Source organism: Crocodylus siamensis, chromosome 2, assembly GCF_052110815.1.
Source record: "Crocodylus siamensis isolate JL-2025a chromosome 2, ASM5211081v1, whole genome shotgun sequence".
In the NCBI taxonomy this organism is placed as follows: domain Eukaryota; kingdom Metazoa; phylum Chordata; order Crocodylia; family Crocodylidae; genus Crocodylus; species Crocodylus siamensis.
In genome coordinates this window covers 21,526,723-21,670,901 of record NC_143396.1, presented here as the reverse complement: position 1 = coordinate 21,670,901, position 144,179 = coordinate 21,526,723, and positions in this window count along the sequence as shown.

The window sequence follows — 144,179 nt, the reverse complement described above, 5'->3', positions numbered from 1 at the left end:
TATGGGTATAAACTGTTGGGAGGAAAGGCCTGGTTAAAGGTCAAAGTGATTTATCTTGAATGTGGACAACTGTTCAAGTCAACTTGAGAGCTTGAGAGATCTCATTCTTGATTACAGAGCAAACCCTGTCAGGGACACCCCTAAAACCACTGCAGTACTGCACAGCTTTGTTGTCAGGAACAAACGGCAGTGGACAATCAAAACCAAGACTATTAAGAAAACGTAGAAAGTCATTTATGACAAAAGGGCCCTCACAGAAAACTTTAAGTCCCTCCACGCACAGTTTTTGAATTTGGATATGTACTGGAAGCACCCCCTTTTCTGTGATTCTTGCAGGGCCTAGCAACTGGGGCAAAAGCTACTTTATTTTAAAAAAAACAAAACAACAAAAACCATTCTGGATAATGCTGACAGCCTGTTGTCTATTATGCCTGGGAATATCATGTGGTGCCATAGCTGTTGGCAACCTTTGTGTAAAGGACTTTTTTGTAAATATCCTTTTATCAAATTTGTGGAGGGACTGCTGGACCGTCTTAATAGTGACTGCTTGTTTCCTCCGAATAAGGTAGATATGGTTATGGTGGATGATTTGATGGACTCTGCTTGTGAGAGTGGTAAAATAGAGAGAGCCTTTACCAAGTATGTAGATCGCAGGAACCTTGGCATCATGTATAAAGTTCAGGATGTTTTCTGTCGGGGTGGGGGGGCGGAGAAGTGTCACACCATTACCCTCAACACAAAATACACAGTTCTGTTTAAAACTCTCAGGGATAAGCTACAGGTGCTATCCCTGGCAAGCCAGATGTACTCGGGCAAGGCCCAGTTTTTTCTAGAAGCTTTTAAGGGTGCCACTAAAAAGCCTTATGGATATCTGGTGATAGACTTAAATGCTTCTACCGCAGACACTTTTAGATTAAGAACTGGGTTTTTTGCTCCTAACCAGCCAGTAGTTTACACTTTGAAAAAAGCAGTAGGTGGGCATAAAATGAGATGATGTAGCAGCGGGGTCTTTTTTAGCTCCTGAGCCTGCAGAAGAGGAACATGTCTGACTATGTGAAAAGAAATTTGGTGCTATTAAAACTGCTTATTCAATCCTCCTCCCAGCAGAAGGAAGCTATTAGGGGTGTGCGAATCACTGTCCCTGATTTGATTCAGCTGAATCCAAATCTGAAGATTCGATGCTGATTTGGACACAGACGCAGCTTTAAATGTTTTTTCTACATACTTCGAGCTATCAGCATGGCTTGTGAACACTGTGATGGTGGAGTGGATGGAGCGTCCCACGGGAGTGCAGGGCGTGGAGGGGCCTCCACATGCTAGGCGGCAAATTCAGAAGTATTTCTGGTCCACTTCTGGGTCCACTGCCAAGCATGCTGGGGGCCCCCTTGCACCCCTGGCTCAGCGATCAACTGCAGGGGGACCCTGGGTGCCCCTCCAGACCCAAGAGGCACCAGTTGCTGAGTTGGGGGGGCATGTGAGGGCCCCCCCTGCGCTGCCCTGTGGACCCGGAAGTGGACTGGAAGTGCCACTGGTCCACTTCTGAGTCTGCTGCTGAGCACGCTGTGCAGCCCCCTGCACTTCTTTGGGATGCTCCATGCACCCAGCATTGCAGTGTTCACAAGCCACCTGCTACCTAGAGGTATGTAGAAAAACCATTTAAAGCTGCCTCTGTGTCTGAATCGCCAAATCTCTCCAAATCGATTTGGAAGGTTCCAGTTGGATTTGGAGAGATTAAAGGGTCCTCTGATTCGATTTGGATTTGGAGATTTGGCCACCTAATTGGGCTGAATCTCTGCCAAATCAAATCACGGACCAAAGCTTTGCGCAGTCCTAGAAGCTATACTCTGCTCGGCTTCTGAGGATATAGTAGTGGCCATTTCAGAAATTGCTCTGAACACCTTAAAAGGAAACAGCCCTTTGACACCCCACCAAATCTATGTACTGAAAAAGAGATGCAGAATCTTAAAAAAAGGAACAGCTGGTGAAACAGTTGGGTGGGTGTATTAGATCCCTGTTAAGTTTTGCCATCCCTCTGATCCATGGGGCATTTGACTAAGCAGTGATGGAGTATGCAGAAAAAATGTACCTGGTGCCCAGGCACCAGCTGGAGTGGTTAAAGGCTTCCCCACCACCTCAGGAAAATACAAGACCTGAGGTGACCCACTTATTGGATGCTGAAGTGAGGGACATTTTCCAAAGGCAGGGTTTAGACAAATATGATAAAGCTAAACTGTATGCTGCTGTGCTTCAAAAATACCTGATGCATGTGAAACAGGGTGACCAATTAACCCTGTTCATGCCAGAACAGAATCCCCTAGAAATGCCAATGAATCCTGACCCCACTGTTCAGGAAGTGCTGGATACTGTGTCCTCCCAGTACAGGAAAAATTGTAAAGTGTTGCCCAGCAAATTGAGTCAGCACAAGCATATTTCTTTTTGGGATGACCAAGGGGGTTTTGTATACAAAGAAATGCTCATCATGAGTTCTAACATGCTCGACTTAGTTTGGGGAGCCCTTCAGACCACACCTCTTCTAGCAAACATCTGCCTAAAAGTTGGGATATCTTTATGAAAATGCCTGAGCTGAATGTACATTCATGGCCGAGCTGAACGTACAGTCTTCTGTTCTGGATAATGCTGAGAACCAGGAACATCTGGAACACTGGACAACCTTTACCATAGGCCAAGACATGCCCAATACAGGTAGCATTCTTATTTAAAAAAGAACATAATACTTTGAGGACACAGACTGCTGTTTTGGGGGGGTGACCGTATGAATCAAAAAAAACTCTCCAGGGTTCTGATCTGCTAGGTAAATTGCCAGCCAGTGTTCTCCTGGCTGATCATGCGTGTGCACTTTGACTACTGGGCTTGGGGGTCTTTAAGACCACTGAGCCTTAGGGAGCCAGTCACAGGGGAACACATCTAAGAAACCCTCTTTGGTGTGAGGGTCCATGGATGAAACCCAAGAGAGCTGTTTGCTGTCCATTGTCACATATAATTGAACAGGATGTTTCTCTGCTGATTTATCTCCATAACGTTATCAAAGACCCCATACATGATGATGTTGATAAAGGTAGGCAAAGCACTAGCAAAGCTTATTTCTGCTCTTAGGTTCCTGGTATTAATCAAGGAATAATGGTCAGCACATTCCTAGTGAGATGGATCAAAAGCAAACAAGGTGTATTCCTGGGCAAACTCCTTACTGTCGATCAATAGGGAACAGTCTTTCATATGCTTACCAGCAGTCTGCACCAGATGCATATATTCTTTGACTCAGTTACCATTCTCAAAATCTGGTTGTAGTGGTGTCGCTGGAATTTGTTCTCCATCAACATACAGGGCAACAAAATTAATACTGTAATGTTTAACATTGAAGGGGTTCTTGGCACAGTTCCTACTAAAGTCAGTGTTATCCATGGACCCGATGATGACTAGCTTGGGCAACTGTCCCAAAAACAGATTCTCCTGATTACTGACCCAGCTGCCAGCAGGGATGCTAAATACTTTCAAACCCACACAGTCTATGGGGTATTTAGTTGGATGGCCAGGGCCACCTCCACTTTCTTCACAAAAAGTAAGGAATATGTAATTAGTAGCTTAGTGTCCAACTGCTAGGGCACCCAGCAAATGGAAGGAGTCTTTAGTGCAAGTCAGTTTAATATTCATGTCCATGCCATTCAACAAAAGAATTTCTTGAAAAAACAAGTCACTGTGGAGGTGGCTTAGCAGCTCTAACTTTTTGCTCTGGCACTCCAGTTTGCCTGTCTCCTACCCTTGATTATCGCCATCCAGCACAACCATTTCATGTTCTCCTGGGGTGTCTTTGTAAAACAAACCAGCTAAAAATTCAGTGGCGAGGGTGTCATCACTGCAGTTGAGCACCAATTCAATAAAGGCTCAGTAAGGGTAACAGTTGTTGCTCTAGCTTATGAGACAATCTTCCAGAGTGATATCCAACTGCCTGAAAATAGAGGCCAGTGGGTAATTCACCATCCCCACCGCAGCCCCATCATCAAGAACAGTTTCATTGCCTTTTACAGTCTTCCAACAAAGGTACAATAACTTGTTGTTCAAATCCATATAATCTTCACCATTCCTGGCAATGAAAACATCAAGGGGAACAGATTCCATAATAGCCAATAGTGAGAGGATCTCAATGTACAGATTTTCTCAATGCTGGTCTGCGTGGAGGATACTTGAAACAAATCCAGTTCAGATTTGGTGCACTCTTCAGACCTACCATGAACAAAAGTCATGTCAGTTAAAATATATTTCTTTTTCTTCCAGGAGTGTGCCCTCCTTTCTCCTAGACGGCTGTTTCTTGGTCTTTTGCATATGCCTGACCTGGTATCTTAGCTTCTTTCTTTTAAGGGGTTGGGGGCATGATGCAGCTATCTTTGTTTTAAGGTTCCTTCTTTTAATATACCTGAGACTAGACCCATCGTACTTTGCTGACCTGCCCATCTTATTCCGAACAGCTTGGGAGACGTGGTCAAAAACATCTTGGGCTGTTTTCAGCTGCATTTTTAATGTGGGGTTTAATAATCTCCAAACCCTTTTAGAAAAGCAGGATGGCTTTTTTAAAGAGGCTGCAAAATATGCCTCTACACCAGCCCTGTACATCACGGGCATCCCCTGATAACTGGGGAGACCATACCTTGCCTGGGCTTCGTAATAATTTCTGTACGAGGTAGGGTCCCCAAAATTTTTTACCATCACCATTGTGCTTTTTCTTATTTTAAAACCCCAAAGTCCTCCTGGGGTGCAGGTGAAGTTTAACTATCACCTTGCCAAAGCACAATGAGACATCTCTGTTCTGATCTATCTTTATTTCAGTGCTGATTGTGTCAATGTGATGTTGATTTATGGGGACATAATGCGGATTGTCGACAAGCTGATGTTCAACAATGTCCATGTACAGATGCAATGAATTGAATCCTTGTTTTAAAGTAGTCTCCTCACACTGCTTTCTACACTCAGGGAGAGGTTGAGGCGTTCACATCAACTGGCCTGGCATGAATAGTTCTGTGAAAGCTGTGGTTATAACTCTTTAGAAACTCTGGTAATGCATCCATGTAGTGAAAGGTGTGGGCTGTAAAATACCTCCACATATTTGTTTATAATAATTTGTAACAAAATGGTGGATATTATATTGCATAAGCAGTTTGCTTAAAGACTTATTTAAAAATTCCTTCCCCTGTCAGTCTGTAGTTTTGAGGCACATGGCCCGCTGAAAAAATGCTTTTAAAGGCCTTGGATATTTGACCTACCAACTTGCCTTTTAGTCCCAAGGCCCAGGCATGCTTGGATAATACGTTTATCACTCTTAAGATATACTTAAAACCACTGTTGTGTTTGGAGAACTGTTACATATCCACCAAATCTTCCTGCCATTGTGCATCAACATCTGAAACAACAGTCTTGTTTCTTTTAAAATATCTTCTTGCCGAGTTATGTAGAGTGTAAGCATCCTGATCTGAAAGCCAGGTAGTCACTTGGCTTCTGTTCAGATTCTTATTCCAGCCTTTGGCTGCTTGAAAAAGTGAGTTCACCCCAGGAAAACTCCCCACTGCCCCAGGAGTGTATAATAACTTCCTTTAACAAAGCCTCCCGTGTAGACATGGCTGATAACCATGGCACTCTCCTTGTCAACATGCGTATGGCCAGACAACAAATTTAAACAGTGATAAAACAGGATTTACTAATCAGGTAAAGAAAAGCAGCACATACAGGATTAAACAGCCATGTCTTGAACTCCTCTCTTTTAGATGCACAGAAAATCCTTCCCTGAACAGAGCTACTCCATGACCTCCACAGGTTCATACCTTAACTCTGTAACCTCCATAAGTTCATATGCCTGCTCCAGGGGCTTTGAAGACTCAGACAAAACTGATACATTCATTGTCAGCCTTGTCTCGAACTCCTCTCTTTTAGACATGAAGAAAACCAGTTCATGTAAGGGACCTTTATTCTCACAAGTCTACCAATGCATAAGTTTATAAAGGTATCATCTACCTGCAAAGAGATTATATAGTTAACACAGACCCACCCTGTTACCACAGAAAGCTGCTCCCTCCAAAATAAAATCTAGATTAGTTACCTCAGCAGAGCCCTTCGGGTTTAGCTTGTCTGCCACTTCCATGCTCTCTGCTAGTGACTCTGGTGTGGTCTGTTGGGGGTCTGCCACGGTCCCTGGGTTTGTTTTGTGAGTCTGGGAATCTGGCTCAGCCATCAAGATCTCATCTATAGTGCTGCCGAGAGATGTCTGAACAGTGTCTGAGGCTTCCAAGGTGTAAGAATCCATATTTGCTTCTGTTTGCATTAGTGTGGTCTCAGAAAACATGCAGCCTGGTTTGGAGGGTTTCCCAACAGGATTTAGAAAAGAGGCTGACCAGGGACTTCCAGCCTTGGTCCCACTTCCTATACTTGCCCTGACTGGTTTGTTGCTGGTTTCAGGTGAGGTCCAATGCCCCTGAAATTCCCCCACCCCACAGATTGGCTGAAGGGGGCAGGGGAAGTTGTTAAAGAGTCATAACCCCTTGCTTCCTATACCCCGCGCCTGTGCCTCACAGCCTAGGGGGGGCCCAAGGTGGGCCGTGCAGCTTGAAGGGCGGCGTTTCCCAGTCAAGGAGTGAACTTTCTGATGTCACAGGGGAATGTGACGGGAGCGGGGTGTTCTGGAATGTAACATGGTGGCCAAGATGGCAGCCAGGGGTTGGGTCTCATGAGGCCATAGGGGCATGTGATGGGGTGGGATTTCCTGTTTCAGTGCCAGAAACACCCCAAATGGTGTACTTCTGGGGGAAGGGGCAGGGTTTCTGGTGGCAAAGGTCAGGGGTTAGGGATGGGACTTCTGGTCCCAAAATGGTGTCCAATATGGTGGCCAGGGGGCGGGGCAAAGGGCATGGCACCTGGCAGGGGGCGGGCCTTGTTGTTTTGACAAGGTGTACACCCATATACTACTCAGAGTAGAGATCACCAGAAGGTAGAGGAGAGGGACATGTCTCAGAGCATGCAGGGGAAGGGAAGGAGGGCAGGAAGTGATTTCCTTCTGAGGTTTAAAATCTCCAGCTGCTGTGTTTGAGACGTGGTCTGCCCACCAGGAGGGAGGAAGGGGGCTGGGAGGGGGGCAGGGGTGCAACCACACCCAAAATACTGGTTGCTTCTCCCTGGTCCAGGGGGAATAGTTGGGGGGGAGGGCTTGAGGAAGTAAAAATAACCTGGTCAGGGGTTGTAGAAACAGAACAGCTTCAGGCCTGTGGTGAGTGGCTGGGCATTTCCAGCCCCAGAGTTGTGCCATGAATGGGTACGGGCATTTTCAGAATTGGGTTAACTCAGTGGTTCTCACCATTTTTTAGATTCAGAGCACCCCTCAGAAAATGCCAACTCCTAGTTTTCCCATAGCATTCTGGTTGAGCATTGGTGGGTTAATCCTTTTTCTGTGTAAAGTTAGATCACCTCCGGATGTAATCTAAAGTTAGTCTGGGCAGACCATTTTTTGGTGCGTGATTTTAAACCCTGAAAATGCTTACAGGCCAATGTCAATTTGTAGCAGCGGAGTTTTGCAAAGCCTGAAGTTTGGTCTCTGAACATTGTGATGGCGGTGGGTATTGTAGGACTTGCTACCACTTCCCTGAACTTGTCTGCCTACAGGTGGTGACAGGGAAGACCTTGGCTTTGGATCACCTGGTCTGTCAGGAAGTTGGTCTTATGTTTTCTCTCTTGCCATGACTTTGATGACATGTATTCCCAGGAGGCACTGCCCACAGTGATCCTGCCTGGTCTTGATCCCTGTTTCTTCTGTGGGGCTCCAAACCTCCCCTTTACCCCAGCCTTGCTTCTCCAGATGGTGCTCACCAAATTCTTCTGCAGCCAGGTCGCAGTGCTGCCTGTTGTGGTCTTATTTGGCCCTCTACCCCACGGTGACCTTTGGGCTCTATTACGTACACCTTTCCAGGGCTGGTCTTGGCCTGTGCTCAAAATCAAAAGAAACTGCAAAAAAAACCCCAAAGAAATCCCCGGCTGCTCTCAGCTTTCTTGTCAGGTTCTGTCTATGTCCCCTTTACCCGGGATCAGGTTCTCAAGATCACAATCGCAATGATCAAGACAAAATCCCTTAGTTCAGTCTTTATTATGCACTGGCCTGCCCTGCACCCCTGTGAACACTCACAGTCTCATTGGAGTCTCCCCCATGTGCAGGACGGCTCTTCCTGGGACTATAGTTTTCCCTCAGGCCCTCCTTTGGATCCTCGGTTGAAAACTCCACTCCGGAGATTATCACGGGCCTTGTGGACTCCCTCTCTCCAGATCCTCAGCTGATGCTCCACTCGGGAGATTACCACCAGCCACATGTGTGCAGGCTCCCACCTGTCTCCTGTTCAGGGTCACTGTGGCAGCCCTGGAAGTCTCAGCCACTCCCCTCTCCCTGCAGCCTGTAGGGGACTGACCCCTCTCTGCCCCTCTCTGGGGCTGGAAATACCTTTGGGCAGCCTCCCTCCTCCAATCCTGAGCGAGAGGCTGCTTCAGAAGTGGGGTGGGTATTTTCCTTCCCTGCCAGTCTCCAGCTGCAGCCCTGCTGGCCCTCCATGCAGTGAGTTTTGTCTCCTTCACACACATCCTGTGATAAGACTCCACCTTTTCAATACTAAGCAATGTTGCAATTAGCTCAAGTGTAAACTCTATTCAGGATTTATAAACCAGGCATCCTTTCAAAAAGGTACAGATTTGCTGTATGCCAGCTGTCCCATGTCTACAGGGCCACTCTTGACCTCTTGAAAATTTACACTGCAGTTCCCAGAGATGTGGGTTTTCTGGAAATTTTTCCACTGCTTTAAATAGACCGTGATCTGATTTAGCATGTTTATTTGACTTCTATTTAGTAGACAAAACTGAAAACGTACCCCCATGTTAATTTTCTGTCCCAACAGCCACAACTTTTTAAACTGAAATATTTGATTAGAAAAAATAAATAAATACATCACACTTCATGTGGTTTAAATGTTATAGTTGAACAAATTAAAAGCTTTATGTAGAAAGAAATTATTTTTATTGGAAGACTTGTAAAAATGTAAAGACAATACACAATAGCATGTACTTCCCTTACATTGTTTGTTTACATTTAAAGAAAAAAGACAAAGGCACTGAAAACTGTTGACACACTAATTTTAGCACACCCAAAGAGCTCTGAGCGCTATGCTGTTGGTTTTCCACTTATCTGCTGCAACAGAGTTTAACTCTCTTCCACTGAGGTCATGGTGGCACCTCCAGTGTCACTGTCACTGCCTGTAGAATCACTTGCACTACTTATTCATTCCATGTCAGAATCAGATTGAGACAAATCTGATTTGAAACTACGTGAACCATGTTTTCTTTTGGTAAAGGATGGTTTTACCATGCAAGCACAGCACGTGCCCAGAAGAGGCATCACATTGGTTTGAGCCAGCTTGCCCCACATCTATATAGATTGCATGGTTCAGTGGGTCTTTTTGGCACTTTTAGCTATAGCTGATTGAATCAGCTTTAGATAAAAACACCAAAAAGCCCCACTGAAGCGCATCTCTTATACAGATGCTGGGTCGAACTGATGCACTTCCTCTTCTGGTAAAGCATTTGGGGGGAGGGCTGGGGGTGGGGGGAGTTTCATGTCTGTCACCTTAGAAGCTTAAGGGGACCGATCTCAAACTAGGTAAATTGTCATACCTCTTGCTTTCAAGATCTGGTCTCAAGTCTCCTTGAAAAGTCAATTAGCTGCTCTTAAATTTTGCACCCCACATCCTTTGAGTAAACGTGAGCAGATTCATTTGCTTCAGGGGAATTTTGCTTGAGTAACAGGTGAATAAAAAGCTGAGGCAAGATCTCAGGACTTCTCTTCATAAAAGCAACCTTCTTAAAAATGAGAGCTCTAGGAACAAATCCTGTAGCTGTTATTCACTTTTGACTTGAATGTTGTTTTGCCTGACTCAAAGGCTGCAGTCATAGTGAATGTGGTGCAATGAAGGAAGAGAAAATGCACGAGATACAACAGTGCTGGACAATATGAGGACTAGCATTTTGTGACTGAGTGATTATTGATATTACAGTATAAGCTCATAAATCCGGATATCAAAAATCTGGAATTCTTGAAAATATGGCATTTTTAAAAAATATACTACATTGGGGAGTAGCAGTGGCTGGTCCCAGGTGGGGGAAGCTGTCGCCGCCATCCACCACCACCCTGTGGCATTGCTCCATGTGTGGCTGCTGCTCCAGGACTCACTACCATTGGAGGAATTTTAACCCTCACAGTTCATAGTCCAAATATGTGCTCTAAAATAGATCTGTTTTGGTGTTATCCACTTTTACCCCACTGTTTTGAAGCCAGTCCAAGACTTGCCTTCAGAAATGCCAAAGTTTTGACACTCTCAAAAAATATTCATGTTTCAGCTGAAACTAGACAATTGGATCCAAACTTGCATGATTTTCAAGAAAGTTAAAACTAGCTCTGTTTTTTGTGAATACATCATTCACTAAAGTTTCACTCATCTTTACCTGTGACTTTACAATTAAGGTGAGAAAATCTATTGCTTCTTGAAATAGGAAAGATGGGTAAATCTAGAGATGAGAAAATAAGAAAAAAATATTTGCAGTTCTTTTAATTATTTGGAAAGTTTCACGAACTTCTGTATGCATCTTGAATTACTTGCTCAGCTCTCTAAGCCTGAGCTAACTTGCATTTGTTCTTGTTTTCCAGATTTGCATTTACAGAATCTAGATTTGTAATGAGCTTCTTGAATAGAAATGAAATATGTACTGTTCTTCTGTATACATCCACAGTTATATTGCATTAAATGCCAAATTGTCCTTTCAGTTTTACATAGTTCTCAGCCTTATTGAGCTCATATACTTATGGGTGCATAAGCTCATGCATAATCAACAGAATTGTTAACTGGGATTTTGCAAATAGAATTTAGTTGGTGTTGATGAATGAGCCACAACAAACCTGCTTGACTTCCAAATCCAGATTGAGTTTTCAGGACTCTGAATAGAGCTGGGTGATTTTTTAAAAAAAACATTATTCATGAATGTTTCAGTATATCAGACACTGTCTAGTGCATAGTCATTCATGGGGTCATTAATTATTTATGAGGATGTGGACAAGTGTTTTGTATTAATGAAAATGTTCACAAGTTCCCAGAGTTCCATTAATTTTAACACACTATAATTTGTTCAAAAGTTATACTGGAAGTTTTACTTTTGGTATAGAAATGTTGGTAGTCCTGCTATAATATACTTTTATAAGAAAGCCAAAACAACATGACATTAACATGAGCAGCCAAGCAAACAGCGTTAGTTAGTACATTTTGGATAACCTGTTTGGACAAATGAGTAGCTATAGCAAGTGTATTAACAAAAATTGGGATTGGTTTGCAAATTCATAAACTACAAAACAGGCTAAATTAATAATGGATACGATTAAGGATTTGGTTGAGCCTGCTTTAGGCAACTATTCAAAGATGTCATTTTGTAAATCAAGCAAATGTGACACCTGGGGCTTTGTGTTTACGCTGATGCATGCCAACTGAAAATGTGATGCTGAGCTCAGCTAAATACCTAAAGAACTTAAACTTACATGAGTTTAAACTTTCTTCCATTCACATTAAGCAAAGGTATAAACTGGTACTTGGCTAGAGAACAAAACCTATTTAGATAATTTTCTGTTCGCTTGGCTGTTGACGTTTAGGTTTGTGTGAGTCGGCAGTGATCTGATTCGGCTTCAGATCGGGCTGCTTCAGATGGCCACGATCTGATCCGGAGCTCTGGACTGGGTTTCCACCTCAATCCAGCCAAAGTGGCTCCGAGGCTTTGGAGCTGCCTTGGAGATCTGGCCATAGGGTATAATGGGGGAATCAATGAAATCTATAACTTTGTTGTTTCTTGTCTGATTTGGACAAAGTTTTCCAGGATGGTAGCCTCTGCTGAGAGTATGAAACCTACCAAGTTTCAAGAATATCAGTGCAGGGATTTGGGGGGAACTGTTACCTGTCAGCTCCATGTTCTTGGGGAACCCTGACACAGGACCTAGACTGTCTGACTCACAAAGAATCGCCCCCCCACCAAACAGAAACTGATTAAGATGCAATGAGAGACACACCTAAAAGCCTCCAGATAAGGGTGACAAAAGTGAAACAACTGCCCTAGGTCTCATTTGCATCGGAGATGGGACTAGATGACCATTCATTTACATGAAAGATGGAGAACAAAAAACTTGAAGCAGAGACTGCAGTGAATTCTGGGATCAGCGAAGCAGGGAGCACTGCATGATGGGGAAGCTGTGCTCCAAATGCTAATCAACCCACACACCCAGCTCAGCATTTATCAGACCAGTTCTAATCTGGAGTTACAAAGGACTTTTCCTCTTCCCCCCCCCTCCCCCCACACACACACCTCTAAGCAAAAGTAAGTTTATTAGGCATCTCGGGCCGTACATTCCCCGGTCCCACTATGGGAGGCCGATGTAAACTTAATTGGCTAAAACTCGATTGCCGGGTTAGGGAATGCTGAAGCAATAGACCGAGTCAGAGGGGGTATGGGCAACATTTGAACACTGGTACAGGGTTCATCACAGTGTCCTGCCCGTTGGAGCCCTGTCCACAAGTGTTGTCATACTTTTCCTGAGACGACTGGTGGAAGTCCTCTCCACAACAGGTTATGAACACTCCAATAATTGCCTTAAGTCTGTTAAAAGACTATAGTAAGATCTGGAAAATTCATGCTAAGCTGAGGCTTGTTCACAGCAAGTAAAAATCCAAAACTCTGATGCTGCAATCTATTGTTTCTGAAGACACCAAGAGAGATCCCATCAAGTATATAATGCCAAGCTGGCTCCCAAGTAGGTGTTTCCTGAGTATCAATCAAGTTCCTGAGATGTTCCACCCAGATAACCCCTTGTCAATAGAAAAGACAATTTGACTTACACTATTGAGAATGCTTGAAAGAAACTGAACTGGGGGTATAAAAATTTGTAAAAGAAGCAGCAGTGGGGGTGCTGACATCACCCGCTTTCTTCTGGAGAGGCTGCAGGAGGAAGATCATCTCCCTTCAAGGATCATGCTGAGAACTTTGACCTGTCAGCTTTGCAACCCGAGTGCCTTGGACTGGTGAGATCCCAGCTCTCTCTCTCCTTTCTCTTCTCTCTCTCTAAGCATAGATTTCTGAACTTGAACTGTATTAGTTAAGCTTGAGCTAAGTTTCCCCAAATACTTAGTGAAACCAGGGTATACTGTGACTGTTCGTGTTTGTTTTTCCTTTGCATGTCTATCACTATTAGTGTCAATATATATTTCATCTACTTAGCAATAAAAAACTTTTATAGTCAAACTGGTGGTAATTGGGTATATTTTGCCTTCTTTACTTCTCTTTTCCCCACTTGCTCTGCAGCAACACCCCTCTTATCTAAGCTAAAGATCCCTGTGAAGCCCAGAAATACTGTGGGGTCTGCTCATCAAGACGCTAAAAGATTGGGACGTGCTGAGTTTGAAACACATAGGGGATCAGCTTGTACAGGCTGATTGGCCCAGTTTGGCTCAGACGTGCCCTAATGAACTGAATGCTGGCCCATGAGGGTGTCATCTGGACACCCAGCCAGATTCAGACGTATTCTGTTTAACTGTGTGCTTGTGTCTGACTGTAGTTACTGTTGCTCTGATGAACTGATTCTTGGCATATGAGGGTGTCAGCCTGTCCATGCTGATCAACCCGGCCAGGTCAGGCGTGTCATGTTAATCTGTGTGTGTTTGTGTGTATGACTGATTTGGGGACTGGAGGAACCCAGCCCCACTGAACTGAGTCCTGCAAGATAGCTCCACTGGGGGTGAGGGCTTGCAGAAGGGAGAGATACAGCTCCGTATAGAAACACAAGTAACACAAGCAGCACATTGACAGAATTACCAAGACCCTAGCCCTAATAAATGATCATACCCCAAAGTAGCGGGCAAATCTGGTAACAGAACTGTACCCCAAATTCTTGAAAGCAAAGCTCCTGTCACATCTATGTATTACACCACAGGGGGATGAAAACTGCAGGACTAGTGGCTCTTACTGATGCCACAAAGCCCGCCAAGGTTCAAGAAGATTGGTGCAGGGGTTTGGGGGGAACGGCACCTCAAGCTGTGGACAAGCAAAACTTGTGCCATGGGTGACACTGCGTGTGTTCAGGCGCAGCGGGGTGACAGCTGCAGGGATGGTGGCCCCTGCTGTGACACCTGCCAGCTGTCGAGAAGATGGGTGCAGGGAGGTTCTGGGGCCCTGCACCCCTAGCAGCTGACAGACAAAACTCGGGGCCAAGCTGTCTCCATCTTGGGGCAGTTGATTGGCTGTATTCTTTCCTCTCCTTAGCCTGGTTTTGTAGGTGCTCACTGATGCTCATTAAGTCATCATGTAGTAGCTAGGTCCTGTGTATTGAGCTGGTCCCTGAGTCCCTGGTCCCTGAGTGAATCATGATTGATTGGTAACTGGGAACAGGGCAGCTTAGCAGCCAGGCCTGCAGCAGTGTCTCCCCTCCCTGCCCGCAGACAGTCAGTCCCACAAGCACCTATGGCATGAGTTTTGCTTGTCTGCAGCTTAAGGGGCAGTTCCCCACAAACTCCAGCACTGATCCTGAAACTTGGCAGGCTTTGTGGCCTCAGTAAGAGCTACCACCCCTGCAGTTTTCACCCCACTATGCTGTAACACCTAGATGTGACATGAGTTTTGCTTTCAAGAATTTGGGGTGCTGTCCCCCCCAAACCGTCTGATCAAACCTGATTCTGCAACCACTTCTGAGAGGTGCATATTGTTTCTGTCTCTGTAGAGTTTCTTTCATGAGCCATTCAGGGCTGTCTGCCAACATCAACAGTGGCAAGAGAAATATATGCCATGGGTTTTGGCTAGCAGATATGACCCAAAAACTGAGTAAAATACAATGCTGCTACTTATGCTTACAGAGGATAGTGGGAGACCCATGCTATTCTCCTTGCTCTTTGGAGAGAAATGCAGGAGTTTCCCAGATATTGGGAGCTAGGGCGATAGCAGGGAGAAAGTGCTATAGGATTGGAGTCAGGGGTACTGTTAAGGGTATGTTTGGGGCCCCAGGTTATTTGACTAGGTCAGGACCAGATCAAAACAAAAGCAATAGGTAGTGTGTTCTCAGTTTGCATCCAATGCAAGTACTAAATACTAGTTGCTAACCTCAAAGGTGATCAGAAACTTAATTAAATTGTGCAAACTGCTTTAAGTTGCTGATGAAAGCAAGGTGACTTCTGCTGTAGCTCTAGCAGATATGTTGTCTCAGTATCTGAAATGCTGTATCTCTGCTTTTCACAAATATTTGGAAGTTGTTTCCTGATGAAAAGACTATATTGCTAGCTCAGAAGTCAAGGCATGGTTCAGAACTATTGCCACATGCGCATCTTAAATTCCAAGTCAGTACTGTTTCAATCTTCAAAGCACTTTACCTTGATTAATCTAGCATTGTTTAATTTTGGGGGGAACCTAATGAGGGCTCGTCCATCACTCCAGGTGCTCCGTGGACACGGGACACTATTTGCCATGAATCATTCACAACAAAGCCCAATTCTGTAACAATATATGCACATGAGCAATTTTATTCATGTTATCTAGGTCCAGTGAGAATTTACACATTTAAAGCTATCTGTCTTCAAGATAGATTGGTCAGAAAAAGGCAGACGCGGGAGGAGTAGGTGTGCCCACTTAAGTGCATTATGCACTTGAGATCCGAACTTGGCAACATGCATCTCTCACCTCACTCTATATTGTAGACATTTACAATTTCTTATTTAAATAGAGTCAATAAGGTGAGCAATATGAGAAGACTGTAGCCTCTCCTTTTCTTGTATGCATTATTTTGACTGTTTATGCTGCTTTGTCTCAAAACTGGGCCACAACAGGCTCAGAGGCAGGTTGTAGGATGTTATTCATTTAGTTTTGGTATTTATGGAGAAGACAGAATGTAACCGGACTCATTAGATTACAGGGATAAATATGAAAAGGTCAACAGGTCTGACATATAATTTGTCTTGTTCAATTAGAGCTAATATTGATGTTCTGTCTTGTTGACCAATAAGGTAATTGTTTCAAATACAAATGATGTGTGGAAATTATTGTATATTCTCCCTGCAACAAGGATTCAAAAAGGAAAAACTTGCAAGGGTAAACAAAGTTAAATGTTTGATGTGTTTCATTTTTGAGGGGTGGGGTTGGCTTTATGAACCTTTGTCACTAACTTTTATAACTTTTTAAAATGTAGGTTTCTAATGTGAAAGAAACCTCAAACTCTGGCACCTTTTAAAATATATTTTAAGAAATTGTGTGCCTACATGTTAAAGGAATATATAGATACCCAGCACTAAAGTATTTTCAGATCATTCTTTCTCCATCTAAAGCATGTTATTAGCAGAGTAGGGACACAGCAAGGCACTCAGGGCACAGAGACAGCAGTGACTGCTGGTTGCTGCTGCGAGAGCACAGCTGCCAACCACAGCTGACTTTTTTTCTCCTCCCCTCCTGCAGAGAGACATGTGAGCTCTGATGCAGTACACATCTCACACAATGGCTACCTATTTTCTTTTTCTGCCCCCCTCCACACACACATACACACACACTCCTTTTTGTACATCTGGGCAAAACTTATGTCAAAATGGAAACAACAAATGAAGTGAAATTGGAATTTCAGATCAAGCCATTCCAACTATTGGTGCATATACATGTTTTGACTGCATTAGACCTAACTGCATGCCGTTTCAGCTTGAGTGTGAAAGATAAAATGATATGATGTAAAAGAAGTAGTAGCATTATTTTTTTCCTATGGTCACAACAGCATACCTTCTTTTAGGGCAAGCAGTCTTCTCTCCATCCTTCTCCTCCACTGTCATGAAATGAAGAAATGCCCATTTAAATATTCTTCACTTGAGGTAAGAAAATACTATTTCTGCAGTAAATTCTGTGGTAAAGCAGTAGTCTTTTATTCCCAGCAACAGTAGCTATTAAGGAACACTAACCACACTGCAACTTCAAAAGAGCTTTAATATAATTTTGAACTTAAATTGATTTTTTGATTAGTTCACTGCCCCTTGTGCATACAAGTGTCATCTCTAGTTATCTTACTATTAAATCTTTCTTCAGCCTCATCTTGGTTTCCATGGGTTTTGTTCTATGAATTTAGTTCTGTACTATCTTATCTTTTTCATTTTTAGCCATATCTTTTTTTTAAGTCTTTCCTGGTTTTTAGTGACTTGGCTAAGTATTTGAATTATTTCCATTTTTGAAATATTTATCAAGTAATAACTGGGGAGACAAATTGTAGGGCTGCATTTAGGCCAGATAGCATGGTAAAGTATGTAGAACCTGTTAAGATATCAAATGCTGTTCCCAGTTCTCCCGGGTAACCTTAGGCAAGTGGTCCTATTTGGCATTACATAGAATATATGGATTCCAAGACAACTAGATTTTAGCAGCATGGGCCTAGTATTCATAGGTACCAAGAATTTCTGAACAAGACTGGGTGCCAGAATACTAAAATGAAGCTCCTGAAACAAAAATGGCTCTTTGAAACATCTTGGTTCATCCTCCAATTTGACTGGCCTATTTTATAAATTTGGGGAAAGTGAGAGAGCATACTTTTTAAGATTTTAAATCCTGCTACTTACCATATGCATTTTATACCTTCCCTGCAAATGAGGCTGCTTCTAAATGAACTCAGTTTAGAGAAGTAGCAGAAGAGCCACAAAATAATCAGAGAACTGGAGAGTTATTTACAGTGGAACTTGGAAGTCATTCTATTAAACAAGAAGGTGGCTATGTAACTTGGATAGTGAATTATGCTTTATCTTTTGAAGAGTTAAAATATCTGGTACTACAATTAGTCTTTAGTTTAGGAGACCAAAGTCTAACAACTAATGTCTGGAAGCTGAAGCTGGATAAATATTAAATGAGAAATTAGGTACAAATTAACAGTGATAACTGGTTCCTGTTGTTTAACTACCAAACTCCAATTCAAGACTGGATAACTGGATCATAAGAAAGCAAGGCTGTGAGGGACCTTTATGAGGTCATCTAGTCCAGCCCCATACTCAGGGCAAAATTATCTCTGACTAAAGCATCCCACTCAAGTTCTGCCTATCCTAGTCTTAAACTTCCATAACCACTCTAGGAATAATTTTCTGACTCCCTGCAGTTACTGCTATATCACCGACCAGTTTGGCATGGGCAGGACCACAGCTGGAGAGGCTATCCAGGAAGTGTGCCTGATCATGCAGGATGTTCTAGTCCAGTGTTTCTCAACTGTGGTATGCATACCCCTGGTGGTACACAAGACACTGGCAGGGATATGCGGGTGCTGCATTTTGGTCTTTGCCTGCTCAGGTTAGCTGTTCCAGCCGCCGCCTTTCCTGCAGTGTCTGGTGCGCTGGGGCTTTCGCTCCCCAGCATCAGTGTGTTGGGGGATAGGGAGGGAGGCCCAAAGCAGCCTGATTAAGGAAAATTTAAAGATGTGCCACCTTTCTGCCCTAATTTGTCTGTGTTGGCTGAAACAACAGCTAGCTAAAATGTGCAGCTTCCAGTGCTTACAAACCTAACGGAACAACCTTTCCTGTCCTTTCCTTGTATCAGCTTGTACTGATAGCCATGAGATGTATGTAGAAACCATGCCCAGAAAATTAGACCTTGCTGTCACTTCTGTAGAGTGGGAGAAGGAACACAGGCAGGCATAGAATAGGTTGCAAACTGGCTCTCCTCCAAGGGCTGTCCCCCTTGTACTGCAGCCTTCTAGTCCTCCTTTGTGGTTGTGGAGGACCAGGAGTCTATGGTCACCCACAGGCCACGATGTGTATGCATGTGTGTTTTCACAGCTGTAGATTACTCAAGAAGAAATGCCATTTTGCAGAATAAGGAGGATTGCCTTCACTTGATGCTAGAAACAAGAGCTGCACAAAGGATGGGATCTCAGTTTTTGCAAAAGATTTTGAGACTTCAGAATTTAGTTTTATTTTGAATTGGTGCAGAAATAGAAAACTTCAGTTTTCTGAATCATTCAGACAGAAATCTTTTTCCCTTTTCAGGCTATTTGAAATGTTCTGTTCTTATTTCAACATTTTAAACTTGTTTTCATGCCAAATAAAAAATTGGAATGCTTTGTGCCAAAAATGTCCAAGCAGATGTTCTGACACAACCTTTTTTGTTCTCTTGAAAAATCCAAGTTCTAGCGAAACAACCCCATTTCACACAGTTTTTGTTGTTGTTCTTGATTTCAGCAGCACTGAATATTCCAAGGTTCCACTGAAGTTTGTAGCCATAATGGTTGGAGAAATGTACTATTGGGATTGATTTTGCTAAGTGTTAAATGAACAGTGAGTTTTAAGTCACTTAATACTGCTGTTCTACTCCTACATGATAAATATGTTGTAAAAAGAAGCTTTTTAAAGGCCTCAGTTATGTCATTAAGTTCTAATCTTGACTTGGGACACTATAAAGCCAAACTGTTCCTCAGTGATTTCTAGCAAAGGGCACATACTTCATACTTGCCTGTTATTCTCAACCCATGCAAAGGACCAGCTTTGGACAGTGCAGGGAAACATAGATTTCATAGACATTTGGGCTGGAAGGGACCCCGGAGGATCATCGAGTCCAGCCCTCTACCCCAGGTGCAGGAAGTCAGCAGGGATCATAGGATCCCAGCAAGCTAAGCATCCAAATGTGTCTTGAAGGCGTTCAAAGTGGGAGGCTCCTGCGGCAGTCTATTCCAAACCTTGGGGGCTCGGACAGTGAAGAAGTTCTTTCTTATGTTCAGCCTGAATCAGTCACAACGCAATTTGTGACTGTTTGATCTTGTCATCCCTTGGGGTGCTCTGGTGAACAGACGTTCCCCCAGATCCTGATGAGCATTTCAATAAACTTATAGGTAGACACCAGATCACCCCTGAGCCTGTGCTTTTCCAGGCTGAAGAGCCCCATGGCTCTCAGCCTCTCATCATAATGTCTGTTTTCCTGACCTCTGAACATGCGCAAGGCTCCCCTGAACCCTCTCAAAGCTTCTCCACATCCTTTTTGAATTGCAGAGCCCAAAACTCAATGCAGTACTCCAGCTGCAGCCTCACCAAGGCCGAGTACAGCAGGAGAATGACGTCCTGGGATTTGCTTGAGAAGCATCTATGGATGCAAGCCAGCGTTTTGCTCGTTTTACTAGCCGCAGCATCACACTGAAGGCTCACGTTCATCTTGTCCAAGTCCCTTTCATCTGTAGTGCTAACGAGCGTAGCATTTCCAAGCCTATAAGCATGGTGTAGGTTTTTCCTCCCCAGGTGGAGAACCTTGCATTTCTTGGTGTTGAACACCATCAGGTGCTTGTCCACCCATTTCATGAGCCATCAAGATCCACCTGGATCACCCTCCTGTCCTCAGGTGTGGATGCTTTACCCCAGAGTTTGGTGTCATTGGCAAACTTGGCCAGTCCGCTTCTGACACCAGTGTCCACATCATTGATGAAGATGTTAAATAGTATAGGTCCTAGGACAGATCCTTTAGGGACCCCACTGGTGACCGTGCACCAAGATGATTGGCTTCTATCAACCACTACCCTCTGGGTCCTGCCATGGAGCCAGATCCCCAGCCAGCGGATCGTGGTGATGTCAAGGCCGCAGTTGGTCAGTTTAGCCAAGAAGTGATCGTGGGATACCAGCTCGAAGGCTTTTTAAAGTCGAGGTATACGACGTCGATCTCTTTCCCCTTGACCAAGTGATAAGTCACCTGGTCATAAAAGGAAATGAGATTTGTCAAGCAAGACCTACCCGCAACAAACGCATGCTGGGTATCCCTCAGGATATTGCCGTCTGCTAGCCTGTATAGGATGGCCTCTCTGATAAGCTTTTCCAAGACCTTCCCCAGGATAGAGGTCAGGCTGATGGGCCTGTAGTTTGCCGGATCTACTTTCCTCCCTTTCTTGAAGATAGGCATGACATTGACCCTCTTCTAATCATTGGACACTTCACCAGAGCACCAAGAGCTCTCAAACATCTGTGCTAGGGGCTGAGCTATGATGCTCGCCAGCTCCCTGAGTACCCTTGGGTGTAACCCATCAGGGCCGGCTGACTTGAAGGTATCCAGCCTGTTGAGGTGTTCCTTCACAAGGTCCTCTTCGATGGAGGACAAGGAATCTCCCTCACCTGGGCCTCCGTGACCCATAGTGGGCAGGGTCGTCCTGTGGGACTGGTGAAAAACATTTATCACTTAATGACGGCTTGTATACTGGTTACGTAATGTTTCACCTGTCACTAATCCTTTGCATAGAAGATTTGAGAAGGAAAGGTTTCTTGTGTCCCATAACCCTTAGTCCATATGTATCTGTATAAAGTCTGATCTTTAGCTAATTACAAGTTATCAGTGCAAAGATCCATTTACTTAATTTTGCATTGCATATCTCTTCATCTGAAGTCTTTTATAAATATATGAAACTGATTCTATATTTGAAGTCTGTAAACATTTGTAAACATGTCCACTCTTCTAGAGAAGCATTTACTAACATGATAGTGGGAGAATGAAACTCTGAACCCTAGTAATGTCAAGGGCAAAACTCCTGACTTCAATAGGGCCAAGATTCACCCAGGACCTTTAATAAGGAAAAGTAGTCAGGATCTCAGTATTACTCTTAGCCAAAAGGTGGCAACCCAAGACCATACTGACATATTGCCTCAATTATGGTTTGAAGCAAAGAATGCCTCTAGGGAATCTATACCATTTCCTGTGGAATTGATTTTGATTGTTACTTTCTCCATTTATATTTTGGCCCAACCCTACTAGCACAAGGATTACTGTGGATAATGCAAGAAATAAGAAATCAAACAAGTTTCCCTGCCAGTAAAGAACTTCATATTGCAGGGAAGAAGTTGGGGGAAGGTGGTGGTACTTACAGCTTAGAATCTTACCTTCAACACCTGTACTCAGTTGTTGCAGTTACTGTGATGCAAGTTCTGCTTGCTTTTCTTGCCTTATATTTTAACCAGAGTCCTAATAAGTTCCCCAGGCTTCTTTCTCCCTAGTATCTTATGCTTAGAGAGTGTAGAACATGGGATATTTTTATTTTTGTCCTAATGTACTATCTATAGTTTCTGGACTCAAATAAAGCTGCAAGCTCATTTCCTTGAAACCTTCTTGTTCTACCTATTATCTCTACTTACATTACTACATTATGATTCAGCAGCTGTCTTTAATTACAAGAATGGAATATAGATTTCTGAAGCCAAGCTCTAAGCAATTCCACAGCAGATGCTTCTAGATGCAGTGGCAAGAATCTCCAGCCTATTTTTTAATTGAGGATCTAGTGATTGGCAGGCATTCTTACTTGATGATATTTGTTTGAAGCCATGGTTTTACTTCTGCAGTGTAAAATTCTACCAGATCACCTTGAGCTGTCACATGGGTGATGATCCTACAGCCAGGCCAGTTTCTTAATTCCTTTCAGTTTAAATTTGTAGAAATAAATCTGGCTTCAAGGTCTTGCAGGATGTAAACTGCATGCTGCCTTCATTTGTCTTTCCAGTGCTTTCTCCTGTTGTATATTGAAATGTTTGGGTTGACATGTGACAAGCCACATGTTCTACTGGCTATAACTGGAACCTACTTGGGCATTTTTTTATTATCCAGTGCTAGTTTGTTGCTTTTCCACAAATCACAGAACCTATTACCCCTCTAAAAAGTAAAATGAAACTAGATACACTCCACTAAACGTGAGAATTTCCCCAGTTGGTTTTCTATTAGTTCAATCAATTCATGACTCGAACTATAAATTGACCCATAGTACTGTTGCAGGAATACTTAATAGTGGAACAGCAGTGAAGTTGTGTCAAGTATACACCTATTTTGGAGTCCTGTTTAACACCTGAAAGAGATGCTGTTAGAAAGGTGGTTTATAGATGAACTGCTGGACTAAACAATGAAAAAAAAAAAGCCAAAGAGTAATGTGGCTCTTCTTTGTGTGTATTACATGAACAAAATATGTTCATTTTTCATATGTTTCATATTTCATATGTTTTTATGTCACTATTCAAGATACTATACAAAGAAATTCCCTTTGCTTATGATTTATTGTGTCACCTTTACTAAATGAACCATGTCTAATGCAAATATGATGTTGCTGGACTCAGATGAAAAATATGAATGTACAAAATTACGTGGAAAGATAACAGATCTTCTTCAAAACTTTTTTTCCTTTTAAATAAAGCTTTCTATTGTAAATAGCTTTTTTAATATTCTGCCTGCCAACACATCAGGACCATCACAATGTGCAACTAAGCACAAGCAATCAGATGCCTGATCCTCAGTGTCTCCCATCTTCCCTTTCTGTGGTTTCTTGTTATCTGCTCTGACTCATGCTTGAAACTAGGGCCATGATCCTGCAAGTACGTGGTGCAATACAACAAATGAAGAAACAAACCCAGAATTTCAAAACGCTTCTCTGCTAGGTAAGTATGTAGCTGTGAATCCTGATGACAGAACACCTATCTTCTATGCAGGCCAATCACTATGAGAGAAACTACTCCTACCTCTTAGTTCAGAAAATAGAAATCTGTGCTATAGGTCTTCAGATCCCCGTGTTACTAGTGACCTGGAGGGAGCAGTCCCTTTCTGTATGAAGGAAATTTGTTTGGGTTGTTTCTGTTCTACTTTCATTAAACACCTAGGAAATCACATTTGGCAAAAAAACACCCAACAAATATTTTTAAAGGAACATTCAGGTTACAACTTCAAAACACTCAAAACTAGTAAATGCCAGAATTAAGCTTTGTCCATGTAGCCTTAGCACTTTCCCATGCTTTCCCCACTGCCAATATGACCTCTGCCTCATTCAGAGCACAGTATAGATGTCTCTCTTAATGAGAGGCTATTCCTTTCTTTGGTTAATGTGTGACCCATGGCATTAAAGTACTGGTGGGCAGTAAATACAACATTGCTTATTTCCTGGGCTTTACTTTGGAATACATTATAATATCTAATGGTTCACAAACATTAATAGACTCACCTTCATGTGTGGTAAATCAATTACCCTGATGCAGCAAATAACAAAATGAGGCTAAGATGGTTTAAATAGATGAACTGAAGCTCTCAGAGACTTGGGTGCAGCTGTGAGGGTGTCACCATTGGCACTGATCAGACCCCAGGGCATATGTGCCTTGAGGAACATGCACTTAATGAAATGAATCTCCTTGTCTCGTTCTGAATTGCATTTTGATGGGAAAGGAAGAATGGTCCAATGATTAAATTCACAAAAGTCTTTGGCACAGAGGAACATGATTTTGACAAGGTAGCCAGGTGCAGATCTACAAAAGGACTTGGGTGCCTAAATTTGGACTGGGGTACAATATAGGTGCCTAAATGCATCCTGAAAGCCCCTGTTCAGCAGTTCAACCTAACTTCCGAAGTGTTCATAGCCTGTAGGCACCAAACATGTGGATGGATCCTGTAAAGTCTGTAAGCAGGAGGCAGTGCCATGAAGGAAGACCCCATTCTAGCCCTATGCACACTGGCCTTTAGATCTTTCTGGTTCCAAGGCTAAATATTCCTCTACCTATCCCCCCTGAGGGACTCAGTCTGGTAGGCTTGATCATGTCTACAGGATCAAGCTCTACCCAAAATGATGGCATCAGCAGATATTTTTAAGACAGGAGAGAGAAACAATTGCTTCCCCTGCTTCCTCTTTCTTATTCAGTGGTATTCAGAAGACCAGGCCAAGTAGCTGAAAACCTGGACAATTTCTTCTTTAGAGTAAGAGGGTTCTCATCTTCCTTGTTCTCTGTTCACAGGCCTTTTCAAGTCTACTTATTGAAATGGATTTCCCTTTACATAAAATAATTCAAGCTTCATAGGACCGAAAGACCAATCAGGAGGGATCTTGACTCTGCATCCTAGTGTTTTGGGCACTTGCTTAGGGAGGGGAGTCTTGGGTTGCTGTATACATTTAGCTCGGTATGTGAGCTAAAATAAGTCTCTATGGGTGTGTCTACACAAGACACATTAATGTGCCTTAGCCTAATTTGCTGTGCAGTATGGACACACATCTACACATGTGCACCCTTACTGCTCAGTAAAAATGGCTAATTGTGACTAAATTTGATACCTGCAAGTGCAAGTATCAAATTTAGTTACAAATAGTTAATGTGCAGTAATGCACATGTAGACATGATCCGGCACTAACTTTAGTGCTGGTGCTACCTTGCTACAGGGGGGCCAGCCTGAGGCCAGTCCCAAGGCTCCTGGCTGGGACACTCTCCTGGCCCAAGGCTGGGCTGCTCTCAGCAGCCCCTAGGTGCAGGCTATGAAAGTCTGCAGCCATTTTGTGCCTTGGGGCACACCACACAGAATCCATGGGACCACTACAGGCCCTGTGCATCCCCCATTCCAGAACACAGGCTACCTCTGTGTCCCAGCCACCTGCGGGGAATCTGACCACTCAGGTTCCTTTTACTTCAACTGTCCTTAGACTGACCAATAGCAGTACAAGCCTTGCATTCCTTTGATAAGGTAATTTTAACTGCACCACAGGGCCTTACTACTTCTAGGCTTTGCTAAATTTACTAGGCCTTACTTTGTATAAGGCCTCACTACATCTTAAACTATAATTAGGCTTTTAGCAACAACCTATAGCTTAATATCTAAACAAATACAGAAAAACAGTTGGACTAATTTTCCTAGAGCCTTCAGCAAACACCTTTATCACACAGACGTACATTTTAGCTGCCACACTCCACCCCCTGCTTGCTGAAGTACCATTATAGCTACAATTGAGGTGCTAAAGCCACATGCGATACATCAGGAAATGGGGAGGGATCTATAAATTTAACTAGCATAGTACAAACGGATTTATGATAACAACAATTAAAACACCATTTAGCTGTTGCCACTAAGGCAATGCAGAATACTATTATACTTAAGATGGTTAGCCACGTAGTTGAGATGACACTTGGTGACACACGAATGGTACAGGTTACATCATACCATTTACAAGGCTTGGGCACGTTGACAGCCAGACTGATGATCCGTCCACCCTCTCGAGCAAGGACAGCCAACTGAGCGCCTTGCCGAGCCTTTGCTTCAAGGCTTTGCAGCTTATTTTTTACTTCATTCCAGTTTTCTAACCATGGCATGTCTACGTCTAATACCCATGAAGTGGGTATCATAAGGTTGAGAGATATAGTCTCAGAGGAAATTTCTGGCCATTTTAGGGCAGTAGTACGGTTACTTAATTGCAGTAGAGCAATGGCTCCACTTTTAGCTCCTAAGCAACATGAATTGCACAAAGTCCAGGTGGTACCATTTTTATGCAGCAAATGACCTGGTCTTTTCCAACAAACACATTGCCCTATTGTTTCATATGACAGATTAGGTAACTCCTATATACAGGTCATGTTAGGTGGGCTAAGAGGCCAGCCTCTCCATAGGGTCTCCAATCAAGGTGCTACTAATTTGGACTAAGGGGAACTGTGCCACATACCTAGGGCCATCAGTGGTAACTATTTCCCATATGGGGTGATGCAAGTTCCAGTCCCAAAGGCATCCTCCTCCTAGCCCCGTGTTTAGCAAATAAGCAGTGGTCCAGTTTTCATTTTTTACCCCCTGCACCAAGAATAAACATTTTCCTTTATCACAGCCTTCCTAAGTAGTAACCCAGGTACTTTGATAGGGGTATCTCTCTTTAAATGTTGCAGGCATCCCATGATGCTTGAAGCCAGGTGGCCATTCTCTATTTTTAATGTTGTTTATTACCTGGGAAAAATACATATTTAATGATAACTGAACTTGCACACAAGCAGTACTCCAAGTTTGATTGTTGTCTGCTTTAAAAGCAGTGTCCATCATGACCTGGGCAAGATGGACTGTTTCTAATCTTACATCAATTAGCAATTCATCAGTGTGCTCTAACATTTTTCCTTTGAGCATGCCCCCCCTAATGAGCAGCCCTACCACCTGTCGGAGATTGGCTACTCCTTCAGTGTTTTTCTGGGATTTATCTAAGTTTTATATATTCATAGCTGAGTTAAGTCCGTCCCAAAAATAACCTGGAGTATCTCTTTGTCTGTAGGACTTAAGTGCACTTATGGAATGGATAATGACTGGCCGTTCCCATCTAAGCAACCCTTTAGCTACCCGGGCTCCGGCTGAACAGTTTGGAAAAGTAGCTCAGATATACCATTGTTCTGGTCTGAACAACACTCGGGCAGTGAACAACGAAGCATTTAGGAGGGTTGGGATTTTAACTTGTGACCTCCGCACGGGTGGTGTCGGGGCCTCCCATGGGGGAACAGCCAGAGATAGTAGAGAACACCCCGTCTTCTCACAGATCACATTTATCCTTCCTTCTTTGGGACCCTGTAACCATGCTTCACCTCCCACAGAGTGAAAGAGCTCCCACTGTTGCTCATGGGGATGATGCTGTATTGGGTTAATGAAATGGGATTGTCCTGGCAGAATCATAGCACTGATTTGCTTTAGGAATTCCACTGGTATCAAAAGGATGATGATAAATGGTGGAGACCTGCGGATACAGCCTCCTTCTAGTTGTATTAAAGTGGGTACTATTCCACCACGCCTTTGTACAGGTATGATTCACAAACCATGTAATAACTTTGTTCTAACATGTAACGCATTCTCGCACCTGGTGGGCCTCATACCATCGCTGGAGAATGTGATCAGCCATAGGGATGGGAGAGGGCATATTCTCTCATAAATGTAATGGCTCGAGAGACTGAACAGATGCAGAATGCACTATTGGGGACACAAACTCAGGGGCACTGAGCTCAGTGGGGTTCCCCTCAGGAAGTAAGTAACAACAAATTCCCAAATGAGCAGAGCTATAACAATCACCTCCCTTCCCACAGTCAGCCATTCCAGCCTTCAGGTAGGGAATGAACCCAAGTGAATACCTGGTGCCACAAGTGCACTGGCAGTTACCACCTTGCCAGTCAACTATCCTGTTTCTCCTACTCAGAGATGAGGACTTCACTTGCTCTGAGGTGACGGGTTATGGATATTGCAGCTGGACCATGTGAAGGCCATCTGAACATGTTTCCAGGGGATGCTCTTCAGGGTCAGATCACTCCTTGAGGTTTTCAGGAGCAAGTTAATTAATATCTGGGTAATAAGAAGGATAGTAGACATGCCCTACCCAGGAAACACAATAGGGCATTAATAAAAAGAGTATATTCAAAACAGTGGACCACTTTATGGTGCCAGTTGATTCAGACCAGTGACAGAGCAGGACTCATCTTCAGGCTGAATTAGGAATGGTTATGGCTGCACTTGTGGACAGATCCAATCTGTAGGAATAAGATAACAGGAAGCTTGGCTCCTGTTAGGTAAATCTGACTTAAATACCCACCGTGTATTATGCATACCTTTGGCTAATAGTGTCCCCTCCATTTATCTCTCTGAGGATGCTTCGCTACTACCCGATCTCCTGCCTGGAGCTTTCCCAGGTCACCACCCCTAGATCACTTTACTGCTGGCTCACGGGGACCACCCTATCCAAAGGCCTGTTGCATGGGGCTACCTCCCAGACAGGGTCAGTTATTGGCCCAACTGATAGCTTGATCCAGGTGCAAGTCCCAGTCTTTAAAAGCCGGGCTAGTGGCCAAACACAAATTGCATTTGAGGATGCCATTGGCTTGCTTTACCAATCCATTAGACTGTAGATGGTATGGGATGTGATATGTCCATAACATACTATGTTTCGCAGTCCAGTCATACGCAAGATGTTTGCAGAAGTGAGGGCCATTATCACGCTATAGTTTTATAGGTGGTGGATACACACCTAGCAAAGTTTCGAGTGCTGCACAAGTGTCTTGGGCTGTAGCTCCTGCAGAGGTGTGGGTGAACATTATCCTTGTGATAACTTCTACGGCTACAAACACATACTGTCACAACGTGTTTGATATTAATGGATCCTATCCATGCAGGTTTATAACACTGGATGCATTCTGTCAAGGCTGGTGATGGGACAGCAGCTGTTGAGGGGTCAGTATTAGCATTCAAAGCTCGAAAGACAATAGTCAGCCGCCACCCCCTATCTGGCTTGTGCACTGGCCACACTGGATTGTTGTATGGAAAGTGGGTTTGGATAATAGTCCCATCTTCTAACTGCTGACTTGTGATACATTGGATAGGTTGGGTGGCCTCGGGGGGAGTTCAGTACTGGGGTCTGTGTATTTCTTTCATGGGAGGCAGGGTTAGTGGGATCATGCTACATTGAGTTACAGCTGTTATAGCTGTTTCTTCTGTTTCTTGGTGCACCCAAATTGCTAATTCTCTTGTTCAAGGGCAAACCACTGTCCTCTTAGTACAGTAAGTCCCAGTAAGCTTGGTCCCCCTTTAAATATTACTGCTGCCGCTGTTACCTTAGAGCCATTAGGTAATGCGAAGGTTGCTTGGACCAGATGTCCTGGTCATCTGGTGCCTCTGATTCCAATTACTTGATAAAGGATTCCTTTCTCTCCCTTCCAATCAGTGGAATGTAAAATGCAAATCTGGGCACTAGTGTCTAATAGCATATCAGTTGACTTTTTATTTTTACCTAATTGAATCTGTACAGGTATCTGAATTAAGGGGCCAATATTAACTTTAGATACCAGTCCCTGGCTTGCTACTGTCCCCATTGTGGTCCCTTTCTTTGGGGGTTGGGCCAGCCTGACTTCCTAGGCTATGTGATCAGGCAGGGTAAAGGCTGGTGGCCCCTCCTGTGCCTGGGAAAATGTTGACAGTTCTGACCTCGGGGCAGAGAATCTCTCCGATGACACTGTTGGTGGGGCAAAAGGCTCTGCTTTTGGGCTTGCTTTTTCACTGCAGTGTTTAGCCCAGAGCCTTCACAAGTCATTGGAGGGCAGTCTATTGATTTGCACTTTACTGAAACAGGCAGCTAACAAGTCTTTCCACATTTTTGCTTGTGGAGTCTTGGGCCAGCCTTTCCCAGCTTTTCTCAACAATTCAGGGGGGTCAGGGCATTTATCTTTCACTGATGGCCTTGGCAGTTTTCATCAGCTTGGTAAGCTTTAGCTTCTGCATTTGAACTAGCCAGTCTATTACTGGCTCTTCTGACTTGGACTTCTGCTGCTTTTGAATATTTTAAATCTCTGCACAGGTAGAGGATGCAGCTCTGTTTGGGGATTCTCTCCTTGTGGCCTTGAACAAGTCATCAGCGTGGGAAAAACTTGGCTGAGTTTCTTCTTTGGGGCAGGGGAGGCCTGGCTAGGTTCCTCCCTCTGGGCAGGAACATATGGAGGTGTTTCAGCACCAGGCTCATCATCAATCTCCTCCTCTCTATCAATCTTATCCCTTTGAGCTTCCCAGAACTCAACTTCTGGTTTATCTCTATACAGACACTTGTGGGAGAATGGCTCCACAGCCTTTGCTAACTGCACTCTCTTCTGGGGGGAAGTGGCCACGCATACAATCATAATTTTTCCTTCCCTCTGTTGTAATGTTTCCAAGCAGCTCTGCATAGCTCATGCCACCTCTTACGCCACGCTGTTGGAATCTCTCACATCTTCTAATTCCTTACTCAGCTGGGTGACCTTTTCCTGGAGCTGGGCATTCTCTTTGGCCCCTAACCATAGGCATGTGGCCAGCAGCCATGACAGGCATCCCTTCTTGGGCTTACCCTGGGCAGCAGCAGCAAACCTAGCCCAATGATCGGGTACACCTCCCAGGTCATTCCAGGCAGGTCTCAATCTATCCTTCTCCCACCCAGGATTCTCCATCCCCATCACCTCCTTAAGCAAAGCCACTAACAGGGCCCAGGCAAATCCCTCCATTCTGCCCTTTCTCTCCGGACCAGAGCCTCTCAATCCTGTTCGTGACACTAATTTATGTCTCAGCTGCCCATGGAGGGTTCAGGATTGAGAGTGTGGTCGGGGATAGAAAGGTAAGAAAAGTTTTTTGACTTAACTAAAACACAACTACGCATAGGAACAAGACAAACAATGACAGACAAAAGCAATTCACGTTGGCAACTTATCAGCAGTCCCCTCTGATGTCTGATACACTGCAAGTTCCTCTTTTCACTAAGTTCAGCGAAGTCAGGCATCCCCCAGCAGCGCTGTCTGAGAGGTACCGGGAAGGACCCTGGAATGCAGTTCTTGGGCTCCTCGAGGTCCACAAGCCCACTGATCCAGGCAACAGCTAACTAATCCTTTTTACAGAGCTGCATCTTCCCTCTGAATGGTTTCCAGATATTCCAGGTAATTTATAGCTTCTGAAGGACACTCATAATGTACGACCACTCAGATTCCTTTTACTTCAACTGTCCTTAGACTGACCAATAGCAGTATTAGCCTTGCATTCCTTTGATAAGGTAATTGTAACTGCGCCACAGGGTCTTACTACTTCTAGGCTTTGCTAAATTTACTAGGCCTTACTTTATATAAGGTCTTAAACTTTAATTAGGTTTTAGCAACAACATATGGCTTAACAGCTAAACAAATACAGAAAAACACTTGGTCTAATCTTCATAGAGCCTTCAGCAAGCACCTTTTTCACACAGACATACTTTTTAGCTGCCACACCTCTGCCTGGCCTGTTCCAGAGCTGCTCCTTGGCCATAGGTGAGCATTGCAAAGGGCTACAGCTTGCTGCTTCCCCTGCCCAGCCCTGATGTCCTCCCAGGGCTCCTTTCTGGCTGTCTGGCAACAGGGCCAGCACCTGCTCCCTTCTGCTGTCTCTCCCAGAAATGCCTCCTGTCTTTGCAGCTTCTGTGCTGAAGTGCCTCTTCCATGTGGCTCCCAGTCCCTGGTTGTGCTTTTGCACTGGGTGCTGGTAACAGGTGTCCAGGGTGGCATCACAGGGACAGCTGCATGGGGGCCTAGAGAGCTAGTGCAGAACATATCATGTCCTTACCATCCACCCCGTCAAGCTCCAGCCACACCCATGTGAACATGCCTGTGCCATCTACCTGGGCCCGCAACTGGACCTGGAAGGAGGTTGGCAACCTCATGGCAATCTGGGGAAATACCAATGTGCTGAGGCAGTTCATGTAGCACAGGCACTTGAATGCCCACATTTATGAGTCCCTGTTGAACAGTATGTGGGAGCAAGGGCACTCCTGCTCAGTGCAGCAGTGCTGCATTAAGGTCAAGGCTTTGCAGGCACAGTGGATGATCCTGACTATCTACAGTCGTCAGTCCAGTCATGGCCACAGACCATGGCCTATATGTGGAAGATGACCAACATTTTGGTGCCCTGGGACCCAGGCTGTACCCTTGCAAGTGTCACCAGCAGGGGTGGCCTGCCTGAATCCCCACACCGCCCTGACCCCTCCAGTGACACATCACTGGCAGAGGGGCCCTCAGACCTCCAGTGCCCCACCCGGCCTCCTTCTCAGCTGCTGCATGCATTGGCAGTTTGGGGAACCCTGGCTAGTGGCTGGGTGGGCATGGGCCTCTCACAAGCCAAGGGACATGTCAATGCTGGCAGCGATGTTCTTCTCATCAGCAGGGGGCAGGGACATGTAATGCTGCTACAGGTAGCTCTTCATGTGGTGGTGGAGGTTGTGGGGCAGCCTGGGCTTGTCTCCCATGCCATCATAGCTTAGGGTCCCAAACCAGGAGTACAGGTGTGCCTGGGATACCAGGAGGGCCAGCAGCAGCTGGGTGTAGTGGCTTGGGCACCCCTCAGCCTGCACAAACAGCTCATTTTGCATAGCCCAGGACACACACAGCAAGAGCATGCTCAAGGTGCAGCAGCAGTGCAGAGGAGTTGGTCCCAAGGCACTTCCCTGGAAAGGCCCCCAGTGAGGAGGGTGGGGGTGCAGCCAGCCTCTCACTGCAGTTGTCCAGGAGCCATGTGTGCCCCAAGCCTGGGTGCTGAGGGCTGAGTGGCAGCGCAACACAGTGGATGGCCTGCAGGGGCAGAGGTGAAGTAGGGTCTGTAGCTGTGTCAGCAGGCATTACCAGCAGCCTGGCTTGTCCCACCTTGGGAAGGGGGTGGGGGAGGCAGACTGCCTTCAGCCAGCACCCAGTTGGCTGCTGGCCCCAGGGGAGTAAGCAGGGACAGGGGGCTCAGGCAGCGTCTGCCTGGGCCTGGTCCTGCCCAGCCAACTTACCCTGGTCCCTAGACACCTGTGCACAGTGAACCCCCCGATCTGAGGCCAGGAAGCACATGGTCCCTGGCGTAGAGCATCTTATCTCTGAAATATTGTAAACTCTCACAGAAGGCTTCTCTCTCTTGTCTCTGTAGGGATAACAACTGGACATGGGGGACAGCCACCAGCCCCAGTGGGGATGTGGGCTCCAGGTCTCTGCCACCCACTGCTGGAGTCACCTGGATACGTCGGCTGTGCCAGTGATGCACAATGGACCAGCAGCTGGTGGCAGAGGAGCAGAAAGTATAGAAGCAGGCCTGGTGAGTGGACGTCACTTGGGAGGAGGTGCAGGACCAGGCACAGTGGGACTACTGGGCATGAATGGAGGTCCTGGAGTGGGGGCACATTGAAGTGTTCCATCAGCAGGTGGCCCTCCAGGCCCAGGCAATGGGGCCTGAGGATTCTGATTGCCAGGCCCTGGACAACCTCCTGGGCCTGGTGGCCATATTCATGTCCCACAGGGCCCCTAGGTCCTGCCTACCACCCCGCAGCAGGCCCCTGTCTGGGCCTGGGAGGAGATTCTCTGGTGCCTCCTACCCACCAGATCCCTTGGCCTGGTCCCCACCCTAGACCTGCTGCCATCTTCCTTGGCCTGGTCCTGCTGCTTTCCCTCACACCACATGCCCAAGGACCCAGTCATGCCTCACAGGGATGCTGGGACTGCACTGGGGCAGCTGAAGGGGAAAATGCCTGCCCCCAGGGAGAACCATCCTCAGTGGCTACAGGATGAGGCTATGCTCACTGGGGTTGTCACAGCCCTGAGACCTGTGGGGGAATGGCCCAAGGCTGGGGTGCTGGCCACCTGCTCCCAGGCTCTTCCCCCTAACCCTTCCAACCATAGCCTCCCCACTCTGGGCTCGAAAACTAGAGCTATTTTAAATAGTTTTCATGTTGTAAGTGGCTTTCTTATTGTTGGTGGGTAGGGAGGGTGGTGGAAGGGTTCTGTTGGTTGAGGGGGGAGGGCTGGGATGGGGGTCGGTATGGTGAAGGTAATAACTTTTTTTGTTTTAACTATGTGGTGCTGGGGGTGGGCAGGGGGTAGGGGCTGTGTGGGTGGTGGGACTGATGAGCTGGAGTGGGGAGTGCAGGAGGAGAGGGTTGGTGAGGGCCTCCCACATCCTGTGCCCTGGTGGCCACTGGTGGGTGCATGGCTGTCCTGGGGCCTGGGAGGGGGGCTGCTGGGGCCAGAAAGGCAAGTACCATGGCCAGCAAGAGCACAGGGTGCTGGTCATCCAGGGGCAGGGTGGGCAGGGGCAGGGGCTGGAGAAGCCACGGCATGGGGAGTCAGTGTGGGCAAGGAGGGCACTGCCGTATGCTGCCCCTATGCTGAGCATGTGGCTCCTGGGCAGGGAAGGGGTTGGCCAGGGAGCACAGGGTGGGGCTGTGTTTCCAAGAGGGCTGCCAAATACTGGCAGCTGGCTCTGGCTTCAACAGGGCTGCCAAGTGCTGACAGCCGTATGGCTGGAGGCTGGAGCTCCCCCTGGTGGCCAGAAGGCCATATGGCAGGGCTGGAGGGACTTGGCACTAGATTTAGTGCCAAGTCACTGCACTTGTAGACATCTGCCAAAAATCATTTACTGTGCATTAGTTTAACGCACAGCAAATTTAGTCGCACTTAAATGCACGTGTAGATGCACTCTATAGGCAATATCAATTATGGTACTTTTCAACAGTTGAGTGCTTTGTCTTTGCAAGTTTAAATGTCTTTTAAATGTCTGTTTTTTCATATAATCCTGTTCAAGTTTGCAGGAAAAATACTAGTACCTACATTTTAAAATGTGTATCATGGTGAAACCAGTGAGACTTGTTTCATTGAATTCATTGCCTGAAGGAGACGGAGCAAAATGAAACTAATGCAAGTCTGTCTGTATCTCTTGGGCACTTTAGGAGTTTACTTAGAAGAGGTAAAATCTCTTCTCATTTACCAGGTGTACAAGCTTGAATAAGTTTGCCACAGAGTAAGTGGGAAGATGATTTGGCCCAGAGCATTTGTACATATATATTAGTGTGCTTGTCTTTAGTGAAGCCCCTGGCTTGGTATCATTTATATTTATAATTTTGTGCACCTGTATGTTTGTTCTTAAGTATGGTGGTGCTTTAGTTCTCTTTCCTGGAGTTAAAAAGAAGCTCAGATTTTCTCTTGTGATCCTTTAGTCTTGGGTAGTCTGGGAGAGGATTACTATAGGCTGTTTCCATGGCTGTTTGTTTCTATTGTTCTGGTTTTTTAAAGGAAATGCAGGGTATAGAACATGTAACCAGTTTCATTTTTAAATGGTATAACTTGTCAATAATCCTTCCCCACATATCATTAAGTACAACTGCCATAGAAGCAGAAAGCTTTCATGTTGCCAGTTTGACAAGGGGCACATAACTAAAAGTGATTTCAGAATCTTTTCTTACTGCTGCATCTGCCAGAGGCAGGAAAACTTGATTGTCAGTTTTTCAGTTGACTCGGCAGTACTGGCAAATGGGGGATAAAAAGGATTCTCTTGATTCACAAACAAAGCAAATGTTAATATTTCAATCACTAAAAGAAAGATGAGCTCACAGATATCATTCTTCTGACTAGAATTGCATTTTAGGGGCATGGCACTTATACAGTAGTTCCACTGGATAAGACAGAAAGTAAGACCACAGTGTTTGGAGTGAAACTGCGATATACATTGAATATGTGTAGTTGGTATAAATCTGCTATCTTGTTAGCTTGAATAGAAAGGTTCTTTGCTAAAAAAGAGCTTTTGGTTTTCAGCTAACACAATGGCCTATTGCATTCTACTGAAAATGGCAATGAAACTTATTCCTTTGAAGGCTCTTATATTCTTTCTGCTGTAGGTATGTCAGGTTCATGCCTTTACAATTCAAAAAAGGGGGAAAAGTCTGGAATAGGTGCTACAGAATATTTTCTTTAAAAGACAAACTAGCATGGGCACCAGATTTGGACTCAAAGCTTTTGATATGGTCTCCCACAGCATTCTTGCAATTCAAGTAATAGTCTGAGCAAGGATTAATCATGTGACTAAGATTTTTTCACCCCCCGCCCCCTGGCTTAACAGCCTGAATTCTGAAATACTGACACAAGTCATAACAAAGAAGGGGTGAAGTAAAAATGCCATGCTGGGAGCAAAGTTTGGCTGCATTGTGCTCCACATATATCAAGCCAGTGGAGACTTCCTTTAGTTGCCATAATTTGGAGTTCCCTTCCCTGCTATAAACTGTGCAGGTGGCAGTCAGCATTCATGACCAGGGAACCAGGATCTGATGCTTTCAGATCTTACTTGTTGCAGATTGAGATTCAGCCCCAGTTGAGCGTGTTAACAGCACTGCTGTTTGTGCCATCAGCGATAGGTCTAATCATTAGTATCTTCAAATCCAGTGTGTACCTATCACTGATGTGGAAATACACACCTCTGATTCCTTATGGTTAAGCAACACTTCTTGTATAGCTTCAGAGAAACCAGAAGTGCCACAATGGGTACTTCCGGTTTCACTTTATTTTACAAGCCGGCATGCCGATTAGTAGAGCATGCCGGCTTGTAAGATGCTGGTTACCAGAACTTTTACTGTACTTTGTTCATAATTCTACACATTCTGCTACCAGAGGTGCATTTCATACTGTGCTGTGTGAAGGACCACTCATATCCACACTACTCAGCCTTGATTTGGCTATTTCAAACTATCCAGGAGTGTTGATACTACAAAATGTCTTGAACAAGCTTTATCACAAGAAAGTGAATTACTGAATAATTAGATGAAAAGGCAAAAGGTCAGAGGGCAAGGAAAAAGGCAAATATAGTGTCCATCTTTAAGAAAGGGAAGAAGGAGGATCCAGGGAACCACAGACCAGTCAGCCTCACCTCAGTCCCCAGAAAAATTGTGGAGCAAGTGCTCAAAGAATCCATTTCTAAGCACTTGGAGGAGAAAAAGGTGATTATGAAAAGTCAGCAAGGATTCACCAAGAGCAGGTCATGCTTGATCAACCTGATTGCCTCTATGAGATAACTGGCACTGTGGATGCGGGGAAAGCAGTGGACATGATATACCTTGACTTTAGCAAGGCTTTTGATACTATCTCCCACAGAATTCTTGCAAGCAAGCTGAGGAAGTATGGGTTGGTTGGATGAATGGACTGTACGGCGGATAAAAAACTGACTGGATTGTTGGACTCAACAGGTAGTAATCAGTGGCTCAGTGTGTAGCTGCCAGCCAGTATCAGGTGCCCCAGGGGTTGGTCCTGGGGGCAGTTTTGTTCAATATCTTCATTAATGATTTGGAATATGTGATGGATTGCACCCTTGGCAAGTTCACAGATGACACCAAGCTGGGGGGTGTATGTAGGTACACTGGAGGGTAGGACTAGGATTCAGAGTGACCTCGACAGATTGGAGGATTGGGCCAAATGAAATTTCACGAGGTTCAACAAGGACAAGTGCCAAGTCCTGCAATTAGAATGAAACAATCCCATGCACAGCTACAGCCCACAGATTGACTGGCTAAGCAGTAGCTCTGCAGAAAAGGACCTGAGGGTTACAGTGGACAATAAATTAATTATGAGTCAACAGTGAGCCCTTGTTGCTAAGAAGGCTAACAGCATACTGGGTTGCATTAGTAGTAGTGTTGCCAACAGATCAAGGAAAGTAACTATTTCACTCTATTCTGCACTGGTGAGGCCACATCTGGAGTATTGTGTCCAGTTTTGGGCTCCCCACTATAGAAAGCATATTGGCAGGTTGGAGAAAGTCCAACAGAGAGCAACAAAAATGGTACAGGGGCTGGGGCACATGACTTCTGAGGACAGGCTGAGGGAGCTGAGTTTATTTAGTCTGCAGAAGAGAAGACTGACAGGGGGATTTGATAGCAGCCTTTAACTACCTGAGTGGCGGGGGTTCAAAACAGGATGGAGCTAGACTCTTCTGAGTCACGGCAGATGACAGAACAAGGAGCAATGGTCTCAAGTTGAAGCAAGGAAGTTTTAGGTTGGATATTAGTAAAAACTTTCACGCTAGGAAGGTAGTAAAGCACTGGAACAGGTTACATTCTTGGAGTTTTAAGACCCAGTTAGATAAAGCCTTGGGTGGGATGATCTAGTTGGGGATGGTCCTGCTTTGAGTAGGGGGTTGGACTAGATGACCTTCTGAGGTGCCTTCCAACCCTAATTTTCTATGATTCTGCTATTCTAAAGAAGACTATGGTGTTTGATGGGATATAACCATACATCAGCAGTGGCGGTGATCCCTTGCAGTTGAGGATGATTGCTCTCACGGGTCAAGTAAAGATCAACTTGTAGATGAATAACCATACATAACCCTATATAAAGGGTGTGGGAAAGAAAATATTTGTACTGCTTGCTCTAGGAACAGACTCATATCTGCATCTGTATCTGAAGTATGTGTGAAGTATCTGAAAAGAGCTAGTGAGCAGGACTGTGTGAATAATCTTATGCTCAGTGTCTAACCTCTGTGGATTGAGGCAGAATTAAATATGCTAGACTGTGCCCCACAGATATCTGTCTTACTTGTTTGAAACAGTCTCCAGTGATGGGGTCCACAACATGCAGACATAGCCTCATCTAGTGAGACACCACCCTAACTGTTTTTCCTCATAGCAACCTAATCTTTTGTACTGGTTTGTTGCAAACAACTTCCAAGGAAAAATTAATTTGTTGTTTGGCTCCGAAGATTACCAAAATTTTCCTGAAATTCTGACTTTTGTTTGATATATGTATCTCTAGCTCATTTGCTTGTGGTCCAATAGCTTCCCAGTCCAAGGATGTACAGTGTTTCAGTGATGGTGTGCTCCATGATCTGGGAGAGAGTGTCTATATATCCAGAATGATCCTTGGCCTAGGTCTCCCCTTCCATTTTTGGTTGTTATTATCTATTTAGCCTGAAGACTTTCTTAGACTGCCTCGCGTGTTATCTTTTTTAAAATATAGTGCCCCCCACAAAAAGCCTTCCAAGACTGAAGCCCTGAGATGTTTCTGTAATATCAGTAACTATGCAAGAGTAACTATCTGGCTACCAGCTGAGATAATTCTTAAGTCCCTCAACTGACATAAAAAACTTTTAATTTCTAAAGGAAGAGGATCAGAGCCCCAACCTTAGCTCTTTCAGTGTTTTATTTTGGGGCGGGAGGCAGGGGTGAGAACCCACAACTGCAATACCATTAATTTGAGGCTGGTTTTCATTCCATTCACAAGTCTGGGGAAAAGCAAAGTGCTCTCAGATCACTTGGTTTAGGTCTAATTGACTGATGAGATATCTGCTGAAAATGGATTAAATGGCTGAACCACAAGAGTTGCTATATATAAATATTTCATTGTGTTCCTCAGTCTGCCCAGGAAAATCCCATTCTACCACTAAATTTGAAACAGATACTGAAAGTTGGCTTCTGCAAGAGGCCATTTGTAAGGCAGGACAAATAAAATGCTAAAGACATTGCAGCAGCTTGAAATTCAGACAAGACTTTGTCAATGAAGCTAATGGAGGTTTAAGGCAAAAAGTGATAAACCATGCTTCAGCCCAGCACTATCAAACATGAAGGGAATTTCCAGAATAAAGTAAAATGTACTTCTCATTCGTTCCCTGCCAAATGCCCTTCTGGAGTGAAGGAGAACAAGAACTTCACATGGCTAGCCCTGCTGTCTGCATAAGTTTGGTGAAGCCCATGAAGCAGGCAAACAGTCCTCCTGTAATTAAGAGCTGCCTGAAATACCACCTGTCCAATCCAGGAGTAATTGTGTTATTTCACGTTTCTTCTTATTCAGAGCAAAATAAGACTTTCTGACCCAACACCCTATCAAATTTTGCTTGGGGTCAATTGAAGGATTGTATTGATTAAAACTGAAACATTTTTTCTAATTTTTATTTTTATTATAACATGGATAACTTCCAGACCAAGCCATTTCAAGGTGAATAATGGAAAATGTTCTGTTCCAACAAAGTTAAAATGTGGCTGGGGGAGCAGGGCAGGTGTGATGGTGGTAAGCATTAAGGTCAAAACTTTCCAAATATTTTCAAAATAGAATCTCGTCCAAATCAACACTTCCTCCTAAGAGGTAGTGCACAAACTTTTGGGCCCACAGTTTCATTTCATGGCCAGCTCCAGCATGGGGTCAGGATGCTGGATCCAGTCCTGGAGGGAACCCATGCACCAGCCTGCCCTGTACACTAGATCCTGCCACAGAGTGACCCTGTCCTCTAGTTCAATGTTATCTGCCAGATCCAGTCACAGCCCAACCCTATGTGCTGACCCAGTCCAGCACAGGGGCCATGCAGTCCAGCCTTGCAGGCTCCCCACCGGTTCAGATCCTCAGTGGTGGGGAATGCTGGCAGAATTAATTGCTGCAGCTGCCAGAGCCCTGGCAATTAATTCTGTCACTGCTTCCCCACCACCACATTTCCAGACTCACTGGGGAGGCAGAGGGTTAGCATCCAGCTCTAGTAGCCACTGGGAATACTCAGAACTCAGCATGACTCGTAAACACTCTGCTGACTAGGGGTCATAATTACTAATTTTCTCTGGAAAAAACTGTAATGCAGGTCCTCAGCCCCCTGCCCCCAGTAGCAAGTGGTGGCTGCTGCAGTGGAGCAGAGCCCTGGTCCCTGGTCTTGCCTTCCCTCTGCTGCCACCGCCCCGCTGCCTGCCTGCTGCGGGATCAGGCAGGTGAGAAGCAGCTCCCCACAGCTGCACACAGTCCCAGGGGGCAGTGGGGTCCCACACCTCCCAGATCTGTGCATGGGCTTGGGCTTCCCTCCCTGCTGCCCTCCCCCAGGGCCTCTGCAGCCCGGTGGATGTGACCTGGTGCTACAGGGAAAAGCAGGGCTGCACGGGGCTCTCTTTGCCACTGTGAGCTCTGCACTGCCCTGGTGACATGTCCCTTGCATGTGTGGCAATAGCAGGGGCAGCAGCACAGGATTGTGCCCCTCACTGCTGCTGCGCAGGCAAGGGATGTGTCTCCAGAGCAGCATGGAACTCGCAGCAGGAAGAAGATGCCCGTGCAGCCCCGCTGTGCCCTGCAGCTCTGGGTCGCACCCACCCGGCTGTGGAGGCCCTGGGGGAGGGCAGCAGGGTGTGGAGCCTAGGCCCACAGAGGGCAGCTTGCACCTGCCCAGTTCACAGATCTAGGGGGTGCAGGTCCCCCCTGGCCCCCCGGAAGTGCACACAGTGGCAGGGAGCCAGCCCTACCACCCTGACTCCTGGACATCCTGCTCCCCACTGAGGCCCTGCAGCCACGCCTTGTGGACTTGGGCCCCAAGCCCCATGCACTGTCTAGCTGGGCAGCAGCCCCAGCCCTGCCCAACTCCTTCCCTCCCTATAGGGGCCTCAATACCCCTCAATCTCAATCCCACCCCTCCCTATGGGAGCTGCACTCCAGGCTGCCTGGGGTCTTCCTCCTGCTCCCTCCCAATCTCTTGCGTGGATGGACTTGAGGGGAATGCCTTCAGACCTCAGGTTGGGGAGGACCGGGTTAGAGAGCTTCTGGAGGGGCTGGACGTGTTCAAGTCACTGGGTCCAGATGCTCTCCACCCCAGGTGTTGAGGGAGCTAGCTGGGGTTATTGCAGGGCCCTTGGCACGGCTCTACGAGCGCTCATGGTGCTCAGGCCAGGTGCCAGATGACTGGAAGATAGCTAATGTGGTCCCCATCTTCAAAAAAGGGAAGAGGGAGGACCCGGGGCAACTATAGGCCCGTCAGTCTTACCTCTATCCTTGGGAAACTCTTTGAGAAGATCCTCAAGGAGCACATCTGTGATGGGGCGGCTTCAGGAATGATGCTCAAGGGCAACCAGCACGGTTTCATTAGGGGCAGGTCTTGTCAGACCAACCTGATTGCCTTTTATGATGCAGGTGTTGCCATGGATGTAGTCTTTCTAGACTTCAACAAGGCCTTTGACACCGTCTCCCACCCCATCCTCATTAAAAAACTAGGTGACTGTGGCATTGATGCCTACACAGTCAGATGGACTGCAGATTGGCTGAAGGGTCATATTCAGAGGGTGGTGGTGGATGGGTCATATTCAACCTGGGGGGAAGGGGGTAGCGGAGTCCCCCAGGGCTCGGTCCTGGGGCCTGCGCTGTTCAATTTCTTCATCAGCCATTTGGACGACGGGGTGAAATGCAACCTGTTTAAATTCGCTGATGATACCAAAATCTGGGGTGGGGTGAGCACGCTAGTAGGGCGGGAAAGACTGCAACGAGAGCTGGATAGGTTACAAGAGTGGGCTGACATAAGCAAGATGCATTTCAATACTGACAAGTGTAGGGTGCTGCACTTAGGCAGTAAAAACCAGCAGCACACTTCTTGAGAGCACGGAGGCAGAAAGGGATCTTGGAGTCATTATTGACTCCAAGATGAACATGGGCTGACAATGCGAGGTATTGGTTGGCAGGGCTAACCGCACCTTGTTGTGCATCCACAAGTGCATCTCAAGTAAAGCCAGATCCTCCCCCTCTATGCGATGCTGGTCAGGCCACAGCTGGAGTACTGTGTCCAGTTCTGTGAGCCCCATTTCAGGAGGGATATGGACAACATTGAAAGGGTCCAGAGGAGGGCCACCCGCATGATCTGGGAGCAACAGGGCAGACCCTACATTGAAAGACTGCAGGACCTAAACCTGTTCAGCCTTCACAAGAGAAGGCGGAGGGGGGACCTGGTGACTGTCTATAAATTCACTACGGGGGACCAGAAGGGTTTAAGGGAGATGCTGTTTTACCTAGCGCTCCCTGGCATGACAAGGAACAATGGACACACGTTATTAAAGAGTAGATTTAGATTAGACATCGGCAAGAACTACTTCACAGTTAGGGCGGCTAGGAGCTGGAACCAACTTCCTAGGGAAGTGGTGCTGGCTCCTACCCTGGGGATCTTTAAGAAGAGGCTTGATGACTACCTGGCTGGACTCATTTGAGTCCAGTCTTTTTGTCCCGCCCAAGCGGGGGGTCGGGCTTGAAGATCTACAAGGTCCCTTCCGACCTGACTTCTATGATTCTATGCTGGCACTCTGCCACCACAGCAAAATCCACAGGTTTCTCTGGTAAAACAAGAAACCCGTATTTTCATTTGGTAAAGGCTAAAATCTGGTATGGCTGCTACAGGGCCTGGCTGGAGTAGCAATGCTGGTTCTGCCACTGCTAGGGGACCAGGCTGGACCCATGCTTCATGCCTCAGGCTGCAGCAAGGACAGAGCCTGGCAATATGGAGCAAAGGTAAGGAGAAGTATGAGAGATGGGGAGAGAGAGGGAGAAGTGGCATGGTAGGGGAGACTGGGGGCTGCGGAGGAAGAGTGGTAGGCCATGCAGAGGTGGGGTGGGCAGCAGGTGGCATCTCCAATTCTGGCTGCTACCCCAGGGACAGCAACTTGTCCCCCACTGCCTTGTGTTTGATCATAAGGCAAGAGGCTTTTTCCCCCCATGTTAAATGGGGGGTAAAACCTCATCTTCTAACTGAGTAGTAAAACCTCATCTTCTAATTGAGTAAATACGGTAATGGATCTTGCGATTAGTTTTTGTGCCTTTTCTTTTAATTAAACAGAAGAGGTACCTGTGCATGAAGTATTCCAGACATGTAGATAAGTTTGTTACAAGATTATTGTTAGCAATGATTTGAATGATGGCATTGAGTCCACGGTCTGCAAATTTGTGGATTACACCAAGTTGGATGGAAATCCAGATATTCAGGAACCATAGTGACTTGGATAAATTGGGGAGCTGCTCTACAGTCAGTCAAATGATTCAAAAAGAACAACTGCAGTCTTGCAGTTGGGATGGATGAAATAATTGCATGCACAAATACATACAGGTAATGACTGGCCAGGATGCAGTACTGCAGAGAAGGACCTGGGGGTTACAATAGACAATAAGCTGAATATAAGCCAACAGTGTGCTTTTGCTGTGTAAAAAGAAAAAAAGCCAACAGCATACTGTGTTGTATATTCAATGGAAGTGTTTCTTCCATATTCAATGGAAGTGTTTCTTCCACTCTATTTGGCACTAATGAGGCCTCATCTGGAGTACTATGCTAAGTTTTGAGCCCTACACTTTAAGAAAGACATGGACAGTTTTGGAAGATCCCATCAGAAAATGACAAAAATGCCCAGCCGCCTGGTAAACCTGACCTAACTGGAGAAGAGAAGACTGAGGGCGCAAAGGGAGGGGTAGTGTTGATAACAGCCTTCAAATACCTGAAATAAGATCACAAAGAGGGTGGTGACCAGCTATTATCGGTGTAGGTGACAGGACTAGAAGCAATGGCCTCAAGCTGTGACAGAGGAAATTTAGGGTGGAAATTGGAGGTGCAGAAAGAAGTGAATATTTTCACCTGATCCAGCCTCTGGAAGCACGCTACAGCTGTGACCAAACAGAAGTACACAGCTGTAAAGCACACTAAAAAGGGTCAATCCCATGAAAATCTCATTGCATGAGAGTCTTTAGTAACTTGTGTCTGCCTGCCTCCCAGCCTCAGAGCTGATTTCAGAAAGGGAAGGGCAAAAGGAGTTCAGTGTGGAGGGGTTTTTAGCTGGCAGTGGAGGGGCAGAGCAGGTGGATTGCAACCCCCCCAGGTGGGGGGGGGCTCCAATCCCTCTGCCCCACCCTCCAGTGTTGGCTGGGAAGCCCCTAGAACGAGCTCCCTCCGTCCCCTTTCCCTCCTCCCATTCTGAAAACAGGGCCTGGGCTGGGAGGGAGGAGGGCCCTTTTTTAGGGGAAACTGGCTGCAGGCTCCCAGTTAGCAGCTGGGTTCCCCAATCCCTTCCCCTTCCCTCTGGACCCAACATTGAACTTCTGTTTGGTCCAGGGGATCAACGCATCCTGCAAAGCATTGTGAGTTGCAGGGGGGAGCTGCATTTTTGTTTGTGCCCCTAAGAGCAACTTTCATGCTATGAAGGTAGTAAAACATTGGAACAGGCTATCTGGAAGGTGGTGGAATCTCCATACCTGGCAATTTTCAAGGCCAGGTTAAGCAAATACTTGACTTGGGATTGTTTTCAGATGGGATGACTCTGCCTTGAACCAGGACTGAACTAATTGACTGTAGGAGGTCCCTTCTAGCTCTGCTTTCCTATGGTCATGTAAGCTATTATCCTTTTTAAAACCTGATGTGCTGGAAAAGTGGGGAAAATGTGAGTGTTTTTTTTTCCTTTCAATTTACTGAGTGTTTTGCACACTTTAAAAATTTAGTTTGTCAGGTATTTCTGACTTTGCTTTATGCAACGCAAATAAAACCTGATCTGAACCAAAGTGTTTCTCTATTATAATCCTAGACACTGCTTTAGCTAAGTGAATTACTTGTCATGGTTATTGCTTTACCCATCTAAGAAACTGATTCTAATTTCTTCCATGGGCGTTCTTTTTATTTTAGGAAAAAATTATCATAAGATGATGAAAGCTCCAATTTTCTAAGTGAGCTGTCAAACATATATTCTATTATCCTGTCATTTACACTTGAATAAAAGTGTCTTTTTAAAACTAATAATAAATTGGCCTGCCTTTTAATGAGACTAATGGTTTATTGTTAACTTGAAGAAGACTTCAGAATACTATGGGAGAGTAAACTGAGAAGCAGCAACTCTTTTGTAGCCCAGCTTTATTTATACAGGGAATCCAATAGAATTTAGACTCGCTCATAAACTTAACAGCAACGGAGATCCAACTGAACTAGGGTTCATTAAAAATACATTATAGTCATGATAATTGTATGTTCCTAAGCAACATTCATTCTCATAGATTTGAAGGGGTGGTTATCAAGAGTGATAAAATGTCAATTAATCTCCTGAATTCACAATTAACTTCAATATTCATCTTTCAAATAATATTCTTATGGGCCTTCTTCACTTGCACGAATTCATGGAGAAAGATGCTTGTACTCCTGTGCCTATCTCTACATAGATCATATGTGCTACAAGTGCTTCTGTGGCTATCCTACTTTTGCTTTATGGATTTAAGAATTAGTTAATCAAACAGGGAGAGTGGTAAGAGAGCACACAATTATCTTGAGAAAAAGATTAAGTGTGCTTTGATCATACGCTGCAGTAAAAATTTCTTAGGTCTGTTGATCCCTCTATCTGCTTACTGGATCCTACATGCTTGACCTAAAAGTGTGAGGAGTGAGAAATTTAGAACATCATACTCATTTCCCAACTACAGTAAGCAGGGCTGGATTCTGCAGAGCTGTAAATGATGTAAATGTGTCATCCCGTCGTCCTTTCTTTTTAGCTACAGACATGAAACTTCCAAAAAGTCCATCATTCTCTCTGATTCAGTTGTTTGCAGGAAGTGAGGATGAGTACTTTGTAAAGTATGAAAACAAAAAGGTCAAATCTCAAGGTCCTTTATTTATTTTTAATTTGGGCAACTTCCCAGTGAGTACCATGAAAGAGAAAGGACTGCGTGGTATGGCGGGGGCATTGGATTGGTATTTGGGAGATTTGAGTTCATTCAATACAAGGCTCTTGTTACAGCCCTTCTGTATGGTCTTGGGCAAGTCATTTTGATTCAGATCCTTTAAAAAGAATAAATCACTGCAGGTATGGCTGAGCACTGCCATGTCCCACATGAGCATTTTACTGCTCTAAAGGAGTCCAGAACTCCAGGTTAGGCACTCTTAATACAGTGCATAGGGGAGAGAACAAAGCATGTCCTAAATCCTATTTTTTCTCTTGGGGGTTGGTGCATTCCTTATCTCCAAGAGGCTGTTCCTTCTATTTTGTATTGACAACCAGGAACAGTTCTCTGAAGACTGAAATCGTAGCCTTTTCTTTCCAAAAATGGAGTACAGGTTTCTTTTCCCTTCTGGGTGTGTGTCGAAGCACTTTTAGGTACCTGGGGAACTTTTAAACAGAAACCAGAGGCATTGCTAGTGTTCAGCTGAACAGAGGCTTTGAGCATCCCAAAATGAACTGATCCACGCTCCATCTTTGGAACAGGCCCTTAGGGCACATCTACATGGCAGACTTACAATGCCAGGCAGCAGCATTCTCAAACGTGCTGAAACTGCTTCACGTTACACCGAAGGCAAGTTCATTAGCACTCCTGAGAATTGAAGTGGCTCAGCTGCACCCCTGCACCTGTGTTGCTGGACCATGCAAATGCAGCTGCACAACATCAAGTCTGTTGGAAACGCACATCGAGCTGCGTAGCAGCACCTCTGCTGCCTAGCACAATAATTTGTGGCAGAGATGCTCTTAGTCCTTGAGTGCCCCCCTTGGGGGAATAACCCTATATCCTATCTTCCTTATTTAAATGGCAAGCTTTTAAAGAGCAGTGAGGGACTGTTTTACATAGCCGTGCAACAAAAGTAATCTCAATTGGTGTCTGGGCAATTATTATACGTAAATAAATTTAGTAAAGACTCATGAACTGGCCACTTGTTACATTCCTTAATATGTTGGCTTATTGTGGTGGTTTCTATTTCCAAATGAGAAGAACTAGATTTTCCGAGGGAGAGAGGAAGGTTTCATTGATGCTGAACTGACCTTGATTTCCCTAAGTGAGCGAAAAGATAAGGACACTGCTGGCTCACCTTACAGTCAGTTTTGTCAGCAACCGTACCAACGTCAGTGAGGTCTCTTGCTTAAACAGCAGTGTCTCTAAACATTAGATCGCAGGCTACTACAGAAGCAAGTAGGAGGTGACTGTGTACTGAGTGTGAAACAAGTTTTTCATAACTGCTGCAAATATTATGCATGAGGCAGCAAATATAAAACGCTACTATTCAATTCATCAGGGTCACTGAAAGAACTTATACAAGGTAGTCAAAGCTACAGCACTCATCCCTTTTCAGATGACATTTTCTGGCATTAATCAAATTCTGTGCAGTGCATGGCACATAGTCAAGCCTATACTTGATATGCCAGCATCTTGAAAGAACTGTGCTTATTCTATCCTGGAAGATAAAGAGCAAAAATGGATCAGCTGTTAAAAAAACAGCTATCAATACAGCACCTACATATACTTCTCAGAAGGATTTTTAAGGATTGTTTTAATATCTGTTGTATATATGAGCAGGAGCTCTTTTGAGCAGTCAGAGAAACTCAGTCATTTTAATGACTTCTGAACAGAACTCATTTTTTTGCTGTGCTGGCACTTCTTTTTCATTTGCTGTCATGAATGTTCATACAAACAAAGTTGAGTAAGTACAAATGCTTGCAGGGCAAAAATCATTTTAGGGTCCTAGGCTGCAGTTCTGAGTACTTATGTGAGATCTTGATTATGTCCCTATCTCCCATTTAAACTCATTTTCTTCTAAGATAGGCTTTACATTGAGCTCTCCAGAGTCAGAAACTGCTACTGTTGGGTAAAGTACTGAACTGACACTGTTTTCAATCTTCAGTTTGAGTGGTTAAATGTTTTCTATAGTGCTTAAAGCCAATGGCTGCTTATGGAATTTAGCACCATGCAGACCCTCCTTCTCCCCTCATCTGCTCTTGGGAGCCAGGGCCTCCAAGGTCCAAGCTGTTGGACCTTGAGGCAGGTTCACTGGCAGGAAATAGGTGCGTGTTCCCCTGGACATTTTGATGTTTGTATATTTTTTTAAATAACCTGATTTCTACTACATAAAAAAAACCCAAACATTCTTTCAACCCTTATAATGTTATTTGAAGTAGCTGGGAATTTTCTAAAGCGAAGCCTCCAACTGACTCCATTTCAATTTGGAATAGCTCCCAAATTTTGACAAAACTGACATGTTCCCACGAAACTGTCATGGCTTTCTGATTTTTGCCTATACCAAGACATCTCAGACATCAAATATTCAATACTGAAGACTTGATGGAAAGTTCAGAATGAACAGTTCATGAACATCCCTTGGGCTACACTGTCTTCACATAAAACTTTAGTAGAATGAATTTGTTCAAACAACACATGCTTCAATATAGATTGTCTCTTAGAATAATGGTCTAACAGATGTGCCATGTAAAATGTATAAACAGTGTTTGCAGCAGGGGTGGGAACCGAGGCCTGGCTGGCTATCCACCTCTCCTGAGTGCTTTAAATGGGAACAAAGATCCACGGGCCCTTTTGTGAATATTCCTTCTCATCCAATGCATTTTGCAGGTTTAGTTTTTTCCTGCATAGTGAAAGAGCTATAATGGGAGGCATAAAAATGACCCCTGTCTCAGAATAGCTTGTAGTGAAGGTCCTGGGAGGACAGAGCTACAAGTTTGACTTTCATCAGGAAGAAGACAGAATTCAACTTTAGTTTTCTATGTATAAAGGAACTTCAGCCTTTTGAAGTCTGTGTGGACTTTCACCAGCTTCATTTTCTATGTCCTGCTTGGAGGAAAGTCCCAGTCCTGGAGAGGAGTGAGATCTAAGATACACACCATTACCTTCAGCATTTCCTGGTAGCTGGTTCCAGGTGGCTCCTGGTTCAGTAAGCTAACTTTTCTGAATCCCATGCTGAAGTACCTAACTCAGTCCTGCATTCCACTGGAAGGATTTCTCTGAAGTCACTCAGGAAAGTTGCAGCAAAACCAGGGATTTGGAAGAAATAGGGCTGTGCAAAATTTCGACAGCCATTTTGTTTCCACACTGTTTCAACTCATTTTGAGGTCAAAACAGCAAAATCAAAATGAAACAAAGGCTGTCCAAATAGCCTCAAAACAAAATGAGGCTAGTGAAAATGTTTTGAAAGTCGAAACATTTTGACGATAGCACTGGGGATGGGAAGTCAGTCCAGCTAGGCTAGGAAACACCCTCCCTGCACCCCCGTTTTCCTGATAGGATGACCAATTTGGGATGCAATGAAACTTAAAACTCAGTATAGAAACACTTCTGCTATCTCTGGATGCTGGTTCTTGTGCATATGCCCCATGCATAGCCAGCAGCTAGAATTGTAGGGTTTTCCTTATTATGATTTATGGAATATGAGTAGATATTCTGAATAATTAAATAATCATCATCATCTCTTTCTCATTCTGGTAGAGAAATCCCGAAGTGTATTGTAAAATAAAACACCAGAGCCAAATCCTTTACTGAGGATGATAAAGGCTAAAGAAACGGAGTGGGAGAATGGATGAGATCTTGTTTCTGTTTATAGGCTTTTTTAATACTGTTGAATGACAGGGGAATCCTTGTATACCTGCTAGAACATGAGACAGTGGAAATACCATCGGTATTGTATATTGAAAAACAATTCATCCGTTTAAATTACAGTCAACAAGGAAAGCAATTCTTTCCGAAATGCAGCTCAGACCGTGAGGGAAACAAAGTGGTCTTTAGAGCATGCGACTGTGAATTTGTCACTGCAACAAACTATAGATATGTGAATTTACAGTATGTCAGCAACCCTGCAGCAACTGCCCCACTACATATTTGTTACTCCATGGATTACCCCACTTCCATTAATAGAGCAACCCCAACTAAGAGGATAGAGTGTTAGCTATTTTGCAACATTCACATCACACCCTCGTTTACCTCATGGACAAAGATAGGCCAGGTACAAACATTCAAAAAGCTCAAGGCAAAAATCGATCCAAGTTACATGGTTTTCTGTCAGCAGCATAGTTTAGATCAGTAGCAAACAGGATGCACGTTCATCTTTTGGTGGGGGGTCCAAATCTTGGATCCAGTTCCAACATTTTTAAACCGGTCTGTGTGCACCAAACTTCTGTTCTTTTATGGGTATAGACCAGTTTCTGATAATTTATACTGGTAAAGGTGAAATGTCTGTACCTTGCCATAGGGTACTATATTCTTTGGTAGGGTATTTACATGGGAGCTGGGTTGCCTGGGTTTCAGCCCCACCTCTGTGTGCTGTCTTCCTACTTACTCTGATGTTTAAGTTGTAAACTCTTTCAGGTAGGGACTGGCTCTTATGTATTTGTACAATACATAGAACAGCAGAGTTTGGCCCTCCAAGATGTACTGTAATCCCACTTGTACTACATGCTGTAATTATGCTGAACCCCTCTAGTGGACACACAGTGGTGTTCAAAGTACTTGTGGACTGCATTTCACAAAACTCTTGGCCTGCAATGTAGATAGTTTACTTCAGTAATTCTTAAATGGGGTGCTGCCAGATCCTTTGAAGGGTACCAGTAGGTGTGAGATCAGCTTCCTGCCTGGCCACTCTCCTGACCCCCCTGGTAAGGAGGTAAGTGATATAATAATTTAGTTTTTGAAACAGGGTATTGCTTGAGTCACAAAAGTTAATTAATGCATGGATGTCTTCAGTTTAAAACCATATAATTAGGTTGAGAACCACTGCTGTAAGTCAGGTACAGCTGTCACACTTTTACCAGTATAGGTGATTGGAAACTGATCCTTACCCATAACACAAGTTCGGCATATAGAGACTCGTTTAAAACTGGTGGAACCCAGTCTAAGAATTGCTTCCCCCCTCAAAGGGCAAATGTGTGTTCTGTTCACTACCCATCTGAACTATGCCACTAACAGAAAACTGTGTAACTTAGATCAATTTTGCCCCGGGCTTTTCGAATGCCAGTACCTAGCCTTATTGTGCAAATAAAATTAATAGCTTAATCAAAATTAATGATGCACATGTCTCTTCCCATTGCTATTAACTGACCAATAACATCCCAAAATTTCATCTTCCCCTATCAGTGTTAAGTAGAGCCAGCAGGTTGCATACATATTTGAGGAGCACTTAGAGACATAGTCTTCATATTGCCCCCTTTTACATCTTTTTTTCAGGCAGGTTTTGGAACCACTGTCACTTGTACATGGTAGCAGGAACAAAACAGACCATTATGTCAGTTTATAGCAGGAAGGAATCATTCCTTCCACAGTAGGAAATAAATTGCATTAGTCTATATGGTCTGTATTATGCAGGAGGAGAATTCCTGTGTGAGAAGGGAATATGACTTTGGTAGCGTGCAGAGGGAAAGGATTTAAGGATTTCCCTCGTGAAGTCTTAAGTTGGTCTTAAGTAACATATGGAGCCCTGTGAGCCTCCAGGGCCAGATTTCTGTCAAGGACAAACACTTTCAGACTGAGAAGAATCCGTTTCCTTTTGGTGCCACCGTGCCAGCCTGAAAATGGGACACAGCAGATTCAATTCTGTGATTACCTGAAGACTTCCTGAGTGAACTCAGATAAGTCACTGGCATTCAGGTCTACAGATTTTTAAAAACAAGTGGAAAGAAAACAGTTCAGCCTTCCAGTTTTGTGATCATGGAGGCTATAACTGACTAAAGCAAAAGCAACGTATGCATAAAAGAAAATCAGGCTAGATAAATCATGTAAAAAAGCAAAAGGGCCAGAAAATGCTAAGGATTTGGTCTCAGTCTTTTGAGCACTGCAAGAGATTTGTAACAGATTTCTCCCCGAGTAAAGAATAAGGAAAGATTCCATCCCAAGCCATCTAGAATCACTAATCCATACAATAGCTTCATTGTATTTGTTGTGAGGGATCATAAGACTAAATTGCCTGAATAAAAGGAACAAATTCCAGCAGTCTCACTGATGGAAAAATACACAAATATGAGAACTGGCAACAGTTCTAAGTGAAGAAAAAGCTATTTGAAAACACAGGGTAGTTATACTGCCAGCTTGTAGATTAAAGTTGTGCTGTTCTGAATTGATCAAGAGCAATTAGGTAGGCATTAAAATAATGGGTTTCAGTTACCTAAATTAGAAATGAGATCAAACCTAGGGCCTGGCCTTACATGGGCAAGTAAGAATAAGCAAGATAACCTGCTTTCCAAACAGCTTCCTTCTTTTTCCACTGCAAGTTCACAGGAGCTTTGTTCCAGCTGTTCCTTTAATCTCCTGGAGCAGGTGGGTGAGCTTTAGTCACAAAATACTTCTCCATGTGTTGGCAGGCCCTTGGGATGAAGCACCAAATAGCACTTTGTAAACTATTTAAATGGGCTGATAATAGATCAATGCTTCAGGAACAAAAGGTAGCAGGAAGGAGTCAGGTACTTCTGGGCTTATATTTGCCTTTTCTGGAGTGCTCTTAGAGTATTCAGGGCCAGTTGGTAGAAACACAGGCCAGTCTTCACAAGGATGTGGTGTGGGAGAAGCTATTTAACTTCCTAATTCTATTGAATTTTCTGGTTTATGTTTTGATCAGAAATGCGCGAGAAGCTTTTTCTTTCAGCTACCAGTAACTGTTGACAAAGCTTAAAACACAGCTGGCATTTACTTGGGTGCAGAATGCTTCCACAGTTGCCATTGAAGCCTTTAAGGGTAATTTTTTTTCCACAGCATAGATTTGTTTCCTGCACTGAATACCTAGTTACCTTGCAATTAGTGGGAACCAAAAGTTTCTGAGACCTCTAAATTGGTACTGGTGTTGACGTTTTGAGGCACAATTTTTTTCTCTTAGTCCCTGGACTGAAATTACCAGCAACTCTGATCCCCTCTCCCTGCCTCCTCCCCACCCAGAATGGAAAGGCTGGCTCAGCTTTTGGTAATCTTCAAAAAAATAAACAAAACAAAACACTATCTTCACTACCATCTGTCAGTATTGTTTAATGGGCTTTGTCATCCTTGGTCTTTGAACCATATGTGCTGTTCATTTAGTTTTGCTAGGGATATTTGGCAACAGGACTCGAAGCATTGTTTCGTTTCACAGACAGTCAGAAAATGGTGTTTTACAGGTGGGCACTGGAGATTTTTGTTTTGTTTTGTTTTGTTTTTGTATGCTTCCTATGCTTAGGATTATATTTGTTCTACTGAATTAATAAACTTAAAATTCTACTTTGAGTCTCACAAAACACCAGGCATGATTTACTCTCCCTATTATGCAGGATACATAATGCTAGACACTCAAGGCTAGATTGTAGGATAAGGCTGGTCAATAAGACTCAAAATTTTAACATGTTTCTTGGTTTCCCCTTAGCCTGAGAGAAAGAAGTGTATTGCTGCTTTTGGTTGCCATTCTATTCTGTCCCTTCTTTGACCATAGGATGTTGTTCCAAAAACAAGGATTGCTAGGAAGAGATAGGATCCACCTGACAAAGAGAGGGAAGAGCATCTTCACAGACAGGCACGCTAACCTAGTAAGGAGGGCTTTAAACTCAGTTTGATGGGAAATGGAGACCAAATCCCTGAGGTAAGTGGGGAAGTGGCTAACCTGGAGGAAGCACAAGCAGGAAGGGGCAACAGGTAAGGCTTTCTTATTCTTCCTGAGAAAGTGGGGCAATCAGCTAGTTAACTTAGGTGTCTGTACATGAATGCATGGAGTCTGGAAGACAAGCAGGAAGAATTGGAAGTCCTTGCACAGTTACAAAACTATGACATGCTTGGAATAAAGGAGACTTGGGGGTATCATGAGACCAGGGGGATGTGGTGGATGAGGCTTTCTTCAAACAGAAATGTCTTGATTGCAGGCCCTGGTTCTCGTGGAGGGTTTCAGTCACCCTGGCATCTGATGAGAGGACAATACAGCAGTGCACATACAATCCAAGAAGTTTTTGGAGAGTGTTGGTGATAACTTCCTGATGTAAGTGTTGAGAGGTGAACTAGGGGCTGTGCTAGTCTTGATGTGCTGCTCACAAACAGTGGGGAATGCAGTAGTGGATGGCAACCTGGGCAGCAGTGAAGACTGCCACAGTGAAGGGAAGAATTGGGCTTCAGTTGTTGGCTTAGAAATAGTATTTAAAGGCCTGGTTTTTTGTGTGGGGGGGAAGCCCTAGGATTGGTGTATATAGAATTGATTGTTTGTATTGTTGTTTTTCTGTTATTACTCTGTATGAATAAATTTGCCTATTATCAACTGGCAGGTGTTATAGTCAGTCTGAGGGTTGTGCCTGCCTGGAACAAAGGTATAAAGGTTGGGTTCCTAAAATTCAGTGTCAACAATTGGCAACTCCTCCGGGACACAAGGGGAGTAACCTGACTGATCAGGGAATTTTTGATAGGTGGAAGGCAGCAGACAACAGACCATGGACTTCAGAAAAGCAGACTTTGACTTATTCAGGGAACTAATGGTCAAAATCCCCTTTGGAGGTCACTCTGAAAGGGGAAGTAGTCCAGGAGAGCTGGTTGTATTGAAAGAAACCTTACTGAGGGCACAGGAATGAACCATCCAGGTGCACAGGAAGCCTAGCAAGTATGGCAGGTCACCAGCTTGGCTTAGCAGAGAACTCTTCAGTGAACTAAAAGACAACAAGGAAGCTTACAAGAACTGGAAACTTGGACAAACAACTAGTGAGCAATATAATAGTACTGCTCAGGCAAGCAAGGATGAAACCAGAAAGGCTAAAGTACACGTGGAGTTGCAGCTAGCAAGGGATATGAAGGGTAGCAACAAGGGATTCTACAAGTATATTAGCAACAAGAGGAAGATCAAGGAAAGCATAGGCCCGTTAATGAATGGGGAGAGGCAACCTAGTGATAGATAGTGTGGAGACAGCTGAAGTGCTCAATGCCTTTTTCACTCTAGTCTTTACAGGCAAGGTCAGCTCCCAGACTATTGCACCTGGCAGCACAGTTTGGGGAGGAGGTGATCAGCTGACAGTGGAGAAAGAACAGGTTAGGGACTACTTAGAAAAGCTGGATGTGTACTAGTCCATGGGGTTAGATAGGGTGCTGGAGTTGGCTGATGTGATTGCAGGTCTGCTGACCAGTATCTTTAACAAATCATGGTGACTGGGAAAAATCCCAAGTGATTGGAAAAGGGGAAATATAGTGCCATTTTCTAAGAAAGGGAGGACAAAGGATCCAAGGAACTTCAGACTAGTCAGCTTCACCCTAGTTCCTAGAAAAATCATGGATAGAAAAATCATGAAGCAGCTCCTTTAGGAATCCATTTCTAAGCATGTGGAGAAGTTGATTAGGAACAGTCAGCGTGGATTCACCAAGGGCAAGTCATGCCTGATCAACCTGATTGCCTTCTGTAACAAGATGCCTGGCTCTGTGGATGCCAGAAGGGCAGTGATTTAGCAAAGCTTTTGATATGGTCTTCCACAACATTCTTGCAAGCAAGCTAAAGAAGTACACTTTGGTTGAATGGACTGTAAAGTGAATAGAAATCTGGCTGGATTGTTGGGCTCAGGGTAGTAATCAATGACTTGATTTTTAGTTGGCAGCTGGTATGAAGTGGAGTGCTCCAGGGGTAGGTCCTAGGACTGGTTTAGTTGAATTTATTGATCAGCGACCTGGAAGATGGGATAGAGTGCACCCTCAGGAGGTTTGTGGAGGCTACCAAGCTGCCGGGAGTAGTAGATACACTTGAGAGTAGGGTTAGGATTCAGAGAAATTTGACAAATCTGAGGATTAGACCAAAAGAAAACTCATGTAGTTCAACAAGGACAAGTGCAAAGTCTTGCACTGAGAATGGAATAATCCCATACACTGGTACAGGCTGGGGACTGACTGGCTGGGTAACAGTTCTCCAGGATAGGACCTGGGCGTTAAAGTGGATAATAAGCTGAATATGAGCCAACAGTGGGTGTCTACACATGTGCTTTGGGGTGGGGGGGAGGGGTGCCTTCATTAGAGCAGCTGAGAGCCACTTTAATTCATGTGCCCGCAGCGTCATGTGTATTCAGAGTCCCACGCTTCAGAATGGTGGCAGCAGTGCTTCAACTAAAGCTCGTTCAATGAGCTTTAGTTAAAGTGTCCCCCCTGCCAGTTTGCTGCAAGTCTGCTGGAGTGTGATAATTTCAAAGTCAAATAATCGATGTCTGCTCCAACATGTGCTAATTAGTACACATCAGGGCAGAGATTCTTCACGTATATAGATGCCCGGTGTGCCTTTATTGTGAAGAAGACTAATGGCATATTAGGCTGCATTAGTTGGAGCATGGCCAGCAAATAGAGGCATGTGATTATTCTCCTCTATTCAGGACTGATGGGGCCACATCTGGAGCCCTGTGTCCAGTTTTGGGCCCCCAGTACAGAAAGGATGTAGACAAATTGGAGAGAATCTAACGGAGGCCAATGAAAATGTTTAGGGGGCTGGGGCATATGACTTCTGAGGAGAGGCTGAGGGAACTGGCCGTGTTTAGTCTGGAGAAGAGAAGACTGGGGGTGTGTGGGAGATTTAATAACAGCCTTCAACTACCTGAAAGATGGTTCCAAAGAGGATGGAGCTGGACTTTTTTCAGTGGTAGCAGATGACAGAAGAAGGAACAATGGTCTCAAGTTGCAGCAAAGGAAATGTAGGTTAGATATAAGGAAAAACTCTCTCACTAGGAAGGTGGTGAAACCCTGGAACAGGTTGCCCAGAGAGGTTGTGAAATATCCATTCTTGGAGTTTCAAGACCCAGCTAGACAAAGCCTTGGGTGGGATGATCTAGATGGGGATGGCCCTCTTTGAGCTGCTAGTCCTGAAGCTTCAGCCCTTCACACACACAATTATGAATCAGTTTTTAATCATTAATATTTGGGACAGTTTAATTGTTACATGTGTCCTCACTAAGTCAGAAGGAGGGAGGGTCTGCAAAGGGGCGGCGGGGAGAAGGATGCAATATAGCCCTGCAGAGAATGAGAAAACCAAGGCTGAGCTAAACCCTGTAACAAGGACCCCCTGCCCTGTTATGAGGAGCGGGAAAGGAAGCTCCAGACAAAATGCCTGCAGGAGACAGTCTGACTGGGGCCTATGCAGATCTGGGGAGTGAAAAGGAAGCAGTCAGGGAGGCTCCTAGTTGATGGAGAAGTAATAAACTGGGGGTGTGGGGATTTTGTTACACAGGTGTTAGGTTGTCATTTATGTCTTCTTTTCCCTTTGGTATTTCCAGTGGATAGAGTTGTGGCTGAAAGGAAATGGAGAAGGTCACAGTCGGGCACCTGAGGGTGCTCTCTGGTAGTGAGCACAAAGTTATCCCCTTCCAGGGAGAGGGACAAGGGTTGTCACAGTGCAGGCATACTCCAGCCGGGGGATTTATAAGCAAAGGATGGCTGAGCCCTGGGATTGCCTCAATAGCAGACTCAGTCTAAGGGGTGACCAGAGAGCAAAAAAAGGTCAGGCTGTCGTGCAAGACCCCAACAAGAATCCCTGAAACTCACAAATACATTTCCTCAGAAGAGCAGTAACATGAGTAGGTACAAAAGCCCAAAAGTCTTGGGGCAGGGGACCAGATCTGCTCACCTCCAGAGGTGATCATAAGCCCACAAGGACAAACCTAACATCAAAGTTGCGGTAAGTGAGTAAAGAGAGGTGAAGACGGGATGGAAGGCCACCAGCCAGCATGAAGACCCCTGGCATGGGCTATAAACCCACCTACTTGCACAAGAGAAATGCTTATTTTTCAGCAAGGTGAATTATGTATTTGGTATTTTTAAGCCTTTTATCTCTACTTGTACGTGTAGGCCTTGCTGGAATATTGATTCTAGCTTCTAGCATTACACACACACACTTCACACACAGGCTTTGCTAAAGCATTAGCCACAGTAGGCCTAATCAGTGAGCCTGACCAATGCATGAACTCCTTACATAAGCAAAGCTTAGAACATGGGCTAGATGTGCACTCCTCTCAGGAGATGGGAAGGGGAGATGGTTATACAAGGTGCAGAATAGTCCAGTACCAGGATATGGCTGGAACAGGAACACCAATATCAGGGTGTGGAACTGTAGCAAAACCCCCAGTTTTTCTTTTTTTATTTATTTTAAAATGCATTCCCTCCCCTTCCCCAACCATTTCTGACTTTTTCTCTCCCTCTCTATTCCATCTAAATAAGTATAAGTAAGCTAAGATGTAGGATAAGCTTTAACATTTTATTTTAGGTAGTAAGTTTTATTTTTCTTTCCCTTCTTTGCAAATAAGTGCCCTGCTATTTTCATATTGATACCCACTGTTTTATAAGTGATCATTATTATGTTTGTACTGCTTTTATATTATGTGATTACTGTTTTAGGCCTATATATGTAAGTTAGCGTAAGTCATGTCAAGTTTTCATTTTGTCTGTCAAGCCTCCATCTTGTGTCCTCTGCCCGGGCATCCCTTGTCTTGCAACTGTATGACTTCATGTACCCCTCCCATGTATATTGGTTCCCAGATGAATGAGAGTGATTGAGTATGATTGAAATACGATGGTAGCAGGCCTCTGCTGAATGGCCTGTAATGACTGGACCATCACCTCACATTGATTCATCCAGGAACCATGGACCTCACCCAGGAACAGAGACAACAACCCAACATTTGAAAGACAAAAGACCCTGCAGAACCAACAACTCTACCATTGTACCCCACCATTACAGATACCACAAACTGCACATCCCTGCATGGAGCACACATGCTCCATATGCCAGGAGCTGACCCTTGTCTGGGCATACCTTCTGTCACTAGGGTCACACAAGGTCTGCCCCTATAAAAAGGGGCAGTGAAGACAGACCCAGTGGGACTCCCTTTCCATCTGGACCAGCACCATGCCGCACCATCTATCCACCCAGAGGCCCTGCCAGCGACCCCCTCTAGACAACACCTGCTGGACAAGGACCCCTTTCCAGCCTGGATGGATATCTATCACCCCCCACCCCCTCTTCAACCAAGGACTTGGACTCTGCTTCTCTTCCCTACCTGGACTCCAACCCTTCCACTGAGTCTCTTTCTCCTTCTGCCATTACGAGTGCAAGTGTGTTGCAGGCCCTGGTTGTCATGGGGTGTGTGTGTGTGTGTGTGTGTGTGTGTGTGTGTGTGTGTGTGTGTGAGAGAGAGAACCAATAACTTCATGGGGCTGTGTAGTGTGTTGTCTATGTAATAAAACTGTTATTTGGACCCCTAACTTGGGTTTTCCTTCACTATGGTTTGGCTCTGCTCCAATCTCTGCTCCTTGCCCCTCTAACTTCTGTCTCATTTCTCCCTCTTCTGCTTCTGTTCTGTTCTGTTCTGCCACCTCCAACACCTGTCCTGAGCTCCTCTCTGCCTCCAAATCCCCTTTTTCTTTGCCACTGTCTTATCCTCACTGCCTTTTCCTTTTCCCCTCAGTCCAAACTCAGTTTGGCTTATGGCTGCCAAACTAAAGAGATGCTATAGCCTTTTAGAAGGCTAATGGCATACTGGGCTGCATTAGTAGGAGCATTGCCAACAGATCAAGGCAAGTGATTATTCCCCTCTATTCAGCACTGGAGAGGCCACATCCAGAGATGCGAGTGGCTAAAGGGAGAGAAACCAGATGTTTAATCTGAGAAGCCAGTCAGATACAGAAGCCCATAGAGAGTCAGAGAGAAGTAGGGGTCAGGGATACTGAGAGTTTGACCCTGAACTGTTACATGAGTCTTCCAAAGTCCTATAACCTATGAACTCTCTGTTCCACTCCACCTATCCAATCTCTGCACCTTTCAGGGAATTATGGGACGGGGGATTCTACAGCAAAATGGGTTAAACCTGTTTTCCTGCAGGAGTCATAATTGGGACAATAGAATGAAGGATATATAAAAAAACAAACCACTTTCATTCAAATGTAACAGAATGCTTCAAGGTGAAGAGAGCAACACAGTAGCAATACTTAGCTATTCCAGTATTTTATAAGTTTCTTGTTTCATTTGTTGAGTCTATGCAGTAGGACTTTTGAAACTCTGAACTAACAGAAGACCCTATATAGTGGTATAATAAGCCAAGCTGGCAGTAGGGGCAAACCCTGCAGGATAGTGGAGGCAGGAGCATGCAGGTCTGAGAGCAGGGGTGGGAGGAAGCAGCTTTCACGGCTGGGAACTTCTAAACAGTCCTGAATGAGCAACTACCACCATGCAGGGCTGTGGGCAATTCAATATGGTATTTCATTATTCTAGAAGTAATGGTTGTTCAAGGCTTTGATGTAATCTTTCCGTGGCATATGTTCTACTTTGTGTATCAGCTTCATTTCATTTGTGAATTTTGGATTGTATACCTTGATCTCATTAGCAAATCAAGACTGTCAGAGGACATGATAGCACAACATGTACAGCCTCTGTGTTCATGCTTTTTTCTTATTCTATGCTAGTGGGAAGCCAACTTTGTTGGCAGGAGTGCCACAAAGTAGCCACACACTCTTCATGTGTGCCCTTCCAAACCCTTTCTGCTCTATGCTCCCTGCTCGATCACCTGCTCTACTTTCTGTTTCCTGCTCCATCTGCTGCCCGGCTGCTTGTCCCTTCCCTTATCTGCCACATGCAAAGGCTGCCTGTGCCACCCCTGTTCCGTACTACATCAACTGTAGGAATTCTAGGCTCTTTAGTGGCAGCTGAACAACAGTAAGGTGCAAGTGAAATTATGTAACCAGATAAAATATAGTTGTGATGTAAAGCTATTCACATGCTGCATGCTGTTATCAGGTCAGGAACACAGCAAGCTTCTAAACAGCTTCAAATTCTCTTTTGTCCCCTTTCAAAGGCTTTTTTTTGCTTTGACTCTCCAACTAGACCTGAAGTATCTAGACCACAGGCAGCATCCACATACTGTGATATGTATACAAAATGTCACGAGCATATGTTCTGTATCATAAACCCAGGCATATCTGATGGTAAGTAAATCTGAAATCTTAGTGTACCCTGTTTGGATAATTGTAATAATTTTGAGATTTACCAGCATATGCCCTTTTCATATTACAGCACACTCAAGATCAGGCAGTTCATTTGATCTTTTGTTGCCTCCCTTTTGTTCCTATAACCCCATTACATAAAGGTCTTTATGGCTTTCTGATTTTTTTTTATGCATTCAGTTTAAGGTGTTGACCCTAGCATTTAAGTTTCTCTGCCTTGAAATATCACCATTTGTGTACCATCTAGCTTCTGTATTTACATAGACCAAGAGCCATTACTCTGGTCTGTCTTTAAAATTAACATTCTTAGCATCTGTACGTTCTAGATAGTAGTCTTTTGCCATATCCTGGAAGCAGAGTGGAATTCACCAAGACTCGAATTATCTTCCTCTCAAACCAAATCTTTAAAATACATTTTCTGGGCACTATGATATACTGATACTTTAAAAGCATTAAGTATAAATAGGGGGGAAAAAGAGCACAGAAATACCATCTCTTTGCAGAAACAATATTCTCTTCTCTGTCCCCAAACAAAACATTTCAGTGCCTAAAGGCTTCAATACAGAAATCAATCTCATTTCTAGGTAGCAAATCAATGCACTATAGCCAGATCCATGATGAAAGGATGCCTAATCCTTAGCAATCTGGGAGTCAAGATCTGTAGATAGACTAAAATAGGTGGAATCATTTGAAGAGTGTGAAGGCTGCCTGCCTTGATCATTGCACAAGTTATATAATGGAGGCAAGGGTCCACTTACAGACTAAGAAAGATAAAATAAAATATTGAATAACTGATGCATTCGCTATATAGAACACTTGTAGTTAAAGGCTGTATTGTAAGTTTTTAGTTAAATGAATTTAAGTTAAATGAGAAGAAATGGACTAGGCTTTATGTACATAGCTGTCATTTACAGAAGGTCTTGTTTTATGATATGTAACTTAGGTACCTATAATGCCCCCACTCTTGCAGAATGTGCACCTCATCTTTACTGCATTTATCTTCTGTGAGAGAGAGAGAGAAGTATTAACCCTATTTTGCAAGTAAAGAATAAGGCACAGAGAGTTTAGGGGCTAGGTCTAGACACCCAAATATGATTTCTATTACCTAACTACCAAAAGCTGATCCAGAACACCCTCCCTCTAGCAGCCACAAATTTTATTAAGTACCCAGATTTTGGATTGCAAAGAATTTTTTATATTTAACATTTGGCATGAGACAGTGAGAGCATGAGCGCAGGTATGAACCCCAGGGTGAGCAGCTGGGTGACTGAGCGTCACTGCAATCTAGATATGAGGTTAAGGGGCAAGCAAGTTCTGTCCAAGCTCCTTGATGGATCCAGTCTCAACTCCTCTAATGTATGCCAACATCACTTATAAAGTGCAACAGCCACAACCATTTTCATTCCAAAAATGCAGAGAGAGAGGCAGGGTTGTCCACAATAGTAGCCTCATTAGAGCACTTGCTAAGGAAGTACCCGAGTTGGGTTCTTAAATTCTTCTCAGTCATAGGCCATCCCCACATCTGTATCTCAAGGGAAGGCCCTAACCACCAAAGAATGAAATAGTGTAATTGGGGAAACCCTCCAGCTAAAGGTAGATACTCTGAAGTCAAGAATACAAGATTCAGAATGCCAGAAGGAAAGCAAGCGATAGGTAGCTTAGGGTTTGGGGCATTTATCTGGAAGAGGGAAGACATGGATTCCAGTGTCTGCTTCCTGGTTTTCTATGCATTTCACAGCAAGGAGAATTTTAAAAAATAGTCCTGCATGTAGGGAGGAAAAGCCTGAACTTACCCCTTCCTGCCGAGTACTTTAATCACTTCGATATAGCCAGCTGCCCTTTTCATAGATTTCATAGACATCAGGGCTGGAAGGGACCTCGGGAGATCATCGAGTCCAGCCTCCTGCCCAAAGGGCAGGAAGTCAGCTGGGGTCATAGGATCCCAGCAAGATAAGCATCCAATTTACTCTTGAAGGTGTTCAATGTAGGTGCTTGAACCACCTCCGCTGGCAGACTGTTCCAGACCTTGGGGGCTCGGACAGTAAAGAAATTCTTCCTTATGTCCAGCCTGAAACGGTCTTGCAGGAGTTTGTGACCGTTTGACCTCGTCATCCCTTGGGGCGCTCTGGTGAACACGTTCCCCCAGATCCTGGTGGTCACCCCGATAAACTTATAGGTGGCCATCAGATCACCCCTGAGCCTGCGCTTTTCCAGGCTAAAGAGTCCCATGTCTCTCAGCCTATCATCGTAAGATCTGTTTTCCTGACCTCTGATCATGCATGGCTCTCCTCTGGACTCTCTCAAGCTTCTCCACATCCTTTTTGAATTGTGGAGCCCAAAACTGGACGCAGTACTCCAGCTGCAGCCTCACCAAGGCCGAGTACAAGGGGAGAATGACGTCCCAGGATTTGCTCGAGAAGCATCTATGGATGCAAGTCAGCGTTTTGGTCGCTTTATTAGCTGCAGCATCACATTGTAGGCTCATGTTCATTTAGTGGTCAATGATGACCCCCAAGACTCTTTCTCCTGTAGTGCTATCCAACGTAGCACTGCCGAGCCTATAAGGATGCTGCAGGTTTTTCCTCCCAAGGTGGAGAACCTTGCATTTTTCGGTGTTAAACACCATCAGGTTCTTGTCTGCCCATTTGCTGAGCTTGTCCAGGTCAGCCTGGATCACCCGCCTATCTTCTGGCGTGGATGCTTTGCCTCAAAGTTTGGTGTCATCGGCGAACTTGGCCAGTCCACTCCTGACTCCAATGTCCACATCATTAATGAAGATGTTGAACAGGATGGGTCCCAGGACAGAGCCTTGAGGGACCCCACTGGTCACAGGGCACCACGATGAGTGACTGCCATCGATTACAACCCTCTGGGTCCGACGATGGAGCCAGTTTCCCAGCCAGCAGATCGTGGTGGAGTCAAGGCCACAACTGGCCAGTCTGGCCAAGAGGTGGTCATGGGATACCAGATCAAAAGCTTTTTTGAAGTCAAGATATATGACATCAATCTCTTCTCCCTTGTCCAGGTGATAGGTCACCTGGTCATAGAAGGAAATGAGATTGGTCAAACAAGACCTACCCACAACAAACCCATGCTGGCTATCCCTTAGGATGTTAGCCTGGGCCAGTCCATCAAGGATGGCCTCCTTAATAAACTTTTCTAAGATCTTCCCCAGGATAGAAGTCAGGCTAATGGGCCTGTAGTTAGCCGGATCCACTCTCCTTCCTTTCTTGAAGATCAGCACCACATTGGCCTTCTTCCAGTCTTCGGGCACTACACCAGAGCACCAGGAGTTTTCAAAGATCTGTGCCAGGGACTGGGCTATGACGCTTGCCAGCTCCTTGAGTACCCTGGGGTACAGATTGTCAGGGCCAGCTGACTTGAAGGTATCCAGCTTCTCAAGCTGTTCCTTCACGAGGTCAGCATTTATGGAGAGTAGGGGATCCCCATCACCCGGATCTCCCTGTCCCATAGCAGGCATGGGCGTCCCATGGGACTGATGAAAGACTGATGCAAAGTACCTATTTAATAGGTTGGCTTTTTCCTGGGCGTCAGTTGTCAGTTGCCCCATCTGGTTTAGCAGGGGTCCAACATTGCCCTTGCTTTTCCTCCGGCTCCCCACATATCTGAAAAAGGACTTTTTGTTGTCCTTGATGCTTGTAGCTAGTTGGAGTTCAGTTGCAGCCTTGGCTTTCCTGGTTTGCTCCCTGCAGGACCGGACCAGTGCAGAATAATCCTCCTTGGAGGTGAATCCTGTCCTGCATGCTTTATAGGCTTTCCTTTTTAGCCGCAGGGGGTCCGCTAGGTCCCTGGAGAGCCAGGAGGGCTGCTGTGCCTTCTTGCTGCCTTTCCTCCGTGTTGGAATAGATTTAGCTTGTGCATTGAGGATTGCTTCCTTGAGATGCAAACCACTCTTCTTGAACTCCCATCTCCCTGGGGTCATGGTCCCTGAGGGCCTGACCAACTAGCCTCTTGAGCTTGTCAAAGTCGGCTTTTCTGAAGTCAAGGACTTCTGTGTTGCTGACTGACTTGCCAGCTTTACGGCGGATGGTGAAGGTGATCAGCTCGTGGTTGCTGTCACCCAGCTTCCCATTGATCACTAGGTTGCCAATTAGGTCGTCCCCCGTAGCCAGTACCAGGTTGAGCAGCGTTTTGCCTCTCGTTGGCCCATAGACTTCTTGAGTCAGGTAGAGGTCATCCATGCATGAGAGAAAGCTTTGCGACCGCTCGGATTTTGCTGAGTGATCTTCCCACAAGATGTCCGGGTAACTGAAGTCACCCATGACAACCAAGGTCCTGGAGCAAGTGGCCTCAGTCAGTTCCCGGGTGAACTCCTCGTCAGGCTCGGGACTTTGAGTGGGAGGTCTGTAGTAGACTCCCACCGTTGTGTCCCCTGTGCCGTATTCCCCATGAATTTTTACCCAGAGGGTCTCTAGCTGTCCATGCCGGTCGCCAACATCAGCTTGCAGGGACATGTAGCTTTCCTTCACATAGAGAGCTACACCCCCGCCCTTTTTGTCAACACAATCCCTCCTGTACAGGGTATAGCCCTCTATACCCGTGGTCCAGTCATGGGTGGAGTCCCACCAGGTCTCCGTTATCCCAATGACGTCATAATTCTTTGCACTGAGCAGGAGGATGAGCTCCTCCTGCTTGTTGCCCAGGCTCCTGGCATTAGTGTACAGGCAGGCAAGTGTCCCCTTGGGGGCTCTTGCCTTGCCCACAGATTGTGGGCTGGGGCAGGGGTGGGCTCCCTTAAGTGCCTTGGTCTGCTGGCTTTGCAAGGGTTGCTCAGTGGGCCAGGTGTGGCAGTAGTCCCCCCATCCCCCAGTGGGCTTAGTTTAAAGTCCAGTGTAGCAGTGGCTGAGAAGAGCCTCCTCCCCAAGGGAGAGAGGTGGAGGCCATCTCTTCCCAGCAGCTCGCTGCCTCTCTCGCCAAAGAGCGGGCTGTGGTCATGGAAGCCAAAGCCTTCCCGATGACACCAGCTCCGCAGTCTTTGGTTCACTGCGTGGATCCTCCTCTTCCTCCTCAGCCCATAGCCCGAGACTGGGAGGATCAACAAAAACACCACCTGAGCTCCCAGACCCCTAAGCCCCACTCCCAAATCCCTGTAGCATCTCATGACCTGGCTGGGGGTGCTCCGAGCCGTGTCATTGGTGCCCACGTGAATAAGGAGCATGGGATAGTGGTCTGTGGGAGGAGCTGTGGGATCCTCTCTGCAATGTCTCAGATGCGGGCCCCCGGGAAGCAGCAGACTTCCCCGGCTAATGGGTCGGGGCAGCAGATTGCCCCCTCAGTCCCCCACAGGACGGAGTCTCCCACAACAAACACCTTTCGTTTTGTCTTGGGGATAGCAGGGGCAGTAGCTGTGGTTGAGCCTGGGTTGCCTGCGGGAGCTGGCAACTGAGCAGGCTCTGCTGGGGCTGCAAGAGGTGCGAACCTGTTGCTAAGCTCCGGCGAGGGAGGGGCCTTGGTGCGGCAGCCCTTGACCACCACTTTTGCTTACTCTTAGTTTCATAGTTGGGCAGGTTGGAAGGGACCTGAGCAAATCATCAAGTCCGACCCCCTGCCATGGCAGGAAAAAGTACTGGGGTCAAACTATCCCAGCAAGGTGTTCATCCAGCCTCCTCTTAAAGACCCCCAGCGTAGGAGCCAGCACCACTTCTCTTGGAAGTTGGTGCCAGATCCTAGCCACCCTGATCGTGAAGTAGCACCTCCTAATATCTAGCCTAAATCTGCCGTCTGCCAGCTTGTGACCGTTATTCCTAGCCACTCTTGGTAGTGCTCAGGGGAACAGGAACTCCCCCAATGCCTGCTGGTCCCCTCTGACTAGTTTGTAACAGGCCACTAGATCCCCCCTCAGCCTTCTCTTGTGGAGGCTGAACAGGTTCAAGCCCTGAGCCTCTCCTCGTTGGGCCTCCCCTGCTGCCCCCTGATCATGTGAGTGGACTTCCTCTGGACCCTCTCCATGTTGTCCACATCCCTCTTAAAGTGCAGTGCCCAGAACTGGATGCAGTATTTTAGCTGCGGCCTGACCAGTGTTGCATAGAGGGGGAGGATCACCCCCTTGGATCTGCTTGAGATGCATTTGTGGATTCATGACAAGGTGCGGTTGGCCTTCCTGACTGCACCCCACACTGCCAGCCCATGTTCATATTGGCATCAATGATGACTCCAAGATCCTTTTCTGCCTCTGTACTGCCAAGAAGGGAGTTCCCCAGGCTGTAGGCATGGTGCTGATTGTTCCTCCCCAGGTGTATCACCTTGCACTTGTCTAGTGTTGAAACCCATCCTGTTCTCATCCGCCCACCCCTGTGACCTGTCCAATTGTAGCCTATTCTCCCTTCTAGCGTGCCCACTTCCCCCCACATCTTAGTGTCATCTGCAAATTCAAACAGGGTACTTTTTGCCCCCTCATCCAAGTCACTGATGAAGATGTTGAACAGTGCAGGCCCGAGGAGTGAGCCCTGTGGAACCCCACTGCCCACATCTCTCCAGCTTGAAAATGACCCGTCCACCACCACTCTCTGGGTGCAGCCCTCCAGTCAGTTAGGAACCCATTTGACTGTGTAGGTGTTGACACCACAGTCCCCCAGTTCTTAATGAGAACAGGGTGAGAGACAGTGTCGAAGTCTGTCTGGACTTTAGGAAGGTCTATATTGACTGCTACTACTGCATCTAATGATTTGGTGATCTGATCATAGAAGGCCACCAGGTTGGTCTGACAGGACCTGCCTCTAATGAACCCTTATTGGTTGCCCCTAAGCATAACCTCCCCTGCTGGCCCCTCGTGAACATGTGCCAGAATAATTCTGTCAAAAAGCTTATGCAGGATTGAGGTAAGACTAACTGGTCTATACTTTCCCGGGTCCTCCTTCCTCCTCTTTTTGAAGATGGGAACTACATTGGCCCTCTTCCAGTCCTCTGGCGCCACACCAGAGCACCACAAGTGCTCGTACAGCCATGCCAGGGGTCCCACAATGACCTCAGCTAATTGCCTCAGTACTCTAGGGTGGAGATCGTCCAGACTAGCTGATTTGAATAAATCCAGTCCCTCCAGAAGTTCTCTAACTAGTTCCTCACTAACCCTTGGCCTAGGTGCGCCTCCCCGGAGGTCTAAGGGGGGCCCAGAGGGGGAGTGGCTGTTCCGGTGTCTGCTCAGGAAAATGTATGCACATAAATCATTAAATAGGTTAGCTTTGCCATCTGATGTGATGTCCAAATTTCCTAGTGTGTCCTGCAGGGGCCCCACATTACCCAGAACCTTCTTTTTGTCCCCTATACATTTAAAAAAGGACTTCTTGTTGTCCTTGATCTGGGAAGCTAGTCCCAGTTCCATCTTCTCCTTGGCCTTCCCGATTGCCCCCCTGCATCCCTGAGCACCTGCAGTATAATCCTCCCTGATGATGGCCCCTCCCTGCCATTGGGTGTGCACCTCCCTTTTAGCTAGAAGACATTCCCGGATGCTTTTGGTGAGCCATGGGGGCTTTTGTGCCCTCCTGCCCCCTTTGATCAGTGTTGGGATTACCTCCCTTTTGGGCTTGGAGGATCGTCTCCTTAAGGAGCAACCACTCTTCTTGGACACCCGTCTCCCCTCCCCTCTGGGACCTCAGTGATTCCCCGACTATTCTCCTCAGCTCATTGAAGTCTGCCCTACTGAAATCTAGGGCTTCTGCCTTGCTGTAGGCCTGTGTCACCTTGCGCTGGATGGTGAATTCCAGCAGGTGATGATCACTGTCGGCCAGGTGGTTGAGCACCTGCAGCCCCCTCACCAGGTCATCGCCAGTGGCCAGCACCAGGTCCAAAAAGGCGTCTCCCCTGGTGGGGCTGTGCACCTCCTGGGTTAAATGGAGGTCCTGCATTTGCTGATGAAACTAAGATGTGGGGGGATCTGGGCATGCTAGAAGGGAGGAATAGGTTGCAATTGGACCTAGACAGGTTACAAGGGTAGGCGGATGAGAATACCATGGGATTCAACACCGACAAGTGCAAAGTGATGCATCTGGGGAGGAAGAACCGGCACCATGCCTACAGGCTGGGGAACTCCCTTCTTGTCAGTACAGAGGCGGAAATCGATCTTGGAGTCATCATTGACTCCAAGATGAACATGGGCCAGCAGTGTGGGGACGCAGTCAGGAAGGCCAACCACACCTTGTCATGCACTCTAGCAAGTGCAAAGAGGTGATCTTCCCCCTCTATGCAACACTGGTCAGGCCACAGCTGAAGTACTGCATCCAGTTCTGGGCACCGCACTTCAAGAGGGATGTGGACAACATGGAGTGGGTCCAGAGGAGGGCCACTCGTATGATCAGGGGACAGCAGGGCAGGCCCTATGAGGAGAGGCTATGGGACCTGAACCTGTTCAGCCTCCAAAAGAGATGGCTGAGGGGAGATCTAGTGGCCTGTTACAAACTAGTCAGAGGGGATCAGCAGGCACTGGGGGAGTCCCTATTCCCCTAAACACTGCTAGGAGTGACCAGGAATAACGGTCACAAGCTGGCAGAGGGTAGATTTAGGTTAGATATCAGGAGGCGCTACTTCATGGTCAGGGCAGCTAGGATCTGGAACCTACTTCCAAGAGAAGTGGTGTAGGCTCCTACCCTGGGGGTCTTGAAGAGGAGGCTAGATGTACGCCTTGATGGGGTTGTTTGACCCCAGTACTCTTTCCTGCCATGGCAGGGGGTTGGACTTGATGATCTACTCAGTTCCCTTCCGACCCTAGAAGGTATGAAACTATTCTGGCTAGGAACCTACGTGAGCGGTCAGACCTGGATGACTGCTCTTCCCAGCAGATGTCTGGAAAGTTCAGGTCACCCATGATGGCCATGTCCTTTGACCTAACTACCTCCATGAGCTGACTTAAGAATTCCTGGTCTAGCTCTTCCCCTTGGTTGGGTGGTCTGTAGTAGACCCCCACCATTAAGTCTCTTTCCCCTTGACTGCCTTGTATTCTAACCCAGAGCACTTCAGAGTGCCCCTCCTCTTACTCTGTGGTACTTGATGAGGATGTGTATTCCTCCTTATTGTACAGCGCCATGCCCCCACCTTTCCTCCATGTCCTATCCCTCCTGTACAGCCTATAGCCCTTGATATTCACCTCCCAGTCATTCGTTGGGTCCCACCACGTGTCTGTGATCCCCACTATGTCTGGGTTGGTGTCAGCTAGCAGGACGGCAAGTTCCTTTTGCTTGTTTTCCATACTACAAGTGTTTGTGTCGAGGCATTTGAGGTCTCCTGAGGATGTGTGCACTGGCCCCCTACTTTCAGCATTGCCCTGGCCCCTGTTGCTTACCTGTGTGTATGTTCCACTCATCGGTCTAGGCTGGGCTGTACTCGTGGGTTTTGTTTGGTTTGGCAGTCCAAGGCTTCCTCCGCCCTCGTCTTCTGTTGCCTCCATGAATTTTGTATTCCTTTCTGCACACTTTTCAGCTGATATATATGGGGTGTAATTTGCCTCCAAAGATTTTGTCTATCCATTTTATCCAATCGTGGTGTAATGCAAAGTATGATAGACCTGCTTCAGGAGGAGGGCTGGAAAGAGAGATCTGGGTAATGCCTAGCTCATGGCTTGGTAGGTAGAGCCCTGTGCTAGGAAGTAGAAGATGCATGTTCAAATGTTCTCTAGGTGAGAGGGGCTTAGAAGGCAAGTCTCCTGCTCTATTGGGAAGTGACCTAACCATTAGGTTACTGGGCTAAAATGTAGAAGGGTCTTCCTTTTCCCTATAGGTGAACATGTTTCCCTAGAGGGCAAAAACTGAATTGCAAACTGTGCGTAAGTGCCAAAAATCATTGGAGTTACATAGCTACATTTGAGACATTTTGAATTCTTAAACCATAAAAGAATTTAGTTATTAGCACATACCTCAGTATACAGTTACCTTTGCTTTCAATGTGGCATGAGCTATGTCACACAAAAGTACTTCTAGTGCCAAGTTCCAAGGCTGTTATAAATCCATGCTAGCATGGCACATGATAACTTCCCTGTGCAGACATGTCCTTACTTGGGCCCTGGTCTTTAATGGCAATGACAATACCTCTTCTAGAGGCACCAACATAAAGCAGCAGCTTTCTTCATCATGTTGATGAAAAGAACTCAACATTAATAAATGTTTTTTTAATAATATATTGTCACTGGGCCACATCTTGTCCAATTTTTTTGGCCATAATTCATCACCAGGCTTACACAACTTGGGGTAAGTCAGTAACCAATGTTTGAAAAGACATGGTATAATCACAAAATGAGATTTAAACTCATCCTTTTTAAAGAACGCCACTTAAGTGTGAAAAAAACTTTCTGTCTACCTCCCACTATCCCATGCCATCCTAATCTTAGAAGTTACAACGTAAGTATAAAACAATAGACAATAAGTGAATTCATACAGGCAAACACAAGGAAGTAGTAAATGCCTTTGGTATTGTGGGAGGCAGTGGTTAGTTGTGTAACTTTGTCATGTTCTCTGTAGCTGTCATTGGAATTAAAGTTTTGAGGAGGATGAATAAACTGCATGGGTATTTGCAGAGGACTTTTCCCTGCAAATGGGTAGTGACAAGGGGAGGGGGGGGAACATGTTGGCTTGTGGGGGAAAGCATAAAGATGATAGTTTGCAGGGATGCTAGTCATCCCTGGCCAATCAAAAGTAGGATTTGACATTTCAAGAGCAGATGAGAGAATAAAGGTCTTTTCTAATCTCTGCTATTTTGATTTTTTTTCATATGTAGCTGTTAAACCCCATCCATATTCTAAATTATTGTTCCAATTGTTTCAGGTAAAACATAATATGTATGTGGTACTCTTGGGGGAGAAGGTGGGGGCTGCCACCCCAGCACCTGCTCCCCCACCATCCCCCATGGTCCCAGCCCCACCTCTCTCTTAATGAGAAAAGAAAGGGAAGATGTTGTGACTATTTTGCAAATAGAGTCATTTAACTTTTTTTCCTTGGCCTGCCTTTCCTAGCCTTGTTTTTCTACACTTGTTGCTTCTTTGGGTAAGGACTCATGGTATAGTGTACAGTGCAGTGGTTCTCACCCATTTTAGAATCAAGGCACCCCTCCATAACTTTTCTGAATCTAGCAACACCCTTTTTAAGAAATTAATTTCACTAATTTGTTGACTATGGAAAAAATAATGGAACAATTCTTCTCTTGAAGAGAACTAAGAATCTGTGACACTATGGATTCCTTTGTGAAGTCTCTGGGTTATCACAAAAGCTTGTGCTCTATATGCATATCTTATTTAGTTATTCTATAAAGATGCATATCTACCCTGCCTTTATCTTTTCATAGTATCATCGTAGTATCATAGTACTTAGGGTCAGAAGGGACCTAAACAGATCATCAGGTCCGACTCCCTGCCCCAGGCAGGAACAGGTGCCAGGGTCATATCACCCCAGCCAAATATCTATTCAGCCTCCTCTTGAAGACCCCCAAGCTAGGAGAGTGCACCACCTCACTTGAGAGCCCATTCTGGAGCCTGGCAGCCCTAACTGTAATGTCAACTGATGTCCAGCCTGAACCTTCTCTCTAACCATTTGTGTCTGTTATTCCTAGTAACCCTGGGTGGTGCCTGGGGGAACAGAGCCTCCCTTAATTCCTGCTGGTCCCCCCGGTGGGTTTGTAAGTGGCCACCAGATCCCCTCTCAGCCTTCTCTTGTGGAGGTTCAGGCCCTCTAGCCTCTCTTTGTAGCACCTGCCCCGCTGCCCCTTGACCATGAGAGTGGCCCTCCTGTGGACCCTCTCAATCCTAGCTGCATCCCTCTTGAAGCGTGGTGCCCAGAACTGGACACAGCACTCCACCTGTGGCTTGATCAAAGCTGCTGATGCATCTGTAGATGCATGACAAAGTGCGGTTAGCCTTACTGACCACTTCCTTGCATTGGAGGCTCATCTTCATCCTGGAGTCAGCAATGACTCCAAGATCCCTTTCAGCCACCATGTTGACAAGAAGGGTGTTCCCCAGCCTATAGGTGTGTTGCTGGTTCTTTCTCCCTAGATGCAGCACCTTGCACTTGTCTGCATTGAATTCCATCCTATTCTTACCTCTGTAACCTGTCAAGATCTGGCTGGATTCTGTCCCTCCCCTCCAGCATGCCCACCTCACCCCACAACTTGGTGTCATCAGCGAATTTGGACAGCGTGCATTCCACACCCACATCCAGATCGCTGATAAAGATGTTGAACAGTACAGGCCCCAGGACCAAGCCCTGGGGGACTCTGCTGCCTACATCCCTCCAGGTTGAAAACAACCTATCCACCACCAGTTTCTGGGTGTGACCATCTAGCCAATTTGCCACCCATCTGACTGTAGGCACCAATGCCGTAGTCACCAAGGTTTTTTTAATCATATGGTGGTGTTTTCACACCTTAAAACAATGCTAGTATTACATGGCACCCTTAAAATAATCTCATGGTACCCCAGTAGTAACCTAGTTGAGAATCACCAGTATGTAAAAATGTCTACCACCTATAACGCAATACATCCAAACTTAGTTTGAGTCTCAACATCACTTGTGTTACTATTAAGATGGCAGAAGCAGGGGAAGAAGTTAAGGGGAAAGAAAGGGCCAGGAGTGAAGATCAGAGAACAGGTGAGCTAGGTACAGTTGAAAATGTCTAATAATGAAGGCATAGGATGCTTACAGCTTCTGCCAGCACCTCTTGGAATGCGTGTTCTTACTACGTAAGAACAGTCAGAAAGACCGCATTGCCTTTGTTTTTTCAAGTGCATGACCCATCTTCCTGCTGCCTCCATTAGGAATTAGACCAGGCCTCAAGGTAGACACAACCTACTCAGTTCACTCTAGTCATTACCAAATTTTCTTATTTTCCTTTTTTTAAATATGTCCCAGTCTGTTGTATGTTCTTTCAGTTTTAGACTTAAGCTCTCTGGGGCATGGATTAATTCTTTGTACAGTCCCTTCCACAATACTGACTGGAGATAATCGAGAGTTATTATGATAGTTCATGTTTTCCCTCCAGTTGCTACTTTTCTTTTTGATTCAGTCCTTTCACTAAGAAAGTAAAAGTGTGGGGCCATAATGTTTTAAAATGTCTACCCTTGCTGAAACCTCATCCTTTTAATGCTTTAGTGGTGTGGTGCTAGTCTCCATTCCATGATTCTTTTACAAGATGTTTCTCCTGGTGCCTTTGCAGTGCTTCCAAGTGCTTTTTTAGTTTATCTTTTATACTTTGCTTATATTTTTATAAAATAAAAAGGATTATGCAGAGTCAGCAAAGGTATTTACAGGCCTCTTAAATTTTCAAAGCTAGATGAGATTCAGCCACAGGCAGCTCCTTTTGACACCAGTGGAGAAGAGTGCATTGAAATTAGGGATGGGTAAAGTGCAGTGGTCAGGATTTTTCAGGCTCTCAAAGTAGTTTTGTGGAGCAAAACCCATCTGAATGTATTGACCATATTTTCATGTAATGCAAAACCCAATGATTTTTTTTATTCCCTCCAAAAGCAATCCACTTATATCAGCAACAATTTATTTTCCTAGCTAAGGGACAGCCTTTGTATTAGGCATAAAAGAAAAAAGCCTTTCTAAACTAAGTTATCACAAGAACAAACTTTATACCATAGTAGCAGTAACCCTATCACTTATGGCACTTCTCTTTTTCAAAGTGCTTTTCAAACACAAAATAATGAATACATACATGAGGGGAGATTGATTCTCATTTACAATGTGGCTTCCTTCCGCTGTTCTGGTGATGGAAAGGAACCTTAAAATGGGGCAGAGATATTTGCACCCAATTTATGGTTCTTTTTAATCTACTAAGGAAGTGCCAAGTGTAAAGGGGTCTTAGTGTGTGCATCTACATGTGTGCTTTAATGCACATTAGTCTATTTTAATGAGCATTAAAGCCTCACAAAAAACTGCTTGTTTTCATTAATGCACATTAAAATAGGCCAATGAGCCTTTTTCTAGTACCTCGCAGTACAGGTACTAAATTTCATGTGCACTGATACATGTGTAGGTGTGCCCACTGGGCACATTTATACAAGATGATAAATGCGCAGTAGACTAATTCTACTGCACATTATTGCAACACAGTGAAAGCTGTGCTAATACAGTAATGTGCAGTAGTATTAGTGTACTGCGCATTAGCATCACTTAAAAGACATGCACCAGAACTACTGCACTGTAGTGCTGGTCACTGCACATTGATTTGTGCCTGGTAATACAGGGCACTTTTTACACAAGCTCTGGAGTTGCAGGGAGGTGGTGCTTTAATTAGCATGACTGAGAGCTACTCTAATTAAAGTACTGCTGTATCTCCTGTATCAGCATCCCCACACTTAACTAGTCGCAAGTGCCCTGGTACCACTTTTAAGCATGAGGACGTGGATACATGAAACAAAGGAGGCTGCTAAAGTTTGGCAATTGCCACGCTCCGGCAGACTCAATTAATTGATTAATCAAGTCTGCTCCGAAGCACTGGAATTCCCGTGCATTGGGGCAGCTTCCATGCTTATGTACAGGTGCCCGCAGGTACTAACTTAATGCGCAGTAACCATGGTGAATTAATGAATATAGACACACCCAGTATGAATGACAGTTACGCTTTATGGGATCTAAATCTGCTCTTAGTTACACTGCTATAAAGACAGTGATGATTGTTGGAGCAAAATTTTAAGTATAGGTGCTGCCAATGCATGAACTCAGTTTGATTGAGAGTGGAAAATTCCATGCAGGGCCTGAGTTACCCCTTCTATGACCTCAGGAGCTGTCAATCAGCCCTGACCCACTTTCAGCTCTGAGCAGACTCAGTTGCTATGCAGATCTTAGTGCAGAGCATGCCCAGTGTACGACTGGAATGAGGTAATACCTCTAGAAGTTTCTCTTAGCTAAGCAGCCTGATTGGCTATAGGGCTGCTATAAAAGGTCTGAGGGCCCCTCCCTCTGGGGGGAGAAGATGGCGTCACTGCAGACAGAGGCTGGTGTTTCCAGGGACTGTCTGGCACTCAGGCTCTTAGGCCTACTGGTCTCCTTCCCCAGATTGGCACTCTGTGCTGGTTAGAGCGATTGCAGTTTTGATCTCCTGGTTCCTGATTCAATTTGACTGATTGCTGACTACGATTTTGGGCCATCCCACTACAACTTCACCTCAACATTCTGGCATCCTGACCTCGGCATTACTCTACGACTACTCGATCGTCCACCAATATTGGACTGGCGTCACGTCTTGTTTTCATCATTCACCGTGTTACAGTTAGTTTGTTGTTTGTGTTATCCACTCAATGAGCTGTTGACCAGCCCTGGGACTAGGTCTTTGACTGAACCTCGTGGGCCAACAGACCCCTTTGTTGTTCTTGTTGTTGTTGTTGTAAACTGTAACTGAAGACATCATTCTCCTACGCACCTAAGCGTAAGTCAAATAAATTCACAACTTGTTTAAGAAACCGCTACGCTTCCCGTGCCTCAGTTCTCCATAGCCAATAGAACCCGGCCTGTTACCGTGTCTAATTGCCACCCCGGCCCACCGTGACTCTGGGGTTTGGTTCCCCACCCCGGGACATGGCGTCACGAACAGGATACACGGGAGGCGAACTGGAGACTGAGTGGATAAAAAACTGCCCATAGAGCAGTGGGAATTGCCAGGCGACTGAACTGAGCGATGTGTGGGATCATCTAAACTACCACCAAGCTGTAAATCCAGCGGGGGAGACTATCAGCGGGTATCTGTCCCTCCGGGGAGATGACGGGGAAGGAAAAGCTATCCGGCTCACCCCGGGAGCTCTGGGCTGTGTTTTAAAAGATCCTAGGGCTGTGTATCGCCCGAAGGGAGACACTGGATCTTTGGCCGTATTAAAGAAAAAAGCTCCGGCTGTGGCTAAATCCCATCCAGACCGGGAATTTGCAAAGTGCATACAGTATATGAAAAAAGGGGGTGAGGATACTCCTCCCGACGAATTTAATTGTCCGAGCCTTACGTGTGGGTCAAGGGGGCACGAGCTCCTGGTTAAATTGCGAGAGAATTTGGAGAAGAACGGGAGAAAAATAAAGTGGACAGGAGAAAAGTGGAAGAAAGGCTGCATAATAAACATTTTATTCAGAGAGTACGTAGCCTTATTAAGGGAGCTTACAGACACCAGAGCACAGCTCATGTCCACAACAAAAGCCGCCAGCAAAATTATAGCTGAGAGGCCATTACAACATGGCGCCGGCCATGCGGCGAGAGCACCAGAAAGCATGCTGACGCCACAGCGTCCAGCTCCGCCCATACCCAGCCCATCTCACGCCAAGGCACCGCCTACGATCCCGCCCACCTGGGATCCGCCCCCCGCCACAGCGCCACCCACTGAAATTACGTTGCCACCCCCATACGTCAGCCAGCGCCCCCTGGAGGATACAAGAGAAAAGTGCGATCACATTCGCAGCTCGGAAAGAAACATTGTAGCTCAAGACTTGGAACCAGATGTGATAAGTGAAACAAGTAACCAAATGGGCAATGATAAAGACAGAAGTATAGAAACCACTAGTGGAACCATGGAAAAGAATATGGAACCTGAAATGACTTTCGCATACCCAATAGCTGTACAGAAGTATACTATGGGACCTAATGGACAGCAGCAAACGACCACAACCACCAGGTCTAGAACAAGATCGGAAATGAATGAACTCAAAAAGGAAACTAGTATTAAAAATGAGGAGACTCCTATAGCCTGGCTAGGAAGGCTAGTGGCTGAAGCTGGGAGTGAGTTAGTGGACAGGGAAGAAGCCTTGCAACTGGTTAGGAATGCAGCCTGGAGCCGAGCGAAGGTGGTGGATCCAATCCCCGTGTTAGCGAATCATTATTGGCCCATTCCTTTGCCAGCACTTGCAGTGGAGGCGTTACAACGAAAAGTTCATGCATGGCATGAAGGAATAGGAAATAAAACCAGTGCCACTGCATTGATACATGCGGTTATTGGAGCATCCTATGCTCTTTGGAATCCTGTCTTTAGGCCATTAAACCTTACTCTAGATCAAGTGCAAGGAGCTTGGCCACGCCAGGGGATGTTCCATGCTTAGCAGAAGCCATAGAAGCAACATCAGAAATTTATGGAGGAAATTTGACCATCACCATCAGGTTATTACTGAGTCCCTCCATAAATGGGCCTGTGATGCATACCCTAGGGTTATTAGATCAATTGCAGGGAGCGATGCGACCTAGACCCCAAAAGAGTGCATACCCTACTACAAAGGAAGAAGACGAGATAGAACAAGTATACTCTATTGGGAGTCCCAACAGCCATTACCTCCGACCAGTTGAAAATAAAACTTACCATCAGACTTATCAGAGGGAAGTAAATAGAAGTCCCCCACAAACAAGAATGAATCATCAACCACAGAAGTCACCGCCAAGAAATCCCAGGAATCCCTCAAGCTATCCATTCTTTCAACGCACGCCACTGGAAAGAGCCATATTTGCGTTCTTGATGGAGAAGTCAGGTCTGTCAAAGGAGCAATTACGATTACTTGGAGGGGAGGGACAACGGACTTTAGCCAGGACATTGGGTTTCCAGGAAAAAGGAAAGCCAAAAAACGAGTAAGCACTGTCGGCGGGAGTCCAACGACCGGCAGCTACGCCAACTCGGTGAAACAAGACGGCGAACGGACAACGGACCCAGATGATGAAATAACCCTTGAAACGATGATACAAAATCCGGAAAGTCACAACAGGTTGAAGGTAGAACAAGGAGTAGAGATAGATCATCAGAAGGAAGAAGCGTCAGAAGACGATGGCGTTAACAGTATGGAGAAAGAGAGATCACGGGTTTTAAGAGAAGAAGGTGATGTAGCGATAAATCACTCGGAAAATTTCAGTGATGACCCACGGCCGTATTCAGTGGTAAAGATTCGAGATCTGGAGGAACCAACTAAATTAGTCCCCACGAAGTTTTTGTTAGACACAGGGGCACAGGTGAATGTAATAAGAGCAACGATTCCACACATTAGGACGAGTCGGGTAATGCGAGTGCAAGGGTTGAACACGGCCACCCTAACGAATAGGGTAAAGATCTTAGTAGAAGGATACCAGAAGAGTCTAGGTGCAGTATTGGGAAGCATGAATATCTTGGGAGTCCCCGGAATAAAGATGTTGAACTTAAAGGGAAAAGTGATGGAGGCATTACCCATAAACATTATCGCAACTCACGAAAGACATAGACCCAAGCTGAAGATCCTTTCTTCCTGGAGGTATAACCCTATTCCCACAAAGGACAAGCTTAGGGAGCCGTTGGAAAAAGTATTGAAACACTTGGAAGATCAAGGGTCTATTACCGCTATCTCAGCGAGCACACGATTATCCCCAGGTTGGGGCATAGCAAAACCAGGAAAGCCATCTGAAGTCAGGTTAGTCGTGGACTACAGGGAGGTGAATAAACGTTGTACTGAACTGGCGCAACCCACTTCGTGCAATTTGATTCAAAGTTTGAGAGAGATGGCCGAATACCAGGCAGAGAAATGGCTGGGAACTACTTTGGATTTGAAGGACATGTTTTTTTCAATTCCCATCCAGGATGACGACGGAGTGCTGAATATGTGTGTGGGAGGTCGAATGTTCCGATGGAATGTATGCCCCCAGGGATATCGGAACGCCCCAGCGTTGGCCACTGCTGCAATGAACTGTAGCCTTGAAAAGTTCCGCCACGATAACCCAGACAGTAAACAGGTGGAGATGTGGAGCTACATTGATGATGTGGCCATAATGGGCAGAAAAGAAGGAGTAGTCAGGAAGGTCACTCAAGATCTGGTAGAGCATCTCTCAAAAGATGGATGGTTGATAAATTTAAGAAAGTCGAAATTAGATCCAACCCCTGAAATTGAATTCTTAGGAACGCTATTCAAAGAGGAAAGGCGGTATGGAGTGTCTCATGGGGAAAAAGACGTTACTAGTTTGTTAAAGAATAAAATCCCAAAAACAAAGGCTGAATTCCAGTCCATATTAGGCAAATTAAATTGGCTGAGACACTACGTCTTACCTGAACATTTGCCAGTATTGTCAAGAATCCAGCAACAGATCAGGGACAAATCAAGAAGAAGAGTACCGTGGACGGGAAGAGACACAAAAGCTTTGGAGAAACTATTAAATACCGTTGAAGAGACTTCTCTAAGCGCTATAAATTTTTCAACTCCTATAAATAAGATAGGCCCTTAAAGTAATGTAAGTTAAGACAATATGAGAAAATCTGTTCTGTCCGATTACGTTTCAGAACAAGAGTGACCGAACCTACGGAACGTGAAGTTCTTCAATCAAACCATCAACCTAACGAAATCGTCGAATCAGGACCATCAAGACATGATGGGGACAATTAGACTGTTTTATTGTATATTTTGTATATATGTTACCATTACTTTAATTCAGAGCACGAATAGCTCTGGCAGAACTTGCAGAGCAAGTTGAGCTGTTAGCTAACGAGACGGCTACCGGGTTCGAGCTGATAGATAGACAGCTCCAATCCACCTCTCGTATGACGATGCAGAACAAATTGGCATTGGATACCCTACTAATCCAGGAAGGAGGGTTATGTCAATATCTTAATCTGTCACACGAGATGTGTTGCATTGCTATTCCCAATATATCCATCCCCCTCCAAAAACAGGTAATAAAAATCCGGAAAATAGCGGAGGAGGTCAATGCTGTTTCTGGCATCGGAAAGGGATGGTTGTCACAGATCTTTAAATGGCTGGGATGGGACATGTCATCGTGGGTGATGAATTTGTTAACCCCTTTGTTATCCTTTTTGATAGTTATTATTGTTATAACCACGTTAGTTTGTTGTGTATTTAAGTGTGTCAGAAAGCAAATGTCGGATTTGTCGGTCTTCGTCTATACTCACATAACCTTGACCGAGGAAACCGAAAATGAAGGAGATTACGAGCTCTAAGATAACGTTCCTGGTTCTTGCATTGACAGCAAGGGGGCATGTTGGAGCAAAATTTTAAGTATAGGTGCTGCCAGTGCATGAACTTAGTTTGATTGAGAGTGGAAAATTCCATGCAGGGCCTGAGTTACCCCTTCTATGACCTCAGGAGCTGTCAATCAGCCCTGACCCACTTTCAGCTCTGAGCAGACTCAGTTGCTATGCAGATCTTAGTGCAGAGCATGCCCAGTGTACGACTGGAATGAGGTAATACCTCTAGAAGTTTCTCTTAGCTAAGCAGCCTGATTGGCTATAGGGCTGCTATAAAAGGTCTGAGGGCCCCTCCCTCTGGGGGGAGAAGATGGCGTCACTGCAGACAGAGGCTGGTGTTTCCAGGGACTGTCTGGCAGTCAGGCTCTTAGGCCTACTGGTCTCCTTCCCCAGATTGGCACTCTGTGCTGGTTAGAGCGATTGCAGTTTTGATCTCCTGGTTCCTGATTCAATTTGACTGATTGCTGACTACGATTTTGGGCCATCCCACTACAACTTCACCTCAACATTCTGGCATCCTGACCTCGGCATTACTCTACGACTACTCGATCGTCCACCAATATTGGACTGGCGTCACGTCTTGTTTTCATCATTCACCGTGTTACAGTTAGTTTGTTGTTTGTGTTATCCACTCAATGAGCTGTTGACCAGCCCTGGGACTAGGTCTTTGACTGAACCTCGTGGGCCAACAGACCCCTTTGTTGTTCTTGTTGTTGTTGCTGTAAACTGTAACTGAAGACATCATTCTCCTACGCACCTAAGCATAAGTCAAATAAATTCACAACTTGTTTAAGAAACCGCTACGCTTCCCGTGCCTCAGTTCTCCATAGCCAATAGAACCCGGCCTGTTACCGTGTCTAATTGCCACCCCGGCCCACCGTGACTCTGGGGTTTGGTTCCCCACCCCGGGACAATGATAAAGAACAAATTCAGCCTGGGTCTCACTATATTTTAAAACTTATTCTCTCCCTTTATTTGCTGCTTTTCAACTTCTTTCTAAGTTTGTGTCTTCCATGGCTCCCCTTTGGATTCATTTGCACCCTATTTTTCAATGGATTTGTCTTCATTGCTTTCCTTACCTCCTCATATTTTTTGCTTCTCTTCTCACAGACTTGACGTGAATGATGAGCCCAATAACAGTCCATTTTGAGTCAGCCTTTTGAAACCAGAATGTGAAAACAAGCTTGCAGTTAGGGAAGTGAGAGGTCTTCTGTCCTGATTAAATAATTTCTACTGGAGCAGTAGTTACGTTAGAGAACTTGTTTATATCTGACAGCAAAAATGAGCAAAGTCATTGAAGGAAGGACTAGTTCTATCAATATTAGTGGTTACATATTTGGCTATAGGAAATGTAACACATTGAGGAGGTTTTCATTATTTCTACAAAAAAATCACTAGCATATTTTCTAGGTCAGGTCAATGTTACTCAGCAGTAAAGCAAAGCTACCCACTGCTACCCAAAAAATATCAGCTTGCACATGATTGCTGTATCTTTATTATTCACTTCTTCCCCGAGGAAATGGTTATGAATCTTTAGTCTCAATGTACCTATCATCAGATAGCTAAAAGTATGAACTGACATTGTAAAGCACTAGTTACTTGCTAGTGACGTAGTGCTTTACAATGTATCGCAGGAGTTTCTGAGAATTAATGCTAACTTTTAATTGTCATTTCCACTAGCAGGTTCGCTTTATTTTTTCCTGTTAACAGGGTTCAAATTACACTTTGACTTTTTTTTTCCTTTGGCGGTGGGGAGGGGGTCAGAGGCAGTGGTGGTGCAGAGAAGGTGCAGGGTGACCCAGGCACAGGCTCTAGGAGGCTGCAGCCAAAAGTGCCTGGCAGTGATGAGCAGGAGTGGCTGCTTTTCCCCCGCACTGAACAGCAGTTTCTGCCCAGCTGTCAGGGGGTTCTTGTCTCTTATGGGGAAGCTCTCATCTCTCATGGGGGGACTCAGCTCCCCAAGCCTCCCCATAATTAGAATCTTGTCCATTATGTTTTATTTTGTTGCTTGCATACTTTCATTAATACAGCGTGAAATCAATTTAGTATATGTTGTATGTTAAAAAACAGAGATACCTACAGTTGTAAAGTAAATACAGGAATACTAGTGTACCTTTCAAGTGAAATAAAATTAGAACCTGTTCTGTGATCTCTTAAGTTCATCACTCAACACGTTCTGTTCTAGAAAATTTGCCACTCCCAGAGAAACTCATAATGAGCAAGATTCAATGGCAGGTGAACAGAGAATATGCACAATGGGCATTCATCAAAAGGATACTTAGCATGTACATTTTCAGACTTGTCATTCTGACAAAAGTCATTCCAAGTTCAACAGCTCACAAAATAGCACAGGGGTGGGCAAAATATGGCCCATGGGCCAGATCTGGCCTGTCAAGTGATTCTATTCAGTCCACAGTGGGTGTCTTGGCCTCACCTGGCCCAGGTGTGGGGGGAAGCCCAGGTCATAGTGCAGGTAGCCAGTCCCACTGCCCCCAGGCATGGAGGTACTACCTAGTGCAGAGTTCACCCCACCCTATCCCTACATATAGTTCTTGGGCATGTTGGTAGCTGTAGTCCATTGGGCCAGGTGACTTAGCTGCTAGACTCAGCTTCCCAGGAGCCCTCACCATGGTGGCTCTTTCTGGCTGCTGCTGCCAGTGTCTCCTCTGCTGCCACACCTGGCCCTGCTATCCAGGCACCCCAGCCTATCTGCCCTGCACTCACTGCCAGGGACACCAGACAGAGCAGGTAAGTGCATTCTCTACGGAGACCGGCCTGGATCCCTGCAGGCAGGGAGCACTCAGCCAGGCAGATGGGATGGGGCTGTGGGCCGGCAGGAAGTGGTGTCCAGGAGTGAGATAGATGGGTGAGGTCAGGGCCTGGATCACAGGGTGGTGACAGCATGGGGCCAGGCTGAGCCTTGATCCACTCCCTGCATGTCCCAGCCCAGTGATGAGTTGAGGCATTGCAGTTTAAAGCCTGGTAGGATGGGACACTTAAAATGAGACTCTGAACATGGTTTTTGTCCGTAGCAAATGTTTTCCTCAATTCCTTCTTGTGTTGTTAAATCCTCTACTCCTGGCCTTTGTATTTTGAAAAAAGACTTGCACTATACCTCACCAAAGATAGTGTTGAGGGCCTACTTTGGGTTGTGATTGCAACAGTCCGTAGATCATGGATCAGCCTTATCAGCCATCTTTGGGCACACAGATAAGACAATCATGGAAGAACTGTCTTGACTGCAAGATATTGCTGAAGAAGAATAAGTGTGACTCTAGCACAATTCCTTTTAATCCACCTATGCTGCTTCCTACTTTGCCTAGTATTGTAAGATGAGATGGTCAGAGAATTTGAAAGAAATTCACAAACATTTTGCCAGTGCAAAGATAAAGGCTGAGGTGCCACCATTTTTGAAGAGGTCAGTGCTATTTATGACTATCCAGATGTCAGTTAGCTACTCAGGAAAATATCTGAGAATCCTAAATTCACACAACTGTTCATCTGAATCCAAATACAGGACTTGATCCCACAGCTATTTTATGGGTTTGGAAGGTAAAAAGAAGAGGTTTATTTGGAGGTAGAGGAGTAAGAGGAGAAATGGGATTTAAATGTAATTTGCTGTACTAGCAAGGTATAATGCAAAGCGACTATAGTTATTTATTCATTTATTTGATTGATATGTCCAGCAGAAGCTCAGGAAAGATTAAAGCAGGAGAACAGAATAACTTATAAAACAGGAAAAATTTTTATAGAATAGGAGAAAACATAAAACAGAAACACACTAAACCATACCCTGGCCTAGCTTTATTTGCTAGAGGCCTGGCCAAATGAGAAGGTCCTACAGTGCTTTTAAAAGATGTCCAGGCTTGGGCTCTGGTAGGTCTCAAGACAGAAGGAGTTCTGGAGATGACTACTGAGAACAACCTGCCATGCATTTTTACCAAGTGGACCTGGCAATGGCAGTTAGAATCACATGCAAGAGGTTGCTCTCTGTTGACCCTAAGGATCACAATATAGCATAAAAGAGAAGGTTGTTCCTTTAGTGTGTAGGGCACAGGCTGTTTCTGGTCTTATAGGTCAAACCCAGCACCTTGAGTTGCACCCAGAAAGCTATTGGGAGTCAGTATAAACTCTGCAGTACTGGAGTTACATGCTGCTGATAACTCATTCCTGTCAGATGATCTCCATTCCACACCACACCTGCAGTTTCCAGAGGGCCTTCAAGGGCAGCTTCATGTGGAGTGCATTGCAGTAGTCTACCCTTGAGGGTTACAAAGGTACAGAGCTGACCCGGGGGGCGGGGGGGTGCAGAGCCAGGGGCAAATCAGCCTGTGTGGGGCCCCCCTAAGGCCACACAGGGCCCATGGGACCCCTGCAAAAGCAGGGTACAGGTCTCCCCCACATCTAGGAATGAGGGGGGAGGTCTCCATGCTTCTTCTGTGACAGAGGGCAGAGCTGCCAGCACCAGGTGGACCCCACGGGAGGGGCCATGGCCATTCCGCACAGCTCTGCAGTGCTCCCCCACCCAAAGTGGGGGGCCCAGGGTGGTCACCCCTAGGGTACAGTGAACCAGGATGGCCCTGGAAAGGTGTGGATGATGATAACCTGAGCCAAATTTCAAAGAATGGATCACAACCGTCTCACCAGATGGAGCTGGTAGAAGGCTCTCCTAGCCACTGCTGCCCACTGTAGGTACAGCAGAGGATCTGGGAGCACTTCAAGGATGTAAACTTGAGTGAAAAGAGTAGACTGAACCACATCGGTGATACCTATTCCAATCCCAGTAGGTCATAAAGTCTGCCCACCACAAGCTTCTGTCTTGTCTGGATTCAGTTCCAGTTGATTCACTCACATCCAGTCCCCAAATAAAGCCAAGCACAGGGAAAGACCAGAGACTCTGGGGCCTTGGTTATACCAGAATGTAGGATCTGGGCCATTAAGTGTATAGTTCAGAGGTTGTTTAATATAAATTTAAACTGGCTTTAGAGCCAACTTATGCCACTTTCCTTTGAGTAGCATCTGATTTTAGTGTGGCTTTGAGGCACAAGGTACTAAACAATTGAGCAGGGATAGCACAATCTGCCTTTCAATTCTTATCACTGTTCTCAAGTAATTAGAGGTGGCTCCAATTCATACCCAATCACAAGAATCAGCAAATAGTCCTCAATGGTTACTTGGGAGGAAGTATCAAGTGAGATACCTCCTTCCAAGTCTCTGTCCTGGGCCCTGCGTTGTTCAGCATCTTCATTAATGATTTGGATGATGGGATTAAGTACACACTTAGCAAATTTGAGGATGACACCAAGTTGGATGGAATTGTGGATACTCCAGAAGGCAGGGCTAGGATCCAGAATGACATGGGTTGACTGGGAAAATGGTCCATAATCAACCAGATGAGATGCAACAAGGACACATGCAAAGACCTGCCCTTGGGACAGAATAACTGCATGCACAAATACAAACTGGCGAATGACTGGCTAGGTTGTAATACTGCAGAGAAGGACCTGGGGGTTATGGTGGGCCATAAACTGAATGAGCCAACTGTATGATCTTGTTGCAAAAAAAAGCCAACAGCATACTGGGTTATGACAAAGGAAGGTCACAATGTTAAGGCTGGTCATGACATCGACCCACCCACATATCTAGAGCAGTCCACCCACCTGACTCGCCCACCATGTCTTTGATGCAACTAAAATGTTGTTTCTAGGTGGGAGGCTACCCCTTTTATGTCCTAATACCAAAGCTGAATACATGGCTCTGACCCTTCCTTTAGCATGCCCCTTACCTCCGCAAGCCCCTATAGTGTTAGGCCCTCTGGCCCCCTTGTCTCTGTGCCCCTCTGCTGCCAGGCCCTACACAATAGGGTGCCCCACCTGATGGACACTAATGAGGCCTAATTCCCCCCACTTATGAAGCCTAATCTCCCCCCCTACAACACAACAATAACAAGGAGACTGTATTCTGCCCCTTTAAGAAGGCAAAACTTCCACCCTAGGATAGCGCATATCCTAGCCCTGGGTACCTTGTAGGCTTCTGCAGCCTTAGTCCTTGTAGGCATTAAAGCAGGTGACCACACAGCTCTGGGTAGCTCTTTAAGACCAGGGTCCTTCCCCTGGTAGTCTCCAACAAAAGAATGAATGAAACCTGCTAGCTCCAGCCCTGAGTTTATATGTACCCAGGGCCCTGCCTTCTTCCAGTCATCTGACCGCCTACAGGTGCTGGCCAATTACCCCATTAGGCTATTGCTCAGGCAGCCTGCAGAGCTCCCTGGCCAGGCTGCTTCAGTCATTAAAGGAGCAGGCACATCTTAGTGCTCTGCTACCATTATATTAATAGGAGTGTCACTTGCAGATCAAAGGAAATGATTCTTCCTCTTTACTGAGCGTTGATGAGGCCTTACCCAAAGAATTGAATCCAGTTTTGGGCCCCACACTCCAAGAAAGATGTGGATAGTTTGGAAAGAGTCCAGCTCAAGGCAACAGAAATGATTAGGGGCCTAGGAGCAAGATTTAGGAGGAAAGGGTGAAATAAATAGGGTTATTTAGCCTGGAGAAAGAAGACATGGGGGAACTGAAAAAACACTTCAAATATCTGAAGAGTGATTATGCAGAGGATAGAGATTGGCTTCTCTCTCTGCCTGTAGGGAACAGGGCTAGGAGCAACAACCTCAGCCTGCAGAAAGGGAAATTTAGGCTGAACATTATCAGGAACTTTTTGACTATCAGAGCAGTCAGGCATTGGAACGGGCTATCTAGAGAGGCTGTGGATTTTTGCCATGTTTGGAAACTTTCAAAAGCAGGTTAGACAGGTACTTGGCTCGGATATTTTATTCAGGGAAGATCCTGCCTTGAACAGGGGGCTAGACTACATGACCTTGTGAGGTCCCATTCAACCCTGTTTTCCTATGGTCCTATAATCTTTTCTAGAAGTACATATTTACCTTTTGTGATGTATTAGCAATATTAAAATAAAAAGTAGTGATTGTATGTTCAGTGCTGGTCACCACATTTTGGGGAAAAATAATAGAAATTAGTGCTATTCATGGGAGATGTTGGTGAATGAGATTTAAGAGATATAGAAAGGTTAATTTAACATCTCAGTGGTTTCTGCTTAGAGGACATGGCATTGAAAGCAGGAATGCAATTACAAGCTATGCATTTTCAAATAACATTCATAACAAACTAAGTAATTTTTTTTCAGTGCAGAATTTCCAAAGTGGTGTTTGTAATGGGAAGTTAAATTAAAAAACCTTCTGAAAATCCTAAGTGAGCTCTTTCCTTCTCAGATAATATATTTTAATAATAGTATACCTGCCATCACTGAGAATGATATTTGGCAATACTATTAATAAAGACATGAATGCTACACTTTTCATTAGTCATATTCACCAAGACAGAACTTCCACAAATTTTGTAATCTACTATTTGATATCTGTCACTGTTAAATGACATGTAAGTTTTAACAGACTGCAAGTGAAAAGTATATTGATACAGTTATTTTTATAGCTAAAAAATATTCAAATTTCACATACCCAGAAGGATCACAACTGAATGTCTTAGGACTCTGATTATAGTATTCAGAACTGTTCTTCTCTTCATAACTAATTCACACCCAGTGACAAAAATTCCATGCAAGTGATACCAAAGACCTTATATAAGAATTTTGTCAAGGTTACAGAGAGACCTCAACAATTTGGAGAGTTGGACCAAAAGAAATCTCATGAGGTTCAATAAGTGCAAAGTCCTACACTTAGGATGGAAAAATCCCATGCACCGGTGCGGGCTGCAGACTGACTGGCTAAGCAGTAGCTTTGCAGAAAAGGACCTGGACAGTGGACAATTGGCTGAGTATGAGCCAACAGTGTGTCCGTGTTGCAAAGAAAGCTAACAGCATACTGGGATGCATTAGTAGGAGTGTTGCCGGCAAATAGAGGAAAGTGATTCTTTTCCTCTATTCAGGACTGGTGAGGCCACATCTGGAGTACTGTGTTCAGTTTTGGGCCCCCCACTACAGAAAGGATGTAGACAAATTAGAAAGAGTCCAGTGGAAGCCAGTACATATGTTTAGGGTGCTGGGGCACATGAGTTCAGGGAGAGGCTAAGGGAAATGACCTTATTTAGTTTGGAAAAGAGAAGACTAGAGGAGGAAGGAGTTTAATAGCAGCCTTCAGCTACCCGAAGGATGGTTCCAAAAAGGATGTAGCTAAACTGTTTTCAATGGTGGCATATCAAAGAACAAGGAACAATGGTCTCAGGTTGCAGCAAGAGAAGTTTAGTCATCGTCTGTAACTTGTGTCTGCAGAGCTCCCAGTCTGTCACTGTTTTCAGAACAGGAGTGGGAAAGGGAGTGGAGGGAGTTCAGCGTGTGGGGTTTTTCAGCCCCCCAGAGGGTGTGGCTGGTGTATTGGAGCCCTCCTGATGTTGGGGTGGGAAGCTCCAATTCATCCACCCCACCCCACCCTTCAGCACTGGCTGGAAAGCTCCAAAAACAAGCTTCCTCTGCTACATTTCCCTCCTCCCATTTTGGAAACAGCAAGTACTGGCAGTGAGCCATGGCCATTGCTGTGGAAACCCGGCTGCAGGCTCCTAGCCCACAGCTAGATTCCCTTCCCCGCTGGAACCAGCAGTGAACTTCTGTGTAATGTTATAACTCAGAGCGCTTTGCAGACAGCATTTGAGTTACAGTGTGGAGCTGCACTTCTGTCTGCACCCAAAGTAGCCCATGTTTACTTCAGAAAGCTCACACCTGGAATTTGGTTTGAATCTGATCTGTACTTTTTTCATATTGCCTGAAATGCACATACTTTACAAAACTTAGCTGTCTTATGGCATAGCTCAGGTGTTCCCAACCCCTGGGTCGCAGCCCAGTGCCAGGCCGTGAAGGGTTGGCTGCCGGTCCAGAAGAGGGTCAGCTGCTTGACCAGAAGTGACCATGGATTGGCAAACCATGGTTTGGAAGTGACTGGCATACTGAGGACCAGCAGCTAATTCTGTTTTATACTGAGTATAAAAAGGGTTGGCTGCCTGCCTGCAGTATGCCAGTCAGTGTTGGTCTACAGGTTGCCAGTCCGCGGTGACTTCTGGTCCACAGTTTGCCGGGCCATGGCATAAAAAGGTTGGGAACCCCTGGCATAGCTGCTACTTCCACTCCTGATCTTGACTTCACACTGTAGGAACACCACCCTTCTTATGGCTGCCATAACTTCAAATCGTATTCTCAGCTGGATGTCAGGAACACATGCAAGTGTTTTTGTGAGAGGAACCATATCCAAACCTCAAACTAGGCACAGGTTCAGTTTTGTTAGAGGACTGGAAAAAGGTTTTGAGGGTGGGGCAAGTGAGTGGTGAGAGCTGATGCAGCAGTTAATCATCTGTTGTTAATTTGGCATGATCTTTCTTATCCCTAGTTGACCTTGTGAAAGGTTCTACCCACAGGTTGCCACACCGCTCTTTTGTGCCATTTTGGTTATTAACATTTTTTCATCAAAGTGCCAGACTCCCCTTGCCCCTACCTTCCCAATGAGTACTTTGGCCAACTATGAAGTCCTTCTTTCTAAACCTGTATACATACATCTTACAACCACCTTGAAAGACAAATCTGTACATCCCATCCTTCCCAACCTCAACAAGAAAAAATGCAATCAGTCTCTGAGAAGTCCAGTGCTACATACGTAACTGATATCTGCATGTGGCTATAGCACACAATGTTTGTTCACTGGGTCTTTGAACACCTAAATATAAGACTAATCCATAGGATGGCATGACTTTTGCTCCATTGGCAATGGGTAGAGGGTGCACATGCACCCCCTGAGATTCACAGTGCACCCCATAAAATTGGCTGCTGCCAGCCAATACTGTTGGCAGTGCCTGTGAGCAGTCACTGCTTACTACCTCCCACTTTACTGCCAACACCGGCGTCGGCATCTCCTGGCAGTCGCCAATCGCTGCTGGCCACCACTGACGCTGCCAGCAGCATCTGTGGGTGGTTACTGATTGCTGGTCGGTGCTTGCCATCTCCAGCCCCTTGCAAGTAGTTGCTGTACCCTGCCTCCCAGCCTTGGGAGGCATGCGACATTCATGCTTTGCTCAATGTTCAAATCTTACTTTTCCATCAATTAATTATTTTAAAGACAGCACCTAGTTTTCTTTGTAGTTATAAACCTAGCAACTGAGTCAATGTTCTTCAGCAAAAATACTTCAGCAACTCTAAGTAAAAACTGTGCTGATTTTTTATGCCTTTTATTTAATAATAAGAAACAGTGACTTGCAGGTAGTTGAATTATTTGTTGTGTGTTTATGTGATTTACTATCATATTGTCTTATTGTGAGCCATTTGAGAATGTCCAGATGCAGCAGTGCTAGGAGCCATGTGAGCAAATACATTAGATTAGAAACTTATTTTTGTAAATGTATTCATAGGTATTCACTGACTAGTTCAAGCAAACAAACTTCAGCCTTTCGGTGGGTTGTGAATTATTCAGTTCAACACCTAGTTTTTTGTGCAATGTAATTGGTTACTGAAATAATAAATTATTGTTTCAGCTCCATGATTGGATGACTGGAACATTTTAAATGTGAGAATAATGAATAAATAATAAAATACAAGATAGTAAGATAGTAATAGGTACAAAATTAATACAAATAAATACAAAATAGTAAGTTAGTAAATATTTGGTAACAGCGTTTAAAAAAATAAATCATTCATGACAGAATTCATACCGTTTGAAGAATTTGGAAAGGACCTACTAATATAATTCTAAAAATAATAGTAAAGCAATTTTGCTGTGCTTAGTGGTGGAAATAATTGCAGATCCCTCTAATTTGAATTATTTACTTAAAAGTTCTGTTTTTTTCCTCTATTGGCAACCAACCAAGAAAATCAGTCAGACCTCAGTGCTTCAGGCATATTGAAGCCATTAAAATATGCCAGGTTTGTACTGTTTACCAGCTTTGTTATAACCCTTACAATAATCAATCTATATTTTGCCATTTTCTGTTCTTTTTTCAATTTGTTGTGCAGTGATTTTTCAGCCCCCTGTACCTCATGCAATAAATGGCAGCCTGCTGCACAATTCTCATGTAAATATTTGGAACTCTGCCTACCTTTCCACTTCTGTGTTTCCTTGCAAACATGCTTACAAATAGTTGGACTATCCAGTCCATCAGGTTCTACCTAGAATTTGCCTGCCACAGACAGACATTTGAATTTGGCCTCACTATTATTATGACAAACCATGTAATAAAAAGGAAAAATGGGTCTATATAAATTGAACTTTTCAATAGGACATAATAACTTCAGTCTGACTTCCTTAGCTCAGTTAGAAAGCTTATATATTAAAAAGCTGTACCTAGAGAGTTCTATGACACCAATGAGTGTTAGTACGAATTTTATTCCCTTACTTCAGCCACATGACTTACCTTGTACCGTTGGTAAATAACTCCGGCTCCCATAATAATCAGCATTCACTGTGTGGCAGGGCACTATGTGTGCCTGCCACTTTAAGGCCCTGGAGCTGGCAGCCTCCAGGTCCCTAATGAGGGCAGCCTTTTTAGGCTCAGGGCTGCCTGTAGAAACAAAGCAGTTTGGCTGCTTGAGGACAGCATTGCCTGGCCTGAGGGCTGCCAAGTTTCATCTGGAGGTAAGGGAGGAGCTGTAGGGGATGGTAGGAGGCTCCTGGTCCTGGGTACGACTGGAAACTGCACCCTGACGGGAGTGGGTGGCCTGGTGGGGCTCCCGTGCCACAGGAAATGCCAAGACAGTGATCACCCTGGTGAAAGGTGGGTCAGGGCGCCTTAACCCCTAGCCCTCACCTTTGGGTGAGTCGCAGTACACTGGAGGTAGCTGTGGGGATGCAAGCCCCAAGGAGGAGAGTTGGAGGCCAGGTGTGGCCAAGGCCACCTGAGCCCTGCAGGGATTCGAGACCCCAAGGAGGAGAGTTTGGGCCATGCATGGCTATGGCCACCTGAGCCCACCTGTGGAGGGAAGCCCTGAGACCCCAAATAAAGGGTGGAGTTACGAGCAGAGTGGAGCCCCCAGTGTGAGGGGGGGGCAGTGTGTGGAGCCCTGTGAAGGGAGAGGGGGCTCCTGACCTCAGTAAGTCCTCCAATGCAGGGAGGCACAGAGTTTGGGTTGAATATAGCATTGGTAGTAGCACCATGACCTGCTGCTCAGGAGGGGAGTGAGACTCCCCTGTGAGACCCTGAGGCACCAGTCATGGTGTTAAGTAACCCCAGCTCCCCACGTCTGTGGAGGACCCGGAGAAGGGGACCCCGGGATAAGAGTATGGGTCATACAGTGAGGCCTGCCAGAGCATTCCCTGACTGGCCCAGGTGGGGGCCAGGACCAGGAGAGTCACGAGGCCCACCGAGAGGGACGCCCAAAAATCAAGGGCCTGGGGTCTCGACTCCCCTAGAGGTGGGCTGGGGCTAGTGTGAGCTGAAGGTCCCAGTGAGGGGACCACACCTGAAGGGGAACCAGTGGCAGGGAGATATGTGGTCCAGTATGACAGCGGCAGAGTCAGCCTGAAGGGAGGAACTCAGTTGGGGGGTCCTACAGCAGGATTCTGGGCCCCGTCGTGGGGGACTGGCGCATATGAGAACATCATGAGGTCATCTGCGAGGCTTGGGCTGTGGTGTAGGGGAGGAATGGAGCCGCAGATAGCGCCCCCAGCAGTGGGGCAGAAAATGGGCAGCCTCCCACCTAATTACATCTATTAATTAATCAATTAAGACCAAGGTGTGGTGGGCGAGAAGGTGGGTGGTTTACCCAAGAACAGGTGGTTGGGCCACATGGAAATCGGCCCGGTAGGCCCCCTGTTACACACTGATTAACTGCTCATACTTCCAGTTTTGGGGTATGATGAGGGTGAAGAGTACCCAGGCTGAGTAGGAGCAGTGCTATTCCTATGTAGAGCTGCACTTTTTCCTTGTTCAGAAACTTGGTGTAGTAGTGAACATAAGCAATAGGGAAAAAGGGAGGAGGTAGAGAAGCCTACCTCAAAGTGGCAGTGGCCCTTGATGAAACCATCCTTTTCCTGCCTCAAAATGTCTCTCTCACCATCTAGATAAAGAAAGTAAGAGTGAACAGGAAGAGGAAAGCAGGAAAGGGGGTTCAGCCAATTCCTTGACTTCCCGAACAGATACTGGCCAAATCCTAAAATAGCTCAAAAGTAGGGGATCCCCCTTATTATATCAGCATTCCTTCCTAAAAAGTGGATTATTTTAGTAATATTATTCTCAGCAACATAAGCTGTCTTCCTGTACTATGGACTAGGTCGGCCATGCAGCTAATGGGATAGGCCTGAGTAAAACATGGAGAAAGAGACCCAACTTGCAGACGTGAAGCTCTGGGAGGCTTGAAATTCGGTTTTGTATAGATCCCCAGGCAATGTAGCCAGTTCTGTCTTTGCATCCATGTACCCATCTACTGGCTTGCAGCACACTGCGTTGCTGGGAACATGTGTGCGTGGGGGGGGGTGGCCTGGGGGCAGAGCAGGGTGGGGGAAGGCAGCAGCTGTGGTGGCAATCCCTAGAGAAACAGCTGCAGGTACTGTTGGAGCAGTTGGGGCTGGTACAGGGTGCCAGACAGCTTTATTCCTAATGGGGTCTCACAGCACACTTCTGTGACTCTCCCTTTGAGAATAACTGAATTACTGCATTTTTTTTCAGTGGAGCTACTATGATTTACATACGAAGAATGAGTGGAGAATCAAGCCCATGGGTGGCAAGAAGCAATGTCTTGGGTAAAAAAGTTATTGACTTTTGTTTCATTCTACATTGTAGAAGTAAGAAGAATGAGCCATGGCATGACTTAGTCAATACAATATATATTAATCAACACAGTGCCTATTCATATATTATACTGTCCTTCTTTATTTCATCTTTGCAAAATTCTACTCACCCACTTCCCCAGGGCAAATAATTTTGTTTCAGACTTTAGTAATCTATCAGAATTTTCCTTCTTATAACCAGTTATCAAGATAAAGGACCACTGAGCACATTTTGTGTCTGGTTTTATAACATTTAAGTAAAATTTTGTTAGGCTGATTTTTATTTTATTTTTTCTAATTTAATTCCAGGTTCCCATCCTTGGCTTGAAAGGTTGGATAAATAATGAAATAAAATGATCAAAAATTAAAATATACACCTATGACCATGTGTATTTTAGATTCTCCAAGGCAATCACAATGTTAGAAATCATAATGATATTTGCTTCTGTGGGTAAAATGCTCTGTAACACTGTAGCATCCCTCTCCCTGCTTCAGACCACAAACCTGTATCATAACCTGCCCAATGCTCAAACTATTGAAGAAGAGGAATGTGGCAGCTTCACCAGAAAGCTAATGTAAAGTGGAACAGTCAAGGAGCGAAGCACTGCTGCTCTAAACGTCGGAGGTGCAGGGTCTAACTCTTCCTACCAAGCTTTTGTGCTTGGATCCACACCCTGGGTTTTGTATGTTTCTGAGTAACTCTGGATCTTGGCAGGTTCCAGCCAGTCCCTGCCTCCAGACACAGACTCTCTTTCTGGTCCTATTTCCAGCTCTATTGTTTGATTGCTATGGGCCCTAGGACCAGACCTGATTCCCCATATCATGGCCCCTCACTAAAACTCCTCTTCCTTTGTGGATACTCTAGTTTACAGTTTATCTTTTAGGGGCACAAGATAAGAGGGTGACATAAGGTAAGTGATACCCACTTTTGCTTCCTCCCTCTTGCTCACTCCTGCCTTTTTATTCTAGCTGGTGACACAGACTTCATGGCTAGGGACAGACATTACACACAAACTGGTCTAAGTGATCAGAAACTGGTTTAAACCTGTAACAGAACAGATGTTCAGTGCACATAAACCAGTTTGAAAATGGCTGAAACCAGTTTGAGATAAATCTGGCCAAATGTAGTAGGAGACTTAACTTATTTGGGTCAAACTGGTTTATGCAATGTCTGTCCCAGACCCCTGAGGCAGGAATGCAGCTGTCTAATTGTGGTCAAATGCCACTTTGACCTGATCCTCTCCAGCTCCCTCTGGCTCATCCACCCATTGCTCTGTGGCAGTTCTGCCATGTGGAATATCTGAAGGCGGCAGCTCTGCACAAGAATGGGAAGCACTTCACAGGACTGTACTTGCACTACCGTTGACCTTATTGTGCTGCTACTCAGAGTTTTCTTCTTTCCCCACTACACCTCAACAGTGGTGAACACTACCTAGCAATGTATTCTGACTACTATGATAGCTTCAGGTATGTATCTATCAACTCTTGTTACCAGATTTGCCCACCGCTTTGGGGTGCACTCATTTATTAGGGATATGTTTCTGGGGTCTTTGTAATTCTATTAATGTGCTGTTTGTGTACTGGTGTTTCTATATGGAGCTGTCTCTCTCCCTTCTGCAAGTCCTTACCCCTAATGGAGCTATCTTGCAGGACTCAATTCAATGGGGCTGGGTTCCTCCAGCCATGAAATCAGTCACATAGATATAAACACACACATTAACATGACAGCCCTGACCCAGCCAGGTTGATCAGCATAGACAGGCTGATACCCTCATATGCCAGGAATCAGTTCATTCAGGTAACAATAAAATGCAATCGGACATGATCACACAGGTGAACAAAATACCTCTGAATCAGGCTGGGTGTCCAGCTGACACCCTTTTCAGCCAGCATTCAGTTCATTAGGGCATGTCTGAGCCAAACTGGGTCAACCAGCCTGGACAAGCTGATCCCCTTACATGTCTTAAACTCGGCCTGTCCCAATCTTTTGTCCTAACTGTCCTAGTAGTGATAGCCTCTTGATGCATTTTTAGCACAATTGTTGACAGTTAAACAGATGATGGAAAGAGACAATCTGTTTCTTCCAGCTTCTCAAGAACAACAGCGGATGGTATCAGAGAGATTTCTCCCTTTTGAAGTACACTGTTTTCTGCTTTTACAGCTTTTTATACTCTTAGTCCATCCTCTTCGAAGCATTCTTTTAATTGTGTCAATTATTATCTTGTCTAGTGACAAGGGGTTATCTGGTTTGGAACATCTCAAGAAACTGATCAACAACCAGGAAAAACATAAGGTTTTACAGAGTAACCAGAAACTTAGAAGCCAGCTTGAAATTCTTATGAACAGAAGATATACTGGATGGGATACTACATTGTTTCTTCTCAGATGGCCTAGCTATGCTTGCAGCATCAGGGTTTTGTATTTTACCTGTTGTGAATAAGCCTCAGTTTAGCATGACTTCCAGATCTTATTTAAAGCTATTGATTAATTGGAGTGTTCATAAACTTTGTGGGGAGGACTTCCACCAGTCATCCCAGGAAATGTATGACAGCATTTGCAGTCAGGGCTCCAATGGGCTGGACATTGTGATGAACCCTTAACCCTTGTTCAAATGTTGCCCATACCACTTCTAACTCAGTTTCTTGCCTCAGCATTCCCTAATGCTGCAACTGAGTTTTAGTCAATCAAGTTTAAATAGGCCTCCCATACTGGGGCCCAAGAATGTACAGCCTGAGATGCCTATTAAACTTTTCTTCTGCTTAGTTCTGGTGAGATGAGGTATGGGGGGTGTGGAATAGAAAAAGTCTGTTGCAAGTCCTGTAAGCTGAGTGCTAGGCCTCCCTCAGGAAGACAGGGTTGATAAGTTGATTGGCAAGTCACTTGACTGAAGCCAAGGAGGGAAGTATCATAACCTGCCCAATGCTCAAACTATTGAAGAAGAGGAACTTACTAGAAACAGTGGAGTGCCTACTCACTCTCTGCAGCATTTAAATTATGTAAGCTAACTTACTCAAGTAAAGAAGTCAGAATGCAGGGAAAGTACATCCAGAGTTTGCATAGCTCTGTTTTCCATTTTCATTAGGTTCAGCTCATGAGCCAAATCCAGATGTGGGCTGTGGAAGGCAAGTTCTAAGATGCATTGCTTCAATGATGCTTTTGACCCGATTAGTTATCAGTCTTTGCAGACACTTTTTAGCAAGGAAGAATTGAAATGGGGAGCCAAGCCCTAATAATATATATATATTTTTTTTCTACATACCTTGAGGTACCAGGCACAGCAGCTCCAGGAGGCACCAGTCGCTGAGCCAGGAGGCAGGAATCACCTGCGTGCTCTGTGGCGGACTAGAAAGTGGACTGGAAGTGCTTCTGGTCCACTTCCAGGTTTGCCGCTGAGCACACTGGGGACCCCTGCCATGCTCCTGTGGGACGTTCCATCCGCCCCAGCATCTCCGCATTCACAAGCCATGCCTGGTACCTTAAGGTATGTAGAAAAAACATATAAAGCTATGTCTATGGCCAAATCATCAACTCTCTCTGAATTGATTTGAAGTCTTCTGATTTCAATTCGGAGAGATTAATGGGTCTCCTGATTCAATTCAGATTTGGAGATTTGGCTGCTGAACCGGCGACTGAACCTTCACACAGCCCTAATAGTGAACACAGCCCTCCATTCAAATAATCAGTCTGTTTATGCAGGATTTATTAGAATAGGCCCTACATAAATAAACTCACTAAAATATATTCCATTAAAGAAACAAACAAACAAGTCTTTTCTCATTCTCAGTAGGATTTGAAAGCAAAATGGCAATATCATCTTGGAGAACAGCACAGTAGCCTAAGACAGTGAGGGGATGAGAGAAAGTGAAAGCAAGAACAAAAGTTAGGAGATCCTTGCTTTGGCACTTGGTGGGTTGCTTCCCTGCATCCATGATATGGTGTGCATGATTAAACTTCTAAAAAAACACTGCCCTCAATTTCTTACTGAAGCCCAGACAACACACTTGTGTCCCCATGCCTAGCAAAAAAGAAAAAAATGTCCAAAAACAAGATCCTCACATTCATTAGAGACCATTTTACTAACCAGAATTAAACTGATTTTAAAATGGTACAGAATGCTATTCTGACAAGTCGTGCTGGCTGGAAAAATGGCATTGTTTCAGAAGCAGCTTGAAAAGATAACCTTCAGCTCTTAGTTCAGTCTTTCAAGCCTGTATTGTGCAGAGATGTAGCTGGCAAAGTCTGACCTGCAACTGTGGTTGGGGGGAAAACAGTAAGTACAGAGAAGAGAGCCATATAGGAGATGAGTAGGGGTACACTCAAGGCTACAGAAGAAATGGAGGTGATAAAGGTGATCCTGAAGCGGAGGCAGATAAAAGGATGGAGACAATGGCCAAGCCAGCTTGCAGAGAAATCTCCAAAAGGGTTTTGCTATTGGCTTGGTATAGAACAAAGAACTGGTAAAGATAATTGAATGTAAGGGAACTGAGACACACAAAGGCTGAAGGACCTTGCTGTAATGCTAGCAGGCAATTAACACAACTAGTACAAAAATACAGGGACAAGGTTTTCTGGAGCACCTCAAGTCTCCTCATAGAGAGTTTGAAGCCTTGAGGGACAGAGGATGGCTTCTGAATTGGTTTAAACCACCTTTGTAGCTTCCCAGTCTCTAGCTTTTCTAAGCATTGAAGAAGCTTTCCCCATGAACCTTACACAGATCTGGAGACCTGCCTAAATTACAGCAGCCTTACAGGAATGCCATACGGATGCTGTGTTGAAAGTCCACAGTGCTGTATACAGAGTTCTGTCCTGATATACTTTCCCCCTCGCTGGCCCAAATCATGTTAGAGATTGCAAGAAACTCCCTGTAGAGCAGCCAGGGACTTCCTTCCACAGTTCCTGTACTGGGACAATTCTACCTTGCACTGGTCTGGTGCTTTGACCTGAAAAGAGGGGAGTTCCAGAGAGTGTGCTATCCACTGAGCAGTGTAGCTTCACAGGACACAAGCCTAAGATAAAAACAATAAAGTTTTTTTCATAACATTTTACATGGCAATGTTTTTTTCCTATATTTTCAAGATGAATATGTAAAAGGCTATGAACATCATTCTGATTCCAGGGAATAGATATTCCAGGCTGAATTCATGTCTCTCACTAAAACACAGCTATCCAAGGCTACTATTCAGCCCAACATCTCTTAGCATCAGGGATCTTTACAAAATACCATCAAGTGAGCAAATATACATAACCATTTATGACTCTAATGACATAAGGCTTAAACAATATTTGTGCCCTCAGGTTAACACATTAACGATTTATACTAAGTACTTTACCTAAAAGCCACTTTACAGTGCTTATTTCTAAATGTCATCTGGATTAACTGCAGATTAGTCTTCCAAAGAAATTGCAGGGGGCAGGAGGAAGGGTTGCTTGCTTACAACTGGACTCTTGTAGGACAGTCCCTAGCGTGCATTTTAGCCTACTGTTCTCTTAGGAAAGCAGTGAAGTGAAATGTTCAGCTACTACCTTTCCTGAAGAGGAGTTTGAGTTATTGATTGTTTTGCCAAGTCAGCATGTTGTTGCTATGGGGAAGCTAGCCTGGCTCCAGATTTGGGTATAGAACCAAGAAAACAACTTATCCCTTGTTTTCTGAGGCCATGGGAGCAAGGCAGCGCTGTGTTGAGACATCATGCTGGTTCAGTTAGACTTTAGTAACCCAGGTCCAATCCTGTGCTAAGGTGGCTGTGCTTCTGGTTCTGATTGTATAGACAATACCCCCTAAGTGTTTTGCCACTGAGTTCAAGGAAGCCAGGGTTTTACCCCATGGGCACGATAGTGTAGTCATTTTTTTTTCTTGAACTGCTATCCCCATCAATGGAATTAGTAAAACAGTACTTGGATGAATCCATACTTTTCCCCTGAAATTATTAATTAAAAGTAGATAATCTTGTCATTTATTTGTGTGTGTGTGTGTGTGTGTGTGTGTGTGTGTAGATAGAGAGAGAGAGAGATGGAGCACCTGCCACACTGATGCATTACACAGAACTTTGTCTTGTAATTGCTCTTTAATTGACTTTGGATCCCTTCATGATGGGGGGGAAATAGAAAAAGAGAGCACAGTATAAATAATTTAATCATGCCATGCATTATTTTACAGTGGGAGTGTAGTGGGTTAGGGATTTGCTTGCTCAGATAGTCTTTGTTTCCCTGTGGCAAACTCCCTCCCTGCAGGAATCAACATAAACAATCAACACACCACACAAATGCCATACATAGGATCTTTTCCCAGACTGGGAGAGAGTTCCCGGGCTCAGTGGTGCAGCTACTAGCCCTGCACTCTTCTCACTCTTCCCACTCCCTCTTTTATTCCCTCCAGCAAACTCACAGTCTCTCACCTTCACTCACGGTCTTTTCCCAGACCTCTTGGGAGAACAGCAACTCTGACATGGTGATTTGGACTTGTCCAGGAGCCTACCCTCCTGCTCGCACCTTCTCTCAGCTATGCTCAGCTTCCTCTTCTCTCGGACCCAGGGAGACTACTCTGGCACAGGCTTCTGCCTCCAGCCCCATAACCTTCTGTCTTCCCCCTTCATCCCTCTCAGGGACCTTTTAACAACTACTTATCACCAGATGGCTCAGTCCATTGAGTCAGGCTTGGAATCACCTTCTGCCTACTTTCGGCTTGGTTGCAACCCCCAAGGTACCCTACTACAGGGAGAAATAAAATATCAATTATATGCGGTACAGAATGTGTGTGCATGTATATATAGTATGCATAGATCACTGTATAGAATATAAGTGTATATGGTATGCTGTGGGAAAAGACAATACAGTACCAGTATTTAAATACTGTGCTTATGGACATTTTAGAAGTACCCTGACACTATAGAAATGGATAAGGGTGTGTACCATCATAGACTATCCAGGAAGTTTGCATGGTTATGATGACACATTATAAAATCCATCAAAAGAAATCACACAAGCCTATGTGGTGGGAAGTCATTTATTGATTCACATTATCTTATGACTGAAAATAAAAATAATTTTCAGTCTTTAATCTGATCAAGCAGAAAATTAAGTAGTTTTCCAGGGTCACATCCGTTGAAGAACTGATGAGAGAGTTACTGTGGAAGCAAGAAAAATGTTCTCTTAGGAGTGAGCTTACAGAAAAGTTAAGAATGATCAGAAATCTAACTGCTTTAAAGCTAAACAGAAACCCTCCTCTATTTGTTTTGGCCTTTCAAACCAAAAAGCAAGGTTGGGGCAGGAAGCCAATGACTACAGTTCTGTGAGTACCAGAATACTAGTTTTCTATTTGTAGCACAGTGAGGGGTACAAGAAGAAAGTGGAATCTCAGTGTTATAGATCTCTTGAAACTTCATATCAGAATCCCCGTAGTGTAACTAGGCTGGGGCACCAGGAGTCTTTGCTACAGCAGGGGCAACTCTGTGGTGCCCTGGCCTGACCCTAGGAATGAGGCAGGGCAGTACTGCACTCACTGGTGAATCTGGGAGTGGAGGGTCAGTGATTCAGGCAGAATCATGCTTTCCCCTGGAGACCTCTGCCAGACCAGGTACGGCCCTGGACCCAATATGTATGTGTGTTTAGTGGAGGGAGGAGGCAGGCTGTAGAAACCAAGCACTATGGTCAGCTTGCAGGGAACCCATCTGTGGTGCTGCTGCCATCAAGGAAGAGCTGACTGCCATAGGAATAGCAGCAGCAGTAACCCAGGAAGGTAAACCTCCCCATCCTGGGTGCTGTCTAAAGTGCATACCAAGCCCCCACTTCCCCCACCAGGTGCTCAATGAGTTTGCTACACCTCTGCAGAATGCAGTCACAGTGAGAGCCATCCTAAGTGACTTCTGCTTGACTAGGGGCCACATCAAGCCCCAGACCAATAACAATCATTTGAGGAATTGAATTGACACATAAAGTGTTTCACTCAGAGAAAAAATTAAAGTACTAGTCTTGAAAATTTAAAAGTAGATTACACTATACAACATATACTACACGACCACACATATACTACACAACTAAATATGCACACTTAAGAGAAACTAGTAGGTAAAATGTAAGTTAAAATTGACTTTAAATGTGCTGGTTACTGCAACTGTGGAACATAAAGGGAAAATCTGTCCCCTCCATGAAAAATTCTTGTTCATCCTTTACCACTACTAATTTGGGACTGATTTTGCCATTTCTATTGAAGAAAAAGATCTTTGGAGATTATAGGGACTGGTTTGATCTTACTTATTTATACCTGTGTCTTTGAACATTAAGTAAAATGTTGATTGAAAACTGCAGGCAACTCTGACACAAGAGATATAATACATTTACAAATTACTTGCACTGATTTCTTTGGGCAGGTTTCACTATGAGCCACTATGCACCTGGTGATTTCTCATATGGTCTATGGACTAGAACTTGATACACTTGCTGACATTGAATAGTAACTTTTATTCTCAGTTATTCTATATATAATTCCACTGATTCTTCTTTTACTATCCTTCTATCTTTCTCCAGCCCAGACATAGGTATTTTGGGGACTGTGTCAAGGAAGCTTGGACTCCAGGGGCATGTCCAAATGAGCATGCATGTGCCTCTTGCTGGCTGTGCAGTCCTCATCTGGGTCTGGTAGGTGTGCAGCAGGTCACAGCCAGGCAGCAGCCCCCACTGCCAGACCCCTGCAGTGGGTAGAGGGTGTAGGGAACTCTCAGGGCTGCTTCAGCAGTCCAGCTGGCACAAGGGGTATTGTCCCCAGGTACCAATTGGCTGGGCCCCAGAAGCTTCTGAGAGTGAGCAGCCCTGAGCTACTTGCCAGGGTGGCTTTTTATACTGCTGGAACCAGGACAAGGCAGGTTTTTATGCTCCTGAGGACAACGCAGGTGCTGGTCCCAGGCTCTAGCTCCCCTTGGATGCAGATCCGGGAGGAGCCAGGCAGGGTTATTTTGCCCCAAGTGGCACAATTTGCTCCACGCCAAAGTTCATGTCCGAGCACGTGTGCTAAAGCAAAAAGCCCCAGCTCAAATTCGCACCTCTTTTATTTGAGCTGCTGCAAGCGCATGTGCTTGCATGTGTGGACATGTCCCAGGGGTTTAGGTGCCTTCAAGGCAGAGGATGAACCATTTTTGAAGATCTCGGGAACAACTAAATGTCAGTTTTTGACCCCTAAAGTGGCATATGGGTACTTATGTTCCCTCTAGATCTAACCCTTAACTTCTGGACCTTTATTTTCCCTCCTTTCTCTGTCTTATCTCCTTCAGATGTTGTGCTCTTCTTGGTAGGGTTGTCCCTTCTTGTGTGTTTTTACAGAAAATCAGTTTTAGTTGGAGTATTTGGGCAGTACTGTAATGCACATTGTTAGTAATAATATTTACCTTTTATGCTAAACTTAGGTACTTGTTAGAAGTCTGACTAATTGTCCTATTGTGTTACCTTGAGCTGGTTGGACAATACATATAACTCTTTTTCAAAGAATTGTATTTATAAAGCTATTAAATGTAAATGTCAGAAAAGTGAAACTGTTTGACTAATAAAAATAGGACACATGCTAAGTTTAATCATGTGAATAATCCTATTGCTGTCAAATACTGACATAGGGTTTGATCTATGTTTAAGTTTTAACGTTGACCAATTCACAATGGTCCTCTTAATCTTTACTAGGAATGGACCAGGTACTTCAGTGGTATATGGGGAAAAAGTATTAAAAAGTCTTCCCTTGACAATGTACTTGAAACACATGGCCTGTAAGATTTAGACTCACATTTTCAAGTATACCCAGTAATTTCCTTCCACTTTGGGGCACAAGTTCACATCTCTTGTTCTTGCATTTTTAGATGTCTGAGTATTCATTCTGAATCCTCAACTTTTCTGAAAACCAGACTACATTATGATGCTCTACCCCTTTTTATTACTGATCATGTGTTATTATGCTGAGAATCTAAATGGTACTATTCAGAAGCACCTGGAACTGTTTCAGTTATGGATATTAGGAACTTAATTTTGTTAACAGTGGATGCAACTAAATGAGACATTGACTGTGAAGTTGCCTAATTAGCTCCATAGTAAATTTTCTGCATCTTCATGTGTGGCTCTATTAGGCCACAGTAAACTAATAAACACTGCCAAAGGTTAGTACTTGGAAATAGAAGTACTATCCTGTGGTGACGTTATTTACTGTACTGTTTTCTGGGTCAGAAGAAAGAAGACAGGAGAAAAGAATGCATTTGAGTGAAAATGAAAGATGAAACATATAGCGCTAATATAATTTATTATAGGCCACCAAGTCAGGAAAAGGACATGAATGAGGCACACTGGCAGGGCACTGTTGGTACCTGCCACTTTAAGGGCTGAGCCAAGCAGCCACCAAGTGCTTGATTGCATGGCCATTTTAGGTCTCTGGCCACCTATATAAAACAGAACAGTTCACTGCTGGTAGGCCAGGCAGAAACATTGCCTGTCTGCAAGGCTGCATGCAACATCCTGGAGGTAAGGGCAGGAGCTGTAGGGGATGGTTTGGAGGCTCCTGGTCCTGGGTATGACCTAAAACTGCACTCTGCTATGAGTGGGTGGCCTGGTTGGGCTCTAGGTGGTGCAGGAGCCACCAGGAAATGCCAGGCCAGTTACCACCCCAGTGCAAGGTGGGTCAGGGCACCTTAATAACCCCTGCTCCCACAACCAGGTGGGTTACCCCATGGTAGGGCCAAGAAGGTGGACCCAGGTCAGAGGGTGGGCTATAGACTCAGAAGCCTGACTTACAATACCCTCAACTGGTTAATGCTGGGGCCAGGACCAGAACGTACAAAAAGGCCAGGGGCCCACCACGAGGGACACCCAGAACTGATGGCCTGGGGCTTCTGACTGGCCTTTGAGGTGAGGCCAGGGCCTGGGTGGTCAAAACTCCCAGGGGTACCATGCCCAAGAGGCTAGGACCATGCCCAAAAGAGTTCAGGGAGCCTGGCAGTCCCAAATGAAGGTGGAGTAGGGTGCCTGATTGGAGGGATCTGGCTGGGGTCTGGATTGGAGGATTCTGGGGCCCAGTGTGGGGCCGGTGATGCTATTACAACTGTGGATGCCATCTGCAAGGCTTAGGCTGTGGTGTAGGGGAGGAATGGAGCTGCAAATAGTGCCTCCTGGCATAGAGGCAAGAAGTGGGCATCCTCCCACCTAATTAACAACAAGGTGTGGCAGGATAGGAGGCAGGCAGTTGGCTCAGAAACAGATGGGTGGACCAATGGCAGATGGGCCTTGAGAAAGCCCCATTATAGGAACTCTTAAAGTAGATGACAAATCTATTAAAAAGTTATGGAATGGTAGTGATGGGAGACTTCAATTTTCCAAACATCTGCTAGAAGAACAATGCAGCCAAACATAAAATGTCAAGTTGGTTCTTAACTTGCATGAGAGACAACTTTCTGTTCCAAAAGATGGAGGATACAACTAGGGGATCATCTATCTTGGAACTTGTCCTGACCAATAGGGAAGAATTGGTGGAGGATCTGAAGGTGATGAGGATCTGAAGGTGATGGGCAACTTGGGAGGATGTCACAGAATGGGGTCCCCAGGGATGGCCACGATACCATAGGGTTTCTTGACTATGCCAATCCTGCCCAACGGGCAACATCTTTCTTGTCTGCTACGTCTTTCTGTAACTAGAACAGATGGGGAGGCTGCCCTTGAGTTTGTATTGCTGGGCATGATCCAAATGGACCCCACTGAACCCTGTGGGCTCTCGGACCCCTTTTGGGTCCCACTCAAAAATGGATGCCTCTCAGAACACCCTCAGCCGTATGGGCTGGATGCGTGGCTGCAAACCGCCCCTTTACCATGCCCCAAACCTCACAGATGGCATTTACACAGCGTTCCTCTGAGGCCTTAGTTTCACTTGGCCTCTGGTCATCACGGGGCTCTCTGCAGCCCTGTCTTTCTGTTTCTGTGCCCCTCAGCGCTGGGCTCTCCACAGCCCCCTTTGTCACTGCACCCAGACTGGCGTTGGGGTCTGTGCACCCTGGACACTGTGCCCACACTGGCACTTGGGTCTGTGCACTGTAGTGGGTCCCCAGTGAGGCCTCCTCTTTCCCTAATAGCCTCAACCCGGTCCTCCAGTCTACAAACAGAAATCAAAGTATGAGCCCCTGGGCTATAACATAGTGCAAGCAACTCAGGGTGTGCTCTGTCCCTCTTAAATGAATCACCCTTCTCCCAGCACTATATGCCTTGTCGGCCAAGGTCTGGTGAGTTCCTGAAGTCCTTTAATCTTACCAGAAGCAGGAGATGGGCCATCAAGCCTCTTCACTTAGCTTCCTCTAGGAGAGCTCTTTCCCCCTTGGCTGCTGGCACAAAACTGACCCCCTGATTCCCAGCCCTGGGGTTTATATGTGCCCCAGGCCCTGCCTCTTCCAGTCAGCTGACCACCTGTAGGTGTGGGCTAATTCCCTCATTCCTGCTGCCATGGTAACTTGCAACTGAGGGGTTCCTGAATGACTGCTAGGGCTCTTTCCTTAGGCAGTTTCAGCCCTTAAAGGAGCAGGCACTTTAGTGCCCTGTGACAGAGGAAGTGATCACAATATGAGAGAATTCCAGGTCCTGAGGCAGGGAAAGCATGGGGTCACCAAAACTAGGACGCTATTTTTGAAAAAGGTTGATTTCATTTGACTCAAGGAGTTCATACGCATGGTGCCATGGGAAGAAAGACTGAGGAGTAAGTGTGCCCAGGAGGGCTGGGAGCTTCTAAAGGGCACAGCATTGGAAGCCCAACAATAAACTGTCCTGACACAATGGAAACACAAAAAGAATGGCAAGAAACCATGGGGCAGCACAAGGAGCTTCTAAAATGCCTTAAGTATAAAAGGAAAGCATATAGGCAATGGAAAAATAGACATGTCCTGAGGAAGTGTACTATGAAATAGCAGGAACCTGCAGGGACAAAATCAGGGACAACATTAAATAAAAAAGCAAAGGTAAAAAATTACCTGTTCCTGATGAGGGAGATTAAAGACAATAAGGAGAGGTTCTAGAAGTAAGTTGGCCAGAAAAGAACGAGCAAAGAAGCTGTAGATCCACTGTTAAGAGATCAGGGAATTCTTAACGGATGATACAAAGATGGCAGAGCTACTCAACACCTACATTGCTCCAGTCTTCACAAATAAATTAAGCTGTAGCCAGATACCTAATAATGATTATTTGGATAAAGAAGAGGAGAAGCTGAGGGAGAGTTTTTGATGGGTCTGAATAAATTCAAGACAGGGGGCCTGGTGAATTTAATCCCAAGGTACTGAAGGAGCTGGCAGAGGTATTGATCTTTATGAAGTTGTGGGAGATGGATGATGTACCAAAGGACTGCGAAAGGGCCAACTAGTGTCTCTCTTTTAAAAAAAAGACAAAAAGAAGGACCCAGGGAACTACAGACCAGTTAGCTCATCTCAATACCAGGATGTTGCTAGAAAATATCCTAAGAAAAATTATTTGCAGGCATCTGGAAGAGAAAAGAATGCTCACAAGTAGCCAGCATGGATTTACTAAGAACAAATTGGGTCAAACAAATTTGATCTCCTTCTTTGACAAAGTACCTGCTTGGGTAGATGAAGGAAATGCTTCTGATATAATGTATCTCAACTTCAGCAAGGCTTTTGACAAGGTCCTACATGACCCTCTCATGAACAAATTGGAGAAATTTGAGTCATACAGAGGTCTGTCCTGGGCCCATTGCTGTTCAACATGTTTATTAATGATTTGGATGCTGGCATAGAAAGCTTCATGAACAAGTTTAAAGATGACATGAATCTTGGAAGGATAGTGAACACATGGGAGGATAGGAGTGCAATTCAGACAGATAGCTTCAGCCCAGCTTTCCAGTCAGGATGAAGTTCAACGATGCAAATGCAAGGTGCTACACCTCAGGAAAGATAATCAAAAATGCAGATACAAAATGGGTGACACCTGGCTGGACTGTGGAGGAGGATCTGGAAGACCTCGTAGATCACAGATTCAATACAATGTAATGTGATGCAGCTGCACAAAAAATGCAGTTTTAGGATGCATCAATGGATGCATTAGATTCAAGACATGGGAGTTGATAATGCCTCTCTATTCAGAACTGGTTAGGTCTCATTGAGATTACCATGTGACATTTTGGGCTCCACATTTTTTAACGGACATGGAGTTAGGGTCCAGAGGTGGGTGATTAAGATGGCAAAAGGCTTTGAATGCAAGTCAAATGAGGAGGGGCTGAAGGAACTAGGTATGTTCAGCTTGCAGGAAAAAAACACTACAGCACATGAAAACAGTCTTCAAATACCTGAAGGGCTACCATAAAGAAGAGGGCAACCACCTTTTCCTTGTTGCTACAGAGAGTAAGACACAGACCAATGGCTTGAAGTTGCAGCAAAGTAGGTTTAGATTCAATATCAGGAAAAACTTCTTCACTATTAGAACATGGATTAGATGGCCTTGGGAAATTATGGGCTCTCTCATCACTGGGGCAGGGGGCTCGATGATCTTCCAAGGTCCCTTCCAACCCTAATGTCTATGAAATCTATGAAGAAGAGGTTGGTCAGTGATGATCTAGGCATTGCCGTGCCTATGTTCTACCATGGGTATTTCCCATGCTTCTGGGCTTTGCTGGTTGCCACATAGGGCTGGGTGGGAATGCTGCCACCAGTAGGCACCAACTTTTATTTTTGCTGGGGGTGGGCCCTAAGATGATGGACTTATCTAGAGTTTATGCATTTCAGGTGACAGTCCTCTTCCTGAGATCCCCCATAAACTCATGATCCATGCTGCTGCCTCCCCTTGCTGCTTCGTGGTTTTTTTAAGCCTTCCTCAGAGGCATTGATTGAAGCCAAAGCTGGGGATTTTGACTGGGGTGTGCCAGTGCTTCTGCTGGGACTTAAAAGTCAGAGGTTCACGACTAAAGAGTCTTGCCCCTCTGGTCAGGTTCAGACCAATTGTTATATTTGGGGTCAGGAGGGAATTTTACCCAACAGTCTGACTGGTATGCAATGTGGGAGTTTTTGTCTTCCTCTGTAGGGGGTGGGGAAGGGAGGAAATTTTCTTCCTGGGATCTCTTGAGCATACATTAACCACCTTTTACACAATCAGGGCATTTACTGTCATGGTCCCCCTGCTTTGCCTGTGGCAGGTTAGGGTGCTATGTCTTGTGTCAGGGTTGACTGTAGGTTTGCTAAGTGGTTCTACTATGGATTTGTATAGGATGGGTTGGCCAGGGATGATCCTGCCTCAGACACAGGGCTGGACTACATGACCTCTGTGAAACTACAGGAGGTAAATTAAGTAAAAAGTAATATCCAGTGTGAGATTAGAGGATATCTCAGTCCTACCTCATGTGAACCCTGAAAGCCGCTTTTCTGACAGGTCGATCAAATTAACATAGGTGATTTTTCTTTCGCTTCTCTATGTTGAGTGGTTTATTTCCACCATATGGCCTCCTGTGGTAGTTGGTACCTGCTACAATGCTCATGAAATCCTGGATGTTTTGTCAGGCTCCCACAGGTCAATGAAATTACTGTCACAATCAGCATAAGGGTTCTCATGAATGCATGCTACCAAACAAGAGAGATTAGACATCTTTATTACTAGAAGGCTAGCTTTCATCTTTATTATGCGTCTGTTTCCCCAAAACATTGCCTATACTTAAATTGGCTTCTTTCTAACAAGCAAAGAAGAGCAATTTAGGTCATGCCCAATTGTCTAGAATTCATGAAAAGTGAGGAAGCCATATATACGTGTTGTCCTGTTACTCTCTACTCATAAGGTAAAAGCAGGGGAGAGGCGGGAAGAGGGTTTTTTTTCTTTGTAAACTCACTAGATCATTTCATAGGAGTTAAATGCAAACTTTATTGATTTCCACAGGCTCAGGGTTTTAGTGGATTGGGTTCAATTTTATCCTTTTCTATAATGATGTCTTTCCGTATAATTCTTGGAAGCAATAAGAGAATCAAGCTCATGTTATGTACATGTGTAATTTATTCAGGTTCTTGCACTGTGCTCATGAGAACAGTATCAGAGCACCTCTCATGTTTCAAAACTGAAGTAATCACTCCCTAGGCCCATCCTTAGCAATAAGAAGGAGAAAATAGCTTGTTTAGATTAGTCTGTTTACTTGCTGGATAAAAACTGGGTCATTCTCTCATTGTTCTTTAGTGGTAGGTAGGAGAAAATAAATTGTTCATAATTTGCTAATTAATGGTGTGTTTATTTATTGGGTAAGTGCCAGATCCACCTGTCATTCATAGCCACTGAAATCCTTCTGTGGACTAATATGCTGTGGAGTTAGATCAGACCTGAAATAAATAAATCACTGTGGGACAGCTGAGTTGAAGAAAATAATTTTGCATTTAGTTCCCAGAACTGTTAAGGAGACATCCAGGTCTCCTGGTACTGAGTCACACAGTCTGGGTGCACAAATTATTCCTTATTGGTTTAGCCCAAGAGGGACAAGAGACCCTTTAGGAAGATGGGTTTTTTCCCATGGAGGATTTTTAATATCAAGACAATGCCCTTGAATTGGACCTCCCAAGCATTAGAGGCCAGTGTACAGAGTGCAGAAGTGGGGCAGTGTTATAGTGACAAGTACTGTCAAGCAGAAAGACTTGTCTATTTTGCACCAGCTAGCTTTTTCATTTTTTTTTATAATATATGTCTCTGCTGCTAATTCTCACAAATTGGGGGGGTTGTTATGTTCCAAAATGTCTTTAGTCAGAGTGGAAAAACTGTAATTACAATTATTAAGTTGTGTGATTCTCTCCCACTCACTGTTTGTACTTTGAAAAAATTACACATGTCTGTCTTTTTATGTAAAGAATTGTACATATTCATGAAGCAGTAGGCTCTCTTATATCCCTTACATTAGAGAAAAGAAAGCAATCAGAGATATAGTTGGCCTTTTTTTAAACACTTCTGATTATTTCACCCCAATTTGAACCAAAGGCTTACAAGCGGTTCCCAAACTGTAGGTCATGACCCCAAATGGGGTCACAGAAACAGCAGATGGGTCACAAGAAATAAAATTACTTTAATCCAGGAGTAGGCAAAATATGGCCTGCCAGGCAATTTCATCCAACCTATGGGTGCCTGCCAACTAGTTGTACCCCTCAGCCCGTACGCCTCACTCCCATGGTGACCTCATGTGCAGAAGGGCCTGGCCCAGCCAGCCTGCAGCTTCTGGGCAGGGATGCTGCTGCCGCTGTTGTTGGACCTGCTCAGCTTCCCTACCATCCTGCTTGCTCCAGGCACCAGGTAGTGAAGTGGTAGGGCTGGGGAGAGCTGCAGCTGGGTGGGAGCATGGAGCCAGTGCCCGGGAGGCAGTAGGAGCACAGAGCTTGATGGGCAAGGTTGGGGCTGTGGGGGCCCACCACACACTCCCTCTCATGGCGCACAGCCCCCACTGCTGGCTGCAGCAGCAATAGCAGCAGCAGCAGCAGCAGCAGCAGACAGCGAGTGCTCAGGGCATTTGTGGTCCATGCAGGTGTTGCTGGCTGGCGGCACATAGTTCACATCAGCGCTGTATATGGTGGCAAGGAGCATAGCCAGGCTGGCCCACTTCTATTGCACAGGGCTCCACACAGCACACATGCAGCTCCAAGCACTCGCGTGCCACTGGGGGAAGCCCCATGTGATGGGGCCAGTTGCCTTATCCATCCCGTGCTGTGCAGGTCCCGGGGCTCTACCTAGAAGCATGGGGCAGGCCTCCCCTCCGCTTCCAGAGGAGTCCCGGGTCCTGCACAGGAGGGGACAGGGAAGGCAGCTGGCTCCATCGCACAGGGCTTCCGCTGGTGGCACACAAGTGCCAGGGGCTGCACATGTGCTGCAGGAAGCCCCATGCGATAGAGGCGGGCCAGACTGGCTATGCTCCTTGCCACCATGTACAGCACTAGCCAGAGCTGTGTGCCACCGGGGGGCAGCACCTGCATGGGCCATGAGTGCTCCAAGCACCCACCACCTGCTGCTACTAGTGCTACTTCTGCTGCCAGCAGGGTCTGTCCACCATGAGGGGGAGCGTGTGGGGGGTCCCCACCCCCCTCACGCCACACACACCCATACCCTGCCTCCATAATGCCACCATATATACACCCCAACATACCCCACGTCCCCCACACACACAGCCACACCCCCTCACAAACCCCATACACCCATACCGTGCCCCCACAGCCCCTCCCCATATACACCCCCAACATACTCTATTGCCCCTCACACGCACAGCCACACCAACTCACAAACCCCCCACACTCCCCACGATACACACCCAACCACACCTTTACAAAAGTACTCTAAAAACATAGATTTCCTTATTTATATGCTGTATTATATGTATGCAAACTTTAATAATTATATACTGAATTTTATTATTAGGCTGCTTTATTCCTGTTGCTGTTTTGTTTTCATTGGCATCTAGAGTCCTGTGACTTTTCAAGTGTTAAAATGGGGTTGTATTGGAAAATATTTTGGGGAACTGGCTTACATGTTAAACTTCAAACACCTGTCCTGAGGCTGCAAAATGCCCTTCAATGAGAGCAAATCTTTGTAGGCAAACAGAAATACTGACAGCATGAAATATTTATTCAAAAAGTGACATGTAAAAATATAAAGCAGACAATGGCTTGTTTCAGAGATAATCAGACTATCCATCAAGTTTCTTCCAGTGCTTCTTCCCTCTGTCCAAAAAATGTGTGAAGCAGGCCATCCTTACCAGATATCAAGATCTCCAAATGTTGTAATTAATCAATTAGGTAACATTCCTGGGGTGTCTGTCTGATTGGAGTGGGGATATGAAACAGTATTGGAGTGCTGAAGCCCAAAGTCTACCTAAGTAATGTATGACCCTCCAATGTGTTCAATTTCTTAAGCAGCTGCATCTAAATTGTCATTTTGCATTTAGTTCCCAGAACTGTTAAGGAGACATCCAGATCTCCTGGTACTGAGTCACACAGTCTGGGTGCACAAATTATTCCTTATTGGTTTAGACCAAGAGGGACAAGAGACCCTTTAGGAAGATGGGGTTTTTTCCCATGGAGGATACTATCATTTTGTCTCTTTGCAACTGCATCATACGTGATCGTGGCAGCAACCAGGCATTTATCTCAATAATTAAGCAAGCCTATATTCTGGTTTTGTTTTTATTACTAGACTTTATAAAAAACATGTTTATATTTTCCTAGCCTCTTACTATTTCACTTTTTGCTGACAACTTTATCTCCTAACCTAAAACACATTTTATTTTATAGAGGTGTAATGAGCCTGCAAGAGATTAAACATTTTGAGGCATTATAGGGATATATGGCACATCCACTAAAATAATATTGATATGATTTTGATAGGGAATTCTATGAAGGCAAAGAAGAAGTTACCCAAAGTCCAAGTGATGATAGGAAATGGACTGAATTAGTTTGGTTGAAGCTACAGTTTTGGCTTTCATAGGCACCCTTATAAAGTAATGTGGTCTCCTTGATAGATGGATTCAAGATCCTACAAGTGGAATCAAGATGGTGATTTGATTACTTGCCAAAAAGTATCTGTGGACATTGATGAGGGGTTTTTTTTTCCCCTCTCCAAAACAGATTTTTAAGGGGTGGATTGAGAGAAATAATCCCTCTCAATCCCACTGTTGAAATATTTATAATTGTTTGCTGATGTTCTCTGTATCCAGCAACATCTGAAATCCTGGTGGAGTTTGCGAGTAGTTGAACTAAACAAGGAAATGATTTCCTCAGCTGTCATTGACTTCAAGCAGATTTGACTGAACAAGACTTTTGTGACGTTCTTTTATTTATTTTTTTTCACCCTGGTGTGAATTTGGCTGTGACACTAGAGGTAGTGTTTTTATTGATCATTCAGATCCTTAATTTTATTTTTTATCCAAAATGTTGTAAATGTAAAATCAACTGGAAAAATAATCCTCCCTTTGATTCTAGGCCTTAGTTTTTTAGTCATCATTTTTCATGACTATTCATGACGTTTTTGATGATCACAGTTTATCCTTGACTGCTAGAGGATGACAACCGTAAAAGAGTTTTAATCTAAATCCTGCTCAGTGCGATGGAAATGTCCCTAATGCTAAATCCATTATCAGGAAGCATTTTCTATTTCATTTTTATCCCACTGACATCATAGATCAATTAAATCATCCCATAATACTTTTTATAGTGATTCTCACCAATTTGAGGAGCCTGCTGGCATTGTGCAGACTTCTGATTTTGTTGCAACATAAAGATAAGTAAAGCATTCAGGTTGCCAAGAGAAATTGCTTAATTTCATCCCTCCAGCTTTGTCTCATGTTTTTTTATAAATTAGACAAAGTGAGATGATAATATTATGCTAAATGTGATTAATATGGTAATCACATTTGTCATTTCAGAAGCATTCTATTGGGTTTTTTTACAATCAAAAGATTTTTACGCAAGCACGGTATCTTACCATTTTCTCTAATATGCTTTCTCTTGAAAATCAAGAATGAGGGGTCTTTATTTGGATGTAAAAATATAGTTAAGGGGGATTCTCTTTAGTTTAAGCTCGAGGGTTCTAGTGAAAAGTAGCTCATCATGACTCGTCAAGTATGCTGGTGTGGTTAGTGTGAGACTGCCATAACATGATTCCAACTTAACATGATTAAGTTTTGATTGTGGATAAATTTGCAGAATATGCCATAACTCTCAGAGTTCAAAAAGTCTGGTTAAATGTTTTGAAGGCCCTTCCCCAGTTAAGAGCTTGTCCAAGACCCAGATCTAACAACACCCTTACTCATGAAATTAAAGTTCAACCTGTGTTTGAAGTGCTTTGCGAAACTGGAAAACGAGCTATATCATGATGTTATTTTTAAGAGAAAATCCTCATTAATTTTTTTAAGAGACTTCTGCTTAAAAGCTGTTGGTAATTATTTATCATAGTGATTATGGAGAATTTAGCAATATCACTATATATTAGATGCTATAACAAATTCTAGCTTCAGGATGCTGCTGATATGTGTCCATCATCTCTTCACTGTGATCTATAACATTATTGTCTGAAATTACACACACACACACACACATTTGCTATGTCAACATTGTACTTCACTACTTAAAGGAATGATTGCATTTCCTGCATTCTTTCATATGCATTAAAATCCCTGTTACAGATAATGAGTCACTTAATTGTACAAAATGTGGAGGATCAAGTCCTAAAATGCCAAAAGGCAACCGATGTTCTGTAGTTCTGTAATTCCAGCTAAGAGATCTCTTACATTATCATTCTGGGGAAGAGGGAGGAAAAGAAAAGAACCAGGGGTGAGAATTGAAAGCTGACCTCGGCACAGAGTCTTTGATGTAGATCAATCCAGGCCAGCAAGGTGCTCTTTAAATAACTTATCTGAACTAACAATGTGGTACTTCACAGTCATGAACTTCAGAAAAGCATTTTCTAAAACAAAGCACTAATGCTTTTTATCCCCTGCCCAGAGACTTCTAGGACTTTAGCTTTCAAAAAAGAAAGCTCTAACCTTAGTATGCCTTAGACACAGAGAAAATATAATTTGCTGGTAAGTACTTATTGCAGATATTTGGGCACTATTGTCTGACAATGAAAAGTCTTCTGGCTTCATAAGAGCAGATCAAATCTGAGAGGTTCTGATTTTATTGCAGTTTGTGGAGCGTGATTCATGGGGGTTTTCCTTCTGTACTGCAGCAGTTCTTCACGTGGTACCCAAGTGGCTCTTTCCAAAGTGTGATCTCTCTCTCTCTGGAGAAGTGCCCTTGTTGAGTGAAACGCTTTGTGAAATGATGATCCCAGGTGTTCTCAGTGCAGATCCAGTGGTATCTGAGGGCTTGGCTGTATATTACAGCTTTCTTGGTGTGTTTAGGGTGACTGCTGGTTCTGTGCAGATATGTATGTAGGTCTGTGGGTTTCTTGTATATCGTGGTCTGTATTTTATCATTCTGGATAGTGTGACCATTGTGTCTAAAAAGGAAATGTTGATCCTGGAGTATTCAAAGATAAACACCCAGCACCATCACCTCACAAATCTCACAAAGGCTTTCACTCAACAAAGATGCTCCTCCAGTGAGATAGATCACACTTTTGAAGAGCCACCCAGATACCAGGTGAAGAATTGCTGCAGTACAGCAGGAAAACCCCTCCAAAAATCATGGACTAAATACAGACATTGGATTTACAACACATTAAGTGCTCACAAGGAAATTCTTGAATTAAGTGCTGTAGTCTGGTTAAAAAAAAACATGCAAGAAGACAGAATTCTCCATTCAGTTCAACAGATTTTTTTCTTTCTGCAAGGGAAGAACTTGTAGGAACAGTATATGAAAATTTGCATTTGCACACTCAACCAATGTCCCAGCTGCCTGCAGAGGGTTTAGATTGAGAGTGTGGTCTGGGATAGACAGGTAAGAAAGATTTATTGACTTAAAAAAACCAAAAATACGCATAATAACAAGACAAATGATGACAGACAAAAGCAATTCACTTCAGTAATTTATCGGCAGTCCCTCTGATGCCTGATACACAGCAAGTTCCTCTTTCCACAAAGTTCAGCGAGCTCAGGCATCCCCAAGCAATGCTGTCTGAGGGGTGCCGGGAAAGACCCTGGAATGCAGTTCTTGGGCTCCTTGAGGTCCACGGGGCCACTGATCCAGGCAACAGCTAACTAATGCTTTTCACAGAGCTGCATCTTCCTTCTGAATAGTTTCCAGATATTTCAGTTAATTTATAGCTTCTGAAGGACAGTGGTAACATACGACCACTTAGATTCCTTTTTCTTCAACTGTCCTTAGACTGACCAATAGCAATACAAGCCTTGCATTCCTTTGATAAGGTCATTTTAACTGGGTCACAGGGCCTTACTACTTCCAGGCTTTGCTAAATTTACTAGGCCTTACTTTATACAAGGCTTCACTACATCTTAAACTATAATTAGGCTTTTAGCAACAACTGATAGCTTAATATCTAAACAAATACAGAAAAACACTTGGTCTAATCTTCATAGAGCCTTCAGCAAGCACTTTTATCACACAGACATACTTTTCAGCTGCCACAAACCAATATAATGAAAAGTGTAAAGTACTGCATTTTATTACTATTACCTAAAAGCGATGGGCAGTGAATCAGTTCTCACTAAATTGGATAAGATTGCTTCACCATAAATGAATTACCACAAAGTGTCTGTCACAGGGAGTATATAGGGAATAGACCCCGAGGGGCCAAGGGGGGACCCTGCGGCCCAGAACGTAACAGGGAAGGCAAGGAGAGAGAGAAAAAAATGGAGAATCCCTTTCCTGCAGCCGGCTCCACAGCAAAACCGGAAGTGGCAGCGGGACCCACACGGCTCGTTAGCCGCATTTTTTTAAAACTGCGGCCAGCTGTGGAGAGGAGTGGGAGGAGTCGGCATGGATCGATAAGAGGCATTGCAGGTGAAGGAGCGAGGAGAAGGCCAGAAGGAGTGTCAATAGGGAAGGTATCTCTGGAACCCCAGTTAGGGGTAAAAGGAGACCCCAATTAGGGGTAAGAGGAGGCAGGACTGCCTCTCACGGGGCAGAAGTCTGCCTTGAAGCCTGTCGTAGGGAAGATGCCAGCGATGAAACAGAAAGAGAGGAGGCAGATGCATCTCACTCAGATGGAGGATTCGAGGGAGAGGATCCAAGAAATCAGGAGGAAGAAGTTGACAACAGGGATTGCCCCCGAGGAAGAGGGGAGAGTGACGGAACTCAAGGCGTCGAGCTAGGTGGGATCGGTGTGGGTTCAGAAAGGCTCCAGTAGCAAACCCAGGCGGGGAACGGAGAGCCTAAGCAGCGGGAGGGCCTGCAGAAGACAAGCTCCAGCTGCATAGAGCTGCCCAGCGGGGGACACAGAGTAGGCACAACTAGAGGGACCACCAAGGGTCCAGCTAACATGCAGGGTGTCCGCAGTATGGAAGGGAGAAAGTGATAACCGCCAGGCATATGCGTACTCAGGACAGGGCCCACTAGAAACTCTCAGGGCCAGGCTAGCCCATTTTGTGTAGTCAGGAGCCTACTGGTATTAATAGTGTTCCTTCTTTTGTTTCTTTCTGCTTCCCACTTTTGGAGGGGTTGGGAGGCCTGTCACATAGAACCCCAGGGTTGGCTCAATCAGAGGAAGGGTTTTGTCTTAGAGGGAATCGAGATAACTTTGTAGACCCATAAAGGTAAAACTCAGATTTTGGGGGTCGGGTTAGACCTAATACATCTCCACAGGACAGCCCAGAACACCAATAGTCAGGGGTCTGGCCGAGAGACATCAGTGACTCACTGAAGCTGGGTATCAGGGCGAGGTGTAGGGTCCCAGACGCGTGTGAGCCCCAGTAGTTGGATCCCACCACTGAAGGAACAAACAAAGTTGTGGCAGGTGAGATTGGGGAAGAGACTACCCCGAGGCGGGACATCCGTTCAGCAAGACCACAGGGATGGAGCAACAGACAGCCCTATACATCCAAAGCCGGGCAGCACGTGACCGGATGATCAAAGCCCAGCGGGTGCAGTGTCTTGTCTTTGAGATTTTACAAAGATCATATCAACTGAACATAAAAAAGTTTTGGTTATTAGGTGCCTATGTAATTCTAAGACAAATTATGACAGACTTAGGAACTCACTTAAAAACTTGCTTAAGTCAAGAAAGCACTGAAACATGGCCAATATGCAAGTGACCTCAGTATGTTCTTAAACTTATATGGCCTAATACCTAACTTTTAGAGCACCTGCCCCAGGAAGAATATTCAAAATGACTTGGTTAGGTATCTAGGATCCCTGGAAAGTCAGTGGGTTTTGGAAATGCCTAAGCCATTATGGTTTATGCACCCAGGTGCTCTCTATGGAGAATGGTACATGCCTCTAAAAGTAGATTTAGAAATGTGCATAGAGGCAAATCACTACAAAGTACTGGGCATATTTACACATGCATTAATGTGCCATGGTTACTGCTCCTACAGTAGTGCTGGCACACTAGTGACACTTTTAAGTGACACTAATGCACAGTAGACTAATTCTACTGTGTGTTAGTGCAATGGCACGGCTTTCACTGTGACATGCAGTAGAATTAGTCTACTGCGCATTTAGCATCTTGTCTAGACGCACCCACGGTATTGTTGTGTCTGAACTCTCAACCTATTTCTCATGTGCCTGTGTCCACTAGCAATTCACAAGACCTTGTTGTGCTCGAGATTGCCACACACTGAGTTTGTGAGGACAGGCAATTAATAATAGCACTCACCTTTTGTCCAATAACTTCATGGTTAGCACTTTTGCCCAGAATAAAAGTGACATCAGTTTCCACAGCCAGATCTCTCAGTTCTTAGAAGAATGTACTATCAGGCTATTGAAGAGGATACAAAGCGTACTCTCCATTTCTTTTGCTGAAACTGGGAAGACAAGAATACAGGAGTTGAAAGGCCAGAAGGAGAACAAGCAAGAGGAAACCTGCCTCTGTACCCGTGGGATATGCTTGGGTTCTTGGTTCTTCTACATAATAATGTTAATGCATTTTACGTGAGATGGCAATCAATTAGAAAACAGAAATAATGCTAGCAGCAGAGATTTAAATTCAATAAGGGAATTTTAGGTTAGTTATTTGGAAAAACTCTCTATCTATTAGGGTGGCTAAAATATGGAACAGAGTATCCAGAGGGAAGTCTTCACTGGAAGTTTTAAAGAGAAGATGAGACATAATTGTCTGGGATGGCTTATATAAAAACAATCCTACCTTGAGCAGGGGGCGGACTATATAACCTCCTGAAGTCCTTTGCAGTCCTATTTTTCTGTGAATTTTAGTGCAGCAGTTTCCTCGTAAAGCATTTAGTTTAATCAATTAATAAACTGATCAACCAGAAGAAAGATTTATATTAACACAAATTATTTCCTCAACTATTATTTGCTTCTCATGAACACATCTGAAAGCTGAGATGCGGTATCACTTGATTATCTGTCTTACCATACACTCAGCTGTATTTAGAAAGTGTTACATGTTAGGGAGTCCATCAGGAAATGTAAAAATGAAACCTGTGTTAATTAGTTAAATGGAAGAGTAATTTCTCTGGCACTTGAGCCTGATTGTACCTGAGATCTGGTTTTACAAGAAAGAGAAGAATTTATAATGAAAATAATCTGAATACTGAAAGAAAATAATTTCTTGGCAGAGATACCACTGAATGTTAAGGCTTTGTATAGATTGGGCTGCAACTCAAAACTTTTAATTCTACCTTTCAAAATAACTTGAAATGTTGAGAGACGTTTTATTCATTCTAAAGTTATGATTTGTATGTGTTTTCTCTTAGATTACACATTACTATAATTGAATAGTAAAATCAAACATTTAGATGATTCTGTCATGGTATAATGTGTTAATTTGTACTTGTTTTGCTGAAATGGCATGCCAACTGGTCATTTGCAGTTCTTAGTCCAGATAGTAATTGACATTTGACTTAGTAATTGATTTAGGAATATGTGGTTTTGAATTTTAATTAGTATAGTATAAACTAAAATAATTTACTGTAAATAAGAGAATGGGGAGCTGGCCAGCCTGGAAGTCCCCTCTCTGCCTCCCCTTGTACTGCCACCTCCTACATCCCCCACCATGTAGGCCAGCAAGGGGATGGCCAGGCTGTGGGGTAACCCACTGAGGATCTGGGAAACCTCACTGTCTGCTTACAAGTGGTGGCCTGGGAAGCTGGGTAGATAGGCATCCAGAGAGTCTGGGCAGATGGTAGACCTAGATGCCAGCCAGGCCAAGGAGTCAACCTTGGAAGAGGGCCAGGGAACCAAGGAGCCTTTCTACAGGACAACAGTCAGAGGAGGTTGGCAGTTCCTGAGTCAACCATGCAGGCAGCACAGGGCAGTCTGGTCTTCTGCCAGTATCCACTGGCCCCACACAGTGATTTTGATTCCATTAAATCAGCATTTTCCCAATGAAATTTCTTCTGTTGGAAAATTCTTGTTTACCAAGCTGTAGTTATGATACTTAGTGATACAGTCTAATCACATTTGCCAGAAATGATGTCTTAGCATGCCTCCATTTTAGATACCTTTGAAAATCTGGCCCTTTGTGCCTATATTTTGAAAACAGGATGAATTCATGTAGCATGTGCCAGGCTCCAAGGGTGGCCTTGATGCCCTCTGGTGTCCACGTGGCACCTGCCCCACTTTGGTTGTATGGGTACCCTCCCCTTTTCTCTTGTCTGCCATACCTTGATTTAGTTGGTTAATTTATAAAAAAGGGAGGCTGCCCGATATTCTCCAAATGATCCTTCATCTATCTGGCAGCCAGCAGGTCTCTCCCACATTGGTCTCAATCTTGCCCCTCAAGCGCTAGGTGAGCTTTTTGCCCAATCTGTGCTCCCTGGGCCCTAATCACCTTAAGAGCTAATTCTGTGGTCTCTTACCCTCACCCCCCAGTCTTGCAGATATTACTGTTCAACCAATCTCCCTTGTAGGGGTCTTGGCCTTTTCAGCCTTCATGCCACTGCTCTTGCAGGGCCTTTTAGCCCAAGCCTACTGTGCTGGACTGGCTCCCAGGCCCTGAGCCTGCTCTGGCTCTGGCTCTGCCCTGCTCCTGGGACTTATGGAACTTCCACCATCCCTTAGTCCTGTCAGACCACCAAATTACTAAACTCAGGCCTAAACCTTCACACTATAACTCAAACTCCCAATAATCTATTAATATATTTTTTCCTTTCCCAGACTCCTTGACCCCAACTGCTTGAACCTGGTTTTTGTCAAAGCAATTTCTTAACTGCTCCCATTATTGCTTTTCCTGGGTTGTGGCAGATAAAAGCCATTAGTTACATTCTTAAGATTCTAGGCACTTGGATCACTATTTGTTAATGTGCAATGAATCTGTTAAATGGCTTGTAAAATGTATACTTGCCATTTAACAGTGCTTAGGTTGGTGGTGAGCTGTGGCTTCTCTTATGCCAAACACCTGCTCATTTTACTGTTACTTTACCCTTCACTGTTTCTACTCCCACATTGTGCTTGTCTGTTCTGCCTTCTGGCCATGTCTACATGAGAGACTGACTGCAGTAGTCCACCACTGCAAGTAAGTGTCACAAAACAGCATTATTTGATGGTACTTTAGTATTTGTTTTTACAACTATATAAATGACTGCATAGCAACAACTGTGCAGTCATCCTCTCATGTAGACACAGCCACTGTTGCCTCTTCTCATAATCCCAAACCAGGATTCTGCAAATACTTATTTCTGGTCTGTCTGAGGTGGTAACAGCAATCTCTTGATATAAGGATGACAGTCTTAACGTAAACAGAGAAGTCACTGCTGAGTCCATAGGTGATTGCAGATGATCTGAAATCTGTAAGTTCAATTGCAGACATGACAAATAGTCCTGGGAAGAGGGACTAGATCCTGGTGATGTTAGATCATAGCTTTTTCTTTTTGTCTCTCATTTATTGGCCTCCGTAGTGAGGCAAGTTAACTTGAAATGATTGATGCCATGTCATACATCACAGTGCAACTGAGCATGATTTGGTGACAGAGTCTCAAAAGTATTGATGTTAAAATTGCATTTCTTCAGATTGGCTTTCATGGTGCCCTTGAATCTCTTCTTTTGGCCACCTCTAGAGCATTGTCCATAAGTGAGCTGGGGGTATAAGACCTGTTTTGTCATCCTTATGACAATGGAGCTGGTGTCATATAAACATGGCTTCACTGCTGGCGGTATTTGCTTGAGCCAGAACACTTGTTCTTCTATCCTTCCAACTGATTTGGAGGATTTTCTGAAGACATTGCTGATAGTAAGATGCCAAAGCTTCAAGTATTTCCAATTTCTCATCCAAGTTACACACCCATGCAATAGGGTAGCAATGGCAATGGTAGATAAGAAGCTTTGTTTGGGTCGTGATGTTATGATCATCAAAGACACAATTTTGGAAACATCGAAAGGAAGCACTGGCATATTTTATGTGGTGTTGAATATCATCAACTCTGTTTACTTTTTGGGAAATGTGGCTATCTAGGTAGGGGAAATGCTCAACATTCCCCAAGGATTGCACCATAATTGTAACATGTAGAGGAGGAGCTGATAGGTTTTGAGTGGTTTGGTCCTCTGGCAGGCTTTAAACTAGGCTCGTCGGGGGAAGGGGAAGATGAGGGCAGAGGAAACATCAGACTGACAGACCAAACAGCACCCACAACTACAGCCCAGCCCAGACCAATGAGCAAAGTGAATAAACAGGTAAGAGATAGGGGCCAGGGTAACACTGGGACTAGGGGATCAGTAAACACATCCACAGGAGGCCTCAAATGCCTCTACACAAATGCTCGTAGTATGGGTAACAAGCAGGAGGAACTCACCCTCCTGCTGGCTGACACCAGCCTGGACATAGTGGGGATTACGGAAACATGGTGGGACACAACACATGATTGGGCAGTGAATGTCAAGGTCTATAGGCTGTACAGGAGGGACAGGATAGGAAAGAGAGGTGGGGGCGTGGCACTCTATATTAAGGAGGAATACATATCCTCGTCAATTAGCAAGGAGTCAGGGGAGGGGCACTCTGAAGTGCTTTGGGTTAAAGTACAAGGCAGTCGAGGGGAAAGAGACTTAGTGGTGGGAGTCTACTACAGACCTCCCAACCAGGGAGAAGAGCTTGACCAGGAATTCTTGGGTCAGCTTACAGAGGTAGTGAAGGCTAAGGATGTGGTAGACATGGGGGACCTGAACTTCCCAGACATCTGCTGGGAAGAACAGTCAACCAGGTCTGAACGTTCACGTAGGTTCTTGGCCAGAGTGCAGGACCTCCATCTAACCCAGGAGGTGCACAACCCCATCAGGGGAGACGCCTTGTTGGACCTAGTGCTGGCCACGGGTGATGACCTGGTGAGGGGGCTGCGGGTGCTCGACCACCTGGGCGACAGCGATCGTCGCCTGCTGGAATTCACCATCCAGCGCAAGGTGGCAAAGGCGTTCAGTAAGGCAGTGGTCCTAGATTTTAGGAGGGCAAACTTCAATGAGCTAAGGAGGATACTTGGAGAAGCACTGAGGTCCCAGAGGGGAGGGGAGCCAGGTGTCCAAGGTCGCTTCTTAGGAGACGATCCTCCAAGCCCAAAGGAAGGTAATCCCAATGAGGATCAAAGGGAGCAGGAGAGCACACAAGCCTCCGTGGCTCACCAAAAGCATCCAGGAATGTCTTCTTGCTAAAAAGGAGGCTTACACCCAATGGAAAGAAGGGGTCATCACCAGGGAGGACTATTCTGCAGTTGCTCGGGGATGTAGGGGGGTAGTTAGGAAGGCCAAGGCAGAGATGGAACTGAGACTAGCTTCCCAGATTAAGGACAATAAGAAGTCCTTTTTTAAATACATAGTGGGTAAAAAGAAGGTCCCGGGTAATGTGGGGCCCTTGCAGGATGTGTTGGGAAATTTGGTCGTCACACCAGATGGCAAAGCTAACATGTTTAACGATTTCTTTGCCTCCGTCTTCCTAAGTAGGGACCAGAACAGCCACCTCCCTGCTGGGCCCCCCTCGGGCCCTGGTGGAGGCACACCTGGGCCACGGGTTAGCCAGGATTTAGTTAGGGAGCTTCTGGAGGGGTTGGAAGTATTCAAGTCAGCCGGTCCGGATGATCTCCACTCTAGAGTGCTAAAGGAACTGGCCGAGGTCATTGCAAGTCCCCTGGCACAACTTTACGAGCACTCGTGGTGCTCTGGTGAGGTACCGGAGGACTGGAAGAGGGCCAACGTGGTTCCTATCTTCAAAAAAGGGAGGAAGGAGGAACTGGGAAACTATAGGCCGGTTAGTCTTACCTCGATCCTAGGCAAGCTGTTTGAGAAAATTATGCTGGCACACATCCAGGAGGGGCCAGCAGGGGACTGCATGCTTAGGGGCAACCAACACGGGTTCATCAGTGGCAGGTCCTGTCAGACTAACCTGGTGGCCTTTTACGATCAGATCACCAGATCATTAGATGCAGAGGTAGCAGTGGATATAATCTTCCTGGACTTCCAGAAGGCTTTTGACACTGTCTCTCACCCTGTTCTCATTAGGAAACTGGGGGGCGTGGTGTAGACACCCACACAGTCAAATGGGTCGCCAACTGGTTGGAGGGCCGCACCCAGAGGGTGGTGGTGGATGGGTCCTTCTCAACCTGGAAGGACGTGGGCAGTGGGGTTCCGCAGGGCTCGGTCCTCAGGCCCGCAGTGTTCAACATCTTCATCAGTGATTTGGATGAGGGGGTAAAAAGCACCCTGTTCAAATTTGCTGATGACACTAAGATGTGTGGGGACATGGGCACACTGGAAGGATGCAACAGGCTACAATCAGACCTAGACAGGTTACAAGGGTGGGTGGTCGAGAATAGGATGGGTTTCAACACAGACAAGTGCAAGGTGATGCACCTCCGAAGGAACAACCGGCATCATACCTACAGGTTAGGGAACTCCCCTCTTGTCAGCACGGAGGCAGAAAAGGATCTGGGGGTCATCATTGACTCCAAGATGAACATGGGCCGGCAGTGTGGGGATGCAGTCAGGAAGGCCAACCGCACCTTGGCCTGCATCCACAGATGCATCTCGAGCAGGTCCAAAGAGGTGATCCTCCCCCTCTATGCGGTACTGGTCAGGCCGCAGTTGGAGTACTGCATCCAGTTCTGGGTGCCACACTTCTAGAGGGATGTCGACAGCATGGAGAGGTTCCAGAGGAGGGCCAGTCATATGATCAGAGGACAGCAGGGCAGGCCCTACGAGGAGAGGCTACGGGACCTGAATCTGTTCAGCCTCCACAAGAGAAAGCTGAGCGGGGATCTTGTGGCCTGTTATAAACTAGTCAGGGGGGATCAGCAGGCATTGGGGGAGTCACTGTTCCCCCGAGCACCGCCATGAGTGACCAGGAATAACGGTCACAAGCTGGTAGAGGGTAGGTTTAGGTTAGATATCAGGAGGCGCTACTTCACGGTCAGGGCGGCTAGGGTCTGGAAACAACTTCCAAGAGAAGTGATGTAGGCTCCTACCCTGGGGGTGTTTAAGAGGAGGTTAGATGAACATCTTGCTGGGGTCATTTGACCCCAGTATTCTTTCCTGCCATGGCAGGGGGTCGGACTAGATGATCTGCTCAGGTCTCTTCCGACCGTAGAAACTATGAAACTATGAAACATCTTGGTTTTCATGAAGATGGTAGTGGATGCATCAATACATGCTATTAAGGTGATGAAATAAACTCTGGCACAGCTTGTGCCAGAGTCAGCTGGACCCAGGCATAGCATCTACATGTGCGCCTAGGACCACAGCAATATGAGCCAGGGCAGAGCAGCCCTGGGCTAGAAGGGGGCCAGGAGGTCAGCCCCAGGCTCTGGGTGGAAGCAGAAGGCAGCAGAGGGGCTGGCTGGGACACAAGGATGATGAAGTGTGGGACTGAGTGGCAAGCAGCCCCCACATTTTAGCACCCTTGTGCACTAGCCAGCCCCTGTTACCATCTATCTGTGTTTTGGACGAGTTAAGTACTCCACCATAAGTACTGTCACCAACAGTACTATCTTATGGCAGAGTTAATTAATTTATTGTGCCCTAACACTGGCACACATGTAGATGGTGACACTTTACTGTGGAGCTAATTAGTTAACTTCAGTAAAGTGCACATGTAGATGTAACCATTGAGTCCAAGAACTTCGTACACTTCACAAAAACAATCAGGAGTGACCTGGAACTCCTCAACTGTGTGGGCACACACAACACAACTGTCAGTGTATTAAAGAACAGTAACAGAGGTATTGACTATCTTGGATTTGGATCATAACCAATTTATGTTAAAGATTTCCATCCATGCACTACTGCATGCTGACTCCAGATGGAAGTGTATCAGCAATTAGATGCAAAATAGTTATGATATAGTTGGAAAACAGTTTTGATGCAATCACACATCCTTGCATGACTTGAATTCTAATAATGAAGGGGTCCATTTCTGAGCTGTTTCTTAGGATGGTTGCTATCACGTTATCATGGAGTCTTGGAGGGCATTCAAATTTCATTAAGATCTTTCACAGAGTCTCACTGCTGATTGAATCAAAGGTCTTAGGTCAATGAAAGACCTTTAAAGATCCTGGTGTTTCTTGTGGTACTTCTGCAGCTGTCTGGAAACAAAGATCATATCTATTGTACCCCTGTGTGGCCTGAAACCATACTGGGATGCCAGTAGAATCTCCTCAGCAAGGAAAGTGAGTCCACTGAGGAGAATATAGGAAGGATCTTCTCAGCTATGGACAGGATTGCCACAGTAATTGCTGCTATTAGGTCTATCTGTTTTCTTCAACATGGAAGTAATTCTGGCATCTCTAAAGGCCCTGAGAATCTTCTCATGTTTCCAGATTTTCATAATGGCAATATGTAGTTGGTAAGAGAACTTTTTTCCCACCTTGCTTATAATTTCCAGCCAGTATTCCATCAGGACCACAATGCTCTGTTGTTCATCTGCTTAATATCTTTCAAGGCCTCTTGATAAGCTGGTGGCTCTGTAAAGTAATCATTGCAGTGCTGTGGAATGGCTTCAGTGGTATTATCTTCAACATTAGAGTCTCTGTTCAAGGGTTCTTAAAAGTACTTCTTCTGTTGTACATTGATGGAGGAACTGTGTTTAGAGAGGGTTGCTCATCCTTAGACCTCAGAGGGCTGGCTCCTTTTATGCTTAGCCCATAGAGAGCTCTGGTTCCACCAAAGAAACTATGCATATCATAGCTATAGGCAATATTTAAAATCTTTTTTGCATTGTCCCCCCACCACTTGTTCTTTCACTCTCAGTTTTCCTCTGGGTCTCAGTTTTAATGTGACAATAAGTGTCTTGATTGTGTTTGGAGTTGGTGTCATTCTGCAAAGCTTTGAAGGCCCTCCTTTCTTTTGGTCAATGAGAGTTTGAATTTCCCTATCTTTCTCATTGAATTAGTCCTGATGTATCTTTGTGGGAAAGCCTAAAGATTCTTTGCATGCCTCATGTGGATGCTTTTCTTTAGGCTCTCCCAGTGATCAGAGATGTTAAGATCATTAGGAAAAAGCTGGAGATCAGGGAGGCATCAATGAAGCACTGCTGGAAATGATCACTTTTATCAGATTATTTTAACACTCAATATTGAATATCTTCTTTCATTGCTTCTTGCATTTGATTTGGGGTGATATGAATGGATATCAAGGAACATATCAGAAGATGATTTATCCAGCATTTGTCTGCTTTGGTCATAGTGCTAGTGATATGAATGTCACAACTTAGTCAACAGATGCTAACATTTTGAGCAGGGGTGCATCCATGAGTGCTCTGGCATAACAAGCAGATCATGTCCCAAACATTTGCTCAAGAGAAGAATTTAATTTGAAATTACTTTCTCCACCCCTTTCCAAATACTTTCCATAGCTCAAAATCACTGTCTAATCTAGCACTGAAATGACCAAGAATTATCTTCTCTGGGGACTGATGATAAGATTTAGATAACTTGAGAATTCTTTTGTTTCATTATCTGCATCAAGGCTTGGGGAGTATATGAACTGGTGACTGTTGCATATTATCTGTAGGTCAAGTGAAGATGAAGAGTCATAAGATGCTCACTGGAGCATCATGAGATATTCCAAAAAAAGGTGCAGTCACTGCCATGCTCTGTGAACTGACCCACTCCTGCACATCTGGTCTCACTAAGTGTAGAAATATCAATATCAAATTGTGCAAGGTCTCTGGCCAGGAGTGTTGTCTTTTGCTCTGTTTGGTCACTGTTAGGGTTATCCATTAAGGTGCAGATGTTCCTGGTTACAACTTCAGTATTTGATTTGGGCCATAGGTAGAGTGATCCTACTGGACACAGTTTTCCTGTTAGGTAAAATGAGGCAGATTATATTTGGGTCACATTTTTTGGCCCCTCTTCATATATATTTTTGGCCCCTTGCTCAGTCATGGTTGCTGCTGCTGAATTGCATACCTATCTCAGTTCCAAGTACAAAACAACCATCATACAATCATCATCTCCATGTAGGTCTCTAAGGGCTTCTGATAATCACTAGCACCTTCCCCTAATCAATGATTGTCTTAAGTAAAGTGCATAAAGATCCCTGACAGCAAAACCCTGGATCCCTCCCTCCCAAGGACAGGGCACAACTTCTGGAGTACAGAGGTGTTGCCTCTTCTTCTTGTTATCTTTCTGGTCCCAGAAATCTTGCACTCTTGGCCAGCTTCAACAGGAGGGTTTGCAAGTGTCTTGGTTCAGCTTTTTGTATATCCTGGGGATTGGGGCATTCTCCTATGGAGAGGTAAGTATGAGTTCAAACTCTCTTGGGGAGAACAAGGTCCTGAGAGAACCCAGGTCTCCCACTTTTGTTTGAGTGCTTTAACCATTAGGCAAGGGGGTCCCCAACTGTGGTAGGCATACCTCTGGGGTATATGCAGGAGAAATTGTGTAATGGCAGATTTGATTTTCATTATAATAATACTTGGCATTTAGGGGGTTCAAATGTAAACTGTATGCAGGTAGGGGTATGCAAGCAACTGGTAAATCTGGAAGGGGGTATGCAATAAGAAGAAGTTTGGGAACGAAGGTAGCACTATCATTGTATGCTGAAGTAAATTCTATCAGTGCCAAGATGTTGCGTCTACAGCACCCCTAATGGATCATGCCTCTTCAAGGACTCAGGGTGAATTTGAATGCCTCTCAATGCCAGTAAGATTTGCAGTGGAGCTTAGGCAGCAGTTCGATTGGTGTTTAGGTGTTCCCAGCCTTAGTACTGGTGCCTTGAGAACTTTGCACAGCACAGGTTTGCAGTAAGGCTGCGTGAAACTTCAGGTGCTGATACAATTTGGAGGAGATTCAGCCCAATTCAGCAGCCAAATCTCCAAATCTGAATCAAATTTGGAAAACAATAAAAAGGTCCAAATTGATTCAGAAAAGATTCAGAGAGCTTCGGAAAGATTTGGAGATTCAGGCAGTCTCCACTCACTGCTGCAGGGAGCTGGACCCAGGCTCCATGCTGGTAAGTGGTGGGGGGGGAGGGAACCATGGGGTCCCCTCGCCAGGCCCCAGCCCCTGCCTGCTCCCCCATCCCCTCTGAGTGCCCCCAATCCCCGCCCACTCTCCCAGCCCCGCCAATGGCTGCCCTGCCTGGCCCCAGTGTCCCACCTCTTTTTTTAAACCAAATCTCCAAATCGATTCCAGACAGTGATTTGAATCACTGAATTGAATCGCTGTCCCCCGAATTGGTCAAATCTGAATCTGAAATGAATATTAGCCACTTTGCACAGGCCTACTTTGCAGCCCCAAAACGAGGCATTTAATGATTTCAGGTGTTGACTGTGTTTTGTGCTTGTAGGTGCAGGGCTAAATTGAATAGAGCTTAAGTGCTTGTCCCGGGGAGACGGGGCGGGGCTCGCCCGCGGAGGCGGCGGAGCCCGAACGGGACATCCGCCGCTTGTTTATGCCGGAAGCCGGCGCCCGTGCCGGTGGCCGGGAGCCGGCAATAAAAACAGCCGGCCGGGATGGACGCGGCGGGAGCCCGGAGGGGGGACTCCCTGCCGCGGAGACCGGGAGTCCAGAAAGGGAGACGGCAAGGGGACCCGCACCCGGCGGGAGTGCGGATGCCGACGGGGAGGGGCTACCTACCCCATTGGGGGGGAGGACAGCGGCGGCAGCTGGACCCCGAACCCAGAGCGGGGAGTGGCGGGCCGGCCCGGACGACGAGGGTTCCAGCGACGGGGAGTACTGGGACTGCGTCCCGCCTGCGCCTGGAGTTTGCAGATCGGGAGTCGGCGCTGGGACCTGGGAGGGCACCGACGAGGCACCGTGAGCGCCTGGACCGACGCCGGACACCAGCGGGCCAGAACCGGAAGGGAGGACCCCCAGAAGGACCCAGGTCGGAAGCGGGGATGCCCGCCGGCTAGGTTTCTACCCCGGGCAAGGGACCCGGTGAGAAGCATCACCGGGGCACCCCAGGCGAGGGCCGGGGTCTCACCCACGGGAAATCCAAGGGGGCGTAAGGCCGGGGTGTTAAGGGGTGGCGGAGCCCCGCAACGTGACCGTCGGGGACCCCGGGCTACGGAGAATCAGGAGCCATCCCACTGAACCTTACAACAAGTCGTGGCGGGCGAGAACCAGGGCGGGGACCTGATTACCTTACATCTGCTCCGGACCTAGGGGGATAGCACCACCCTTCCACCGTGACGCTGTTCCGAAGAGGGTGCTCCCTCCACCTCCGCTAGCCCGACGGTCACAGTGCTTAAATTCTAAATCCTGTTCAGGAACTAGCAAGACCAATTTGAATGTGGACCTAGGTGCCTACCTCATATGGGCACTTTCCTAAATCCTCCTCATTGTCTTTCTGCATCTTTAGGTACCTAAATGTCTTTGTGAATCTGGCTTTTTATTATAGTTTAAGTATTCCCCACTGAAGTTACAGTGTATGAAATAAAAAACTTCAGTAATTCCCTTCTGGAGCTAGGTCTGAAATTAGGGTTTCCTTCAGGATGTTTACTGCCTCTTGCTATATGTTTGTATGGGACCTGATTCACTGGGATTCAGATCCGTGATTGGGCATTGAGGCCATATTGTTTTCAGTAAATAGTGACTTTGCTGAAAAAATGCAGTTTCAGACAACTTAAGCTATATGATTTTTGGACCAAATTAATAGCTTTGGCAGACAAAGTATTTGGACCAAATTAATGGCTTTGGAAAGTATTTCAAAACTAAATCGTCAATTATTGTCATTTTCATTTCAAGGTTGACCTCAGTTTTAATTTTAAAAGAGCTAAATAACCTGACAACTAAACAGCAGTTTTCATTTCAGTTTGAACAAAACGTTTGAGGTTGCCCTGAAGTGAAATTATTGATTTTTTTTTTCCTGTTTAGAAAAATAACTGTTTTGGGTCAAGCTATACCATTTTTATTTATTTTCATTTTGTTATTGAATTGAAAAATATATTATTCTTACAGCTCTGCCATAGGCGTAACTATTATATAAATGCTAACCTTTAACAGAACTACTAAAAAGCTTATATTTCTGGAAAAATTATTATGTAAAGGATCAGTATGAGAGTGAAATCAGAATCATTGCTTAAAAATGTATAAAAGGAAGTTTCTGAATTTTTAGAACTTAAATCTAAATTTCCTTTCCCATCATACAAAGGTTGAAATTAATTTAAGAGCATTTACCCTGCCAATTTGGCTTCTGACAATTTTCAGACGCAGGTGAGTATTGTTGAGTAGGAACCCAATTGAAATTGCAATGTGAAAAGTGTGTATTGCTTCAGAAATAAATCTTTTAGACACCTGTTATGTCACAGTTCATTCTCCAAGCGGTTCTATATGATGATTCAAGGTCTCAAAACCCCATTAGTTGCTTTGCAACAACTGCTCTGTCAGCAAATGCTGCTGCTGCATCCTTTCCTGTCAGCACACAACAGTGGAGTTTCAGACATTGGGTACAGTGTAGTTTAGATTTGTGTAGGGCAAATGAAGCAGAATTAATAGGTACTTGCACCTTAATCAATCACTGAATCTCAGGTGGGAAGCACAAATGTCAGCAGGGAACTGTAAATGGTACGGTCACATGCTAACTGGACTTCATTGAGCAGTTTGAGAACTATAAAACATCTGGGTGTTAAAATATATAATGAATCACTGTTTCTAGTCCTGAACATGCTTTTTTCTGATGGAATTCAAGTAACTCACAATTTTCTGTGTGTGTGCGCATGTAGGCACCTGCACACAACATTGTGAAACATAAAAAGACAACTCTTTCACTAGCACAAAATACAAAACTAACACATTTCCAGAAGTCCTCAGCACTCAGAAGTTTCCCCTCTGACATTTTCTGGCCAAAACATAAAAGTACACATCTACACATTTATTCAGTACTTAACTTGGAACCGAAAAGTTTTGAAAAGCTGGCCCTGGGTTAATATGAGAGATTTCATAGACATCAGGGCTGGAAGGGACCTCAGAAGATCATCAAGTCCGGCCCCCTGCCCCAGGGGCAGGAAGTCAGCTGGGGTCACAGGATCCCAGCAAGATAAACATCCCAACACTTAAAGTCCAGAGTAGGTGCTTGCACCACCTCTGGAGGGAGCCTATTCCAGGCTTTGGGGTTTTGGACAGTAAAGACATTTTCCCTTATGTCCAACCTATAACAGTCTTGGAGGAGTTTGTGACCATTGGTGAACAGACGTGCCCCCAGATCCTGATGTAGGATTTTCTACTCATGAGAACAAAAGTTCAGACTACAGCTCTAGTCTCTGTTAAGTAAGTACTCCCCACAGAGTCATGTATAGAACATGCTGGTTTCTTTTAATAGGGCGGATATTTAAGCAATCCTAGAATAGCAGGATTGGAAGGGACCTTAGGAGTTTAACTAGTAGGCTCTTGCCTTTTTGGCAACAAGAGCACATGGTTGGGTTTTATTTAGCTTACAGTCCTTTTCTGCAGTACATCATGCTAGTGCCAATCATTCCCCGATCCATATTTGTGCATAATTTTTTTATATCCCAAGTACAGGATTTTGTGTTTGTTTTTACTGAATTTTATTTGATTAATTTTTTTACCATTTCAGCTTTTCAAGGTTATTCTGAATCCTAACCCTACTCTCCAAAGTGCCTGGAACTGTATCGAACTTGCTGCTGTCTAAAAATTTACTAAGCATGCACTCAATCCTATCCTCCAAATCATTAATGAAGATATTAAATGATACTAGATCTAGGATAGTCTCCTAGAAAACCCCAATTGATGCCTCTATCCAACTTGATATAGAGCCATTGATGATTTCTCATTGAGCACAGTGAGTGATCCAACCACTTAGGTATCCACTTTACAGTACTTTCATCTACTCACTATATTGTTAGAATCATAAAATCATAGAAATTAAGGGTTTGAAGGGATGTTGAAAGATCATCGAGTCCAACTCCCTGTTCTGGGAAGGAATACTGCTGAGATCAGATGGTGTCTGTCCAATCTCCTTTTGAAAATTTTCAAGGTTGGGGACTGCACCATCTCCTTAGGAAGTCTGTTCCAGATTCTGGTCACCTTTGCTATAAAGATGTTCTTCCTTACATCTAACCTGAAACCATCCTCTAACAATGTATGGCCATTGCTCCTTGTCCTCCCCTTGTATGCTCTAGTGAACAGCTTTTCTCCCAGCTCCTGATATTCAACCCTTTCATACTTATACATGGCCACCAAGTCCCGCCTCAGTCTTCTCTTTCCCAGGCTGAACTTCAGGAAGAAGGGATAAGATTTGCCTGGAGGAATAGTTCATGGCAGAGATGACAGAAGCTGAAAGAAGACACTTGAGTTAAACAAGTCCTATCAAGCTATTCCATCTAGGTAGGACCTTGTCATTGAAACTTTAAAAGCGTCTGAGAACACTCACTACCTTTAACAGGGTTGTGTGACTAAATCCTTTCATCAGCTGTGTAAAATTTCATTCTATGCTTTCTAATAAGCCTCAGTAGTGTTCCCTGTTTACTTTTGCAGTAGTTTAGTTTCTTAATATAGTTAATCTTAGGGTTTTTAAAGTCTATCCTAAGGTTTCTATGTAATATTTTTCTTTCTTTCTCTGTCTCTATTTGTGCAGCCTGAAAATATAAAGCTCTTATCTGCTCATTTATTTCTAGCAGGTACAAAATTATTTCAACCCTTTCAACAAAACTACTCTTCCCAACTCCTGTGTGGCTTTAAAATAAATTAAACTCGGGGGAAAATATATGTTTACCCATTTAGAAAATGTAATTTTTTTCATCCAAAATGTCAAAACTTAAATATATCAGGCAAAAAATGAAATATGTTGATTTGGAAATACTGATGCTTTGCCTTTAAACACCTCTTCTTCTCTAGAAACTGGATAGCTTACTTGAGAGAGACTTTCCACAATGCCTTATAGTAGGTATACCTCTCTCAGAGGAAGAGCAGATTATGGGAAGGAAATTAGATTTTAGGAAAAAAAGATTAGAGGATTTGGCTTGTTTAATTTGGCAAAATGGAGATTGAGAAGGGATACTGTTACCTTCTCCAAGTATGTATGTGGGCAAATATTAGGGAAAATAAAATGTTTTCTAGACCACAATAATTCCAACACAAGGTCAGATGGCTACAAACTGTCCTCAGATAGATTTAGATTATAAATTAGAGTAGGATTTCTAACTAGCAGAGGAGCAAAGCTTTTGAATATTTTCCAAGCAAAGTAGTGGGAGTAAGGAACCCACATAGATTTCATAGACATTAGGACTGGAAGGTACCTCAGAAGATCATCGAGTCCAGCCCCCCACCTGAAGGGCAGGAAGTCAGCTGGGGTCATAGGATCCCAGCAAGATAAAAATCCAATTTACTCTTGAAGGTGTTCAGTGTAGGTGCTTGAACCACCTCTGATGGCAGGCTGTTCCAGACCTTGTGGGCTCGGACAGTAAAGAAATTCTTCCTTATGTCCAGCCTGAAACGGTCTTGCAGGAGTTTATGACCGTTCAACCTTGTCATCCCTCAGGGGGCTCTGGTGAACAAACGTTCCCCCAGATCCTGGTGGTCGCCCCTGATAAACTTATAAGTGGCCATCAGATCACCCCTGAGCCTGCGCTTTTCCAGGCTAAAGAGTCCCATGGCTCTCAGCCTGTTGTTGTAAGGTCTGTTTTCCTGACCTCTGATCATGCGCGTGGCTCTCCTCTGGACTCTCTCAAGCTTCTCCACATCCTTTTTGAATTGTGGAGCCCAAAACTGGACGCAGTACTCCAGCTGTGGCCTCACCAAGGCCAAGTACAAGGGGAGAATGACGTCCCGGGATTTGCTTGAGAAGCATCTATGGATGCAAGCCAGTGTTTTGCTCACTTTATTAGCTGCAGCACCACATTGCAGGCTCATGTTCATCTTGTGGTCACTGATGACCCCCAAGTCTCTATCTTCCATAGTGCTAGCCAGCGTAGCACTGCTGAGCCTGTAAGGATGCTGCAGGTTTTTCTTCCCAAGGTGGAGAACCTTACATTTTTCAGTGTTAAACACCATCAGGTTCTCATCTGTCCATTTGCTGAGCCTGTCCAGGTCAGCCTGGATCACCCGCCTATCTTCTGGCGTGGATGCTTTGCCCCAAAGTTTGATGTCATCAGCAAACTTGGCCAGTCTGCTTCTGACTCCAATGCCCACATCATTAACGAAGATGTTGAACAATATGGGTCCAAGGACAGAGCCTTGGGGTACCCCACTGGTCACAGGGCACCATGATGAGTGACTTCCACCAATTACTACTCTCTGGGTCTGACCACAGAGCCAATTTCCCAGCCAGTGGATTGTGGTGGAGCCAAGGCCACAACTGGCCAGTTTCGCCAAGAGGTGATCATGGGATACCAGATCGAAGGCTTTTTTGAAGTCAAGATATATGACATCAATCTCTTCTCCTTTGTCCAGGTGATAGCAAGACCTACGCACAACAAACCCGTGCTGACTATCCCTCAGGATGTTGGTGTTGGCCAGTCCATTAAGGATGGCCTCTTTAATAAACTTCTCTAAGACTGAACTGTCTAAGTTAATGCAAGGGTCAGTATGGCAGGAGAGGGAGTTCTGGCACACCAGTCGGTGTACATGTTATAGTGTCATGTGTTTGCAGTCTCCAGGTTAGGATATACAGTTAGCTCTTGTAGTGTGAAAGACATTTGATTGCCTCATGCCTCAGGGTTTTTGCTGGTCACTAGTAGGGCCCAGGAAATAATATGTTCCCCTTCATAAATGTACTGTCTTCTGGATTTTTGCTTACTGGTTTGTTTTTCACATTCCTGTGAGACACTGGGAAGTTGGCCATAGCTAAGGTGGTATTCAGGGTTTTGGGGGGTTTTTGGACAAGGATAAACTAACAGATTTATGGGGTTGGAGGGAGGGGTTGCTTTCCTTTCTAGCATGGGACACAGTCCTTTCCTTAGGATTTTTGGAATATGTATAGACCAATTATTCCCTTCCACTTTAGTGGTAAGGCATTAACTTTTACCCAGGGCATGTTACAGTGTGTTTTTGGTGTTTCAAATTTTGTACCTTGTAGTCTGCCGTGGTGATTTTGGGCATTTCCTCCAGCTAATGTATGCATATAAATAGATGCAATGGCCTAGGATACTACTTCCAGTCCTATGTTCCTAATCTTTTTTTTTTTTTTAAAAGGAATATGAATAAAGCTAGGGACATTTGGAAATTAAGGGCTGGATTTAAAAGGGAAGTTTGATAGTATTCACACAATGGATAAAAATGAAGTAATGCCCTTGCACCTTATAATTCAGGAGTTAGAATAATCACTGTTTTGGTTTTTGGTTTTTAAGTTGTCCTTGTATTTCTCTGGCCTCCCTGGGATTTGTAATTTCTTCCATCCTAGTGTATTTTGCAGAGGTTTTCAATGCTCTGCCTACTTTCAGATTAAGAAGCCAAATTTAACAACAGTTTTTGAAGTAGCTCACTAGATAAGAAGTTTACCAGAGATAGATGCTAACAGAGACTAATGTGATAACTTACTTTTGTGAGATAATTCATTTTCTACATAGATTAGCTCTACCTCACTTCCTTTATCTGGACTATCACTTTTATATGGTGCCACATGGGAGATAATTTTGTTAAAGGTAGAAGAAGGGGATTCGTACAAGAATTTTGAGTTGGATAAGGAACTGGCTACAGAGGAGGATTTGTAGGTTGCATTCACAGAGCTATCAATCTGAAGGAGTCTGAAGGGCAGAGATATGGCCAAGGGCCCACAGCCCTAGAAGGAAAAGACCAGAATCCCAAGAGGGACAGAGATTGAAAAAGGACATAGAGGCCTGAGACCAAGGGGGCCTGAGCACAAGCCTGAAAGAGGGGTGATACTGGCCTGAAAACAAAAGCCTGAAAAGGGGTAAAACCCAGGACAGGTATAAGTCAAAGTAGGGGCTGGAACCTGGAAGCCTGGTCCACCATAATGGTCTGAGGCAAGAGGGTCCACCTAAAGGAAAGGGGTGAGGCTAAGAAGGCTGAAGACCTGACAAGGAAACAGAAGCCCAAGGTGGCTTAGTATTGATTTGGGGCAAAGTGCCTCACCTGAGAAATTGGTCTAATAAAACAGATCACATTTATCCAAATAACTTTGTCACCTGAGCAATGACCAGTAATATATGAGAGCCATGGGCATGGCTGTAGGGGTAGAAGGAGGCCTTGACATTAGCCCTTAAGGCAAGTAGGACATAAAGAACTGGGACAGAGACAGAAAGAGACAACACTTTAGACTCACCAGCCTCTGCAGGAAGCCTCCATTCATCAAGTTTTACAACAAGACATGGTAGGCAAGGAACCAGGGTGGGACCCTGGAAGGCAAGGGCAAGAACCAGGCAGGGTCAAGGTAACCATTAGGGGACCTTACAGCAACCCTCGGTTGCCCACTTGTTACAGGACCCTTGTCTGGACCATGGCTCTCCTGGCCTCATCCCACTTTTACTCTGACTGTTTTCTAGTGTGGAGCCCACTGTTCAGGGCCACAAGCCTCTGGCTCAGCTTTGGCCATACCCTCGTGACCTCATACTCTAGGCCGCATGAGACCCCTGTGCAGGCAGCTGTGGCCACAGGTCCTGTTTTCCCGTACTCCACTTCTGCCTTGCAGTCCCTGCAGGTTCTGGCCCTCTTGGGCTCAGAACATACCCCCAGTCCTCTCAACAGTCTGAAATTCAGGGCATCTCCAAGCACCCCTTTCAATGGTCTCCACCTCCTCTACATCCCCAGTGTAGTCCATTAGGGAAATGAAAACCACAAAACACAGGCACTCGTCCCAGGTCAATGAAGCGTTCTACCTGGGGGTTGTCTCACCCTGCAGCAGCATGCTCCAAGCAAAAGAAATTCAGAAAAGGGTCAAGATACTTAATGGCTCCCAGTGTGGGCTCTCAGGTTCCCTTGACCCTGGCTGCCATTCTGCAATCTCCCTTCACAGTCCAGGCTTCAGTCCCTCCATCAGGGGCTCCATCCCCTGTAGCTCCTATGGCCAGACTCCCTTTTCTGGTATGAGGCTTGGGCTTAAAAAGGGTGTTCAGGGTCTGACCCTCCACTTCTGTTTCTTGGGCCATCAGGCACTGTCTGCACCTGAACCTGGTGGCTATCTTGTTTCAGGCTTCTCCACTTATGAGTTTGAGTCTGGCAACCCCAGGAAATGTAAATAAAAGAAACAGGGACAAGCTCAAAGATTGGATGGAGGGAGGGCCAAGGGGAAAAAAGAAAAGAAAGGAACACTACAAAGGGAAGGGCTGAACTGCCTGAAGAAGGGAGGATCAGGCACCTCTAGACCCCTTCCCCCTCTGGTAACAGGGTAGGGACCCCATTACATCCATACAGAAAGTACGTATCATACAGGAAAAAGTGGATGACCTTGAATATTGGGGTAATTCAACTGGGATGAAATTCAATATAATAAAATATTTAGTGAGGAATAAGAGAAATCTCTGCTATAAGCTGGGGCTCATTGGGTGGAAATGAAAGCAGAGGACAAAGAACTGGGGCTGATTCTCAATTTGTGGATGATTTTGAGCTACCAATGTGATATGCCTGAAAGAATAGGCAAATGCAACAGTAATATGCATCAGGTGACGTATTTTCAAGAGATTCCACCTGGAATACTTTTTTCTGTTTTCGTCACCCATGTTCAAGAATTTTGAATTCAAACTGAACCAGGTGCAGAGAAGGCTTACTGGGATGATGATAGAAACAAGGAGACTATTTTTAGACTCAAAAGGACACAGCTTAATTAGCCTAATGAAACCAGTTGAGAAGTAAGTAGATTGCTATCTACAAACACATCTAGGGGATGGAACACAGGGTGGGAGAAGAGCTGTATAAGTACTAGCATAACAATGGGTACAAATTGGTCAAAAAGAAGTGAGTTTGGAAATTGGTAAAAAAAGATTCTAATTGCCTGATGATTGAGGTTCTGGCCACTTCTGTAATTTGAAACATTTATGAAAGGGATTATCTGGTGCAATTGCAATGGCAGGGGACTGGATTTGATCATTCAAGATCAACTCTTTTAATCCTATGGTAAATACCTTCCTCTTTTATGCACGTCACTCTGCCCACCCAAGTTTGCTGGAGGTCTTATGATAAGTGCTCTATTAAACACGCAAGAATGGAAGCACAACCCTATGACTAAGTACTGTTATTTATCATTTAGTCTATTCCAATCTATATGTGTGTCTATTCAAGCCTATTTGAATTAATTTTGAATAGATTAGATTTATATAATCCATTTAAAAATTTTCAGAAGTATTGGCCTTGACTCCTACATGATCAGTAGACTTGCTACCAGTTCAGATTGATGTAAAGGAAACTAGAATCAGGGAACTTGGCCTATCCTCCACACTGCTTTCAATTAAGTTCATAGCTCTGCTAAAATTACATACTTGACTGGCAAGATGAAAATATAGCGAAGAGAGTATGGACTTAACAGAAAATTATAAATGGATATCGCAAATTTAAAATACAATTCACAAATGATGGGTTGTTATTTTGGGGTGCCACTATATAATTTTGCATCATCAGTGACTCATATACATATCCTGGTCTAGATTACTCATGTTTCTGTCAGTGTAATTGGGGGTAGTTTGTGAGTGAGAATATTTTGGCTTCTGCCAGCCAGAAGGGAAGTACTTATTAGAGTTGCTTTAGGGGTGAGTAGGTGGATGCACATACTGTTTCAGAGGCACTTGAGCAAGGGGGCTGAATTTGGACTTACATGTGTAAATAATCTTGTATTATATTTATTTATTTCATTTGGATCCTTTCCAATAAAGTTATCACCCTTTTACAGGCATCCACCAAAATTATTACAAAGCAGGCATACTAATTAGTGATGAGAGAATCAGATTGTAAGGACAGCAGAGAAAATTATAGTGTTATTAGTATCCAGTTGTAAGGTATTTCCACAGCAAATAACTACTTCCATCAGTATTTCTCAGGAAAGGGTGTCCAACTCAGATGATTTCATACTTAGTACATAATGATGTTAACTAAAATTCAACTAGGTTCAAAAAACATGCAGTAGGAGAACTTCCAGGTTTAAATATTGACTGGCTACTGATGATAATGTCAATGCATTAATTAATTGCTCAGGTTTACTGAAAATGCTTGTGGAATGGGTTTTTTCTGGTGTTCTTAAGTTAACCTCACTCTGCTTCTGTTGAAGTCAATGAGAGCAATCAGACAAACATTGAGAGCTTTCTAAAAAAATTCATCAATAAACGTTACTTTCATTGGGAAAAACCTCCTTGCAACAGGCAGCAGAGCACAGTATATTAAAATTCAGTTTATAAAACTGTAAATGATTAAGAAATGCAGCAGAACTCTATGTGCATGTTGCAGTCATGTAGCATGTATCAGATTATAAGCACGTACATAGAAAGCATTGCAGATTACTAAACAACTTGATGGACTCCATAGTAACAGATGCAGCCTAAATTTGCATGCTTAAGTGCCAAAAGAGTTAAACACAAAAGACACAGTCAAAGTGATGAAAGCAGAAATAATCAGGTGTAAATAATTTATTTGTAATTTCTTGTTTAAACTCTTGTTGTTTGTTTACAAAAACACACTGTAATCCTAAAACATCCCATTTTATGATGGACAAATATTGCATCTGTTTATTGCTTTACTAAGGCAATAAAGCTGAGTAAGACAGTTTATACAAATGATTATCTTTTGTTTTGGTACAAAGCCTAAATATACCACTTAGGTTTAATTTGGGTTTCAGATAAAGGCATAAATTTTAGAAGTAATTAGCAAGAAAAAAAGCAAGAGATAGAAGAGTTTGGCATGGTATGCATAATTAAATGAGCACAGATTAATGGCTAGTTGTTGGCTAACCATGAAACACTTATTTTCAGAGGGAGAACTATGGTCTGGAGATACCATAAGGTAGAGAGAACGTGCCTCTTGTTCATTCCATACAATCGGGCCAATATAAGGCAGATATGTATGTAAGTATTGGAGCAGGATGTACAGAGAAATGTGACTTAAAAACACTATAAGTGAACAACAGGAGCTAGTCAGAAAATATTTCTGTAAAAAATTTTCCCCATTTTCTGGCTAACTCCTGAGCAACTAGGATAACTTTCTGAAACAATATGCAAAACGTATTACCAAAACTATGGAAAAAGGGGCAGGACACTAAACCAGATAATATATGAGGAAGAATTGATGAAGTTACATCCTCCCCTCTTTACACTTAGACTAACTGAACACTAGAGTTTTATTGTAGCCTGATTTATATCCCAGTGTGCTAAACTGAGTTGACAGGATTTGATGCTCAGGCAGAATTTCTACCTTTATTTAGATCTGTTCACTTGAGAACAGAATTTGCTTCATTTTGTCTTTGTTATATTGAGCTTTATTTCCTCTACAAACTTGTTCCATTTGGCATCAATAGCATGCCAGTGACACAGTTGTTTCAAAATTTACAAAACTGATCTTACCCTATAATCTATTTTAAAAATGGATTTACTTCTCCACGTATACTCTAGGCTCTATAGGACTATCATGTTTGTCTTTGTCTTCTTGGTGAAGACAACCTATAATTTCTTCATTCCAAAATAGACCCTGTCTCCTTGTGAATACTTACAAAGATTTTGCCTCCGGGAACATCTCCTTACTAATACAGTCTTGCATTTAAATGGCATCTTTCCTCTCATAGAAGCTCAAAACTCTCTAGTAACTTTAGAACTTTGCAAACATTTTCTTTCCCTATCTTTGAAAATCAATCCTAGCCATGAAGCAGGAGGTTCAAGAACATGGAGCTGCTCCTGCTTTATTTCAGCTGTGGGCATGCCAGGCTCAGCAGAGGACAGCAGCAGCAGCTCACAGGTTCCTACTCCTTGACTGTTCCTCTCCTGCAGGTGTCCTCCACTCCCCTGCTGTCTGGCAGTAGGCACCTGTAGCTATTGCCAAGGTTACTGGCTGATGCAGGCATAGGAATCACAGAGCCTCTCCTGCCCTGAAGTGCAGGGAACAGGTATGTAGGGAGCTGGACTTGGCCAGAGATAGCAGGAGTGCGGGCAGGTTTCTCCTTGTAGTGCC